This window comes from Mercurialis annua, linkage group LG6, assembly GCF_937616625.2.
Source record: "Mercurialis annua linkage group LG6, ddMerAnnu1.2, whole genome shotgun sequence".
NCBI classification, from domain to species: domain Eukaryota; kingdom Viridiplantae; phylum Streptophyta; class Magnoliopsida; order Malpighiales; family Euphorbiaceae; genus Mercurialis; species Mercurialis annua.
This window is the reverse complement of record NC_065575.1, coordinates 11929371-12054985: the sequence shown is the minus strand read 5'-3', so window position 1 is coordinate 12054985 and position 125615 is coordinate 11929371. Positions and strand designations below refer to the sequence as shown.

At 34.6% G+C, this 125615-nt stretch overlaps 14 protein-coding genes and 1 non-coding gene across 21 annotated transcripts in view; 12 read left to right on the top strand and 3 right to left on the bottom strand.

Annotated features, from left to right (window-relative positions):
- Window positions 1-9646: 9646 nt before the first annotated feature.
- Window positions 9647-9753, top strand: LOC126654202 (small nucleolar RNA R71). The gene has a single exon (XR_007632458.1). It is a non-coding gene; the product is annotated as a small nucleolar RNA R71 (small nucleolar RNA).
- An 8769-nt stretch (window positions 9754-18522) lies between these two features.
- LOC126688327 (uncharacterized) lies at window positions 18523-24238 on the top strand. The gene is made up of 9 exons (XM_050382985.2): window positions 18523-18816; window positions 21771-21894; window positions 21991-22058; window positions 22145-22204; window positions 22284-22442; window positions 22780-22926; window positions 23331-23545; window positions 23648-23756; window positions 23848-24238. The coding sequence occupies exons 1-9, from the start codon at window positions 18688-18690 to the stop codon at window positions 23917-23919; spliced, it is 1083 nt and encodes a 360-aa protein (XP_050238942.1). The 5' UTR covers window positions 18523-18687; the 3' UTR covers window positions 23920-24238.
- A 9154-nt stretch (window positions 24239-33392) lies between these two features.
- On the top strand, window positions 33393-35721 carry LOC126653799 (ureide permease 1-like). The gene is made up of 7 exons (XM_050347735.2): window positions 33393-33496; window positions 33591-33857; window positions 33999-34137; window positions 34231-34445; window positions 34656-34751; window positions 34935-35309; window positions 35427-35721. Exons 1-7 carry the CDS (start codon window positions 33419-33421, stop codon window positions 35613-35615), a joined length of 1359 nt encoding a protein of 452 aa, XP_050203692.1. The 5' UTR covers window positions 33393-33418; the 3' UTR covers window positions 35616-35721.
- Window positions 35722-38765: 3044 nt separating this feature from the next.
- On the top strand, window positions 38766-40392 carry LOC130014756 (uncharacterized). Its single transcript, XM_056106330.1, has 4 exons — window positions 38766-38945; window positions 39065-39221; window positions 39580-40262; window positions 40312-40392. Exons 2-4 carry the CDS (start codon window positions 39080-39082, stop codon window positions 40390-40392), a joined length of 906 nt encoding a protein of 301 aa, XP_055962305.1. The 5' UTR covers window positions 38766-38945; window positions 39065-39079.
- Window positions 40340-43277, top strand: LOC126687587 (uncharacterized). The gene is made up of 2 exons (XM_050382146.2): window positions 40340-41720; window positions 41908-43277. Exons 1-2 carry the CDS (start codon window positions 40398-40400, stop codon window positions 43201-43203), a joined length of 2619 nt encoding a protein of 872 aa, XP_050238103.2. The 5' UTR covers window positions 40340-40397; the 3' UTR covers window positions 43204-43277.
- A 425-nt stretch (window positions 43278-43702) lies between these two features.
- LOC126654068 (uncharacterized) lies at window positions 43703-44375 on the top strand. The gene is made up of 2 exons (XM_056106329.1): window positions 43703-43816; window positions 43921-44375. The coding sequence occupies exons 1-2, from the start codon at window positions 43703-43705 to the stop codon at window positions 44332-44334; spliced, it is 528 nt and encodes a 175-aa protein (XP_055962304.1). The 3' UTR covers window positions 44335-44375.
- Window positions 44376-44753: 378 nt separating this feature from the next.
- Window positions 44754-45595, top strand: LOC126687586 (E3 ubiquitin-protein ligase SINA-like 10). Its single transcript, XM_050382145.1, has 2 exons — window positions 44754-44840; window positions 44915-45595. Exons 1-2 carry the CDS (start codon window positions 44754-44756, stop codon window positions 45593-45595), a joined length of 768 nt encoding a protein of 255 aa, XP_050238102.1.
- Window positions 45596-46041: 446 nt separating this feature from the next.
- Window positions 46042-47294, bottom strand: LOC126688316 (uncharacterized). Its single transcript, XM_050382968.2, has 2 exons — window positions 46992-47294; window positions 46042-46812 (listed from the first exon to the last, which is right to left on the bottom strand). The coding sequence occupies exons 1-2, from the start codon at window positions 47050-47052 to the stop codon at window positions 46205-46207; spliced, it is 669 nt and encodes a 222-aa protein (XP_050238925.1). The 5' UTR covers window positions 47053-47294; the 3' UTR covers window positions 46042-46204.
- A 772-nt stretch (window positions 47295-48066) lies between these two features.
- LOC126653946 (transcription elongation factor SPT6 homolog) lies at window positions 48067-57838 on the bottom strand. The gene is made up of 17 exons (XM_050347951.2): window positions 57605-57838; window positions 57443-57520; window positions 57227-57341; window positions 57048-57123; window positions 56815-56965; window positions 56594-56729; window positions 56268-56514; window positions 55954-56154; window positions 55735-55860; window positions 55243-55629; window positions 55050-55157; window positions 54176-54955; window positions 53497-53638; window positions 52248-53419; window positions 50830-51039; window positions 50210-50705; window positions 48067-49094 (listed from the first exon to the last, which is right to left on the bottom strand). Exons 1-17 carry the CDS (start codon window positions 57636-57638, stop codon window positions 48679-48681), a joined length of 4875 nt encoding a protein of 1624 aa, XP_050203908.1. The 5' UTR covers window positions 57639-57838; the 3' UTR covers window positions 48067-48678.
- Window positions 57839-87887: 30049 nt separating this feature from the next.
- LOC126687195 (ureide permease 1-like) lies at window positions 87888-91452 on the top strand. 3 transcript variants are annotated; one of them, XM_050381635.2, is made up of 8 exons: window positions 87888-88076; window positions 88745-89032; window positions 89137-89281; window positions 89376-89523; window positions 89899-89942; window positions 90209-90309; window positions 90499-90873; window positions 91025-91452. In XM_050381635.2, exons 2-8 carry the CDS (start codon window positions 88796-88798, stop codon window positions 91175-91177), a joined length of 1203 nt encoding a protein of 400 aa, XP_050237592.1. In that variant the 5' UTR covers window positions 87888-88076; window positions 88745-88795; the 3' UTR covers window positions 91178-91452. The 3 variants fall into 3 exon arrangements, with proteins under 3 accessions (XP_050237592.1, XP_050237593.1, XP_050237595.1); XM_050381636.2 differs by lacking the exon at window positions 87888-88076 and adding an exon at window positions 88198-88344; XM_050381638.2 differs by lacking the exon at window positions 87888-88076 and having other exon boundaries at window positions 88494-89032.
- Window positions 91453-91723: 271 nt separating this feature from the next.
- On the bottom strand, window positions 91724-95187 carry LOC126687194 (protein root UVB sensitive 3). The gene is made up of 15 exons (XM_050381634.2): window positions 94867-95187; window positions 94732-94791; window positions 94606-94644; window positions 94464-94526; window positions 94324-94380; window positions 94170-94233; window positions 93885-93968; window positions 93587-93669; window positions 93377-93506; window positions 93084-93176; window positions 92852-92990; window positions 92666-92703; window positions 92392-92579; window positions 91962-92060; window positions 91724-91890 (listed from the first exon to the last, which is right to left on the bottom strand). Exons 1-14 carry the CDS (start codon window positions 95044-95046, stop codon window positions 91962-91964), a joined length of 1317 nt encoding a protein of 438 aa, XP_050237591.1. The 5' UTR covers window positions 95047-95187; the 3' UTR covers window positions 91724-91890.
- A 482-nt stretch (window positions 95188-95669) lies between these two features.
- Window positions 95670-103951, top strand: LOC126687073 (pentatricopeptide repeat-containing protein At1g69290). 3 transcript variants are annotated; one of them, XM_056106187.1, is made up of 4 exons: window positions 95670-98391; window positions 98495-98547; window positions 98646-98705; window positions 103925-103951. In XM_056106187.1, exon 1 carries the CDS (start codon window positions 95812-95814, stop codon window positions 97786-97788), a length of 1977 nt encoding a protein of 658 aa, XP_055962162.1. In that variant the 5' UTR covers window positions 95670-95811; the 3' UTR covers window positions 97789-98391; window positions 98495-98547; window positions 98646-98705; window positions 103925-103951. The 3 variants fall into 3 exon arrangements, with proteins under 3 accessions (XP_055962162.1, XP_050237393.1, XP_050237391.1); XM_050381436.2 differs by lacking the exons at window positions 98646-98705; window positions 103925-103951 and having other exon boundaries at window positions 95670-98228; window positions 98321-98391; XM_050381434.2 differs by lacking the exons at window positions 98646-98705; window positions 103925-103951 and having other exon boundaries at window positions 95670-98228; window positions 98304-98391.
- On the top strand, window positions 103736-105777 carry LOC126687075 (wall-associated receptor kinase-like 1). The gene is made up of 3 exons (XM_050381437.2): window positions 103736-104760; window positions 104857-104913; window positions 105530-105777. The coding sequence occupies exons 1-3, from the start codon at window positions 103947-103949 to the stop codon at window positions 105562-105564; spliced, it is 906 nt and encodes a 301-aa protein (XP_050237394.1). The 5' UTR covers window positions 103736-103946; the 3' UTR covers window positions 105565-105777.
- An 11323-nt stretch (window positions 105778-117100) lies between these two features.
- Window positions 117101-121864, top strand: LOC126653817 (probable inactive purple acid phosphatase 1). Its single transcript, XM_050347765.2, has 13 exons — window positions 117101-117310; window positions 117536-117727; window positions 117827-117918; window positions 118018-118090; window positions 118181-118303; window positions 118478-118570; window positions 118858-118987; window positions 119417-119498; window positions 119856-119988; window positions 120208-120413; window positions 120497-120622; window positions 120991-121300; window positions 121440-121864. Exons 2-13 carry the CDS (start codon window positions 117554-117556, stop codon window positions 121743-121745), a joined length of 1848 nt encoding a protein of 615 aa, XP_050203722.1. The 5' UTR covers window positions 117101-117310; window positions 117536-117553; the 3' UTR covers window positions 121746-121864.
- Window positions 121865-122723: 859 nt separating this feature from the next.
- Window positions 122724-125615, top strand: part of LOC126653816 (probable inactive purple acid phosphatase 1) — a 4579-nt gene continuing 1687 nt past the window's right edge. Inside the window, exons 1-10 of one of the 3 annotated variants that reach the window (XR_007632322.2) lie at window positions 122724-123207; window positions 123288-123379; window positions 123449-123515; window positions 123600-123722; window positions 123876-123968; window positions 124261-124390; window positions 124497-124578; window positions 124822-124954; window positions 125203-125408; window positions 125482-125607. Coding sequence is in view for 2 of the 3 variants with exons in the window: in XM_050347761.2 (XP_050203718.1) it covers window positions 122884-123207; window positions 123288-123379; window positions 123449-123515; window positions 123600-123722; window positions 123876-123968; window positions 124261-124390; window positions 124497-124578; window positions 124822-124954; window positions 125203-125408; window positions 125482-125607 (1376 nt within the window). In the remaining variant the exon portion in view is untranslated. The remainder of the gene's footprint in view (window positions 123208-123287; window positions 123380-123448; window positions 123516-123599; window positions 123723-123875; window positions 123969-124260; window positions 124391-124496; window positions 124579-124821; window positions 124955-125202; window positions 125409-125481; window positions 125608-125615) is intronic. The other 2 variants (XM_050347761.2, XM_050347759.2) reach the window with 2 other exon arrangements.

The following is a 125615-nucleotide window of genomic DNA, read 5'->3' as shown; positions in this document are numbered from 1 at the left end:
AACCCCCAAACATGGGGTTTAGCCAACCATGGCTAAAACAACAAACATCAAGCAAATAGAATAATAAATCATTGAGAGATAGATCTAGTTACCTTTGTAGAAACCCAAGCCAATAACATTCAAGAAGATAATACTTCAATAATAAAATGAGAATAAATCTTCAATAGAAAAAGCTTAAGTATTCAACAATGGAGGAAAATATGAAAATCTGGAAATTCTATTGAAGAAGGTAAGGACTACACTTGGGGATTTCTAAAATTAGGAGAAGATTCAAAAGTACAAAATAGAATAATGTCTAGCAAAATCTTCTATACCTAAAATAAAGATAAGGCCCCATATATATAGTACTTACAAAAGAAGGAAAAAGACAAACATTCAATTACACATGTGTTGGGCCCAAAAATAGCAAATTAATAAAGCCTTAATGCATCTTGAATTAAGATTTCCCCATTCCAGCAAGCCCAAGTTCGAATAGAGCTCCTTGGGCTAAATGAGAAGCCCGATTCGAGCTGCCATTTTCTGCTCCAAATCTCGATCTTCAAACCTTCGTAACTCGGTGTAGAAATGTCCGATTCAGTCGATTCTTGAACCGTTGGAAAGCTCAGGACGTCTACTTTAACTTTCATGAAGATCACGAGTTCATTTGAGGCTTCGAGCTAGTCCAAATTGGTCAATTAGTGCCCCGGGGTCAGCTTTTCAGATTTGCAAATGAGCTTCCGCATCGCTTTTGTCGTCTTTTCCAACTTTTGCACCAAAATGCTTCCGCAATGCTCCTAAGTACCTGAAATACTAAAACACGTAATAAGGCATACGAAATACCATAAAACCGTGATAAAACGTTAATAAAGCATGCGGAAACGACGCTAAAGATAGGAGTAAAAATACTCCTATCAAACCTCCTCACACTAAAGCTTTGCTTGTCCCCAAGCAAGAAATGAACTTAGGCAAATTAAACGGAAACTAACCATGGCGATCTTGAACAAGCATCAACAAATGAACTCCTATTCAACAATGGCTCAAATGATCTCGCCTAAAGTCAACAACCGCTAATGATGCACACAAAAGATGAATGCACTTTTAATGACAAAATGAGATGACAATTAGACTACACTTGCATTGGCTTAAGGTTTTTGTTGAACAATTCAAGTCATTAAGGTCATCTAAGGGACATGCATTACTTGGTCAAGTGATAAGAAGGCAATCAAGGCATAGCAAACATAGGCATCAATTTAAAAGCATATTAATTCTCACAAGATTCACTCTAACACACAAGTGTTTGGGGGTGCACACAATTAAGCTCAAGAAAAATGCTAATTCACCATAGGCTTGCTTTTAGTCCGATTCTCCCCTACTTAGTTCGGTAATCAATTGCTATCATATGGTCTTTTGAATGGGTTGTAACTTGGCTAGGGGTTAGGGGGTAGGTAAAGAAGGATAATTTTGGCTACAAAAAATTTGACTTGACAACTAGATATTTATTCACAATTACTTGTCTAACTTGGAATTTTCTTGCACATTTGAACTTCAATTTGATTTTCATGCCTTTTATTCAACTTTTCTTCTACTCTCTTTCTTTTTTTTTTTTTTTTTTTTATTATTTTTATATTTTTTTTTTTTGTTCTTTTTATTTTTTTCTTGATCTTTCTTTATTCTTTCTTTCTTTTGCTTTTCTTTCTTTTCTTTAGGCATATAATTACTTCTTTGCTCATGCCTTTCCTATTCGTCAAGTTAGAGAAACTTCTTAATAGTTAAAAGTCAATCAAGTCAATTTTTTTTGGGGTATTTTTAAAGGGTAATTTGTTGAAGGGATGGTGTGTTAACATGTGTTGCAATTTGAAAGAAATGGCTTAAGGCTCAAAGGGGTGACCTAGTGGTAAGGGTAGGCTTTTTAAGTGGTTTTAAACAAAATGGTGATCCTAATGCCATAATCATTTAGCAATTGACACTCAACTATATAGTCTTAAATGGACACTAAGCAAGTTCTAGGAATATAGCTACACAACACACAAGAATTATAATCAAGGCTCAACATTTTAGAAAAGAATGTGGTGTTATGCACTAATTTAATTCCTAAGTTCTCATGCCAATCATGCCCAATTTTATTCACAAATGACCCAAAATTTTCAAAAATTTGCACATCATGCATCCATATCCCAAAACAACTATCATGCTCACAATTGTTTTCACCAAAGAACATTTTCACCCAATTTCCATCAAAATTTTGTCACATAAAAGTATTTTCATCAATCAATCATCCTTGGAAGTTGCTCAAATTAGACAAAAATACATTCATGCCATTAAAGATCGGGAGATGTCATAAGTTGATAAATTTCCAAATTCCGCCACAATCACAACATACAAAGCATTCAAAATCATGCTTAGAGCAAAGATTTAGTGGAGGTGACTCAATAACTAGACTACTAACACAAACTAAAACAACAAAGTAAAATAAAACACAATAAAGCATAAAACAAGATAAATTTCAACTAACGACATACAATTGACTAACCCTCCTCACACTATTTCGAACTTAGTCCCTAAGTAAGAAATATAAAGCAAAATTGTATGAGTTGAGTTAGAGAAATGCAAATCTCGTTTTAGTCGAATTCCGGTGGTTCGGGCGATGGAGTTGGAGATGGATAGGCCGGCCCTCCTTGGGCATTGAAATAGTCACGTAATTTCTCTTCGTGACGCCTTTGTCGATCATGAAGCCTCTTTTGGCGATATTCCATACGTGCTCACATCTTGCGTTGATCCTCCATGAATCGGAGTTGGGCGGCTTCAAAGTCATTCCTTGTATCCACATTAGGAGCGGGAGGCTCCCATTGCACGCCCTCCGGTATTGCTCCTCCTTCGGCGCTTGTTCCGGCCGCATTTTTGTCTTTCCGTCTTACCGGCTCTACTTCTTGTCTTGGTGATGCGCGCAAACCACGCGGAATTGGCATGCCGGGATGTCCTTCCACCCAAGTATCGTGTAAGTATTTCCCCACTATTCTCTCTTTCCTCACATATCCTCCTATACCCAAATGATCCATATCAATCATTCGTGGTGATTGAATCCGATATTTGCTTTCATCAAAATCCGGGTCTTGTCTTGCCAAGAACAATACTAACCATCCGAATCCTAGCTTCTTTGGAACTTTTGGAATCTCCCGGAGCAATGCCATCAAACGATACCCCATACTTAATTGCAATTCTTTTTCCGTTGGATGGTCTAAAGCTCGCAAAAGGAACAAATCCGACTTTGATACTTTGTTATGCTCATGGCGACCATGGAAAGTGTGGCCATACCACTTAAGCAAGATTATGGTGACAAAATCCCGAACCTCTTTCAATTTGGCGATGTGTGAGTTGTAACTTGGCTTCCCCGATGCTTTATTCCATATCACATTTGCCTCCATATCGTCTAAACCCGGCAACTCTTTAAATCCGAACTCATTCAATTCAAGGCCTTGGATCAAACTTTCCATGGAGTATTCCCGCTCTTTGCCATCTAACCGAAATGTAATAGAAGTGTTGTCGGATGACGCAAGAGTGGTGAAGAATTCAAATGTGAGTTCCTCACATTGATCATGTGGTATCTTAGTTACTTTATCAAGGTAAAGGAAGTGAAGACGGTCTTCTATCGCGTCATCAATTCTCAACTTCTTCATAGTTTCCCAACAAATGGCATAAGCATCGGTGATACCCCATTTCTTAAGCTTCTCGTAGCGTTCACCCTCACTAGCCGAGCGGATTTCGAAGGGTGCCTTGTATTTCCGTGAAAGAGGCCCGAAATTGGTTGTCTTTCTTGAAGAACGGATAGGTTGTGGTGGTAGCTCCTCTTGAATTTCTTGCTCAATAGGAGGTATGGATTTTTTCTTGGAGGCTCGGCTTGCTCTTGTATTCCGAGACATTGTAGAGGAAGGAAAAGGGTGTTTGAAAGTGTATTTAGTTTTGAGTTTGGCTTAAAAAATGGTGGAGATAGAGCTTGGAGAATTTTTGTTAGAAGAAAGAGAATGGAGGTCTTGGCTATGGAGTTTGTGATAAATGGGGAAAAGAATTTGGAGAAGATGAAGTGTTGGAGTTCTTTTTGGGGTAAGATTTGAAAAATAGGAGAAGAGGGGTGGAGATCTTGCCATGTCATGAATCTTGGTGAAGTGTTTTTCTAATTTGAAGGCCAAGATTAAAACACCTCATTAATCCAACTCCCCTCAACACCAACCAATAGGAACATTCCAAAAATTCAACCAATAAGAGCAAGGAATAAAAAAAAAAAATCACTCCCCCCTTAATAAAGAAGGAGCTCGAATCGAGCTCCTCCTTGGAATGTGTAGCTCGATTCGAGCTACACAATTCTGGGGACAGAATTGTGTAGCTCGAATCGAGCTACACATTGGCAAAGTGTAGCTCGATTCGAGCTACACAATTCTGTTCCCAGAATTGTGTAGCTCGAATCGAGCTACTCATGTTGCCATGAGTAGCTCGATTCGAGCTAAGCAATTCTGGCAACAGAATTGCTTAGCTCGAATCGAGCTTGCCATTTTCCAATGGCAACTCGATTCGAGTTGCTATGAACCAAGGGAATTTTTTTTTTTTTTTTTTTTTTTTTTTTTTTTTTTTTTTTTTAAATTCTCGCTCTTCTTCGCCACACCTACGCACCAAAACCAAACACACCGGACGTTATCTTGAACAAAAAGACATAAAACTAACAAAAAAACAATATCTAAACAATCTAAAGAAGGTAAAACAACAACAAAAACATTAAATCGAACCTCTTGGGAATGCCTCCCAAGTGCGCTTGTTTAAAGTCGAAAGCTCGACCGTCTCATGGTGGACTCATGTAGGATTTGTGAAGGATATCTCATCCTCCACCCGATTCGTCAAGGGTCCAAGATATGGTTTGCACCGGTGGCCATTAACCTTGAAAGTTTCACCCTTGGAATTCTCCAATTCCACCGCACCATGATTCGCCACATTCCGGATTTTGAATGGGCCACTCCAACGAGATTTCAATTTTCCCGGAAACAACCGCAAGCGTGAATTGTAAAGAAGAACAAACGAACCAACCTCTAAGACCTTTGGGGAGATGTGAGCATCATGCCATTGCTTCGTTTTCTCTTTATAGAGCTTGGCATTCTCATATGCCATGAATCGGAATTCATCTAACTCATTCAATTGAAGCAATCTCTTTTCCCCCGCCTTCTTGAAGTCAAAGTTCAACTTCTTAATAGCCCAATACGCTCTATGCTCAAGCTCTAGAGGAAGATGACACGCCTTCCCATAAACAATACGGAATGGTGACATACCGAGTGGAGTTTTGTAGGCCGTCCTATACGCCCACAATGCATCATCCAATTTCAAAGACCAATCTTTCCGGGATCCATTCACCGTCTTCTCGAGAATTCTTTTCAATTCACGGTTCGAAACCTCAACTTGGCCACTCGTTTGGGGGTGATAAGGTGTGGCGACCCGGTGATGCACATTATACTTCCTCATAAGAGCTTGAAATTGCCGATTGCAAAAATGCGAACCACCATCACTAATAACCACTCTAGGAGTCCCAAACCGATTCACTAGCCGCTTAAGAAAACTCAACACCACTTTAGCATCATTAGTGGGCAAAGCCTCCGCTTCTACCCATTTCGAAACATAATCCACACATACCAAAATGTATTGGTTTTTGAATGAAACCGGGAAAGGCCCCATGAAATCTATACCCCATACATCAAATATTTCCACTTCTTGAACCGAAGTCAAAGGCATCTCATCTCTTTTCGAGATGTTGCCTACACGTTGGCACCGATCACAATGGCCAACAAACTCTTTGGCATCACGAAACAAAGTTGGCCAAAAGAACCCGCTCTCAAGCACTCTAGCGGCGGTTCTAGCCGAACCATAATGTCCGGTCTCATGACATGAACTCAAAATGGGCATCATTTCTCCCAAGGACACACATCGTCTCAACATTCCATCACCACATATTTTAAACAAGAAAGGTTCGTCCCACAAGTACCTTTTAACATCGGATAAGAACTTCTTCCTTTTGTGGGATGTCAAGTCCGGAGGCATGACTCCCGATGAGAGGTAATTTGCAAAATCGGCATACCATGGTGTCTCCACTTCCCGAATCATCATAAGCGTTTCGTCCGGAAACCGCTCATTAATCTCCTCACCAATAGGAATTGGTTCCGGATTCTCAAATCTCGAAAGGTGATCCGCCACCACATTCTCCGTACCCTTCTTATCTCGGATTTCTACATCGAACTCTTGCATGAGAAGAATCCACCGAATAAGCCTAGGCTTTGCATCTTGCTTAGTGAATAGATACCGTAAAGCGGCATGATCGGTGTATATGATGCATTTCGACCCAAGCAAGTATTGTCTAAACTTATCGAGAGCAAAGACAACCGCCAACATCTCCTTTTCGGTAGTGGTATAGTTGAGTTGTGCTCCCGCCATAGTTCTACTAGCGTAATAGATCACATGCACCCGCTTGTCCTTTCTTTGCCCCAACACGCAACCCAATGCTTGGTCACTAGCATCACACATTAGCTCAAAAGGCAAACTCCAATCCGGAGATGAAATAATGGGAGCGGTCACAAGTGCCGACTTTAGCTTCTCAAAAGCATCTTGACAATCCCTTGTGAAGTCAAACGACGCATCTTTTACTAGCAAACTTGTCAAAGGTCGAGCAATCGACGAAAAATCTTTAATGAAGCGCCGGTAAAAACCCGCGTGGCCCAAAAATGCCCGAACTCCTTTGACCGTAGTTGGAGCGACTAATTTTTCAATAACCGCCGTTTTTGCCCTATCCACTTCAATTCCCGCCTCCGATATCCTATGCCCGAGTACAATGCCTTCATCCACCATGAAGTGGCACTTTTCCCAATTTAGCACTAAATTTGTCTCCACACATCGTGCTAAAACCCGCCTTAGATTCGCTAAACAACCATCGAACGAATCGCCAAACACGGAGAAGTCATCCATGAACACCTCCATAATATCTTCAATCATATCGTTGAAGATTGAGGTCATACACCTTTGAAATGTGGCGGGTGCGTTGCATAGTCCGAAGGGCATTCGCCGGTATGCAAAGGTACCGTAGGGGCATGTGAAGGTCGTCTTCTCTTGATCTTCCGGGAGGATTAAGATTTGATTGTAACCCGAGTACCCATCAAGGAAACAATAAAACTTGTGTCCCGCTACCCTTTCTAACATTTGATCGATAAATGGTAGCGGAAAGTGATCTTTTCGGGTTACCTCATTGAGCTTCCGATAATCGATGCATACACGCCAACCGGTTACCGTCCTCGTGGAGATTTGCTCTCCTTTTTCACTCTCCACCATCGTCATACCGCCCTTTTTAGGAACACATTGAATGGGACTAACCCACTCACTATCCGAAATCGGGTAGATTATTCCGGCGTCGAGGAGCTTGACGATCTCTTTGTGCACTACCTCCTTCATATTCGGATTCAATCTTCGTTGCCTTTGAGCCGACTTCTTTGACTCGTCTTCGAGATTAATCTTATGCATCACAATTTGAGGACTTATTCCTCGAATGTCTGAGATTTGCCAACCCATTGCTAATATGTGCTCTTTCACCACTTGCACAACCTTCCTTTCTTGATCCTTAGAGAGCTTGTTCGAGATGATTATCGGCAAGGTTTCATTCTCCCCAACAAAAGTATACCGAAGGTGTGGCGGAAGCGGCTTCATTTCAACTTTCGGGGGCAACTCCGAAGATGGTGGAGTCACACCATTGCTCTTATCTAAACTTTCCGGCTTCGGTTCATCCTCTCTAGTATACTCATCATCCCCCGACTCGGAATGAAACGAAACTTGAGAGATTTGTTGAGGACAAATTTCTACCCTCTTTGCTTCATTCAACAATTGCACATTCTCCCGGAGTTGCTCTTCCACAATCTCATCAATCACATCAATTCTCATGCAATCCTCCTCCTCGATGGCATTCCGCATCACTCTCTTCATATCAAATTCCACACTTTCCTCATCAATTCTCAACGTGAGCTTGCCGGCATGAACATCAATGAGAGCACGCCCGGTGTTCATAAAAGGGCGACCAAGAATCATAGGACATTCTTTATCTACCGCATAGTCTAGGATCACAAAATCCACCGGAAAGATGAATTTATCCACTTTAACGAGCACGTCTTCTACTATCCCATACGGCTTTTTGAGAGAGTGATCGGCAAGTTGCAATACCATCGAGGTGCGCTTTACCGGTTGATCACCAAACAAAGACCTAAAAAGAAACAATGGCATCAAGTTAATACTTGCCCCAAGATCACACAAGCAATTTATAGCATTCATATTTCCTATAGTGCAAGGTATAGAAAAACTCCCTGGATCCTTAAGCTTTATTGGTAAGTTGCTTTGGATTATGGAACTACAATGCTCCGTGAGCGGTATTGTCCCATCTTGCTCCCAACTACGCTTGTTCATAATTATGTCTTTCAAGAACTTTGCATATTGGGGCATCTCCCGAAGTGCATCCGCCAAGCTTAGATTGATTTGCAATTTCTTGAAAATCTCAAGGAACTTGTGAAATTTTTCGTTCCCTTGAGCTTTCCTTAACCGGCTTGGGAATGGAACCGGTGGCACAAACGGTGGCGGCGGTGGTGGCCTCACATAGGGCTCTTCAACCTCGATAACCACTTCCTCACATTCCTTTGGTAGTTCTTGGCTTGAGCTTGCTACATCAACAACCACTTGAGGCTCATCCTCCTCAACAACATGCTTCTTCCCATTGGCTTTCTCAAGGTTTCTCCCGCTTCGGAGCTCTACCGCCTTAACTTGCTCTCTAGGGTTGTTTTCCGTAGTGGATGGCAACCCTCCTTGAGGTCTTCCTTGAAGCGAAATTGCCATTTGAGAAATTTGAGTTTCCAAATGATGGATAGTAGAAGCTTGATTCTTCTCCCTTTGCTCCATTTTTTCTAACTTCTCTAGCACTTTGGAAAGCACATTTCCCTCATCCGTATTCTTTTGTGGTTGGAATCCCGGAGGGTGTTGAGGTCTACCACCATAGTTGTTTCCTTGCCCTTGATGGTTATGATAAGGGCCTTGATAAGGACCTTGTTGTTGGGGCCTATTTCCTCCTTGGAAACTAGGACCCGCTTGTTGATTTGCTTGCACATTGCCTTGGCCCTCTTGATTCCTCCATCCGAAGTTAGGATGGTTTCTCCACCCCGGATTATAGGTATTCGAGTAAGGATCATTCCCTTGACGTTGACCTCCCACATAATTCACTTGTTCGTTCCAAGTTTGACCCATGGCATAGCACTCATTACTTCCATGATTGAAATCTCCGCAATGCTCACAACCTACTTGAACATATGCAACCGGAGCATTCCGTGGACCCACTTGTTTCTTCAAAGCATCAACTTGACTTTGTAAAGAGGCATTCATGGCTTTCATCGCTTCAAACTCCTTGGATTGGTCAAGTGTCATTAATGCCTTTTGAGCCGGTGGTCTTCTCCTTTCCGAGGACCAAGTGCTACTCACCATAGCCAATTTTTCAATCAACTCATTAGCCTCATCAAGCGTCTTTTGCATCAAAGAACCTCCCGCGGCCGAATCAATGGTAGATCTTGTGATCTCACCCAAACCATTATAGAATATTTGAAGCACATGTTCCCTTACAAGCCGATGATGAGGTACGTGCCTTTGGAGATCCTTGAACCTCTCCCAAGTTTCATAGAGAGATTCCCCCTCATATTGGTAATAATCAATGATGTCCTTTGTCAACTTCGCGGTTCTCCCCATCGGAAAGTACTTGTGAAGGAAAGCTTGAGCAAGATCCCGCCAATTGTGGATAGATGCATTAGGAAGTGATCGAAGCCACAAGCTAGCCTTGTCTCTTAGTGAGAACGGAAACATTCGAAGCTTGATTTGATCGGAGGTGACATTATGGAGCTTGAATGTGTCCAACACTCCCAAGAACTTGGCTATGTGTTCATTCGGATCCTCACTTGGTAACCCAAAGAATTGGCACCGATTCTCTAGGAGTTGAATCGTGCTAGGCTTGATCTCAAAAGTAGCCGCGGTGACCGGCCTTGCAAAACACCCATAGGTAGCATTATCCACATCCGGGAGGAAGAAATCCCCCAAAGTTTGTCTTTGTGCTTGATGGCCTTGAACTTGAGGGTGATTGTCCCCTTGTTGCTCTTCCTCATAGTTATCATCCCCACGTTCCATGATAACGGGTATACGATTTTCCCTTCTCACACTTCTTTCAAATCTCCCGAGGTTGTCTTGAAACGGTTCTAGTGGAAGATTGGCCCTTCGTGTATTGTGCATACACTATAGTTGATCTCCTACACAAACAACAACAAGCAAACCACGCGTAAATCCGGAAAGAAGCAAAAACAATAAAAGTGATAAAAAAAACAGAAAATAAAGCTAACTCGACCGAACCATAACTAATTTCAATCAATCAATAAACACTCGTCACTCCCCGGCAACGGCGCCAAAAACTTGTTGAGAAAAACCCAACTTGTAATAGAGTGGACCTAAGTCCGAGTTATCGATCCCACAAGGAGTGAATTCAAGAGTGATTATCGATGAGAATGAACTTAGTTGCGATTCAATTCGTTTAGCAAGAGAATAAGTGTTTTTGCTTAATAACTAATCAACCAACTACTAACAACTTACGCTAGTCTAGGAATTAACAATTTACTAATTTAAAGAAACGAATAAACACTATAATAATTAACGAAATTCAAGTGATAAAGAGGTTTGGGAGCTAATAATCCTCTTAGGTCATGCAATCAAGGGTATCGGGTTTAGGGTTCTAAACGAGGACCGAGTGTTCTAGACCGCAACTCCCGCTCTCTCGAGCCTCAAGGAGCTACAAAACCGCAACTAATCGAGCTTAACCTACTCTCGTAGCACCAAACGCAAATAGAGGCAATTAACAAATAAATCACAACTCATAGGCCACCTAATTACTAACCCACTCTCATGGTGTTACTAATTAAGTCTCTAATTAATCAAATCCAACTAATAAACCCTCTCTCAAGGTGAGAATTAATTTAAGAACAATACTTAGGTAGCTAATCTAAGCAAGCTTTAGGTTCCTTAATTAGAACAATCAACACAACCCCAAAACCCTAACCCAATCATACACAACTAAGATTCAAATTAACCCCCAAACATGGGGTTTAGCCAACCATGGCTAAAACAACAAACATCAAGCAAATAGAATAATAAATCATTGAGAGATAGATCTAGTTACCTTTGTAGAAACCCAAGCCAATAACATTCAAGAAGATAATACTTCAATAATAAAATGAGAATAAATCTTCAATAGAAAAAGCTTAAGTATTCAACAATGGAGGAAAATATGAAAATCTGGAAATTCTATTGAAGAAGGTAAGGACTACACTTGGGGATTTCTAAAATTAGGAGAAGATTCAAAAGTACAAAATAGAATAATGTCTAGCAAAATCTTCTATACCTAAAATAAAGATAAGGCCCCATATATATAGTACTTACAAAAGAAGGAAAAAGACAAACATTCAATTACACATGTGTTGGGCCCAAAAATAGCAAATTAATAAAGCCTTAATGCATCTTGAATTAAGATTTCCCCATTCCAGCAAGCCCAAGTTCGAATAGAGCTCCTTGGGCTAAATGAGAAGCCCGATTCGAGCTGCCATTTTCTGCTCCAAATCTCGATCTTCAAACCTTCGTAACTCGGTGTAGAAATGTCCGATTCAGTCGATTCTTGAACCGTTGGAAAGCTCAGGACGTCTACTTTAACTTTCATGAAGATCACGAGTTCATTTGAGGCTTCGAGCTAGTCCAAATTGGTCAATTAGTGCCCCGGGGTCAGCTTTTCAGATTTGCAAATGAGCTTCCGCATCGCTTTTGTCGTCTTTTCCAACTTTTGCACCAAAATGCTTCCGCAATGCTCCTAAGTACCTGAAATACTAAAACACGTAATAAGGCATACGAAATACCATAAAACCGTGATAAAACGTTAATAAAGCATGCGGAAACGACGCTAAAGATAGGAGTAAAAATACTCCTATCACTTATCGAACGGAGTATTTTGATACTCAAGTTCGATTGGAACCTTTGTATATATGAAGGACATATTTGAACTTTTTTATACATAAATGACAATATTTGAACGTTTTTATACATGAGAGGGCAATGCTTGAACGACGTGTCAAATATTGAAGGCATATTTAAACCACTTCAAGTTCAATAAACCACATCAAATTCCACCTAAATAAGAATTGACGGTTTTTAAAATGGTGTTACGAGGAATTTATTTGAGCTGTTTTCTAAACGTTATATGTTTTTTTAACACCTTTTCAAATATAGTGGCCAATCTGTTCCTCAGGCCAAATATGGAGAGTTCATTCGACCCTTCTAAGTGTGATGTATGACTTTCTAAAAGGAATGGAGAAAGTACAATTATTTTCACTTACACATTATTATTGAAATTATTTTAATAAAATACTCCCTCCTTCCTAAATTGATAAATACTATTTTAAGTTTTATTGTCCCAAATTATAGACGGTCATTTATTAGTTAAATGATCAAATGACATATGAACCATCATATAATAGGCAAAACTCATTCTGAAGTTCATGTACTATTACTTTTTATTTTAATTAATCTCTATCAAATTTTTTACATTTAAATAATCTCTGTACTACTAACTTTACATTTATGTGGTCCTTCCGTTAGAGCGTGTGCACAAACGCGTTTAACGACGTTAATTTTACGTCCGAAATTAATTCTTAAGTCTTTGTATTATCACTTTTTATTTTAGTTAGTCCTTATCAAATTTTTTACATTTAATTATTTTTATACCACTATTTAATTGCAAATAATTTTGTAAACAAAGACCTATAAATAATTTATAATAATTTTATAAACTCCTACTTTGAATTAAAATCCACATTGTAAATCACAAACTCTAACATCGATAGAAAACCCAAACAACGGTTTTAGAAACTCCTACTTCGATTAAAAACCCTACTTCGATTACATACCCCTACTTTAATTTATAAACCAATTTAATTACAAAATCTAGTTGTAATAATATAATTGCACGAATGTAATATGAAAATTAATAAGTGTGTCAAAATATTTAAATCATTTAATTGAGTCAATTATGGGTGTTACATATTTAAATTAATTGATCCATATTAACTTAATTATTTTAAATAAGACAAACATTATTCATACTAAAACGGTTCGTTTAATTTTTTATTTAAACAAATTAAATATGGAATATATCAACATATATATTTAAATATTGTTAATTTGAAGTAGAGGTTTACAAAATTATTTTATAGCATAGAAAATTATTTAAACTTATTTTTGTAAAATTAATCGCAATAGTGGTATAAGGAATAACTAAATGTAAAAAATTTGATAGGAATTAACTAAAATAAAAAATAATACTACAGGGACTTGATAATGAGTTTTGTATGTAAAATTAATGCCGTTAAACGCATTTCTACACACACTTTAATAGAAGGACCACGAAAATATAAAATTAATAGTATAAGAATTATTTAAATGTAAAAAATTTGATAAAAACTAACTAAAACAAAATAATAGAAATTTCAGAATGAATTTAGCTATTATAATAATATTATATTTAAAAGAGAGAAAAAAAATTTAAAATCAATACTTTCATTAAATAAGGGTTTAATTACAGAGTTATACTCTTTTTGGGCCTTAATTACATAGGTACTTTTTTTCTCCAAAATATTACATGTGTACCAAATAATGCTAAAATATTATACTCAATGCTAACTTTGCTGACGTCAGCGCGCATCACTGTGCGCTGGTATCAACGCGCGTCAATAGATATTGACAGGCTGTCTAATGCACCAGCACAACTGGTGCACTAGATAACACACTGACCCGCATGATGTGCGGGTCAGTTTTTTTGGTTTGTTCAAATTGAACAACTCAAAGGTCTGCTGCTTTGAATTGTTCAATTTGAACAATTCTAAAGTTTATTAAGTATATTATTTATTTTATTAAATATATTAAAAATATTATTTATATATTTCCTCTTAAATATAATTATTTATATATTTATTTATTTAAATTATTATTAAAAGTACTCTGCTTTAAAATTTTATTACTAATATATTTTTTTAAATTAAAAAGCATTATTTATATATTTCCTTACTTTTAATGTTTTTTTTAAATTCTATTACTAATATTTTTATACACGGAAACTTATCGAAAATAATTTGTTCTATATACATTTAAAAAATATTAATATTAATTTAATTTTATAAATGTAAATAATTAAATTAATTAAAATACTAATATTTTTTAAAAAAAAATCTTGGATCAAGAAATGAATTATATGTAGTAAATTGAAGTTTAATCAATTTGATACATACAAAAAACATTTAAAGTATTTCCAATACATATTTTATACATATTCGTTTTTCGAAATCTTTTTCTTATTTTTATGTCTTTTTAAGTTCTATTACTAATATTTTTATTCATATCAGCGGCTTGTCAAAAGTTTAATAGAATCGACCGATGCATATATGATACAGACAAATGGTATTTGAAAAACATATTTCATGAATATCCGATACATATTTGATACATCTCCAATAAATATCAAATACATATCTGATACATATTTGATACGTATTCGTTGTTTGAAACCTTTTTCTTACTTTTTATGTCTTTTTTTAAGTTCTACTATTAATATTTTTATACGTCTCAAAAACTTATCGAAATTTTTTATACATGCTTTAAATATATATTTACTATATATATTTTTTAAAATGTAGTGAATTGAAGTTTAATTAATTGAATTAATTAAATTTTTAGATTTTCATTTTTTTATTTTTATCAATTTAATTGATTCAAATGATGTATATTTGATACATACAAAAGGTATTTGAAAAATATATTTGATGCATGTCCGATACATATTTGATACATCTCTAATACATATACTGTACATAAGTGATACATCTCTAATACATATACAGTACATAACTGATACGTATTCGTTGTTCAAAACTTTTTCCTTACTTTTTATGTCTTTTTTTAAGTTTTATTATTAATATTTTTATACATCTCTAAAACTTATCAAAAAATTTATATTTAATTAACATTAAATATGACTTTTTTTAAAAAAATTATATGTTAAAAAAAGTTCTTACTTTTTCTATTTTTATGAGACGGAAAAAATATTTTTTATATTTTTAAAATTTAAATTTTTATATATTTTAAGATTAAAATTAAAATTAAAATTAATTAAATAAATAAATATTAGTATTTTAAAATCTATTAAAATATTAGTATTTTGAAATTTAAATATTAAATAAGAAAATAAATAAGTAAGATGAAAAAAATTACATAAACTATTTGTTTTAAAAGTGAGGTCAAATTTAAATATTAAATAAGTAATTAAGTAGAGAAAGAATTTGATTTAAAAACAAAGGTAGGTTAGTTGACCCGCGCGTCAGCTGGTGCACATGCTCATGCGTCAGCAGACCTGATGTCATAGTATGTATTAAATGTAATTTTTTGCTAAAAAGTGGTACCGGATGAAAAGTCAGGGTTTTTTTCGGACACTTATGTAACTAACCCTTAAATAAGGGAAATGTGGTATACTCATTTTACATAAAATTTACTGAATTTATAATAGGGAAAAAATGAAAATTACTTGATTCTAGGAAAATAATACCAAAAACACGCGTGTTCCTTATTTTTTTGGGTCAATACTTGATTTCATTACAAAACTTCTTTAGCACTTGATTAGTAATTATATTCTCACCCAACACTTATTCTTTATAAATACAAAATCACAAGCTACCAAATATTTTTAACAGATCCAAAATCACAAGCTATCAAATAAAAGGTAAGATAAACCATTCTTGTTCTTCTTCTATTCTTTAATTTATCAGATCTATAAATTGATGAAAACGAAGCTTAAATCAGATTTGAGATTTGCTGTAATCTAATTGATTTCAGCAAAGCTGAAATCAATTTGATCGTTCAGGCGGCAACGGCCCAGAAGAGTAGATCGGAGAAGATGGTTCAGGCGACAACGACTTGAAGGAGCAGATCGGAGAAGAAGGTTCAGGCGGCACCAACTCGGAGGAGCATAACAAAAGTACAAAAGTGTATTAGATCTAATTATTGTGATATTACTGTTGTTGTTGTATTTCACGCTGTTGTTGCTGCTGTTTTTTTATGTTGCTGTTGTTGCTGTTTTCTGTTTGTTCTTATTACTGCTGTTGTTTTATACAACTACTGTTGTTTTTTTAGTATACTTTCTGTATATTTGTTGTATACGTTTAGTATACCCCCATATAAGTTTAATATTTTTTTTTATATGTTAACACAATTTTAAAATTAAAATAGTAAAGTGTATCCAAATTAAATAATTTTAATATTATATTGATAATATTATTCGCTTGTTTCTTAGTTTGTTATATGTAATGATTATTTATTTTTAATGATTATAATGGTTTGGTATCTCTTTTCAATGTTTTATGCATACTGTACATTTGTTATATGTACTGATTCGTTATACGTACTGACTTTTTTTTAAATAATTATAATATTTATACACTAATCAAATTATATATAGTTTATGTACATTATACTGTCTTTTTTTAATACTTCAGAAATGCCAACACCTGTTATTATCAGTATTTGACATTATATACATTTTAAATTAATAAATACACGAAGAATACACAAGGTGTATATATTATTTAAAAATAAAAAAAAATATGTACAAAATATACATCAAGTATATATGAAGAATACACAAGGTGTATTTTATTATTTTAAAATAAAAAAAATACGTACAAAATATATAAGATATACACGAATAATACACAAGGTGTATTTATTATTTTAAAATTACAAAATATACACGATATTTAACATAATATATTTATTATTTTAAAATTAAAACATGTACACAAAATATACACGAAGAATACACAAAGTGTATTTACTATTTTAAAATAAAAAAGTGTGTACAAAATATATATAAAGTGTACACGAAGAATACACAAGGTGTATTTATTATTTTAAAATTAAAAAAAACATGTATAAAATATACATAAAATATACACGAATAGTACACAAGGTGTATTTATTATTTTAATATAAAAAAGAATGTACGAAATATATACAAATTATACTTATTTTTTTAAAATATACACAAATATAATTAGTATTTTAAAATATAAAAATATACACAAATATACACAAAATATATTTATTATTTTAAAATTAAAAAATATACACAAAATATTATTATTTATTTCCAACAAAATTCTTGAGTCATAGAATTCAACCATATTACTCTTATCTTCTCTTTCTAACTGCTCTCTCTACTGTAAATAAAAGAGAAACACAACAAACATATAATAAAAAATAGAGCATAAAAGAATCATTTTTTCTTCCATTTTTTTCTGCTTTTTTTTTGCTTTTTTTCTTTTCATCGGAATAACATCAGATCTTTGATTCTTGAACATCACTGCCACCATAAACATTATTTCTCAATTACCACCCCGTCCTCTTCTTTGGACTACCAATCATTATTATTTATATTTTAATATACAGTACTACAGTTCTAATATGATCGTGTACATACGTAGTATTAATATTTGTATACTTTTAGTATACTTTCGGTGTACTTTCGGTGTACTTTTGAAAACATGGTTTGTCCATTTCATAATTCACAATGGACATGAGACTAAACATATAGACATTTCAGGATTGATGACAGAAAACTTAAGTAACAGACCGGTTGAAGTAATTAGCAAAATGAGTAAGAACATAACGTTCGCCTTATCATTGTACCTCACTCAAGTGAATAAAATTTTATTGAGGAGTTTTAACAAACAGTTAATAAGCATAACTGAAAATCTTATGTCACAAATTGATAACTCTGTAATTTCTCAAAGAATCAAACAAAACACTCATATTAGCTAAAATAATTGGTAGAAGAAGAAATTATAGAAGTATGAAAATTTAATTAGATAAAATCTTGAATAAAGAAAACTAGAAAATTCAATAAGTAGTGAAGTGAGTTTGAAATTGAATCTGGAACTAAGATTTAAACAATATCAATAATTAAAAAACTAAAAATGAGAATTAAAATAATATTGAATTGCTGGTTTCTAGTAGTAATTTTCCCAAACTATTATAACTGTACTCATAGTTAATAGAAAAAAAACATGAATTACAAAAGAAATAAAAAATAATAGAAACCCATGATCATGATCTTTTTTTATATCCATTGGTTTGTGTAGTGGATTGATGAAAATGGTGAAATTGGGTGAAGCAATAGATTACATAAGAAAGAAATAGAGGAAAAAAGAAGAATACGTGTCCATTGCAATTACTTTTACTAATTAGGTGTTCAGCGCAACTAATTACGTGCTAAGGTTAATTTTTTCAAATTAAAAAGTGTTGGTCCCAATAAAAAGACTACCTAAGTGCTCAGTGTGAATATTTTCAATTTTTAAGTGTATTGTCTAATTTCCTCTTTATAATACTTGGATTGGAGCCAACAGGCTCCATTAGTCTTAGCCCAATCTAGCGGAAAAAACCGGCACTGTTGAGGACGACGACCCTGCAAACACGCAAAACGCTCTGCTGCTTCCAATTCACAAAACCACTGCTAAAACCTTCTTTTCTCCATCTTCCATGGATCAACAACAGCAGCAGCAGCAGCAACCACGACGGCGTTTACCAGAGGAACCACCGCCAGCAGCTAACGGCGATTTCTCTTCCATTCTCACTGTTTTCTTCGCCTTCATCGCTATCATTTCACTGGTACTATATTACTCTCTATTTATCTTTACTAGCACTATTACTACTGTTAATGCGATTGTATTATACTGTTCTAGAAATGCTTAATGATTTGTTGCTTCGTTGATTGTCTGCAGTAATCCTAACACTATTATTTTAGTTTTTCATTTTCATCCATTCAACTTCTTGATGTTTTTTTTTTCAGTGTCTTTCAAATGCCTTTTCGTTGTAAGGATTGATCTAAAATCGCTTCATATAAATCTACAGTAATGATAAATGACCGGTTTGTTAGTGTAGTTCGTTTAACCATTATTATTTAATAAAACTCCTAGACTAAGTATCTCCTAGATGATACTTATGGAAGGTTTCTTTGGCATGGTTTTAGATCCTTTGTAATGTTACTATGTTGTACACATGTTGATCTCAATATATATTTGGTTAATCTTGTTAATTTGTATTGAAACAGAATAATGATACACTGTCATTTGGTTGATCGTTGATCGGCTTTAGGTTGACCTAGAATTGATAAAAAAAAAGGACGATATTGTGAGTGCAAAAAACTAATGAGCGAAAAATAAAAAAATAACCAAAAATAAAAATAAAATGACAATTTGTACTATCTTTAAAGTCTTAGCACTATGACTAAAGCACTTGAAATGTTTAAGCTTAGTAGAAGTTGAATTTTAATTACTGTTTATTCTCTTATTCTGGTAAGCATTTTGGATAAAATGTGATCACTGTCGAAAGTGGAAGTAAAATCAATAATTTCAACTTTATGCTACTTTGAGTGAATACATGTTTGCTTGTTAATCTTGTGTTTTGCCTTTCCAGTAGTTTAGCAGTTATACAGGTAATATTACCGGAAATATCATTCTCTATCTTTGCTTCTTTATTGATGCATGAGAACTAGATTGCTAGATAATATTTTGAACCAGGTGGTTGAAAGCGATTTATGTTCTCTCAACGGGGAAACTCTTATACCTGTTTAATGCACGGTTTGGTATTTAGGAGATATATGCTTTAAGTTGTTTTTCCCTTGAAATTTATTATGCTTGAAAGAAATAAAAGTAACTCAATTGAACTACTATCTGGGATCCATAAAAGGGCTTTAACTGAATTTAAATATTGGGCGGGTTTCTTCTGTTGCTTCTTGATCTTTGGTGGTTAGTTCTTTTGTATAAGGTTTCTTTGCCAAGATTATTCAGTAGTCTAGTAAGCAAGGTGGTCTAGTTATGGTGGGTTAGGTGTTAGATCTAATATTTGGAACAAAGCAGCTATTACTAAACATATTTGGGATCTTGTGACTTATAAGCCTTCTACTTGGGCTATCTGGGTTTCTTCTAATAAGCTGAAAACGCTTAGTTTTTGGGGCATAACCAAACATTTTGATTCTTCTTGGAGCTGGAGACAACTTCTGAACATTAGGAATGATGTCAAAATATTCTTTGACTACAAATTGGGAGATGGTAATCTGTTTTCCTTTTGGTTTGATCCTTGGGCCAAAGGTCAATCACTATATGATAGATTCCCTCGTGTCCATATTTATAATTCTGGTTTTCCTAAGACTGTTGCGGTGAGAGATGTTTGGAAAGATGGGAATTGGAACTCTCCCGAGCCTTTGGATGATTATACTCTTAACGTATGGAGTTATGTTAGATTGAATTTTGAAGTAGTTGGTAATATTGTTGATAAAGTGTCTTGACAGCATTATAGAAGTGGTCAGTTCTCTGTTAATAGTGCTTGGAGAGCCCTTCTGCCTATTAAACAAAAAGTTAGTTGGTATCGTCTTGTGTGGTTTTCAAGGAATATTCCTAGATATTCATTTGTCACTTGGCCGGCCATGCTGAATAGACTTCATACAAAGGATAAGTTGTTTGCGTTGGAAAATAATTAACTCAGATCTTTGTCCTCTCTGTCAAAGAGATTCTGAATCTGTGGAGCACTTATTTTTTAATTGTGTTTTTTCAAATGATATTTGGAAAAAAGTGTTGGTTGCTTGTGGCATCGGAACTTTGGAAGGCCTGTCCTTAAGTGGAGAAGAGAGGTTAGTTTCTTTACAAGAGCTATTGGAAAATCTATCCTAAGTAGGGCTAGAAGGATTAGTTTATATGCATCTGTCTACTTCATTTGGCAAGCTATAAATAAAACTGTATTTAATCAAAAGTTGCTTTCTCCAGCTCAAGTGTTCTTATCTAGTAAAAGATGTTTGGTCTAATTGTAATTTTCCTGTACTAGATAGAACTATTACAGGTAGGTGGCATTAATTTCTTCTTTTTTTTCTTTATTGTTTTAGAGCTTAGTGCTGTAAGTTGTATAAAATCGGTTTTCTTGATATAAAAGATCTCTTTGGTCGATTGACCAAAAAAATAAAATTTCATGAATGTATTTGTATGTAGTAATTAATAATATTTGTCTCATTGCAAGATTGGCCTGGATTATTTCATCCAATATATTTTTATATTGATAATTGCAAAACATTACGAATACTAACTATATGTAACCTGATATATATATATATATATATATATATATATATATATATATATATATATATATATATATATATATGTATTGTATGAGGCAAAATTCCTGCGGCTGAGCATCATAAGCCGGAGACTAATACCGCGACATTAAAAAAATAAAATCTGTGCTTTTTGAATTATCCGACACTTCTTTCTTAAGTTAAATTATTGAAATAGTATGCTGAGTTATTATAAGACTTGTTTGGAATAAGATGAATTCTTGCAAAATCATGTTATTGGCAACTTCGTTGATTTCAAAATGCTTTCCCCCCCTTTTATCTCTAACTATGAAGAATTTAATTCTATAGCAACCATTAGTTCACCAAAAATGAGAAATATTTTAATGTTAGTTTGATTTGCAATTCTTGCTTTTTAGACTTTTCAAGCAAAGAAAAAATGCCATAATTGAATATTGATTGCCAAATTTTGTAACATTCTATGATAATTCATTTACAGATAGTGATCCCATCCTTAACTTCTGGCACTAAAAGTAGTTTTTCCATCGTGCACCAAGTTCCGGAAGGTCATGTTGGGGTGTATTGGAGAGGAGGTGCCCTCTTAAACACAATTACAAGTCCAGGTCTGGAAGCTTTACATTTTCTCTTTTCTTATAGTATTTTAGTAGTTGATAACTTGATATATTGTTGTGCTGGACTTATATGTATCTTATTACCAGGTTTTCATCTAAAACTACCTTTAATCACCCACTATGAGCCTGTTCAAGTGACACTTCAGACAGATCAAGTAAACTGTTTGAGTTAGCTTATGAAGATTAAAGACTCTGTAGTTACATTAATTATTGAATCATTCATCTGTCTTAATATATGCAGGTGAAAGACATTCCATGTGGTACCAAAGGGGGTGTCATGATTAACTTTGAGAAGATAGAGGTAAGACCATTACATGCTTCTCTCATTAGTGTTGTAAGAGTTTTAGAGCTCTATTTCACCGATTAAATTCATTATTCAGGTTGTTAATCGGTTGCGTAAGGACCATGTGTATGATACACTACTTAACTATGGAGTGGATTATGACAACACATGGATATATGACAAGATTCATCATGAAATCAATCAGTTCTGCAGCTCTCATAGTCTTCAACAAGTCTACATAGATGTGTTTGACCAGGTGAGAAGAATTACCTGTATTACTTTATTGCTTTGACTAGCATGCAGTTAATGCTGCTATTTCCATTTTCCATTGTTGGTTATTGCAAGTGTTTTTTCCAGAAGGGCTATCTGCCTAATAGATGAGATACAACATACAATCCTTTTGTTAAGTTATTCCCATTTAATATATACTCGGGATTTATTAGAGGGAGTGCTCGTATTCATGTTGACCTCAAACCATCATAACTTTTTGTGCTGCATTAGGTCAAAAGTTGTATAAAGCTTGTCTTCCTTATTTATATTCGTCCTCTTTTCCATTGACATTGCTCAAAACCATCAATTTCAACATTTTTCAGATTGATGAAAAGATGAAAGATGCACTTCAGGTTGATTGCACAAGATATGCTCCTGGAATTGAAATTATAAGTGTGCGTGTTACAAAGCCTAAGATTCCAGAGAGCATAAGAAGGAATTTTGAGCAAATGGAGGAAGAACGCACTAAGGTATGGCATTTTATTCTCTATTTCTGATCAAAGATTTTTATTCTTTTAGGCTTCCTCCATTGAATTTAATTTAAGAAAGAAAGGAGTGTCATGTTAGTGCTTGGAATGTTAAAAATCTCAATTAAGGTTATTGTGAAAATGAGGGGAGATTCTCTATCACAAACAGATCATATTTATATGCTTTATGTTGGATGGCTAAAGCTTTTTAGTTATATATTGTGGTTTTTGTGTAGAAATATTGCAAAACCAGTGACAACTTGGGTGCTATGACATTGTTCAGTTTTACGCTTCCAAGTTTCTCTTCTCTGAAAGACCAATACTTTATGTGCCTATGTGCTGGAGTTCCAATCACACTTGTAATACAAGGTAGTGTTTGATGCTGTTTACTGTGTGTTACTCTGCAGGTCTTGATTGCTATTGAGAGACAAAAAGTAGTTGAGAAAGAAGCAGAGACGACAAAGAAAATGGCCATCAGTGAAGCTGAGAAGAATGCTAATGTGAGCAAGATCCTCATGGAGCAAAAACTGATGGAAAAAGACAGTTCGAGGAGGCAGCAAGAAATCGAGAATCAAATGTATATGGCTCAAGAAAAGAGTTTGGCAGATGCCGCTTTTTACCGGTATGTCTGGCATCTCTTTTCTTTCAGAATATTTTTGTTTCTAGTAGAATATCTAAGTGATATCTGAAGGTATACATAAAGCTGATGTCTCTATTTTTTCAGTGTGTTGAAAGAAGCTGAAGCAAACAAGTTGAAGCTCACTTCCGAATTTCTTGAACTGAAATTTATTGAAGCTATTGCTAATAATACTAAAATTTTCTTTGGAGACAAGGTGGTGATCTCCGTTTCTCTTAAGTAGAAGTTCAAGGTCAAGATATATAATTGATTACTTGTTAAATTAACCGGGTGTCTTTCTTATGTAGATACCGAATATGATTTTCGACCAGAGGTTGCTTGGGAATATTCTGCAGAGGGCACCTGGGAATAGCGATTGAAAATGGAAGTCGGAAGAGCAAGCAAGGTTGAAATGGAATGGTTAGGTCAAGTGAATTGACTGTGTGCTGCTATCAATAGGGATTAGGAAAATAAATTGATGATTACACGTTTAAGTTCTTGTCCTTTCAGCTAGCTCTTTTGATTTTTGTTGGCAATCATTGATGATTGCTACCGTGCAATTGATATCCATGTATGAATATGATTATACTGTGGAGAAAAGCAAAGCAAATAGTGACTCTCAGACTAAACATTGTGAGAATTAATGGCTGTACAGAGATTTTATCAAGAGGGAATATTAACATGTTTAAATGTCCAAAATCTGTATCAGGATTTTTTATTTTATTGAGCTAGATTAAGTTCTTTCTATTTCGTGGTAGGTATTGTGTAAGCCGGTGCACAAGATGGAAGTGGCGAAATGACTGCATGAGCATTGAGGCAAGCCGGAACCAAAATTATCTAAAACTGACCTTTACACGTCAATGCGGCAATTTTTTGCAACTCATTCTTGTATTTATAAATGTATAGTTTCATCATGTAAAAGCGCAATTGCTTCTTTTAAAAAAAGGACTTAATCATTTTAAAGTATTTTATCTTTTTTACCTTTTCTGTTTATTTCTCAAATTTTTAAAAGAATTATTGTTATCATATATCACTACTTTTAGCGTTTTTCTCGATTTAAACACAATTTATGAAACGTCTCATCTCACGTTCCAATCTTTTCATCCTATAATCTGATTTGCGTTTCATGTTTTATTTTTTGTAGAAATGATGTCGTGTTTGGCCATGTGAATGACCAAAACAACGTTGTATAAGACGTTTAGACTATATATACCACATAATTAAAGGGTGGGATATATGGTGTCACGTTTTTAAAATTGTACTTAAATCGAAAAAAACGCGAAAAATGGTGGTATATGATACCAATAACTCTTTTTAAAATCGTCAATTTTATCTCATTTTTTAATTTTCAGTTTTAATTGTATCTTTATCTTTGAATTGGAGTTATTCCATTTAGAAAAAAGTTAAAATATTCTTCATCATATTTGACACATGATCTCATTTTTTAGTTCTTTTCAAAATATTAAAGGCTCGTTTAGACTATGTCTCAAATATGAAGAATATAGTTGAACGTTTTCTAGAGTAAAAAAACTTTAATTAAAAAGAACCCGAAAATTAAAAAAATGGGTGTAAAATTGAAGATTTTAAAAGTTTAAAATATAAAAAAAGTCAAAAAAGCCAAGTATATATGAATGATTAGGCGGCTAATAATCACCCATGGCCCCTCAACTTTAGGGGTACGGGCGCTAAACCCCCTGATTTTTGTGGCGGCGCTCACTAAACCCCCTAAGCCCCAAATATGACCAAAATACCCCTGGCGCCGATTTTCTGGTCAACTGACATTCTTAAAAAAAAATCTGACACTGTCACATCATCTGCAACGTCAGTAAAATACCTTAAAAATTTCAAACACCCAAAATACCACTAATTTAATTTAGAAAAAGACAAAAAAATAAAACAACCCAATCTAAATCAAAAGATTAACACAACACCCGAACGGACCACCCCCACCCGACAGGACCACACCCACCCGACCACCACCGGAAAATTTTCCGGTCATCTTCCGGATCTGTTCCTCAAGAACAGATCCGCCATGGCGGATCTGTTATTTTTTCGGTGACCGGAAAATTTTCCGGTCATCATTCACTCGGAGAAGATGACCGGAAAATTTTCCGGTGGTGGTCGGGTGGCGGCAGCGGTTAGATCAGTGGTGGTTTGGGTTTGAATGAGTGGTTGGATTTTGGGTTAGGTTTTTTCATTTTATCAGATATTATATTTAGCGGTGTTTTGGGTTTTTTTTTTGTCTTTTGATGACATGTCAACTAACACTTGGTGCTGTCAATTTCTTTTTCTGTTTTAGAAGACAACCGCCAAACAAACGACGGCGCTAGGGGTATTTTTGCCCAAAAGGGCTTTAGTGAGCGCTGCCACAAAAATCAGGAGGTTTAGCGCCTGTTTTTAAACATCAGAGGGTTTAGCGCCCGTACCCTTAAAATTGAGACCATGGGTGATTATTAGCCTGATTAGGCCTTAAGAAACAAATAAAACTGAAGTGCTCTATCTTTATTTTCTTTACAATTGGGATACAATATAGTATTTTTTTAGGATCCATTTGGTGTATTTTTTTAGAAATAAGTTAAAGGGTTAATTCCATATAAAATCACCACTTTTTTTTTCAAATCTAGCATCGATGAGTAAAAGCAGGTGTCTTTTTCCTCTCAAATAAATGTCTTAATCTGACTACTGCCCTATTAACACAAAAACTACATTTCACTTACTCTTTTCTTTTTGATTCCGATTGTCGAGTCAACAAAAATACACCGAATTTTCACATTCGTGATAGATTTGCAAAAAAAATAAAATGAAATGTGCTGATTTTATTTGACAGTTTTTAAAGGACACGATTAAAATGAAAAAACATGTAAAGGTAGTGATTTTATATAAAATTAACCCTAAGTTAAATAAGAAATTAAAATTTTTCCGAAGTTAAAACGAGTTCTTTACTTGTTACAAAAAATATTTCCTACTTTTCAGAAAGTTGATAGTTAATAAGGAAATCACTCTCTTAAAAATGTTTAGCTAAGGTTTACATTCCGTTGAATAGATGCAATAGACACTAAATATCTTTATATTTAGTTGTTTTAATTAATTAATGAAAATAATATCATTTTTTTGATAAAAAGTAATATACTTTTTAATATTCAGTGAATTAAAATAACATGTAACTTTTTTAGGAATATTTAGATAAACTAAACAAAGATATAAATTACTTTCTGTATATATTTTTCAAAAAGTATATTAACTTGAACCAAATAAGGTGTTAGAGTAGTGGTAATTTTCCAGAATACATGTTTCAACATCTTAATTACAACTTTACATTGCAAGTTTTGATTTTTCTTTTCTGATTTTTTTTAATTACGAAAAATATCCTTTTTTTAATTTCACAAATACCTTTTTCGGTTTCCAATTTCGATTTTTGGTTTTTTGATTCGGTCGACCGAACCGACCGAACCGACCGACAATTTTTTTATATAGTGTATATATTGTGTTAATTTTTATTTTTATAGATTTTTTCCTGGAATATTTTTTTATTTTTTATAGTGTAACAGTAGTGTATATATAGTGTTTTTACGGTGTTTATATAGTGTAAGATTAGTGAATATATAGTGTATAAATAGTGTATATATAGTGTATTTATGGTATTTGTAGTGTTTTTTGTGGTTTACACCATGAAACACTGCAAATACACCATAAACACTGCAAATACACCATAAACACTGTAAATGCACCATAAATATACTAAAAACGGCAGAAATACTGTAATACCCCAAAATATTTAAGTATGTAAATGGGACCACGTGTCTAGTGTTAAGTCGCCGGAGTGGCGATATCGGAAAGATTTCCGAGAAATTAAGATAAATGTTAAAATTTTAGCAGGACGGTTTTGAAAAGATTATCGCGGGAAATTTAATATCATATTCCAGTTCTAAAGTTGGAATTGGAATTAGAAAAGAAAAATGTTAAGAAAGTCGCAAAATAAAGTACAGGGACTAAAATGGTAATTTAACCATATAAAACCCGAAGGGATATTATTTCGCCAAGGTCCACGAAATGTTTTATAGTATATGTGATAAAAGTTTCGGGTCAATCGGAGACCTTTTAAAATTTGGACGCGGATGCGTTTTGGGCTAAATTGCAATTTTTGAAAAGTTCAAGGACCAAATTGTAAGTTAGCAAATTAAATATCGAGAATAGTAATTAGAAGATTATTGACGGAAAATAATAATTTTGGGATAGTATTATTTATTTAAATATAAATAATACCTAAGTAATTGAGCTAAAAGAATAATTTAACCGTTTGGTTAAATTAGAAAGTTTAAAAGAGAAATGGTTTAAGTTAAAGAAATGAAGGATCAAAATGGACAGTTAGCCAAATATATTTAAGATCTTGAAGAAGCTAGAATGATCAAGAGAAGAAGAAAGAGGTCAGGAGCAGAAAAGAAAAAAAAATGACGATCGTTACGATCCGTCGCCGCTTCGCCGTTTCTCGTCCGTTTCCGACGTTCCATAGCTCGAATTGATCGTATTTCAATGGCGAATCATGGTAAGTTTGACGTTTCGCCTTTTTAATGGATGAATTGGATTATATATCGAGTTAAAGTTTTATGCCATAAAACGATTATATAAATTTATTGATTTTTGGATTCGATTATAGCGTTTTGAGTTTAGAATTGGTGTTTTTGGCACGTTTACGCGTTGTTTGAAAGTCGGAATACGGAAAATACTAAGGAAGCATGTCGGAATGTATTGAAAACGATTATAAGAACGTTACGCGGGCGCGTAACCAAGTTACGCGGGCGCGTAACATAGTTACGCGGGCGCGTAAGTATGTTACGCGGGCGCGTAAGTATGTTGCGCGGGCGCGTAACTGTCTTGCGCGGGCGTGTAACTGTCTTGCGCGGACGCGTAAGAATGTTACGCGGGCGCGTAATTATCTTACGCGGGCGCATATGTATCTTGTGCGTGCGCGCATTAAGGTTATGCGGGTGCATAACTTATTTGAAGCATCTATAAGGTATTTTTACCTTTCTATGACCCCGTTTTCCGACTTTAAGAGTGTCGGACATTAAAAGTGAATCACGAACCCCGAAAATAAGAAATTTGGATATCGAACATAACGAGTTCGAATAGGGTTTTGGGATATAAGGAACCCGAGTTTAAGAATCGATGAATAAGAGATATATCGAATATCTTGATTAGGTATTAAAGTACGATTAAAGTTAAGAATCGTATTTGAAATACGATTATATTAACCTAAGTTTATAACTTAGGGTTTTGAGATTAAGTCTACGTTTATGAATTAAACGTACATATGATTTGAATAGGAACTGACGTATCGACGAGCTACCATGCCGATGAGCTGGAATAGCTGTGTGATCAAACGACGCATGAAGTTCATGGGATCTTTATATTATTATTATTCGGAAAGCGGTCACTGTGAGTGGCAATTTACTTTTGCGTATTATTATAAAAGTTATTTTCTTATATCGTGAATATTATTATTAAATACCTTGCACCTATATGATTTGCTCGTATAAGATGTTTTGTTTGATAGATTTGACTATATAAATTCTGTTGTATTCGTTGATTTGAAGATGAATGTCTAACGTGCGGTCCAAAGAGACCAACTACCTATTGGGTGTCAATAGGCTCTGTGATCATTATGAGTCAGTCTAGAGTGTCTGACTTTGCGATTAAAAAGTAAGATGATATAATTATGCATGATGTATTACGAATTCGATACGAGAGTGAACTCGGCTACGGTATAGTCTGGAAGTCCCCGTATCTAGTGGGCTGGGCCCACCAGTGGGTTGGACCCACCAGTGAGTTGGACTCACACTTTATGATTTCGATACGAGTGAGCACTCGGCTACGGTGTAGTCTGGAAGTCCCCGTATCTATTGAGTTGGACTCACACTTTTGAAATTAATAATGTTTGCTTATATTATAAATTTATACATATATTAAGCGTGTGACGCTGTATTTTGATAATACTATAAGTAACTTGCAAACTCACTCAGTATTTTCCCAAATACTGACCCCTCACTCTGATGTTTGCAGGTAGACGGAGTCGGATCAGACAAACCATCTCCATTGTGCCAGAAGTCATTGGACTTGCACAAGTATGAGTTCCTAGAGCTGCAGTAGTCAGTAGGTGTCGGTCTAAGATTGGTAAATTGATTTCAAATAAATGTTTTTGAATGTAAACTCTAATATAATATTTCAATATCTATAAGTATATTATTTAAAAGAGTTTTTCCGAAAATGTTTTATATACACTATTATACTTTTAAATGCGAAAAATTATTAGTGGTTTTAGGCTTGCTACGGGTTTCAGAGCTACCACTCCCATTCTCTAGCGCCGGTCTCGGCTCAATAATTTGGGTCGTGACAAATACACTATAAATACACCAAATATACACTAAAACGTAAATATATTATAAAATTATTACAAATGTACCATAAATCAATTTGTTCTTTACAAAATCAGTAGCAATAAATAAATCTATAAATAAGAGAAAGATAAAATAAATAATTATATGAATAATAGAACAATTTTATTAATCGTTATAAGAAAATAAAATGATGAAATTAAATCATTAACCATAAGTTTTATACACAATTGTATAAGCAGTAGGTTTTGTCCATAACTTTATAATATAACTGAAATATTTTAATAGCACTAGTCTTGTGCCCGCTCCATTACGCGGAATTAGGTTAATATTAATTTTTAAATTTTCCATTATAGAAGTATGTTACATTTATTTTATCTTATAATAAAAATACTATATTAGACATGATTTTTATTGATTCTGATTTAAATTAATTGTAATAATTAATTGATCTATTAATACGGTTTTATTTTTGTCATTCGTACATGCATTAATTTATAGTAATTTGTATTTTTAGATAAACTAGTTTCGCATTACGTGCTATGCACGTGTCTCGTAACGTAACTCGTCAATGAACATATTAGTAAATTTATTATAATTATATCAATTTTTTTATTTATAATTAATATTAAATTAGTTCAGAATTTTAATAAAAGTAAATATAATATATTTGGTTATTAAATTTTTTTCATTGTAATAATTAATTGATCTATTAATACGGTTTTATTTTTGTCATTCGTACATGCATTAATTTATAGTAATTTGTATTTTTAGATAAACTAGTTTCGCATTACGTGCTATGCACGTGTCTCGTAACGTAACTCGTCAATGAACATATTAGTAAATTTATTATAATTATATCAATTTTTTTATTTATAATTAATATTAAATTAGTTCAGAATTTTAATAAAAGTAAATATAATATATTTGGTTATTAAATTTTTTTCCATACTGAATTTATTCTTCTTTTGGTTTTATAATAACCATAATTAAATAGTTAACTTAATTTTATTAATAATATCTTTAAAAATTATAAGATAAAAATTTAAATAATAATATATTGACCAAATTCAGTATTTTAATTTTGTAGTTCAGTCAAACTAAAAGATAGGTATTCCTACTAATTTGGAGATAATTTAGTTATTTTGTACATACTAAAAATTAAATTGGAGATAATTTAGCTACCTATTCTAATTAGGACTTTAATTACAATAGTGATTAATTAAATAACTAATTAGTTAATGACTATACAACTTTTATTTAGTAGTGAACTGAAAAGGATTATTCAGTAAATTTGCCTCCCCCCCCCAAAAAAAAAATCCGTGCTTTTATATAGAGTATAAATTAGCTTATAAACATTGGATAATTCAATTTGGCAGTCATAAAAATGCTCTTTTAGTATAAGTATTTTATTCAAATTAGAATATTAATAAGACTTACCTATTAAAAATAACTTTAAAAAATAAATAAATATTTTATCTAAATTGAAAACTCGTGAGAATACTCTTTTAGTCCTTTCAATTATATAAATATATAGATATAGATCAGAAGTAGATTAATTTAATTTATAAGTATTTAATAGACAATTAATTAGAATATTAGTTTATTTTAACTATGTTATATATAGTTCAGTTTAATTAGAATTCTAAAATAATTAGTTTAATATATATTTTTTAGTTAGAGATTATAACATTAATTAGATTTATTATAATTATATGATCGTGTTTTATTTAATCATTATTAAATTAGTTAGAGTTTTTATATTCTTTAAGGTTACAAAATAATTTTAATATTTAGTAATTCAAATGTAATATGAATGTAATAATTAAATTAAAAATAAAATCGTATATATATATATATATATATATATATATATATATATATATATGTATGTATATATATATATATATATATATATATATATGTATGTATATATATATATATATATATGTATATATATATATATATATATATGTATATATATATATATATATATATATATTAAATTTCGGTTCTTCGGTTATAAGTTTGGTTCTTCGGTTCGTTACGGTTCGGTCCGGTTCTCGGTACGGTTATTTACCTAAAGTCCATAACCGTACCAATACAATTTTTGGTTCGGTTCGGTTCGGAGAAAGTCAATGGTCAACGGATATTTTTCGGTCTTGGATATTTTCAGTTCGTTTTTCGGTTCGGTTTTGGAGATATCCAGGATCCGTACTCACCCCTAAAAAAATAGATAAATTGATACTTTTAAAAATTATAATTATTCTAGATATGATAATATTTATTTTTCGAAAATAAAAATAAAAATAATATTTTTCTTTATAGAACACAAAACATAAATATCATTTTTACAAATTTTTTTTTTTTAAACTTTATTTCAAAATATTCGTTAATAAATTAGAATTAAATTAAACACTACCTTACTGTCACTGATATATTCTCTCACGGGTTTTTGACAAAAATGTTTCCCCCTTATAGGGAAAATTCCTTTATTGTGCCCCAGAGCACAAAATTTCTCAATTTGTGCCTGGGGCCCACGCTGCCCGCAATGGCTCTTTACGGGCAGAAATCTGACCCGCAAAGAGCCATTGCGGGCCAGTTAATCCAGCTGATTAACTGCTGGATTAATTCTTAAGCAGCCCGCAATGGCTCTTTGCGGGCTGCTTAAGAAGCCAATGATTGGGGAGATTCTCTCCCCCAATCATTGGCAGCAGATATTATAATAATTATTTAAAAAAATATATATAAATTATTTTGTTATTAATTTTTTAAAAAAACTTAACAAATAAAAATAAAAATATTATAAATAAAAATTATCTACAAAATAATAATAATAAAATTTTTAAGCTCCAAAATAATCCGATTAAGCTCCAATATAATCCGGTTAAGCTCAAAAAATAATCCGCCAAATTACTCCAAATCCGCCGAAACTAATCTAAAACAATATTTTTTACTTGTAGTGTAAGTGTGGTGAAACAATTCACCACACACCCCCTTTATATAGGGGATGTCGCCCGCAAACAGCCATTGTGGGCGACATTAAATTCCCTGCCATGTGGCAGGGAATTTAATTACTGGCCCGCAATGAGCCTTTGCGGGCCAGTTAATCACCCTGAATCAGGGTGATTAACTGGCCCGCAAAGGCTCATTGCGGGCCAGTTTGCTGCCCGCAATGGCTCTTTACGGGCAGCGTGGGCCCCAACAAAAATGTAATTTTTGTGTTCTGGGGCACAAAATCCGAATTAGCCTTTGTAGAGGGGAACTTTTTTATCAAAAACCCTTCTCTCACTTTATTTCCGTCAACTTCCTTGCCAGCAGAGCTAAACATGGGGACAAATAAATAACATGATGTTGACTAACCAATGAAAAGGCCATTCATTGTTCTTGTTATGGACAGCTTGTTCATTGATGAGGTAATTATTTAACTGATGATCTTCTTGTTTGCATTTCTAGTTCCAGTTATCATTTTGTTATCCTAATTTGAATGTTCAATAATGGTAATTTTCTTTTTTTATTGGATGTTATTGGCCAAGTGATTGAGAAGTTTAAGAATTTGATCTCAGTAAGCTCTTCAATATAATTCAAGAATTTGCTTAATTTAGCTTCACAGAGGCATCATGATGTATGAGTGACTGAATTGCAACTTGGTTTTGCAGGATTACCTAGGCAGCAGGCTGCAAATGTATTTGGTGGAAAGTAAAGCAGGAGCCATAGCATGTATGCTGCTTTCTTTGTTTTGCTTAGGTACATGGCCTGCTATTTTCGCTTTCCTAGAAAGACGAGGCCGTCTTCCCCAGCACACTTACCTCGATTATTCAGTCACAAATCTCCTCGCTGCTTCCTTTTTCGCGTTAACATTCGGCCAAATAGGCAACAGCACACCGGATACCCCGAATTTTCTCAATCAACTTTTTCAGCTCAGTGTAAGTTAATCCAATGTTTTTGGTGGCCTTTTAGTTTCCGCGTTGTTTGTTAATACTATGTCGTTGCTTTTTCGCCTCTTTTGTGAGATGCGTAACGCCACTTACCTGCAGTATGTGAATATCCTAGGATGATTGGTGCAGGATAACTGGCCTTCAGTCATGTTTGCAATGGCTGGTGGTCTGATGCTTAGCCTTGGAAATCTATGCACACAGTACGCTTTGGCATTTGTTGGTTTATCGGTGACGGAAGTGATTACTGGTAGCACGACTGTTGTAATAGGTTTGTCATGACGAAAAGAGGTTTGATTTGCAGTTTGCTGCATATCACTAGACTGGTCGTTATGTTTTCTGAACTTCGATTTGGTTGTAACAGGAACAACCTTGAATTACTTCTTAGATGACAAAATTAACAAGGCCGAGATCCTATTTTCCGGTGTGTGTTGCTTCTTGATTGCAGTCTGCCTTGCTTCGGCTGTTCACTCATCCAATGCAGCTGATAACAGGGAAAAGCTTAACAGTTTGTGCGGCGATTACAAGCTTGTAGTAGAGTATGCCCTTTGTGTCTCCTCCTCAATTAGTATCATACATGTCACAGTTTTTTCTATTTAACACTCTGCCATAAGTTAACCTACTTTGCTAATTCTTCCTTATCGGATTATCTGCTGCCACCAAGACTAACCTTTTACCAGGCCTGCAGGTACTACTCCATCATTTTAAACTTCACATTTCTAGATTCTTTTGCCTCACTTTGTAGGTAAATTTTGTCCCTTTTGTTCCTTTTTTGATTTATCTACAGAGATGCAGGATTTGGAGAACGAAAAAGGTTCCTCGGAGAAGGCGAATTTTGGAACAGCAGACTTCCTTTTAAAGCTCGAGAATAAAAGAGCTATTAAGGTCGGTAGTTCCATCATTTTTTGCACTATTAACTTGAGAAGTATTGTTGTTGCCCTTCATTTCCTTAATGCTTTTCTAATTAATTTGGTGCAAAACTATATGATCTCATAGGCTATAGTATAGAAATCACTCATGCAACTACATATTGATGTCTGCTTTATAAAGATCATTACAACGCGACAGGTATTTGGAAAGAGCACTTTAATCGGACTCGTCATAGCACTCTTTGCTGGTATATGTTTTTCTATGTTCTCACCAGCTTTCAACTTGGCAACAAACGATCAATGGCACACCTTAAAGATTGGAGCAGCTAAATTGGTTGTCTATACTACATTTTTCTGGTTCTCAGTTTCTTGTTTTGTTCTTGCCATCATACTCAACGTTGCCTTCCTTTATAATCCCGTGCTGAGCTTACCAAAATCGTCACTAAGGACTTATATAAAAGACCACAATGGCAGAGGCTGGGCCTTATTGGCTGGTCTCTTATGTGGGATTGGAAACGGTCTTCAGTTTATGGGTGGCGAAGCTGCAGGATATGCAGCTGCAGATGCTGTTCAGGTTAGTTCTGCAACTTAATATTAGTACATTTCAGCTTGAGCTAATAAACTCGGAAAGTGGCTAATGAATGAACCTTTTTCCAATTATTGATTATTTGATTTGAGTTGACGAGTTCAGGCGATGCCACTCGTTTCGACGTTTTGGGGGATACTTTTATTCGGAGAGTTCAGGAGGTCTTCACGGCAGACATACGTATATCTCGTGAGCATGCTGTTGATGTTTATGGTAGCTGTGGCATTTCTCATGGCATCAGCAGGCCATCGAGATGAGCACACAGCATTAAAATTCTTGTTTGATAACATATAGAATACGGATTATCCAGTCTTCTAAAAACATGTAATTGCATAGTGTGGAGGGTATTCACTTTTAATTATAAAAAATATGGTAAAGTTTTATAAAGCTTATTTCTGAATGGATGTAGTTGTATTTAGTTTATCTAGGCATTCATTAGTAATTCAATTTTTTGAATATATATATATATGTATAATTTGACTTATATGTAGATGAAATGATTGCTATATTAAAATTGAACCAAATTGGGAGTAACGGGATAATCAACAAGTGTCATTTAACTTCTTGATACGCTTGCTCAAATATAATCCCTGCATCCCGTGAAAAAAGGATTGCTTGCAGAAATTTATTTTGATCATTGGTTAGTAAAACTAATAGCTAAAATGGTATAAGCGTAAGCAGTATTCTTCTAGGTTGTGGATTTAATTTCTCCCGCAAGCACTCCTCTCCTCAAATTATCAAAAAGAAAAAAGAACTATTTATGTTCATAAACCACTTGGTCCTTCCAAATAGGGGTATAACCGAATCGAGTCGAGTCCACACACTGCCAAGTTCGAGCTCGACTCGACTCTAAAATCTGAAGATCGCAATTCGACTCGAACTCGATCAAGTTTTATTTTAGGAGTTTGAGCTCAAACTCGTTAGCATAATAGAGACTCGAGCTCGATTATCTATATAAAAATTTAAAAATTAAATTTTAGCATACAAATAAAGGTATTATTCTAAATACATATAAATAAAGATTAAAAAAATAAATTAATTAAAACTCGATTAGGCCCGCGAGGTCATCGAGTCAAGAATTTTGGAGTTCAAGCTCGACTCGATATGAGTCGAATCGATTTCGAGTATATTTCGAGCCAATCCCAAGTAGCTCGCAAGTTAGCTCTACTAGATTACACCCCTACTTTCAAACACGCGCACCTTTGGCTGGATTTGGAAAAATTTTTTCAATTGCAAACATAACATGAACTCATGATAGTGTAAATTTTTATGAGCGGACTTAAACTTCTTAAATTTTCCATGTAAAGCCCGGCTCCCCAAAAAAATAATGGACCGACCCGAAACTTCTAAGGAGTAACAGGAGAAGCTGCAGCTTTACTAAATATAAGATTTTTTATAAGATTTACTATTTTTTTGAGAACCTTTTTTTTTCTACTACCCTTCAAAAATCTTTACATTTTATACTACAAAATATAATGAACCGTCGAATTTAAGTACTAAATATAAGACTTTTTATTAGATTTACTATTTTTTTGACAACCTTTTCTTTTCTACTACCCTTCAAAAATATTTATATTTTATACTCCATTTTTTCCCTTTATAGCTTATTGTTTTAAAAAAAAAATTACTTTCTATACAAAATTTTGTTTTTCAATTTTTTTTAATTTTTTCAATTTTTTTATGTTATATTATTGCATTTATTATTTACCATATATTTAAACTTTTTTATTTTTTGTTTATGTGTTTTACTTTGACTATTTTTTTTTCATGTAAAGTATTGTATCTCATTAGTTTTAAAAATTAATTAAAGATCACTCAAATATCAATCAAAACTGTAACAAACTGAATAATTTGAATTTTCAAATATTTTTTCTTTCTTTTTTCTTCATATAAAAAAGGACAGTTTACACTGACTCACTTTTTCAACTTTTTTTTATTATCTTCTACTAATAATTTTTAGGCTTAAATGCACAAAAAATCACCAACTTTCTCGTGTTTTTGGTATTTAACACGAACTTATAATTTTGGTGTAAAAATACATGAACTATCAATTTTTTGCATATAAGACCAAGTTTGCATTTTTTTTCAAAAAACGATGTCGTTTTAAGGCAAAAATGGTGCCGTTTTAGGAGAAAAACGGTGTCGTTTTATGCCTAAAATTATGTTTGTGTTATTATTGCAAAAATCAGATAGTTCGTGTATTTTTATGCCAAAATTAAAAGTTCATGTTAAATACCAAAAACACGCGAAAGTTGGTGATTTTTTATGCATTTAAGCCTAATTTTTATGCACTTATTTGTTTACAAGATATTTAATTTCAATTCTTTTTCATGTACATTGTAGTTTTCTTCGTCAATATAAGAACAAGTAATATCACCCAACAATTAATGTACCAATATTCCGTCTCAATTTAATTTATTTTACATAACACTGCCGTTTTCTTCACTAATTCTAAAATCAACCAGAAACCACCTCAATTATATTAGCAAGATCAACTAAATGTCAATCGAAGATCAACATTATAATATTATAATAATTCAGCAATCAACCATCATAAACAAATCGTGCGATATAATTTAAAAAAATGCAAAAATTCAACCATTTATAGTAAAAATATAGATATAAATCACAAAATTATTTATATCTCTAAAGATGATTTTTATACACATTAATGGTGAAAATTTGTTGTTAAGTAAAAATAAAAAATAAAAAACACTATAGATATGAAAAGAAAAAGAGAGAAAGTTGCATGTTTATACCTCGATTATCAATGTTATTAATTAAAACCTGCAATCGTTTTGCAAACACATAACATGAAATGTGAAATAGTTGTGTAAAAAATCCTAAATATTATTTTTCTGGAACTAAGAAAAACTAAATATAAAACCTGAACGGAGCTCATGGTCGAGCCAGTCTTAGACTTGCATTAAAAATAGTGAAAGCCTAGTTTATGAACAAGTGTAGTGATTAGTAGATAAAAAAAAAGCTCAGTGATCTTGGAGAAAATGGATGCCGCAATTGCAAATTTGCAACAATTCAATCTTGAGAGAGCCCTCTTTAAAGAGTGTATAAGCTGAAAAAACAAAAAACAAACACTTGATTTTGGCTAATAATCACCCACGGACCTTGACTTTAGGGGTACCTTACGATAAACTCCCTGATAAAAAAAAAACGATTAGTAAACCCCCTATTCTTTGTGACGGCTGCACGTAAACCCCCTGAGCCCATTTCTCGCCGATATTTTGGCAAAATGATGACGTGGCACGATATATTCACTGACGGCTCTGCAAGTCACTCTGCATGCATGTCAGACATGTGTAAGAATGTGTAAGGCTGTGTAAGGTTGTGTCGGTTGACTTTTTTCAAAAAAAAAAAAAAAATAATCATTTTTACCGCTCGGTTAAAAATCACTTTCTCTCTCTAACATTTTTAACTTTTCCCTCTTCTTCTCCCTTAGTTTATTTGATTTTATTTCTGTCCCAAAAAAACGTCCTTTCTGTTCTTTTCGTGTACCTACTTCGTTTCTTCTTCGCCTTGATCGTTTCTTCGTCGCCTTCTTAGTTTCCTGTTAGGGTTTGGTTTCTTGATCGTCTTCTTGGGTTTTCTTCGTTTCTTAGCAACTGGGTATGTAACATTTTATAATTTCTTGAAAATGGAAATTTTTTTGAATTTTTGAAAATGGGTTTGTGTTTATGTTATTTGGTTCGTGTAATGTATAACTTTAACAGGCTTGTGGTTGGCAGGTGTAAAGGGAAAAAATGGGGAAAAGAAAACGAGAGCGAAGGGAGCGGGAAAGGCAAAGTGAAAGAGACAAGAGATGGGAAAAAGGGTCAAATAGTCGAGATAACCCTTTACAACTCCATGATACTGATAGTGAAAGCAGTCAAGAAGTAGTCGAAGGTACGAAACTTTTGTAAATGTTGACCTCATAACCTCTAGGACCACTTATGTTGAACTGGTGTGCTGAAAATGAAGTATGATTTTTGTGGGTCCATTTGTGATAATATTTCTTTATATGCTTGCTTTTGGTGAAAATTTGGATTTTGTGTTGGCTTTGTGAATACTTTATTGTGGTGTGTTGGCTTTATGAATAGTTTATTGTTGGTCTGTTCCTGTTTAAAATTAAATATTGTTGCTGTGTTGGTTGTTTAGGATATAGAGAATTTATTGTCGTTGTTATGTTGGTGAGTGTATCCAATTGTGCGGTTTGTTGGTTTGCTTTAGAAATGAATGCATTGGTTATTTTCTCTTTTTGCAGTTTCACCAGGAGGGGGCAAATTATTCCAGATTAATTTACATCACCATGGGGATCTTGGTGACTTGGCCTATTATGGTGGGGAAGTTCAAAGTAGGATATACCATATTGGTGAGATTGAAATGTCCGACCTTGACAAATGGTGTAGGAGGCTATACGGCGGAAAAGCCATTGTTGATTACCATTGGTGTCCGAAGGGAATCGAATACCGGGATGGGATAAAGGCGATAAACCATGAACAAGATTTCAGGGAAATGGCTGTGACAGGATTGAAGGCAGGGTCTGTTGAGGTATACGTAAGGGAGTATTCTGTCAAGGACATTAAAGAGTTACATGAAAAGATTAAGCTTGACTTGGAGCCTCCTCCTCTTCCCCCTAGTACTGTTGTTATCGAGGAGCTTGTGGACCCGGAGGCTGGGCCAGGGGAAGAGGTGAATATACCAGTTCAAGTTCAGGGGCCACCTGTGATTTTACCAGAAATTGAGGGGGTTTTGTTGATCGAGTGGCACGGCAACAATGTGCAGGCACCAGTTATAGATGCATTGGAGCCGGAGGATGCAGTAGCGGGGCTGGAAGAGGGTGTGCAGGCTGCAGTTGTAGATGCTTGGGAGCCTGACCCGTTTGTTGATGTGGTGCAGGAGGGGCTGGATGAGGTTCAGGAGGGGCTGGATGAGGCGCAGGAGGGGGTGGCAGAGGGTTTAAATTTAAATGAACATGAAGAAGTGGTTGGGACAGAGAAGGAGTCTGAGGGGGCAGAGGTTACTGAAGAGGGGGAGGTGCCAGAAGGGGGGCCAGATTGTCCCCCTTCAACTCTAGAGAGGATGGCACAGGGTCTATTTGATCATATGGCTGAGGAGCTAGAGGGCATGGAGGGGCTGTTTGATGACGATGACCAAAATGAGGTTCAAGCAGAGGAACAATCCGGTCAAAGGGGGAAGAATGAGGGTGAGAAGCCAACTCTTGACGACGTCGAGCTAAATGTCGATGATTACATCGTCGACCCAGACTACGACATATGGGACGACGATGACGATTTGATAACGGAGCTTAGATCGACGGGCCAATATTTTGAAGAGGGACCAGATGCCCAACATGAGGATGATGTAGATGTTGGATCTTCACAGAGATCTGGTGGGAGACCAAGGGGAGAGAGTCAGGCAGAATTTCGCCCGGGGGGCGTTGATAGAACTATACATCCAGAAGCTGACGAGCAGGAGGAGGAGGTAGACTCGGACTACATTGCTTCAGATGATAACAACACGGCTTCCGAGTCTGACGGTGACGGTCGGGTGAAGTTCAGGATGTTCAACGAGGAGAAAGAGATGGAAAATCCAACCTTCAAGAATGGATTGCAATTTGTGAACAGAGAGCAATTCAAGAAAGCATGTAGGCAGTGGGGCATCAAACACAGGTATCAACTGCATTTTCCTGTCAACGAGAAGACCCGTGTTAGGGCTAAGTGCTTTGACAAGAGTGACAATGTACCTAAGTGTCGGTTTGAAATATTTGCATCCAAGCAAAACATGTCAGATCCGGATGATGAAACATTCCTAGTGAAGACCCTGAACTTGGTACACACTTGCCCGAAGAGAAGATCGAATTTCCACATGACCAGTGCCTATCTGGCTGAGAGTTTCTTGGAGGAGTTTAGGGCCAATCCAGATTACAACCCTGAGCAGTTTGTTGCTAAGATTGCACGGGAGCTGAAGCAGAAGATCAGTGTGCAGACGGCACGAAGAGCACGACTCAGGGCTGTAAGAAAATTGGAGGGGGATGAGGATGGGCAGTATGCTAAGTTGTATGACTACCGAAGGGAGGTCCTTCGAACCAATCCGGGGAGCACAGTGGATTTTAAAGAACCTCGAGGAAAGTTTGCGGGTATGTACATGTGCTTGGCTGGAATGAAGAATGCCTTCCGGAATGGGCTGAGGCAGATCGTTTGTCTGGACGGTTGCTGGTTGAAGGGGAAGTATGGGGGTCAGTTGCTATCTGCAACTGGGATTGACCCCAATGATTGCATGTATCCTCTGGCTATGGCATGGGTGAAGGTTGAGAATACTGAAAACTGGACGTGGTTTTTGGAGCTATTGAAGGCTGATTTGCATCTGGGCAACAGGACAACCTTCATGTCAGACAAACAGAAGGTAATTGCTTTCCATAACAGAACATTGATTATATAAGCTGGTAATTGCTTTCCATAGTTGTGCATTTTTATCAGTAAGGTCCATAGTTGATCATTTAGTAAACGTTAGGGTCCACAGTTGATCATCTGTTAAACGTTAGGGTCCACAGTTGATCATTTGTTAATGTCTTTAACTTGTGCTTCTACAGGGCCTCATACATGCACTGGACGCGCTTTTTCCACATTCAGAGCACAGGTATTGCTGGAGGCATCTGTGGGCAAATTTCAGAACCACCTTCCACTTGCAACATTTAAAGCCGCTTATATGGAACATTGGGATTGCAACCTACACATCCAAATTGAATGCTGCCATGAAAGTTTTGGAGAATACTCATACGGCGGGCTACAACTGGATTGAGGAGAGATCTAGGGAGCATTGGTCCAGGGCACATTTCAGGCCGCAAGTCAAGTGTGACATATTGCTGAACAATTTAGCGGAGGCCTTCAATAAATATGTACTGACTTCGAGGACGAGACCTATCTTGACGATGTTTGAAATGATTAGGACTCAGCTGATGAAGCGGATCCATGACAAACAGATTTTTGGGAGCAAGATTAATTCGCGGTTGTGCCCTAAAATTAGGAAAAAACTGGACAAGATAATTGAAGAGGGTTGGAATTACACCGCACACCCTGCCGGCAGTCCTCAAGTGCAAGTTATAGGTCCTGGAGGTCAGTTCGTGGTAAATTTGGATGAAAGGACTTGCACATGTAGGCGTTGGGACCTCACTGGGATTCCATGCGTTCACGCATGCCCCTGTATTTATGAGAACAATGAGGTCCCAGAGAACTATGTGGACGACTGCTACACAAAAGCCACCTACCAAAAAGTGTACAGCTATGTTATCAACCCTTTGAATGGGGCTGATATGTGGGAAACCGATCCAAATCCATTCCATATCATAGTTCCTCCCTCGCCTGTGCAAACAAAGAAGCGGGGTAGAAAATCGACGGTAAGACGAAAGGAAGCGGAAGAGCTAGAGCAGCAACATGAACAGACTGTACAGGAGGCCCATGCAAAGAGGGCAAAGTTAGGACGTAAGGGGCTTCAGAAGGTTAAATGCAGTGAATGTAACCGATTTGGCCACAACAAACGGACGTGCAAAAAGGACAATGACCAAGCTGCATGTGGGGGTGACACTCAGCCAGAAGCAAGAGCTGCAGGGGATGAAACAGGGGGAGAAGCACCAGATGCAGGGGAGGTTCCAGGTGGGGAGTTTGGAACTGGAGAGCAGGCCCCAACAGGAGAGTCTGGCGTACACCTAAGTGGAGCCTATTCTGCAACAGAACAAGCCTCGGTTGAACAGCAAGGTGCAGGGGAACCCAGTCATGACACTTCTACACAAGCTGCTCGAGCTGCTAAGAGAAAAGGAAAGAGGCCTGCTGGTCGAGAAGTCCCTTCGCGATACAGGGACTGTTTGAGGAAACGAACAACGAACAAGTAGTGCAACAAAACAGATGGATGTATATTTTGTACCATGTGCTTTTTGTTAAGGAACGTTTTTTATTTTGGGCAACACATGGATATATTTTACTAGATGCCCCAACTTTGTTGTGTTTAGAAGCGTACGGTGGTGTATGTGCAAATGTAAATGGTTGGAAATGTTATTCTGAATGGTTTTTATTTGTAAATGAAGTTGGTTTATGATTGTCTTTAATTGTGCCAGATTATGGTTGTCTTTTATTGTCATACGCTTGAGTGAAAGTATAATATCCTACGGCCCTCCATGTATTAGCAATAATCAATCATGGACCCTTTTGTTTTCTTATATGATCAAGCATGGACCCTAATATTTCATTATTTTAACAGACCTAGCCCCTATGAAAAACAACCCAATCATCCTTGGCCCACAGTGTGGCCCATAAATATCCGCCTACAACTCATCCAGCCCCACTCATCCAGTGTTTAACGCTTACAACTCAACTCAAAAATTACAACCAAAAATGGAAGGAGTAGCTGCACAAGTGGTTTGCGATTGCGGAATCCCATGTCGCCTACAGATTTCTTCAACGGATAGGAACCCCACTCGAAGATTTTACGCTTGTTCAAAGCGAACTGTAAGTAATTCATGTGCTTTACAAAAAAATTCAAACTGTAAGTAATTTACATTAATTTTTTGACCTTACTTCGCCTTTTATTTTTTCGAACTAAATTTGTCCAGAATCAGTGTAATTTTTTTGCCTGGCTAGAGAATGACATGCCTTACCAAATGTCGGTGGTCCGAAACTTGAAACTTGACCTCCATGTCATGACTGTTGAACTGGAGGAGGCCAAAAGTTTGCTTGCTGCTAAAAAGGACGAGTTCCAGGGATTGAAGGAGTCCCATGAAATGTACATAGACGAAAATCAGGGATTGAAGGAGTCCATTGAGATGTATCGCGATGAAAATGGAATCTTGTTTGAGGAAAGCGGTCTACTTTTTATGGAGATAGACATACTGAAGGGCCAGATCAAGGACATGGAGGTCAAGTGTGCAGACTTGGAGAGGTCAACCAGGAACATGAAGTTTGGTTTTTGTGCTGCTTGTGCAGTTGCAGGATGCAGTGTAGGCTTGCATTGCATGAGGAAAAATTGAATAATTATTAAATGATGTTGCTTCATTATTATTATGGGTTGTAATGCTACATATATTAATTAAATAATTTTTAATTCCAGACAGTGTTTTTTTAATTATGATAGAGCAATTAATTAAATATGCTAGAGTAATTATTAATGATGTTTTACAGCCCAATATCGCTAATTATACATACTGACTTGTCTTATCAGCATTAATGTTGTTTAAGAAACCAATATACCCTTTCATTAACCAAAATCGTCATTAATGACATCCACTCACTTGGGAAACAACACACCGCTTAAGTGAAGAATATGAAAAGACATCTATCCAACTTCTTTAAATATGTAATCATGCTTACTTACTAACACACACAAAGACACTTATCATTCATACTTAAAGTGATCCACTTTCGCCTTCATCTTCAAAACAACGCAGCAATGCCTGATAATACAGTCCGTTCGTTTGATCTTGAACTCATGGACTGTGCCGTATGCTGTGAACCTCTACGCCCTCCCATTATTCAGGTTTGACCCCACATCATTTATATATTTATTCACTTTAGGTTATTCTTAATTTTCTAACTTTTCCTTTTCTTCAGTGTCAGAATGGACATGCAACATGCAACTCCTGCTCTGTAAAGATGGGTAAATGTCATGCTTGCACTTTGCCAATCGGACCGATGCGCTGTCAGATAATGGAAGCAGTCGTGGAGTCTTTAACGGTTTACTGCCAGAACAGAGTATATGGTTGCCAAGAAAGCTTCAATTACGACGAGAAGACAGATCACGAGAAATACTGCTCTTTTATAGAGTGTTCATGCCCGATTCCAGAGTGCAATGTGAAGGGCTCGTCCGAAACCATTTATGCTCACTGCAAAGAGTTGCATAAAGATATTCTCACACTATTTACCTTTGGACGTAAATTTGCAGTTTCTGTGGACATGCATGATAGGGGTTTGCTTCTCCAAGAACAACAATCAGACGTTGTGTTTGTTCTGAACAACACGAAGTGCTCTTATGGGAATATTATAACAGTGTTTTGTCTCGGGCCATTGTCAAACGGAAGCTGCCCTTATGACATCGAAGTGAAGTTTGATGAATCGTCAGTGCACAGGTTTCATTCTTCTACCAAGAATTTTCAAGACACCAACAAGTATTACCGTTCATTGACAGGATTCCTTCTTGATAGTAGCGACCAAGAGTTTTTTGCTGACGGGTTGATCAAGATGGAAATTTCGGTATATCGATCGTTGGAGCTTGGTTCTGCAGATGATGTTTAACGCTGCCCTTAGTCAACATGTTTTCTGGTTTTCTGTTGTAATTTGGAATATTCTAGTATAGGTTTTATTTTTTTGCTTGATGAATATTGTAGTATCGTTGATGAATATTATAGTTGTAATTCGTAGTTGTTTTATTTTGGAAATTTTTTTATATAATGGTTGATTGATATATGTTGTATCTTTATGGTTGACTAATTTTCATTATTGATAGGGGTTAATGTTGTTTTAATAAATTTCAAAAGTGCGTATTTATTGAAGGGTCCAAAGATGATCAGTAAGAATACATGAGGGTCCATGGCGGATTATAAAATAAAAGTATAGGGTCCATATGTAATTATCAGTTTCAAGGAACATGTAGGTCGTTTCAAACGAACCGAACGACGATAACTACAAACTTTACTCAATTTCAATAACAATAACAACCAATATTAAAAACAAAACAGCAATAACATAAGCAAACAATACATTCCAAGTTTGTAATCAACATTCATTTTGATCTAAAATCCAAATTGTCACTAATAATATAAAATGCAACATACATATTAACCTAAAAGGTTACAAATGTTGTTTCATATGGCCCAAAAATAGGTCAATCTAGTGTCTCGGCCTTCAGTCTGACCCACCAATCTGCTGCTGCTCCTCCGAGGGTTCTTCAACTGCTTCAATTTGCAGCAAATCCAGTGGTTCACCTTCTTCTTGACCTTCAATATGCAGGACCTCCACTGGTTCACCGGGACCTTCAATCTGCAGCACCTCCACTGCTTCCACAGGACCTTCAATCTGCAGCACCCCCACCGGTTCAGCCTCACCAACACCTTGTTGCTCCAATGCATCATCCCCATCTTCAAGTTCTTTCAACTCAAATAATGTGTGTCCAAATACAGGCCTTAGGTTGCACACGTCAACACAGCTTAACTTCCTAACATACACATCAACACTACCATCTTGTGTCCCAGCCAGTGCCATGTCCATGACATGGTCATCATTTTCCATGGGAATTAATTCTTCAGTATACATGCCAGCCCGCCTCCAATAATACATTAACAATCCCTCAACCTTCAATTCAAGTAACCACTTATCTAGACTATTTAATCCTATATCCTCAATATGAAATTTTCTAACAGCCAAATCCTCATTAAAATAACCAAAGTCTTCAAACTGTCCATTGTAGTTCAGAATAATTTCAAAGACCTCAAAAAGACAATCTTCAGTAGAAGCTGCTCAAACCAACAAATAAACAAAGACCAATTTTTAATTAATGAACCAGTGAAAACCAAACCAAAACAACAGGCAATGACGAACAAGAAATAAAATACCAATAAAATTCAAAAACAATCACCAACGAACCAAACACAACTCAAAAAAAAATTCTTCCGGCGAAAAAAAACACACATACCTTTTCGTTTCTTCCCTTTTCTGTCTTCTTTTCCCATTTTTTTCATTTCTGTGGATCCCATTTTCTGTTAAAGAACAGAGACCTCGAAAAATATTTAGACAAGAAAGGGCCACAAGCAAACGAAGAAAAACGAAGAACTGAATAGGGGCGAAATAACACACAAGATGGAAGAGAAGAAGATGAAGACGATGGACGGCGATAAGAGTGCAGGAGTAGTAGATCTAGGGTAAGGAACGAAAAAAAAAGGAACAAGACGAAGACAGGATGAAATATTTGAAAATATGACAATTAAAGAGAATGAGGGGGAACAGAGGGAGAGAAAGTGATTTTTAACCGAGCGGCAAAAATGATTTTTTTTTTTTTTTTTTTTGAAAAAAGTCAACCGACACAACCTTACACAGCCTTACACATTCTTACACATGTCTGACATGCATGCAGAGTGACTTGCAGAGCCGTCAGTGAATATATCGTGCCACGTCATCATTTTGCCAAAATATCGGCGAGAAATGGGCTCAGGGGGTTTACGTGCAGCCGTCACAAAGAATAGGGGATTTACTGATCGTTTTTTTTTATCAGGGGGTTTGTCAGGGTCCGTGGGTGATTATTAGCCCTTGATTTTGGACAAAACGGTGAAGTTTTTTTCTGCGATTCCTATTTATTTTATCTCTCTGTAACACTATTAAAGCTTCTTGCTGGTAAGAGATCACCGGAAAATAGTAAATGGGGAAAAAATGGAAATTAGTAACTCGATACAAACCGAAACCAGTTTAGAATTTAACCCTTTATTTGGTTCAATTTTAGTATAGGATTCATTTGATTCACAATATCTAGGTAATTATCAATTCTACAAAATTAAAAAATAGAGTTTATAAATGAATTTCTAAGTAAAACCAGACACAATTATATTCATTTATAAAAAAAATAACAAAATTTAATAAAATTCATTCGAAACAAACATGCACTAAAAACTTTACAAAGACAACAATAGCCAAAAGAGAACTACATCCAAAAAGATTCCAATAGACTAAGAAATATACTAATAGATATGATGAAAACAGATTGTTGCACAACAATGTAATTCTAAATTTTTAACATTGATATATGATTTCATGTCCTATTTAAAAATGAAACTCAAATCACAAAATTTAATGCAGCCTTTATCCACATTACTATTTTACATGCTATGTTTCCCTAAAAAATTAACCGAGCCTTATGCTTGTAAGCCTCGATTCCAACATTACAAGGTTAGATCATAAATATGTCAATTCAACCGACAGAAATCATTAAAAGTTCAAACTGAAGAATTGCATCTACATATCAGATTTCCATCCCTTTTTCAGTAACATTCTCTCACCGGAGGGTAATAAATAACAGACATCCCTACTTCAAATATTCCATGCGTTTATACTTCTTAAAACTCTCCAATCATCAGTCGTAACTTGCCTCGAGAAGACTTTATATATTCAAATCAGTCAGGGAAGAGTTGTCTCATTTGCAGCACCAACATAAAGACTAAAGATGCACCATCGATTTAATAGCACGACATTTACATAGGGCACAAAATTAACAGGGTCGAGATAACGAACCTTGTTTTCAGCTTTTACCATATCCCTACGCTAATCCATATTTAGCCACAAACAATCTCCCAATAAGCGCCAGGAAAGAAAAATCAGTGAGATCTGTGACTTCACCAACCACCACCACCACTGCCGCCGCCGCCACTATTAGCTCGTGACTCGGAGGAAGCTTTCTTAAAATTACTACCCCATCCAGAATTTACATTGTCAGAGCCACCGCCAGTCCAATTCCCACCACCCCCACTGACACTGCCACTGCCATTGCCACTTCCACCAGTTCCCCATCCACCAGGAAAAGCTTCCCTGCCAGGAGAGTTCTGGACCTTGGCACCAGGGAAACTCCCCCAGCCAGAATCACCATCTTTGGCTACTGAATCCCATTTGGAATTGCCATCTTGCCTCTCACTGCCAGTGCTATTTCCTTTGCTATTATAAGAGCCACGACCCTGTCCTCTACCGCCATAAGGCCTTGGCAATCCACTTTGGTGGCCTTCTCGACTGTTGCCACTTCTATAATCGTTTCGACCTGTCAAAACAGAATATTGATTAAATTAAGAAATGGATTTACAATTCGCTATTAACTAATTCATAAGCTACATGACCTATTGAATATTTGTATAACAAACAAAAAGAAAAGATACACTTTATGAACCAAAATCCAAATAAGCAGCAGCTACATATTCTCAACTTCTCCTAACTTGGAAGCCGAATGGAATATTGCAGCAGAGTATGAATATATGACTTTAACCATAGGATGACCCATGCTGAATTTGAAAAATGCAGGGACTTATAAGCAATTACTCGTCATCTAATCTCATATAAGTAGGTAGAAACCATATCAATGAAAATAAAAAGAACTCGAGCAAGCACCACCAATCAGAATAGTTGCAGTTATTCACGAAAAGTTGAAGACTACACAAGATATCTGCGATACAAACAGATAATCAGATTTCATTCAAATCAATTAAGTTCTCATTTACATCCATAATTAATGTTTCCATTTTTTTGCTTATAAGGGCAGTCTAGTAATATAAAAGGAGACTCCAACCTGGAGGCCTCTCTGATATTGGAACCAACCGGTTGGTGGTAAAGATTTAAATAGCACCTCCAATCAAAACAATGGATGGAAGGAAGAGAATAAAACAATTGTTAATTGGTGTAAAAATATGCCTGTAAGGAACTGAATATGGATTTAAATCACAGTCATGGTCTAAATCATGGCCGCGGCCGTATGTAATGGAAACACATCAGTAACATGTTACTAACAGTCAACCGAGGCACAAATTTTTCAGGAGTCATAAAAAAGTTATAATATATATACTTAATTTATTATTTTATAGTGAAATAAAATACTGTGTTATCATATTCACAATATAATTAAATAAGCTCATAATAGAGATACATGACAATAAAATTTAAATAAAATATTAGAATATAATATGTTCATGGTACAAAATATGTGAATTAACTATCAGTTGTAGATTGTTTTTTTCCTACACTGTCATCTAAAGACAACGGCTTCAATAACCGCTATTACCTATAGATAATGGTTGATACCAACGCAAAATAAAATAACAGCTACATAACGGATGAAACGGCAACGGCAAATTCAAATCCTATAAAAAAACAATACGCACTTACCTGTCTTGGAACCATGAATAGAGGAGCGATCTCTGTCAAAAGATTGACCTCTCCAACCACCTTCATTTGTGGAACCACCCCAGCCACCACCCATAGTTGCCCCTGAAGAGCCCCCAGTTGTTGGGCTTCGCATTGGTACCATGGCAGCAACTGATCTAATTGATGGTCCTGATTCATGTACAGGATCATCAATGTGCCTCTGAAAATATGATACCAGGCGATTGATGTCTACAAACATCCTTTTCCGAAACTTGAATCCCTTGGGGTACAGACCAACATACTCATGATGCGGATTTGTGCTTCTAATATAAGTCAGAATAAATGTGCCAGGGTGCTCATGTGCAATGCCAAAAGAATAAACTATTCTTGTTGGGTAGTCCAACTTCTCAACCTTGAGTTGTTCGTCAACTTCTGCTTTGGTTCCCCTTCTAAACTTCCGATAACTTAGCATCGACTTAAGATGAGCCACCAAGGGGTCAACATAGCGGTCCATTAGCTGCATTTAGAAGGCAATACACATAAATTATACTTTTTACAACTATTTAAAATAAACTAAAACAATAAGCCAATTAAGCCAGTGCCTCAGGACTGGGATACACATAATCATATTAGAGACTTACCTCGTCCAAATCCTCAAAAGTGTCCTCCCCAATTTTCAGGGTCTTCCCAATACGCAGTAAACTGGTTATATCTTTGAGTTCCTTTCCTCCTTCAACAATATCCTTGTGAGCATAAACTCCATCATAAATTTTTAGAGTTAAAGTTAAATACGATGGCCCTCGAGAACTAGGACGAACTATACTTTCCCCAGGATCCTTGTCAGATAAGAACTGTGGAAGGCAATAGCAAAATAAGTGTTTAGACTAAACATCAATTTGTTTAGAAAAGCAAGACATGTTCTATATAAATAACAATGAACAAAGGGTCAACGCGCCCACTAAACTTGTTTCACGGGGTCATCTAACCCAATTTATACTTTTTTGAGCAACTAACCCAAAAACTCTTCATTTTTGGGTCAAGTAACCCCATAATTGTATTTTCAAAACGCGTAAAATACAAATCGGAGGTGAGGGATGCAAAAAAGTAATTAGATACGTCCCTAATTGTTGCGATATAATTATCCTAAATCTGTTTTTTAAAATAAAAATATAAATTATGGGGTTATTTGACCCAAAAATGAAGAGTTTTGGGGTTAGTTGCTCCAAAAAGTATAAATTGGGCTAGATGACCCCGTATCACAAGTTTAGGGGGCGTGTTGACCCTTTGTTCAAATAACAATCATTAAAAAGAACAAGGAAAGTAATAAAGATAAGTCATCAAAAATCATCGATACGAACAATCATTAATAGCATGCCAACCCTTCAAGACCATGATATTAATAATCATAAAGAGAACAAATTTATATTAAATGTATATATGAAGCATCTAATTCTATACAAGGGTTATTTTAAATTTATTGTTGCTACTGAGAACAATACCAGCCTGGATATGTCAGCAACCATTATCTAACTGATTACACATAATATGGTTAAATCTTCAAAGGAACTAAAAAGCAAATGTCCAATAGCTTGGTTGCAACACCCAAAGGTTTAACTGGAAATGCAAAAATTATTTTAGGTAACCAAATGGCCTCGGCCCATGTGAAACTAGAAGCCTCATGCACTAAGGATGCACTCCAAAGGTATACAGTCTCTGGCAAGTATTCAACACTTGTCATTTATTATAGAAGCTTACCAAGAAACCATTTCGTTTGTTCAGCAAGAAAAAGATTACACAAGATGCAACAACATTACCCGTCCAAGGAAGGTAGTGAAGATTAAGTTGATACCGACAAGACAGAAAAAAAACACAATATTGCTGCCTAGGGGTCATGAACGACATTGTTAGCATTATTTATTCCTAGGAGATGAAGTCTACATACATTAGCACCAAGGGGCTTAACCATACACAGGCAAATAACCCATACGACTACAGGTGATTTGAAGTTAATTTGATTTATCAGATAAAAGTATATAATCCCGAGGTATCAAGAAAGTACCTCCATTGCTTCATCAGCTGTTATATTCTGAAAGCGAGGATGAACAATCATCCTAGGCTTAAAGTGTTTCTTTGCTAACTCCTTTTCTTTGCGAGCTTTTTCTTGCGCACTCTGCAGGCTGCTTCGATCTTCATGGTAATAAGGATCTAAAATGCGGACTTGCTGATGTCGGTTATTTCTCATTTCACCCTCCTTGCATACCAAGAATACCTGATACCTATTTTTTTGAATTGATTTGATCTTGCAGGTTAGCATATCACCTTCATGCAGCCTCTCAGCCAGCTCAGGTATATCCCGCCAATCATCTGCATAGTCTTCCTTCGTGAGTATTCCAGTTAATCCTGATTCCAGCGCACATATTGCCTTTCCACCTTGCAATCTGCGAACAGTGACCTCTATTATTCTCCCTTCAGCAAGGGTTTCATCAGTTTCACCTGAAATCATGTAGAACTCCTCATCCTGGGTAGGTTCTTTATACTGTTTGCGCCAATCCTGAAAACCCTGTATCAGTTCCCCTTTTATATCCTTCAAAGTCTCCTTCTTATTTTCACGCTTCTTATCAACGACATAAACATCAATTTTAAGAGATTTTAATAAATTAGGCCTGTCTCTAACATGTTCTATTGCCATCTCGAGTGCTTCATCATCGTCATTTGCATCACCGTTGTCAATCTCATAAACATCTTTCGCCATCTCCTGCGCTAAAACATAAGATTCTGGATGTATCCTAGTATCATCCAACAAATCAATAAATTGGCTGCTGCTAGCTGCCAGCCCACTACGCCGGACACGCAAAAAACCAACTGCATTTACAAAAACTTTTTTACCAAGTCCATGGACTGTCACAAAGTCTTTCCGAGTGAAAATTGCTCCAGCCCTTACCAAAGACCTCTGCAAGGATGCTGCCTTTCTGGGACCAAGTCCAGAAATGAACTGCAATGGGGCAAACAACCATTCATGGCTAGTAGCCATGTTAACATCAAGGCCCACCTTGTTAGTGACATCTACCATAACCTGTTCCACCATTGCATATTTCTCATCAGAATTAAGAAAATTCTCCAAAGGGCTGAGTTTCCAAGACAAAATCTCTCTAGACGGTCCACAAAGTGTTGCAACCATTGCCAATGGATTTTGCAGATAACGACCAAGAGCAACAGCTCGCCTAACAATGCCTGAAGAAACAAGCCAAGTTATAATAGTTTTCACTAACAGAAAATTTGAAAAAAAAAATAGCAATGTAGCATGGTACCTGGCTGACCAGCTAGTTGGTCAGACGAAATTCGAGAATTCTCATAAAGGCGAGGCAAAGCTTCATCGCCATAAACAATGCTCAACTCATCCATCTCGTGTCCAACATCTCGAGGGTTTTCCTCCACCATCTTAAAAATGATCTGATAAAGGTTGGAGGAAAGAAAAATGCACCAGAAAAGATATGCTTCATTAGAACCACCTTATAAGACTGAGTCAAGCAAACTCAGTAAAAGAAGAACACATTTAAGCAGCTAAATGCTAAGAAATTCCTTAAAAAGGGCCAAAAGATCTAGTTGATAATGAAAGTGTGATAGCTACAGCTTATTCAAGCTATAGGATTATAGCTGCTGATGTTTAAAAACTCAGAATGCTGAACATTAGCTCTAAATCAAGTAGGGAACCATCAAGAATCACACATCAATGCCAAGAAAAATACAAGCTCTGGAAGCCTAGTTTCACAAACATTCTAGTAAATTCAAGAAATGTTCTCACTCAAATTCAAGTAATAGCAACAAGATGTTGCATCACTAACTATTGTTTTCCACTATGAAAAGGACAGGCATGATTAAAGAAGCTAAAACCAGTTCAGATTTGATTTAATCAAGAAGGGATGGCACTCAAGGAGCGATTTTTCTGTATAAATTCAAAGAATTGAGATAGCGTCAACTAAAAATTACCTCGTAAATGTCATCCTTAAGCCTTGTACAAGACAAATTCACAGCTCCTAGGACAACCACATGTGGCTGGTGATCAGTCATGAACTTCAGAACAAGCTGCTGGTCACGTTTCTTTTGTTGTTGGTCATTGACGTTTTGAGATCGCAATGTAAGGGAGCCAGCATAAAGTACATCTAGCACCTCGCCAGATGAATCTAACATCACAAAAGTGGTGGCTGGCTTTCCAGGGCCCCAACAGCAGGCCATGACCCTTGGAGCAGCTTCATCATCTGAAGAAATATCATTGTCTTTCCGTTGATATGGACCTACAGAAACTTTATTCCACAAAACCTTCCCATACTCCCACAACAACAAATTTTTAGCTCTACTCGTCAACAAGGATCTTGCTTCTTTCTCCATCGAAGGCAACAGAAAATTATGTAATGCATCCTTCAGTATCAGACTCCTTTGCTCATTCCATAGTTGAGCAGATTTACTAACACCATCACTAAGATAATGTTCTTCGCAGTCGTGAATCAACTGATTCATTATTTTCTCTGGAAGCTTAAATGTAACTTGAAGAAGCTTCTCCTCTTCGGCCTTTTGGATAAGCAACCATTGAGCATCCTCAAACATGTTCACTGGCTTTTCCCTGAGCCACTTCACGTTTGCAAATTGATGAAAATTATCGATTGCAGAATTTCCATCTGGTGTTGGACTTGTTGATACAACAGCATTATCCACATACATTGCACGTACATGTTTCCTGATACTTGGCTCACAACTTATCTCAACTGCAGCCTGAAAGAATCCAATACATACCAGATAAAAAGAAGTGCTCATATTTGGATCTAATGGGCATTTATTTGTAGCAAATATGGGTAACAAAAAGTACCATGTGTCTGGCTCCTTTAAGAACAGCTTGTGGATTTTCAAACATCACACATGTAAAATTTGAAGCCATCTCCTCTGGTGTTTCTTTTGCATTCTCCACGAAGCTCCCCTACAATTAAACGCAACAAGAGAATAAGATAAATGCAAAAAAAATTAATCTCTATAAGCCCGCAACGACAACAATATGAACTCACCATCTTTGTTAAGGACAAGGCCATTCCAAGTTGCTCAGCACTGAACCCAAACTTGTTTGCTACTTCCCATAGTCCAGCCTTACTGCAGACACTATATTGGGATTTCCTTTTGGGCCTCTTATACTGACCTTCATCCACACCCGCCTCACCTGGAGGGAAATGTAAATTAAACTTAGCATCAACATCTTCAACTTCTCTTTCTGATTCTGCAGCCTTGAGTGACGTAAGAATAGAATCAAACAGCTGCTGATTTAGATCAAGTCTTGTTTCATCATATATCCGCCTAGATTCTTCCTCAAATCTTTTATTATAGTACGACTTTAAAGCAGTCTTTCGCTTTTGAAGAAGTAACCACTTCCGATCCAAGTCATGAATTGCCCAAAGCACCTAGAAAGTAAGGACAAAAGCATTAGATTTTGAAATCTTGATCCTTATCATAATTATGTTCATTAAAGCATGATAAAGGCAGCAGGTCCAACGACGAGCTATTACCTTATGCCACTTGAGCATAGGTGGTCTGTCAGACTTATCATAACTATCATCATCAGCTTCATGTTGTTCTGGATCTTTCAGCAAGCTTAAACATTCCTCCTTTCGATACATAGCAATGAATGGGACCTAGAACAGAATATAATAGAAAATGATAACAGACAAGCATAGAATATTTAGACGAATAAGAAAAAGTTCCAATGTAAATCGATAAATACTTACATCTAACTTATGAAAATGGCGAAATTCCAAAAACCGGCAGATGTCATCCCTATCTAAAGGCACATGCTTTCCTTCATTACTGGATCCCCTTTCTTGAAACAATGGCACTACACCACTCGCAAGTTGATTAAGTATCCAGTTGCACTCATTTGATAAACTGATAGTATCAGTTGGAGGGGAACCAGTGCTTTCTTCAGATATCTGAATAAAATTTAAAATGTAAAAAAAAAAAACAGATGGTGATTCCTTCAAATGATGCAATCCGAAACAAAGTACCAAAAGGAAAAATAAATACAAAATATAGATGTATTAACCTGCATTCTTTCTGGAATATCAATCACCCGGATTTGCTCATCTTTCTCAGTCATGTATTTCTCAGAAAGTATAGTCGGTTCAAATTCCTTATCCAATCTTGTTTCCTTCCACTCACTAGATTCTAACTCCTGTTTCCGGCGAAGCAGCAAGTCATCAACATCCCCAAATAATTCATGAGCTTCCTGCAAAGAAGATGAGGCAATTCCAAATGCTTGCCGAGATTTCTTTTTCTTCAACTTCTTGCGTCTACATAATAAGCACATCGATTAAAGACATTTCCATGCAGCAGGACCAAGCATACAACACAAGCCATGTAAAATCATACCTAATCGGAGCTCCATTCTCATCAACTTCTTCTTCATCCACAATAAAATCCGCCATCTCGTCCTCATCACCAATGTCCTCATCCTCGTCCTCTTCTACCCGCTCGTCCTCTTCAGCGATATCCTCAAGATGTGCGCCTACGATATCACAGTACATGATTATGCTGTGAAATAAAAAAATATAAGATTACTATATAAAGGAACAGGATATCTATATACACACCTTCGTCATGGCCAAATAATTCATGCTTAACCCTCTCCTCAGCAGTTCTCCCGCCCTTACCACTTCCATCAAACTCCTCATCAGAAAGCCCAAAGTGCTCGTCATCAGTATCCCTCTGCGCTTTCTTCAGCCGCTTAAATTTTTTGCTATCCTGATCAAACATAAGGTAGAAAACTCGTAAATAACAGAATAAGCATTCAAGGCAGAGATAGCATAAAAGAACAAGCAGCAACCTTTGGACGGTGATGAAAGGCATTGTTGTCCCGAAGAAGCTCGTAATCTTCATCATCAAGGACATCCTCAGCTTCCCTATTAGAGTTGAAAGAGCAGCTTTAGACAGAAAAAACACCATAGTGTAATGACATGTATCAAACTAAATAAAATTAAATACTCCCTCAATCATGCACACAACCTTTTCTTCTTTTTCTTCTTCTTCCTGTGTCTTTCTTCATCGCTGTCAGCCCCGTCTTCTTCTTCAACATCATCCACAATAAAATCATCCTTCTCATACTCATCTTGCCCTTCCTCTGCAACAAAACCACAACTATAATACTACATACAGACTAAAAAAAGTTGAACAATCAAACTCTAACAGCAAGAACTAAAATACTATCAAATTATCGCATACCGTCTTCTTCATCCTCGTCATCATCGGCGGGCCCAGCTTCCACAGCTTCCCTCTCATCATCTTCGTATTCAATCTCATCTGCAGAAATTAAGAAGAAGAAAAAAAAAAGCTAAATAGAAGTCGACAATAAAAAAGATGGACAAATTCTAGGGTTTTGTGTACCTTCATCATCAGAAACGACGTTATTTTTTCCCATTCTGCGGAATCAAAATTAGAATTTGTGGTGTTACTGTCGAATGATGAACTTACGCAGATTTGGGGAAAATTAAACTCTTAAAAATTTAAACTGTCGAATAATGAAATTAAACTTTTAAAATTTTTAATTGAATGCTAAATCTTCTAAATGAGGCTCACTCTCCGTGTCTAGGTCCTCCAACCTTTGATGTTTCTGGTTCGACCCGACCTATTTGTTTAGCATTAAGATTAAAAAAAAAATTAGTAATTTCTGTTTACTCTTTTTATTCTTATATTTTTTGTTAGTTTAATCTTTTACCCCCGCTTTATATTTTTAAATTATGAGAAAAATATTGTCAATTTTTTTGTCAAAGACTAGTCTTCATTATATCAATATGATCTAGGGGTGTTAATATGGGTCATGACACGATAACACAATTCGCCTGACCCGTAAGTTTGGCGAATCTGGGTTGAGACTTAGCGGGTTCGTGTCGAAAACGTGTCAACCCGTTTATGACACGAAATAAATGGGTCGTGTCACGGGTTGGCTCGCGAACCCGTCTAACTCATCTAACCCGTTTACAAATTATATTATTTATAACAATATAAAAAAATAGTTATAGATATAAAAAATAAAAATAAAATTATTAAATTAATTAATTAATATATAAATAAATTTAATTATATTAAAATCTTATAATTTGAATATTAATTGATAAATTTGAGGTAAAAAAATATATTTATATGATTTAAAACATTCTTAAATGTTAAGTGGGTCGTGTTAGTCGTGTCATGTTAGCCGTGTAATTGTTAATCGTGTTATCCGTTTATCTTAATGTGTTAATTGTGTCGTGTCGTGTCACTCGTTTACAATCTGTGTTGTGTTAGGGTTGGAAATTTTGACACGATTAGTTAAATGGGCCGTGTTCGTGTTGATTCTAATCGTGTCGACAGAGTGGGTCGACACGACACGAACACGACCTGCCAACCCATTTTGACACCCCTAATATGATCAATATAATGGTGCATATGTAGAGAAAAGTTTTAGGCAGACTTAGTCCATCACGTTATTTGTGGACTAAACCTATCACATTAGGACATGTCATTAAAATGATTACAAGTGAGCCATTCCAAAACTAAATGATGAGATTTGCAAAAGCAGTCATAGACAAAAAAAAATTAATTACCAATAGACCACCCAAATAATAACAATGTATTAAGAGAAATAATCATTGAAATAATTTTATCATCCTTAAAAGAAGAATTTTCGATATCATGAAGATAGTCTGTGAATAACAGCTCCTCTATCACGTCTGAAATCTCAATGCATCGTCTACAATTAAAAAACGTCCAACTCCTGCCAAGATAAAATTATTCTGCCAACTAGTATATACATCTTCTGTAGTTACTTTATTAATTTTAATAAATTAAAAGTTATTTTATCCATTTTCCACCGTTAGATGAAATTAATCTAATGGTAAAATAAATAAAATAAATAAAAATAAAGTAATTCATCAAAAAAGTAACTATAAAAAACCATCATATATATTTGTAATACCCCGTAAGTTTAAATTAATTAATTGGACCACGTGTCCAGCTTTGAGTCGCCGGAGTGGCGATAACAGAAAGATTTCCGAGAAATAGAGGTAAATAAAATTCAGGTAGGTCGGTTTCGGGAAAGTAATTATGAGAAATTTGATATTATATTTTAGTTTAAAAGTTGGAATTGAGACTAAAAGGAAAAATGGCAAGAAAGGTCACCAAATAAAGTTAAGGTACTAAAGTGGTAATTTGACCAATTAAGTCTCAAGAATCGAAATTTATGAACATGTGACGGGAAAATATAAATTCTTAGATAGTATTATTTATTGGATATAAAGAATACGTATACAAGTTGATTTAAGTGTTAATTAATTAAGTGATGGACTAAATTGAACAAAAAAAAAGTTTAAAGGTTAATTGGTAGCAAATAAAGAAAACAAGAACCTAAGTGGAACTTTGGCCAAACTATATAAGAATTGGAATATGAAAGAAAGGAATCAAAAGGTAGAAGAAGGATCAAGAGGCTTCACAATTCGGCGATCAACTTCGTCGCTTCGCCGTTTCGTCGTTTGGAGTCCGTTTTGAACGATTTTTGCGTCAATCCCTTCGGAATTGAAAGCTCTACCGATCCCAAGCTTCGTTTTAAGGTAAAACTTCGGGATTTGATATTGAAATTGGAAAAAGGAGGGCTGTTTTAGGTTGTTAAGTTACGGTTTTATCGAATTAATTACAAGTAGGTCGCTTTTAGCGTCTTTGGAGAACTAAGGCACGGGTTTTGTGCGAAATGATGTCTTTAGTAGGTCGGGATAGTCGGAGGGGTGCGGAACGGACCGGAGAAAGGTCTCTGGAGCTGTGCGCACGCACAGTACCTCCCGTGCGCCCGCACGGCCGATTTGAGGCACCAATTTAGTACTTTTGCCCTATTTCGACCTAGACTTCCGATTTTATGAATATTAGACCTTAAAGATGAATTAAGGACCCCGATAATTGTAAGTTTCGAGATAAGCTCGACGTTTTCGATAGTTAATGATAACGAAAAGCGTTAAGCTTGATATATATTCTTTGAATACGAGAAGCGATATTTAATATGTCGTGAATACGAAAGGAATATCGAGTTCACAAATAACGTTAAAAGTAAAACTAAAACCTAAGATTTAAAGTTATTACATATATAAGCATGAAAATCACGTCTAATTATAAAACGTTAATTAATATGTATCAGACGTGTCAGCGAGCGGTGAGGTCAGCAGACGTGGGATAGTGCGAGCATATTATCACATCGACCACGTTATAGATTGGATAGTTGTCACTGTGAGTTGCACTTTACTTTCATGTATTATATATAAAAGTTATTTGATGTTATATCTTATATATTATTTATTTAAACGCATCGCATTGTATATGATTTGCCGATATGTTATATGTTTTTATTGAATTTCAAGTATATTAATCTAGTATGAGATTCGAAGAAACTAGCTACCTATTGGGTGTCAATAGGCCGTGTGATCACTAGTAACCGAGTGGGTCTAGTATAGTTAGACTAGTAACGATGATTTGATAACTGTGTACGAATATGAATATGGAAGTTGGATATATGAATAGTAGATATGAGGTTGAACTATCTCGAGACCCGTATCTAGTGGGTTGAACTCGGTTGAATTATCTCGGGACCCACAACTTGGGATTAAGCTGTGGCATGAGTTGGCCAACTGAATTTTTGGGGACTATGCCATGTGGTCGCGGTTGAACTCGGTGAAACTATTCCGGGACCGGGCCAAAGGTTGAATCTTGATATATGTGATATGTGACAAGTAGGTCGTGTTAAGTTTCAGACTTTTAGTTTCGAATGGATCAAATACTTGATTATATGTATTTTCACATTATTGTGTTATTTGAAATGCGATGTTATTTTATAATATCGTTAGTAAATTGCAAACTCACTCAGCATAGTCTGACCCTGTTGTTGTTTAAACATTTTCAAGTGCTTAGTGTCTGGACCTAGCTAGAGGTCGGTGTTGGGATCCGGAAGTCAGCAGTACATGTATAGTTCTTAACTTCCGTAGAGCTGCAGTAGTGGTCCTGTGTCGACAGAGTCGTGGCCTTGACAGCAGTGTATTTTGGTTTTATGTTTTACTTGTTATCTATGTTTATATATATATATATTGATTTATCGTTATTTTAGTTCTAAATATTGAGATAGTATAATTTTAAACAGATGCATTCCATTGTGATTGTAGAAACAAATATCGTTGTTGTCAATGTTTCAAAAAAATATATATAATTGTTAAAAATGGTAACTTCATCGTGAAAAAGAATAGTGTCAAAATAGTGATATAAAATCACGCCAAAATAGCCAAAATAGTGATATAAAATCATGCCAAAACTAGGTAGTACAGATATTTAAAAGACATAAAAAATGGTATATGGTCAAATGACATTTAAAAAACAAAAGTAAACAAAATACACGAAATATGAAAAAAGTGTGTTAATAATAAAAATATAAGGAATATTTATAAATATTTAAAGTTACAAATTTTATATATACTAGATTTAATTTATATATTTACGACAATTACTGAAATATATTATTAAAATTGTAATACCCCAAAAGATTAAATTATATATTTGGGCCACGTGTCCAGTTTTGAGTCGCTGGTGTGGCAATATCGGAAAATTTTCTGAGAAATTGAGGTAAATAAATCTTAGTAGGTAGGTTTCGGAAAAGATTGTCGTGAGGGATTTAATATCATATTTCAGTTCTAAAGTTGGAATTGGAATTAAAAAGGAAAAAATGGCAAGAAAAATCGAGAAATAAAGTTTAGGTACTAAAATAGTAATTTAGCCAATTAAGTTTTAAGAATCGAGATTATGAACATATGACGGGAAAATATAAATTTTTGAACTGTATTATTTATTGGATATAAATAATACGTACATAATCGAGTTAAAGTGAATAAGTAATCGTTTAGTTAAAAGTATAAGTTTAAACGAGAATTGGTTTAAGATTAAAAAGTGAGGGATCAAAAGAATCTTTTAACCAACATATATATATATATATATATATAAGAAAATGATATGAATCATAAGATCAGAGAAGAGAAAAAGCTTCAGGAGAAGGGTTTCGACGATTATCTTGCGATCAACACGGTTTCGCCGTTTCTTGTCGGAATCACGCGTTTTTGGTGCCGGTCTCTTTGGAATTCAACCCTCTACCTTCCCCGAGCTTCAAAACAAGGTAAGTCGAATGTTTTATCACGAAAAATGGATGGATAAAGGCTGTTTTGAGTTGTGACGCTACGGATTTACCGAAAGTGATAAAATCATGTTGTTTTTGGATGTTTTGGTTAGCTTTGAGTTGGGTTTTATTAAGCTAGCATGTCGGAGTGGTTTTGCAGAGGTTGCAGAGTCGGGAAAGTGGCCTTGCGCTGCTGGAATCGCGCCCAGCAGGGGGCGCGACGCGCTGGCAGCCAGCGCGACGGGCCAGAAATGGCCCTGGCGCGACACGCCTCTCCCTTTTCAGGGGAGGCGCTGGCAGCCAGTGCGACACGAGGAAGAGGGGCACGATGTGCCCCTCCCTAAAAACACTCGGCACGACGTGTCGAGGCCCGGCACGCGTGCCCTATCTCGACATTGACTTCCAGGTTTTTTAAATACGCAAATGAACATTATTATGATAAGTGAATCGGTATAAGCATATCGATTAAATAAAGATTCAATTAAGAAGTTATCAGAATTGAGAATCGAATATGAAGTAAAATAATAATAACCTAAATTTATAACATAGGGTTTTAGATTTATAAGATTCACGTTTATGTACTAGACGTGTATTTGACTTATATATATATCAGACGTGTCAACAAACGATGAGGTCATCAGACGTGGGTTAGTACGAGCTTACTATCATATTGACTTCATCATAGATTGGATAGCGGTCACTGTGAGTTGCACTTTACTTTCGTGTATTATTTATTTATGTAATTTGATATTAAATCTTGTATTATTATTTAAACGCATCGCATTACGTATAGTTTTCTAGATTATTATATATGTTTCTATGAAGTTTTATATACGAGAAATTAGTATGAGATCCGAAGAAACTAGCTACCTATTTGGTGTCAATAGGCTGTGTGATCACCAGTATTGAGTCATTATGAGAAATGATTTAATATACATGTATGACTTGATTATGAATACGAATTTCAAAGTTGGTTATATGAATGCGATACGAGCGAGAACTCGGTTAAAGTAACATGAGCCCCGTATCTAGTGGGTTGGACCCACACTTTGGGGATTAAGAAATTGGTCGCGACTGACGTGGTTGAGCCATAATAGTTTCCGGGTCGGACCATTCGGATCATTTTGATTTGAATATTAGTAAGTTAGATTAAGTTTCAGGATTTTAGTTTCGAACGGATTAAATAATTGTTTATATATATTTTTATATTAATGCTTATTTGAAATGCGATGTTATGTTTTTATAATAATACCGTTAGTAAAATGCAAGCTCACTCAGTATTTTCTCAAATACTGACCCCTCACTTTTGATGTCTTTAAGGTGCTTAGTGTCTGGACCTAGCTAGAGGTCGTTTTGGGATCCAGAAGTCAGTCATACATGTATAGCTTCTTGACTTCCGTAGCGCTGCAGTAGTGGCCCTGTGTCGACAGAGTCGTATCCTTGACAGCAATACATTTTGAGTTTTATATTTTACTTGCTGTCTATGTTTATATCTTTTTATAGGCTACATATGATGTGTTTTGTTCACGGCACCAGATGCCGGTGATATGTTTATAATATACTAGTACGTATATACTCCCGTGAGGCCAGTTTGTACAAGGTACAGTAACTAGAGCCCACGTGGATGTCAGAAAATTTAGTGTGAATACTTGTATATATGTGTTTGCTTCCGTTGGTGATGTCATTAGTTGTTTAATTATATGAGAACAAGTTTTTAATAAATTTAGCCTTGCTACGGGTTTTGGAGGTAACACTCCCATTCCCTAGCGCCGGTCTCGGCTCAATAATTTGGGTCGTGACAAAAATAGATTCAAATTTTAAGTTTATAACAAATAAAAATCTTCAAATTTTATGAAAATTTTTAAGTTTTTAAGTATTTTGTAAATATTATGAAAATATTATGTAATTCTACAAATATTTAAATATGAAATATCTTGTAGTAATTTGAATAATAAACTTTATGGATAATTGATTAGATCTCGAATGAGTTTTCGGTTTCTAAACTGAAAGCACAACTATATTGAAGTATTTGTGCTTCCTTAGCCAAAATAATGATGTAAAATCACGCCAAATAACAAACAGTTTTATTGATTCACAATTTTAAATATTAATAGATTATCTCAAAGAAATATTAAAACTCTTAATAACGAAATCAAATGTCACACAAAGATGAGAAAAACATTTGTCTGACTTTAAAATAGAAGTTTTAGCAATAATAATGATTTTTGAGAAGTTAAAACAAGCAAACCAACAACAAAAATATCGAACAATGGCATGCAACCAACTATTGATGAGAAAATATTCAAAAAAAAAAAGATTAAAACTAAGCTCTAATAAGGAAATAAAATTTGAAATAAGAGTTAAACTTTTAAATTTTAAATATTAATTTCGATCCATTTGATAGGTGAAAAAATAATAGGACATGATGTTGTGATTTTGATTTCTTTTTTTTTTCGCATTTTATTTTAATTTGTTTAAACTATTTAGATATATTCAAACAGTTTAATTACATAATTATCAAGTTAATTATTATTATTATTATTATTATTTTGATATTTTTATAAAGTAACAATTTTATAGTGTGTTTTTGACTGTATATTAGTTTCTGATCTCGTTTTTGTACCATTTTTTTATTTTGCACACATTCGATGAAATGCTTCAACATGTTGTTGTACACTTTTATAAGGTTTCAGGCTATTTCATAATTACTAAATGTGTAACTAAACTTTGTATTTGTTATTAATTCTTCATATGATTTCTTAATTTTCTATAACGTTTTATAATTAGTGAGTGTGTATATTAAATTTTATGTATGCATCGAAGCTACACAACACTTGTAAAGAGCTTGGAAATCTTCAGAAAAAATATAAAGAAAAATGATAGAAATATCGACTATTTTATTTATATATGCACAATTTAGTTATATACGAGTTCAAATGGTTTCAAAAAAAGTATATAGTGTCAAATTAGTTTTCAATGGTTTCATATAGTTTTAAAAGGTTCTATAGTTCCGCTTGGTTTGAAAAGATTTCAAAATCTGTAAAAATTAATTCAAATTAGTTTCATAAGGTTTCTTACAATTTTAATTCATTTCAAAATGTTTTATATAGGTTAATAAAAGTTAATTTCAATTAGTTTCATATATTGCACAAGTATATGCCTTTATTTATTTTTAAGGGTTTTATATAGACCCATATAAATTAATTTTAATTAATTTCATAAGATTTTACACAATATCATACAGTTTAACATGCTTGCATACAAAATAACTCTATATTGGTATTAGTGACTATAAAAAGACTTCTGCATAGTTAATCATATGGTAAAATTACAAAAAAGACCTAATGTGGCTTTGAGTACGAAAATAAAAGAGCAAAACTGGCCTCCGCATATATCATAATTTGCACTTCCATCACTTGTTTAAAATCAAAAGCTATGAACCCTTATTTTTGTTTCCATTAATATTTTAGTCTCTATTTATTTTTTATGTTAGTCAACTAAGTCAAAGGACTTAACTAAAAAATTAAATTTCAGCTTAATCCTTAAATATATTTTTGACATAAATATTAAATAAAAATTTATTTTTTATGAGATTCAATAGATATTAAAATAAGCCATATGGGGGACTTGTGATAATAACCTAAATGGAACAGCTGCAATAAGCCACGAGTTGAGCCCATTGAAGCATAAGTATATAAAACCAGACAAATCATTACTGAGTAGACACACCTAACCGAGACTAATGTATATCGATTACAGTCATAACCGGGGTCACCATCACATCCAAAGCATGCCCTTCCTGGAGAATACAACCAACAGTTGTAAGTCACATCACCGAGGATACTACTTCATCGGACCATGCCTCCTTTATGAATGTGGCTCCAACCGACTTTGAAGTTAGACCGAGTATACCTCTTTGACTGAGATTACTAACACCGACTAAAGATAAGAAACATTTCATGACAATCCGTACTTCTGAGTCTAGGCATTTTCAGGAAAAGATCTTTAATATTTTTTGTAGGTATAATTTTCCTTCAACATATGGGGTTAGGCAACCCGATTACCGAATGTGAGCCTTTGGGTATTCTGGTTCACCTTGGGAGGCGGGTATTACAATTATTTTATTTCTTTTTTCGTTTTTCAAGTTTTATTTTGTGCGATCTTGTGGAACTTTTATACATTTAAAGAAGTTTTGAGCTAATTAGAGCATCTCCAATACAATGCTAAAATGGAATGCTAATGCTATAATTTAGCATTAAGTCTTAAAATGCAACTCCAATGCAGTGCTATAGTTTGTGGTAAATTTAGCATATGCTATATCACGTGCTAAATTTAGCAGACTATAGCATATGCTAAACTACAACAACCAATAACATTTCTTTATTAATTACAATTTTACCACGGTTTTTTTTTTGCATTTATTATTTAACATTTTTTTACCTTTTTACTTTCTTCATTTTAAATTTTGTGCTTCAATTTAATTTTCCGGCCTCGATTTGATTTTTTAATGGTAAACCATATATCAATATAATAAAAAAATTATATAATTTATTTTTATAGAGTTCATCGATTCTCTTAATTATTTCTTAAAAAGCTCATTATTATATCAAAAAAATTACATTTATTTTTATTTAAAAAATTATCAAATAATTAGAAATTAATAAAATATTAAAAATTAATAAAATTTAGAGATAATTATCATAATAAATAATTATAGCACTTATTTTCAATTTTGTGCATTGGAGAAAAAATTAGAATGCTATGCTATTTATAACATTTTACCACTTTTTCATGCTAAATTTAGCATAAAAAATAGCACTCCATTGGAGATGCTATTAAGTAACCAAATTTGCAATCTTCTGGTTCAATATTCACTTACATGAGATTTTCTTGAAGTTTTCTACATTTTTGTTGTTTTTAAAGTTAAATTTTGCCAAGCTATATTTTGTTTAAAGACATTAAAGAGGAAAAGATATCCTAATATTTAAATCTCAAACCAAGATTAATTTATACCAAAACAAAAATGATTTCTCTATTTTACTAAGTTCTTCTATTAATGTAAGTACATATGTAATTCTGAGAAAACTATTACAGAGTAATTAATTAATAAAAACAAACAAGAGAACGTACCACATTGTATCATATAATAGTTTTTTGTTCCTAACATTACAAAACCAATTTCAAACTAACATAACATCAAAAAAAACTAACATAATGCAACTTCATGCTGATAGCTTCACAGTGGCACTATAAAAGTATGAATTTGATTCATTAGTTCTTGACTAATATGATAGTTGTTTCAACGATTTTATTATAACATCCGAAATATATAAATAAATAGAGAGAGAGAATAACAGTAAAAAGGAAAATAAAACAAAAATAAATAATAAAAGGATAAAAGTAGAATTGTACGTATATCCTTTAGAATAAAAATCCTGATGTGCTATTTAAAGGAAGCACATCCTCTATTTTGAAAGAAAAATAAAATATAATCAGTTGTCACCTTTGTGCACTATTTTTTGAGTTTTACAATTTGCTCAAAGAAAAGGAAAATGTACTATTTTTAATTTATTCAATTTATTGGTATAACATCTTATATCATTTCTAACCATGAGCTTGTTCGTTTTGAACTCCACCCACGTAATATCTCTTATTCTTCTTTTTTAACTTTATGACATGTCACAAAACTTTCACTCCACTTTAAGGTCATATCATATGTATGATTTTCAATTTGGTTTTCTATTGTCTCAGCTCTTCTTGTCTTTATTTTAGGTTGTAGAGATTTTTCTATCACGTTTTACAAAACTGTAACTTTTTGTTTATTTGTTAGTTTAGACTTCCAGGTAATCACTTTCAATTCTTAAATTTTTTACATGAACAAGCTTTAATTATTAAAGTTTCAAATCTGACGATTCAGTCCAAAAAAATTTAGTTATAATAATTTCATATATTTGATTGAAAATTTTAAATAAAGTAAATTACATTTATAAATGCTTTTATAAGATACTAATAATAATTATTATATTATTATAATTAACAAATATGTTATTATAAATAATTATAGGAATCGCGGATTAAGTAGATAGCCAAGTAGCATCCTCCGGTAGTTAGATTATTACGCGATCGAGGTAAGTATAGTTAATTATATTTATGTATATATGTTTGATTCGTAAATGTGGCTTATTGTGTGGTTGACATTGATATAATGGTGTTTTGATATATGATAAATTATATGTTAAGTGGTGCATTAATTATATTTTTGCCGTATTTGTTTTGAGTGTAATATAATTGGATTATGTGATGGAAAAATTTATTGAGTGTAATATAATTGGATTATGTAATGGAAAAATTTATGGATAAAAGCATGTTGGGTATATGATTAATTGTATTTAATTATATGTGACGAGTATAGTTTGAGAATATAGGCTGATGTTAAATAATAATAAGGAAGTTGACAGTTTTATTACCTAGGACTGGTTATATCCAATGAGTGAGGAATGTGAAGAGGTAGTTATGATTTCTGAAATAAATAATGTAATAAAAGTTTTGCAAGGCACTACAGTGCCCAGATATTTTAAGGAGTAAATAATATCATATGCATTTTACTAGACACTGGAGTAGTGTCGGGATACTAATGTGTTTGATATCTTGTACGATGTATATTATTAATATGATTATGATGGACGGCAAACCATTGGATATGATTTAATTAGGTTAAGCAGAGTCCTAATTAAATAAATATAATGAATTACGATTTAATTGGTCTTATTATATATGTGGGTTGTATATAAAAGTTAATGGATTCATGATTTAATTAAATGATATTATGTTTTTTTATTTTTTTGTTGTTGTCTTATATATATATATATATATATATATATATATATAAAAAAATAAAATTAGTTATATTCAGTGGCGGAACCAGAAATTCTTTCCAGCCCGGGCTAAATGTCCTCTTTTATATCTACAAAATTAAACTCGACACTCAAATTATGATTTTTTTATCACAAAATTAAAAAATTATTGATGTTCTAATAATAAATTTATACATAATTTAAATTGATTTAGTTTGATTAGATTTCATCAAGTTATTATTTTAAATATTCACAAAATATTCAATAACAAAATCCATAAACTATCCATAAAATATAATTGAAATCTAAAATAAAAATAAATATAGTCTTTACACAATAATATAAATATATAAACTACATTATTTTGTAAACAAATGTTTTTTAAAATATTCACTCGAAATTGGAGGCGGATTGGTTTTTAAGGACTAATGATTAAAAAATTAGGTTAGTAATTTTTAATTGAAAGAATTAAAAATATTTAGATTTAATTTTGTTTAAATTGATTTAGAAAATTTAGAAATTAGATTAGAAACTTTGATTAAAAATTAAAAAAAAATAAAAAAAATTGGTCAAAAATTAATAAAAAAACTTATTGGAAAATTAACAATTACATTTGATAATTTTTGGTTGAATATTCAGCTAAGGGTTGGGTATTTGGATAAGGGGCTGTTTGCAGCAGTTTTGTACAACATCAATCCCGTATAACTGGACTTTTAAGTAAAGAAAGGACCAAAACTTTGGCCTTCAAAATTTAAAAAGAAGGGACCAAACGACGTCGTTAGGTCCCTTAAAAATAAAAGAAAAAAGTGTATTCTTCTTTTTTGTTTCTTCGTCTTCCTCATACAAAGGACACAACAGTTTTGTCCGGCAGCCATGGCTGAAACCCAAAAGCTTCACGCAGTCATCATCGCTCAGATCTCAAACCTTTAGCTTTCTCAGGTCAGCCCGGGCTCTAGCCTACCCGAGCCTGAACGTAGTTCCGCCCCTGGTTATATTCTATTGAGTTGGAAGATAACCTTTTGTCACCTATTTTTAAGGAGATAGACCGCACACTCATTTATTTAACTTTGTGCAGTCAGCTGATTTAGTTTGGTTAGGTGGGTCAACGATGTCATCCAAGTTGGATTTCCTTTTTCTTACAAACAGTTATTTGGGGAGTGTTTAAAACAATTATTTATTATTTAATTTTCGTGTCTTGTGTTTTGAGTCTATATTTCTATTTATGAATTTAATGAGATATTATTATTTTGAGAAGGTTAATAAACATTTGAACAAGAAATTTTATGATATTAAATTTAAATTATATTTTCGAGTTAATTTTAATATATTTTCAAAGAAGGGGTTCCATTTATGGTTTAGAATTCGAGGTATACCATATAGACTTACTTCAATTCAACAAATTTATTGAATCTTTGCTTTAATTTGTAGTTTGATTCTTTTTATTTTTATGATGACTGATATTCCCTCCATTGTAATTTATAAAAAATATTCTTTTAATGCTTCATTTGTCATATAGTTTAATTTTAATAATATTTTAAATCAAATTTATTATTTTTTCAAACAAATTAGTACTATTTTAAATGCAATACACAAAATAGTTCAATTATCTTTTTTAAATTAAGATAAAAGAAGTAATATTAATAGATAATACCTCATCCTCATTTTCAGTAGCTAACCACTGAATGCTCCACTGCAGTAAAATAAAACCCCTAGTTTAAAATGTAGGACTATTCGCCGCCCCAATTTACTACGCACTGCCCCTAAAAATAATCATTTTACCCTTTAATTAAAAAAATAAAATTCTTCTCTCAACATTAATCGAAAACATCAATTAAAATGATGCATAACTATTACGAGTCGTCGGGAAACGAAAATCGACAATCCAAAACGAGCGTACCCGAATTTTTCGATATAATTTTTTTATTTTTCGGATTTTTTTAAATTTATTTTTTAAGGGCCGGCGTCTTGGGCTGGCGCCAACCCAGAAGACGGTCGTTCCCTCTGAGACGACCGTCTTCTGGGCCGGCCAGCCCAGGACGCTGGCCCGGATAGTTTAAAAAAAATCGAAAAAATAAAAACACAAAACTGATCACTTACCGGAGGTTCCCGTCCTCTATCTCCGCTTGATTTCAGCATTTTTATTACAAATCGTTATATTCGTTCGTCAGGTTTTAAATGAGTTGACTGAATTTGCTTTTTTGTGTTTAAATTTGAAATATGATTAAGGGTTTTTAGGTAATAATAGGGGTGGTGGCTAATAATTTAGGGGTGGTATTTAGTAGTCCGCAAAATGTATTATATTGCCTCGATTAGAGACATTTTTTCAGTTATTTAATAAATTGATAACTTATAAAATGATATTTAATAATTAATTGAATAAATCACAAATATGAATATAATAATTTTGATAAAATTATGTAAATATTTTATACAAAAATTTAATTATTTAAAATATAAATTAATTTATTATAAAAACATTTTTTATGATTTTATACTATGTTTTTTTATCAATTACAATACTCTTATTAATAGATTTTCATCAGCCCGGCCCTAGGGTCCCATATTTTTTTTATAATATTCGACATGATTTGTATAAATATTGAATCAAAATGACAAAGGTTTCAATATAAAATATACTACTATATAGCAAACAATTAACATACAAATAATCCAATCCATTTAGTATTTATTCTAACACAATATGTAAAATATATTTAAAAATGTTAACCTACTATAAATGCATGTTTTGCATGTCATCAAGTTGCCCTAAAATTTCACGAATTAAGATGTTAAGCGCTCTTACAAACACAACTTATGAGTTTCCAATTTTATTTACAGAGCCACTGAGTTGCATGGTCAACATATACCGAGCAATTTTTTAGTTACTATTACAATTTTGATCTGAGACAGAAGAGGAAGAGGACATGAGTCCGTCTTTATTTTCACAAAGGACAAGAACCTCAACGTGATATCATTGAAATAGAAGAAATTCAAGTATATATCTACTATTTATAATTTGTGAATTAAATATATATTTTTGGAAATGAGATTTAAATGTCTTTATTATCTTATATTGGCAAATTAATTATTGTTTTTATTATGTTCGTGTGTCGGAAGTAGATGCAACTTTCCGATGAATTTGCATGTCATTGCTATACTCAGAGGACTCCTCATAAGTTATTCGCTAGCAGTTGCAGGTAATTATTTTTAGTTTTGTGTAATTTATTGAAAATTTTATTAGAATGGAATTAGTGTTTGATTTCCAGTTTACTTGAATTTCACAACTGTAGTTCATTTTGTGTTCAACTAAAAGCTTCAACTTCTTATTAAAGAGAAATTAAAATTGGGAAAAGGTGCATATATGACCCTAACTATTGGGCTAATTTGCCCCTTGATATTTTTTGAAGTGTAAATATATAACCCCATTAATGTTTATATTTTTATAATTTTAATGCCCGACTTAACAAGTATTTAAAAACCCTTTAGTTTTGCTAACATGTAACTGAAAAAGTGACGCATATATGACCCTAATGTTTTATGAAGAGTCTACTTAAATCCTTAATGTTTTAGAGGCGCAAATATGACCCCGACGTTTTTTATAATTTAACACACGACTTAACGCATGTTCAAACAGCTCTTATTATTTCTTCAACTTCCTACTAAATAGAAATTAAATTTTTTTTCAACTAACTTGCCTTAACCATATTTTCTAATATAAGTATTAATTTACGTGCGACTATTAATGTAACACATTTTAAATAGACAAATTTTTAATTTATAAATAAATTTAAAATAATAATATCTTATTTATATAATAATTATTTTTATAAATTACTTTTTTGATAAATGATATTTGTAGTAGCTCAATCACAAATTGTGAATGACAAAGAAACTAGACCTGTTCTTGGGCTTGGATACCCGATCCGCCCGTCTAGGCCCGTTCTCTTAGGGTCGGGCTTGGATAATTATTAGTCACAAGCCCGGCTCGAGCCCGAACCCGAAAAAGCCCGATCTTTTATGGGAGGGCTCAAACTTTTAATATTATAAAAAACAACATAAACCCACCCAAACCCGGCCTGAGACCGTAAAAATAATGCATTAGGGTCAGATTTGGGTAGGATATTTAAATCCCGAACCAGGCTTGGGCTTACTTTTAAAAAAGTCAAACCCGCTTAAGCCCAACCCAAGCCCTGCCCATGAACACTCTACAACTAGAGCTGGATACAAAAGAAATCAAATAAACTTCTAAAAACATCCATACTAGAAAAGGGGAAGTTAGGATGATAGGATTTGTAAAATAAAACCGCCATGCTAATGCGATCAAAAATAAGTTTATCACTCTTAGTTGTCCAGAACTTGAAGACCCGTTTATCCCTTACTTTCCATAAGGACCAATTGATGAAGAACCAAATCATATTCCATAGAGTCCTGTATTTTTTCTTGCAGAGACTAGACCATTGCCTCAAAAAATCTTCAGTAGAAAACAACAAGACACATATACCTGGAATGGGATATTGAATGGAAAGAATGAAAGCGACATACTAGATTGACAAGGGTGTTGAAAATACAAGTTTATGAGAGTTGGGGCGCGTAGAAAAATAGATTTGATGAGCCTCTGAATCAAAAGGCAACGAATAGGTCGTTTGAAGGCCGTTAAATGATCGATACGATGTTTAGGGCACCTGGATCTTCTTTCTTCTCCTGCGGAGCCCTAAAACATTTCACCAGCGGCATGTTAGTGCAGTTCTCCTGCTGTTGATTTGGCCCTGCGCTGATTCAAGAGCTTTTTACTCCAGCCATAAACATGCATCTAAGTACTCCAAGCAAAGTGACAATGAAGAAAGATGTGAGTCGATGTCTCCACCTTCATACATAATAAACAACCATTGTTTTCTTGCAAGATGATACTACCAAAGTATTATTAAAAGAAATTCCATCCTTTGCTAAAAGCCAATGGAAAAATTGAATCTGAGTTAGTAGTTTAGTTGCCCAAATGATACAAATAAAAGCATTCCCTCCACCCGAACACACTGAGCTAACCATATTATCTCTTATCAATCGCAAAATGGATATATAAGAGTATACCCTGTTACCCAACCATGTTGTGCAGTCGCACATATCAACAGTAAGCTGAACTGCTGAAAGGAGTTGTTGGAGATGCATAAAAATCTGCAGCTTCATCCATGCCTGATCTGTGATCCCACGAGATGTTACTGAATGATAATTGCTGTAAGTCGAAGGAATCCAATACAAACATATTCCGGTTGCTGCAAAGTCTAAAAAGGGAACTGAATTGACTGTCAATGAAGTAAGAACCCAACCTTTTATCCAACCAAAATCTTGTTCTTGAACCATTCCCCAATTTAAAAGAAATATTAGACTCGAAAACAGCCACAATGCTGAATTATCTATACACTCTCATACAATACTTCTCCAAATATGAGAAATACGGAGACAATTTCCTATAAAAGATCGAACCAAATGAAATTCCCAAGTTATTTGAAATCACCGAAAACAAAAGATAGCTAGAATCCACATTTAAGAGCTTCCACAACCATTTATAAAGCAAACAAGAATTTTTCAATCTAAATGGAGTAATATTCAAACCACCATTAGAAAAGGGCAAGCAAACCACTAGCCATGAAATCTTGTTAAAATAATTCTCATCCATAGTACCTCCCCATAAAAAGCGACGCATAATCCTTTCTAAATTCTAAACAACGGACTGGGGCATCTTAAGCAAAAACATGAAATAAATAGGCAAGCTGTTGAGGACCGGCTTGATTAAAACAAGCTTGCGAGCAGGAGAAAGAAGATTAACTCGCCAAGTTGAAAATTGAGAAGAAAAATTATGAACAACCGGATCTGTCATGACCCAAAATTGAGGGCCGAGACCAGCGCTAGGGAATGAGAGTGCTAGCTCCGAAAACCGTACCAAGCCTAAAAATGAGTAGAATTTTTTCGCTAATCAAACATAAAACGTTTTTAGAAAACTTCTTTAAACGATACGATTATAGTTTTCAAATATCAAAATCACTTTCTGAAAACCGATGCAAAACGATCTTTAGAAACTAGGGTCTCACAAAGCGATATCTCATACCCATCAATGCCTTGTTTCAGCTCATACAAAAACATAGTCATAACCAATTCCATTCATAGGTTATTGGTAAGAAAATCAAACGGGTAAAACATAATTTTATAAACTATTAATATACATATATCGTATCAGAGTTAACGATCAAAATACCATTTGATATCAAAAACAATATTCATACACCAACATCTACTGACAACTACTGCAACGATACGAAGTACAACATACTTCTATACATACTTTAAACCATCGTAGACTTCCAGAACAAGAATGAAAGTCCAACACTTCAAATACTTTCACCTGAAACACATTGTTGGGGGGTCAGACAACGCTGAGTGAGTTCATATTATACTGAAGAAAATTAACAAAAACAAAACATCTTTGTACACATCCAAATACTGAACCGAATGAACCCCTATATTCATTATGTTTCTTGTACATTATGTTTCTCGATCACATTTGTATATCTTACTTATTCGATCAAAGCTTATTTATTAGGACCAACTCACGGGATAGTTCAACCAAGTTAACTGAAGAGATATAGGTCCTGAGATAATTTCACCGGGTTAACCTCGTATCTCGATTGATGCAGTCCCGAGATAGTTCCACCGAGTTCAACTCGTATCAATCATTTCCTGATGTAGTCTTGAGATAGTTCCACCGAGTTAAACTTGGATCATTCGATTAAGGAGATTCTTTATGGCTTCATATCTTATTCAATATTGGTTATACATTATGTATGGTTAATGTATTATCGTTTGTATCTTACGTTTATTGAGTTTATTATGACTGGTGTACACACAGTTCTATTGTTGCCCAATAGATAGCTTGTTCCATCGAATCTATATTAGGTTTCAAAACATTTAAAATGCAATTATGCAATTTAAATAAAGCTTTCGATAAAATAATGCAAGTATTAATAATCGACAGTGTAAATATAAACTCATGACTTGCTACTACAAACACTTCAAATAAGCATAATGATATCTTGATCCGTATATTCCGTGTCCCATCGATAGTCGCTTCATCGAGTCTACGTAAATTCGATAACACGACGAATTAATAAAATTTCTATGTACGATTAACTTGTCAAAATGCTATTTTTCTAACCTACTTTTGCTATTAAACGCGCTGATCTAAAATAGTCCGACCCCTAAACAGTTGGCATTCTTAAAGTTCGGAATGTCTTCTACAATTTTATTTTAGGTCTCAGACTGAGATTAGCACCCAAAGGTGTCGGAAATTAGCCCAGAAGTTATTTCCTTGGGCTGACTTAAAACTGCAGGGCAGTTTGCACAACGAAATGTTCTGCTCCAAATGAAAATTTTAGGGACCGAATCAGGAAAAACTTAAACTTAGACAATTGTAGAGAACATCTTCAAGATTTTGTACTAACAAACAGAGCTCAATTTGGAGTGACACAACTCAAGATATATCTCTCGCACTATGAATATTTTGCACAACAACTTCTTGTAAAACGTCAAACTATCATTTACAAATTTGGATTGAAACTATTACGCGTTGGAACTAAAACCTATCGATATCATGTTTTTGTATCAACACAATCCAGCCACAACATTCAATTATAATCACTTATAATTTATGCATTAGATACGATCAAAATCATTTAGGCATGAATTACACTCTATGCCGAACCTATCATTTCATTTTCATTCAACTTTTATCAATCATGTACAACTACAATTCAGCCCCACTTACTCTTGATCAAATATTATAACTATCATTAGAACTTCACATTATCTACCTACCTCCATGGACGAATATCTTATCAAAGTTCTATTTCAAAATTTCATCCATAATTCATCATTAATCAAAACAATTCTATAATCCTAATTCATCAATCATCAAACATCATGAACTTCAATCAATTGCCGAACCCTAAGCCAATTCCTCATACGATAAACATACACATAATCACAACTCTTATTCCTCACAAACCAACCATCATCTCAACCAATTTCAAAAATTTATGCCATTAAACATCATTTTCACCTTTTATAACATCATTTTCATCATTAACTCTCAAAACCGAAATTAAACTCAGAAACCCTAAAAAAATACTGAGATATTTACCTTGATTTTTTGGAATAGATAATTAGCTTTCGTTCCTCTCTTTCCGTTGCCGCGAGAATCGCTCCGATCGGTCGGGAAACAAAGAAGATATGAACCTTGGAAGATTTTTTCCATGTTAGGTTCAATGGAGAAGATGAGCAATGAATTTTGGTAGCTGAGAATAAGTGATTTGCTGATGTTAAAATGAAATTCTTTAGCTATTTATATTTATGGTAAAAAGCCTCCTTTGGTCCTTAAAGAGATTGGCTCTAACCGCTTCAATTTCTAACTTATATTATATCCAATTTCGTCGATTGATTATTCGATTTCTTGACTTTAATAAATTCTATATTATTTATTATCTAAATAAATAATACTACCTCGATATCTCATTATTTTATTTCCAATAATTTATTTTAGCAACTCTCGGCTAAGATTTGAGCTACAACGCTTATTTTTTCTACTTTTTCCATTCATATTTTGCTTTAACAAATATCGATATTCAATTAATCGATATTATACTCTTAAATGCTAATACCCGTCAATAATTTATTTAAATCATATTTTTTGGGAATTAAAATATTATTTTCCAATTTAGGGGCCTAAATGTACTTTAACTCAACTTCTTGATTTTCCGTCGTGCTTAATTTTCAAACACCCTCAAAAATCCCTTTTCGATTAATTCTTAATAATATTTCACGGATGTTGGCGTGAAAATTATTAGTTCGGGACTTATATCTTATTTTATATTAATTTTTTTCGTTTTCTCTTAGTCCCGCTAATAATCGCTTCTACGAATAATAATTTTCATTTCAAATTATTACTTCGTGATCCAATTAATTCTCTTATTCCAATTATATTTCTTAAGTCGGTTTCCATTTCCGACCTACTTGGCCTAAATTCCATAATTTAAGACAAGTGGCACGATCCAATTATCATAATATTTTTAGGGTTATTACAGGATCCCATGCTTTGCCTGCACTTTTTTCAGAGACAAAGGAAAATCCAAATAAGTAATAGGGAGAGAATTAATTTTACAGTTTAGAATTGCTACAGCCGAATGCTGAGGGAGTGTCCACATTAATACCAATTAAAGATGACTTTAGGAAGTTAATTTGGAGACCCGAGACCTACGCAAAACAACGAAGAATTCACAAAAGATTTATGATCTGCTCTAAGTCATTGGGAACGAAGATAAGAATATCATCTGCAAATTGCAGTAAAGAAACCGAAGTGCATATTCATCCACTGAAATGCCATCAATCATACTTTTAGAAATAGCACTCGAAAAAATAGTTCGCAACCTTTCGACCGCCATAGCAAATAGTATAGGAGAAAGAGGATCTTCTTGTCTAACCCCCTTGCCCATGTAAACATTTTCAGAAGGACACCCATTAACAAGAATATAAAGCTGAGATGAATTAAACACAGAGGAAATCCAAGTCCACCAAGAGTTATTAAAATTCATCTAAGCAAGCATCTTAAGAATAAACTCCTAAGAAATCGAATCAAAAGCTGTTTTAAAGTCAAGCTTGATCATAAAGGCGTGATCTCTACATCTATGTACGTAAAAGGTGAATTAGCTCTGAAGCAATCATATGGCAGTCATGAATATTTCTACCTCAGACGAACACAAATTGATTATCTAAAATGATGGAAGGAAGAATAAGAGCAAGTCTTATTGCCAAGACCTTATAGGAAAATTTTAGAATATCATCAATCAAACTAATAGGACAGAAATCCAAAACATTCGAGGCACCTTTGATTTTTGGCAATAAACCCAAAAAAGTCGTATTTTAGTTAGGGAGAAAATCTCCATTCGGATGAAAATTATGAAAAATGTTCATGATGTCCACCTTTAATATATTCCAAGATTTCTTGTAAAATAAAAAATTAAAATCATCCAGACCTAGAGCCTTGTTGCTGTCGTAGATAGAAAGAACAGAAAAGACCTTTTCCTTTGTAAAAGCAACCGTCAAAGAAGATGAATCAGAGCAAGAGAGCTTCTTAATTGGCATGCAACCAAGAGAGTATGGAGGACATGTCACGACCCAAAATCTCGAGTCGAGACCAGCGCTAGGGGATCAGAATGGTAGTTCCGAAACCTGTAGCAAGCCTGAAAATACATAATCTTTTTTTGCTTTTCAAAACAAACTTTTATTCATAAAAGAATTTCATAATACAAATGATTCCATTTACAAAAGCATTAGAGTTAAAACACTTAACGTTAATATATGGTTAATGGAACTCTAGTCTACTACGGACATCTAGAATAAAAAGGTCTTATTTTAGTTCTTGTATAAAATGACTCCCGGGGAATAAAACTTCGAAAGTTTGCTTCTTCAAATGATTACTTATGATACCTAGATAGTTTGGAAAAAACAACGGGGTCAGTATAAAATTGAGTGAGTTCATAGTATTATCATAAGTATTAAGTTATTAAAATTTTACTTGGATATGTTAAACATATACTTTTACCAGTTATAAGACTGGATAAATTCCTAATCCTCAAATCATACTCATTCTCGTCTTACCTCACATACACACCAAATCAAAAGTTCTAGCAGCCACATGACTTTCAACAATCACTTATAAGCGATTTAAAATTGTAATCAAAAGAATAAAAGAAGGCATATTCAATATTCTCAACATTTATAAATTCATAATAACATAAACATTATATCAAGAAATCGTGATATCCATCTCTGTAATAATTCACCAAACCCTAGGTCTGTAACCAGGAACAGAACACTGGCATACATCCTAGCCAAACTCTTTCTAGGCCACCTAATGGCTAACCCTTCTACTTCATTAGCAGGCTCGGCCTTTCTCCCTTCACCGACCATCGTTCAGGACTTAGCCCGGTGTCATGGGTATTGACACCTAACAAAATATTCTCCCATGTGCATATCTCTATCTCAACACATAATCACAAGTGCATATCGCAACTCAGCACCTCTCACATACATCATTACAGCGTGGCATATCACCAACATAAATCTCAAACCATTTAAGCACAACTAAATAACCATTTGGCCACAAAACGAAATCTCAAAACAATTTCAACAACACACACTTTGATGTATCATTTACCAAATCAAATGAATATCCAATATGCATATCATTTACCAAATCGATTGAGCCCTAGTGCAAAAATAGAGACTTTTCATGCTTCAAACACAAGAGACAAGATTTGGGACCACTTCCACTTTTAGCTAGACACACCCATGTACTAGTTGTTTTATTTCCTTATTTGTAAGCCTTATATAAGGAATCTTATCTCTATTTTTAGGGCAAGCAACATTCATTATCATTATTCCTTTTGTGTTGCCTCCTAGAATAGCTTAGAAACCTTTTAGAATTGTATGCTCCATCTTTTCCACCATTGTTGGTGAATTTGAAGTTTTTAAGTTTGATTGAACAAGATCTCTTTATTATTAATACAAGTTTATTTAGTGTTGAATCTTCATTATCTTGTATGATTTATAGTTATCCATCTCTAATTAAGGTAGCTGCTCTAATTTCCATTATGCTTATTAACCTTTGCTTAATTGTTATTGTTTCCTTAGCTATGGGTGGCTAAATCCCCTTATTTCGGGGTTGATATGAAGCTTATGAATGCATGATTTGGGTTAGGGTTTGGGCTTGTTGTTTTTGTTCTAATTGATGTTCCTAATGTTTGTTTTAAATTAGCTACCTAAAGCATGATCCTAGGTTGGTTAACACTTTGAGAAAAGGTTAATTAATTGGATAGATTGATTAGGATTCTAATTGATGACACCATGAGAGTGGATTAGAGATTATGAAACCTTAGAGTGGATTGTTAATCACTAATTGGATTATTGATCATGTTTAGTGCCACGAGAGTGGGTTAGGCTTGGTTGGTTGGCTTGTTTGTGGTTTTGTAGCTCTTTGAGGCTCGAGAGAGCGGGAGTTATGCTTTAAAAACGCTCGGTTCACGTGTTGTAGCCCTAGACCCGAATCCATTGATTGCATGACCTAAGTGTAGTATCGACCTCAGAATCCCTTTATCATTTTATCTTTAATTGTTGAATTGCTTCAGTCTTTTATAATTGTTAATTAGTTGTTAATTGCAAGTTTAGTGTTAGTTGAATTGTTAGTGTTAAATTGTTACTTAAAACCAATCTGTATTTGATTTGCTAAACGAATTGAATAGTAACTAAAGTTCATTCTCGTCAATCACTCTAGAGCTTCGATACCAAAGATCGACCTATTCTAAATTCTTATACGTTTGCGCTATTATTTTAGCTTAAACACCAAGTTGTTTTGCGGGTTAACAAAGAGATCACACCAAGAATACTCAATAAAAGAATAGAAATCCGGATTCTCCCACCAAGCATTGATAAATTTAAAAGGCATTAGACCCCAATCCATAGCAACCCCTTAATTGAAGAGAAGCGGGACATGACCTGAGAAAGTTATCGGAATAGCTTTCAGAAAAGGTTTAGGCCAAGAAATCAAAGTATTTGCAAAAAAAAAACACCTACTAATTTTTGATCTCGAAATATTGTTATTCCAAGTAAAAAAATGAACATGAAGAGCAGTCTCAATAAGGTTCGAACCAGAAAAAAAATCAGACTACTCTCGCATAGAATTAGAGAATCCCATTCAATTGACCCTTTTAGAGGGATCCAAAATCTTGTTAAAATCGCTTGCCATAATGCATAATTTATCCGTTTCCATATAAGGAAGAATCTCGTTCCAAAAAAAAGTTTTTGCCTAGGACAATTTCTAGCATAAATAAGAAAAACCCTGATATCAAGAGATAACCCAACGGAATCCAAATACAACCAACTATCCAAAATAAAGATGTCTTAAGGAGTAATCATATTTTTATTCCAAATGTAAAGTAAACCACCCAAAATTCCATTAGAATGAGAATAGCAAAAATTAAAGTCCATGCTAGGCCATAATCGCCTAATGCTAAAATCACCAAAGAAATCCTTTTTGGTTTCGAATAATCCCATGATCGACAGATTAGTTTTAGAATCCAAAGCACGAATTAATCTATGCTTCCAATAATAAGAGAGCCCACCTCAAAAATTCTAAGAAATGAAGTTAAAAATGCTAGACATAGTAAAATTATAACCTGAGATTGAAGAATACTCCTAAGAGATATTCTTGATGCCTTGAGATAATAGAGAAATAATTTGCTCCCCGTTCTCTATTTAAACAATCCCAACACCAAACTCACTGCCCATGTTTTCTTAGCCTCTAAAAATAATCTACCGACAATTTAGGTGCATGAATTAAATGATTATAATCAGTGGTTTAAAAACAAGACCGGTTGAACCGTGAACCGGTTGGTGGTCCGGTCTGAAAAGGTAAAAAACCAGATCTTTTAGTTGGACCGAATTTGACCGGGTTGAACCGGATTGGACCGGATTGAACTGGTAAAAACCGGGTGTTGAACCGGATTGGACCGGTAAACCATATTTTTTTTCATTTTTTAAAATTTATTAAACCGGTTGAACCGATCATTGAAGCGGTTAAACCGGTGACCTGTTCGGCCACCGGTTTGGTTTTTAAAACACTGATTACAATCTCTAATAACTCCATCCGAGATAGTATTTGTTGTCATAGAATCCGATTCAGTGGATATGAGGCTACCCAAACTTGGATAGTCAAAACGTAATTAGCCGTGAATAATAGCCTATAAATATCCAAAGAGATTACAGTTTAATTTTAGAATTGGACTAATTGCAATATTTTAAAAGTTTATGGGCCAATTTGCAAGTTTTACAGACTAAAATTGACCATACCCAAACCCATAGGGTCTTAGTAGCACTTTTTAACACTTTCGGACACCAAAATAAGCTTTTAGCCCTGTTTTTCTTAGCCATCAAGATAGATACGAATATAAATAAAAATATAGAGTTTTTAGCTAATCCTAATACCTAAAGGCTTATCACTTTACACACTTTCAACCCTAGACGACTCTAGTAAACCCTAGGTCACACCTTCCCCTATATATACAACCTTAACTCTTAAGTCAGTCTAACTAGAGGTTGAACCGAAGATAGAAAATCAAACCCTAGAATTCGACCCCCTACAAAAATCATACCTGGCCAAATATTTCAAACACACACACACACACACACACACACACACACACACACATAAACATTGTTCAATCCCAGTCTTAAAACACTAATTATGTGTTAATTCTTTAAGAATGCAAGCCTGCAGAGACTCGAAGCTGGATTCTGCATCCACGGAGCGGTAATTATGAGGACCCTCTATATTCTCTATGTCATTTTTTATGTATTGTTGTTCATATTTGCTGAATATTTATGAACTAGGATGCATGATTAGATGTTTTGTCATAAAAGTGGCACAATTTCCAAATTATGTACTTTTATCAAATTGCCATGAAAATCGATGAAAACGCGTGTCAATAGCTAGATTAATGTATTTTAAATGCTTAATTTCAGAAATCCAGACAATTAAATCACTTAGGATGTATGTTTAGGTGATTTTTAGCTTATTTGCCAAAGTTTGCTTAACCTATAATATGCTGTAATTTGCTGATTTTGATGTTGTAAATCACCTTCGGATACTCATTAATTGTCATATTTGCATTCCCTGTTTCATTTTATGCGTTTTTGCACGAAAAACAGACTTAAAACGAGTTGAAACGAGCTGAAAACGCTAAAAAGCGACTACTGTAAACTGCTGTTGCTGCCCAAAGAGCTTCCGCCGCTGTCAGAACAAAATGGCGGCGCCGCTACCCCACACTGGTGGCGCCGTGTTCGTCGTTCCCTTCTTCCCATAATTTCTTCGCTGATTTTCCAAACACCGATCCAAACTTCTAGACGCGTTTCCGGGCTCGTTTGGACTCGGAATCAGGCATGGTTTGAACCCATGCATAGATAGATCAATATTCTTTAATTTTATGCACTGTAATAGGTCAGACACACTGTAAATTGGGCCTATGAGCACAGATATGTAACATAAAGTATAAAATGGGCCCACGAGTCTAATGCCCGCAAACCCAACAATTTTCGTAGCAGATTCTGGGTTCACCAGAACTCGAAATCGCGATTCAAACAAATAGAATCGTATCGATGATACGGACAATTTCCGTGTTCTGACCGAGAGCCGATTCTAACCACACCGATGGTCAAACCCATGAGAGTGCAAGGCACTCAAAAGTCAACAAGGTTTAAAAGTATTCTTAACCTTGTATGCATATCAACTGAACATGGGCTAGTTTGCAATGATGACAGCTTTCTAAAAGTATGGCAGGCTAAAGAACTAACCACGTTAAATTAGCAAATCAAATCAATTCCAACGAGTCACTTAAACATATTAGGACTACCACGAAAAAGTAGTAAACGGTTGTATAGTGCATTCAAGATGACTTAGTAAAATCAATCAAACTTAGACATCCGGTTTTTCGGCTTCGTGCATGTAATTAATTCAGACCATCCAGACTTATGTTATTTGCTAGAAACCGCCAGGTTTATATGTATACTTAGGAGTACTTGCTACTTGCTTTGTATGTCTAGTCCAGATCGAGTCATATGCGCGTCAAACGTGTTTACTGCTTTCAAACTTTTTTATTTCCAGCAATATATCATATGGACTGCTATCGAATGTTGAGATGAGAATAAAACGAATATGTCCGGTAAATAAAGCCAATTCTGATAAGACAAACACACGAGTCTCGGGGAGGTTCACAAACCCGGTCTTTTGGTCTGATGCACGATAATCTTACCCATAAGCGAGTAAGGTTATCTAGTCGGTACAAAAGGTTTTTTTCTAGTTGAACTAGGTGGCGACTATATTTTTCAAACCATTTCCAAATCAAGAAGTCAGCCATAAGCCTAGGCGAGCGACCCAAAACCCGCTCCACTCACAATAGTGTTAAAATCTAATTATAAATTCTCTAACTTTTACGATGACTTGAAGCAAAATCATAAATTTAAAGTTAAAAAAGACAGAAGAAGACAAATGAAGTTAATAAGTATTGTACTAAGATTAAAAAAAATTGAAAAAATTAAATTGAATGAGAAAAATGGCTAAAATTACAACGAAAAGTTGAAATTAAACTATTATTATAAATAATAGGGCTAATGTCAAAAACAATTACGAACTTTACATGTTTTTTCATTTTAATCACGCAGTTTAAATTTTGTCATTTTCATGCATGAACTACCACTTTTTTCCAAATTCATACACGGGGTTGAGATGGCACTCATTCATTGGTGTAAAATGACCTCTACCTCAGCGAATTACACCAATAGAGTCGTGACACCTAAACACCGTGTATGATTTTGGGAAAAAATATGAAAATGACAAAATTTAAAGTGTGTGATTACAATGAAAAAACATATAAAGTTCGTGATTTGTTTTGACATTATCTCTAAAATATAAGGATATTGAAAAACAAAATCCCAATGTTTTTTATTTATAGCGATTTAACCTTAATGTTCAAAACGTTATAAAACAAAACCCAACCTTTTCTGGTTTTGCATTTTGTAGCCAATTTTAATTTTCGTAAAGAATTTCAGGCCAAAATCGAAAAAAGACACATTTAAAGAAGAAGAACATATTTGATATGTTTTATATTAGGTGTTTAAGTTAGAAGAAGAAAAACAATATTGTTTTGTTCAAAAACTATCTTTTATTTTTATAAAAAACGAAATTGTTTCTATAAATAAAAATCCGAAAAAAAACGGTGTTCATAAGTCTTATCACGCTTTCTATGGCCTAGCAATTCAGCATTTCACATACGCAAAAAATAGTAAGAAATTGGTGCTAAAAAATGTAAAAACGAACTATAAATGATATTTGTCCCGTAGCGTTCTAAATATTGAGATTAAGTTGCTACTAACATGAAACGTTAGGATTTATTTTGTTAATACCCCTAAAAATTAAAAGTTCTAGATAAAATTAAAACAACCCGCAAAGGTTTGGTATCATTAAAATGGCTTAAAATTATTCACCATCCCTGACATTAAGGCCTCCGATCACGAAAGTCCCTAATTTCAACTTTTGATCACAAAATCTCCTGAACGTTTATTTCAAAATCACGAATGTCCCTTTGTCTAAAAAATGACTAAAATGCCCCTAAACACATATAAAAAAAATTAATTCGGTCCAACCCAACAAAACCAAACTTGAAACCACTTATAATCAAATCTAAAATTATCTAACCAAACTCGCCGCCACACGCCCGCCGGAAACCACCTCCAATATCCGCCACCACCCACCCACCCACCGTCCAATTTTTTTCCGACCGTCCAAGGAGCAGATCTGCTCCTCAGAATCTGCTCCTCATGCGAGGAGATACTCGTCTTCTCAGATGCCTTGAGAAGACGCTGGTCGTCTTCATACATGTTCTTAGAAGACGAGCAGCTCCTCAAGTGAGGAGCAGTGCTCCTCGGACCGCCAATTTTTTTTTTAAGTGGTGGGGGAGTGGTGGCAGATACCCGAGGTAGTTTTTGGCGAGTGTGTGTTGGTGGGTGGATAAGTATTGATTTTAGGTTTGGTTGGATGATTGTAGGTTTAGTTAGATAGTTTTAGATTTAATTTGTTGGGTTGGACCGAATTAGATTTTTTTTAATCACACATGTTTAGGGGTATTTTAGTCAATTTTAGGCAAAAGGACATTCGTGAATCATGATTTTGAAATCGAAGTTTAAAAGGTTTTGTGATCGAAAATGAAACTTAAGGACTTTCATGATCGGAGGCCTTAAAGTCAGGGACGGTAGACGATTTTAGGCCAAATAAAATAAATTTAAATGAGAATACAAGTAAAAATAAAAAAGAAAATTCAAATTCAAATGTTAAATATATTTCACAAATAAAATTAAAAGGAGATAACAAATTTTAGTAACTTTCAGTTACTTATAAGATTTTACCAAAAAAGTTATTTTCATTTTAACTCAAAGGAATCAGAACCAGGGGGCAATCAGTTACTGTCCAAATCGGTCCGACTGATTAAACCGGTTGACGTGATCAACTAATTCATAAAATTTTGTTAATTGTCAAGAGATAATTATTTTAAATCCCCTGAAATTTGACGTGTTACACTAGTTGGACGCTCGTATTTAAAATTTATACTAAACACTCTTCAAATTTAAAATATTATACTAAAAAACCTTTTAAAAGTTATACTAAAACACCCTTTAAAAATACGAAAACTGATTTATAAATCAGATAAAAACGGGTCAGGTTTTTATTAGAGCAACGGTCAGATTCTCTCTTTCATCCAGACCGAACCAATCATGGGCTGGTTGGGTCCGATTAAGTAGAATATTTTTTGGTTACTTCAACGATTGTGAATCATTAGAGAATCATTGCATATGATATCACGGTTATAGATTCCTACTATATCACAACCATTGTTGAGTTTGGGAAATTAGACAATGAGTGATAGAAACGTAGCAAAATAAAACAATGCCGACCAATAATATTAACGGATGTTGACTAAAACGTAACAGACGAGCCAATAATACACCCATATGGTCCACAACATCACATAACGTCAAAGATTCAACCGTTTACTTTTAGATCCCATCTTATCAAATTTTAAATGATATGAATACCAGATTGCCTTTTTGCTTCTGTTTCTGATTCTGATTCACTAAAATCTGGTACACAGTTTTTTTCCTTCTCCATTGGTACACATTGGTATGATTCTCTTAAACTGAAATGCAATAATGTTACATCTAAATTTTGATTCTTTTTAAGCACTTTTTATGTAAATTTAACATCTTTTAATAGTTTTTATAGTGTGGGCCAAATGGGTCCTTTCAAATATAGAGATGGTGTTAGAGTTTTCTTGGTTCTTAGTGCAGTTTTTCTTTTGATTGTCTCATCATTATTTGATCATATCCTTTCACATTCATATGCATAATATATTGCAGTATTCAGTGGCGTAGTTAGAAAATAATATCAGGTAGGGCAAACTATAATTTTCTTCATACCAATTAGGACGGAACTCGGAAATCAAATACTTTTTCTAAAATAACTGTGTTTCGGATTAGTTTCGACCGAGCAGACGCAAGGACGCTATATAAAAATAAAGTTTTGGAGTTTTAGAATATTTCAAAAAGTAAAAACAAAGCACTGAAAGGTAGACTAGATAAATTTTGATGGAGGTTAATTATATGATATATCCTCACATGTTTGTGTGGACTTGATGAATGTGGGGTTGATAGATTTCCAATTCTAGACTTTCGCTTTCGGTCATCTCTTAAACAATCTCATATCACAATTTTGTTAATTTTGCTGGCAACAAAAATCCCCATTTGAAATCAGGATCTATAAATTTACTATACTGTGTTTTTATTCTGCAGAAATTGTTCAGGTCAGGTGGTACTACTAGTACTTAGGGTGAGAATTTGAAAATGTATCTGGTAGAAAGCAAAGGTGGAGCCATACTATGCATGCTAATCTCTCTAGTTTTCTTGGGGACATGGCCTGCTGTAATCACTCTGCTAGAACGACGAGGCCGTCTTCCTCAGCATACATATCTTGATTACTCTATCACCAATCTCTTGGCTGCTGTAATTATAGCCTTAACTTTCGGCGAGATTGGTAAGGACACGCCTCAATCGCCGAATTTTCTATCCCAATTATCTTCGGTAAGCATTCTGTTTTTAAAAGAATATGTTGCACCGCAACAGAAACACTGAAATGTAGAACTCGACAAGTTTTGAATGACTAAAGTGGTATTTGAATGATATAGATACATGAGAATTGGCCTTCGATTCTGTTCGCAATGGCGGGCGGAATAGTCCTCAGCATCGGAAATCTGTCGACGCAGTATGCTTTTGCTTTTGTGGGGTTGTCTGTGGTGGAAGTCATTACTTCCAGCTTAATTGTTGTTATAGGTCTGTGTCTTGGATTGCAAGACTTGTTGTTCTTAGCTTTTTCATAAGTATTTTTGAGGGTTTTTTCTAATTTTTTAATGATTTGATGGAACAGGAACAAGTTTGAATTACTTCTTGGATGACAAAATAAATAGGGCTGAGATTCTTTTTCCTGGAGTTGCTTGCTTCTTGATAGCTGTTTGTCTTGGTTCAGCTGTTCATTCATCTAATGCAGCTGATAATAAAGCTAAGCTTCTCAATTTGTATGTATGCATCTTTTCCCCTCATTTTATATTATACAGAGCAAGTTGTATCACGAAAACGAAAAACGTCCAAATAGAAAATACCGAAATGAAAAACGGTGAACGATATTTTTATAAGATTAGGGTGTGGATATAATAGTTCAAAGTTTGATATATTTGATTGTTAAATTGAACTTTATAAATAACTTGAAATAAAACAACATTTTAGGTTTCATAAACCCATAAAAGTCCAACTATATTAATTACTTGGCAATTATTAATTTCTTAATTCTTATTCTGCATTATTCTGCCTTTGAGATTGAAGTGCCTAAAAGGCAAAAACATGAATGCTTTAATTGATTATATGAAACTGATTCACCATTGAATCTTGTACAGGGACACAGGTGTTTCCAAAACCAATGAAGAATTTCCAAGCAATGGTACTACCTTCTACTTATGCTGTTACGTTTGCTTCATAGAATAGGTACGGAATAGAATAGCTATTCCGTATAAAAATGATTATTCTTTTCGTTGGTTCATGACATAATAATTTCATAATTTTGTGAAAAAAAATATTCCTCTCAAAAAGTAAAGAATAACTATTCTATTATTCCATATCTATATCATTTCATAATCAAAACTACTCGATCTTTAAGAAATAACAACTCCTTTTCTCTTCTCTGTTAATTTTTCTTATTATTGACAGAATCAGACGTCGATCCCGAGAATAGAAATGCTCTTACAGATAACCCAAAACCTGGAACTGCAGCTTTTCTCATACAACTTGAGAACAAAAGAGCCATCAAGGTCTGTGTCCAACTTTGTATTTGCTCATGGTTAAAATATATGATACATTACAATTTAACTCGGATTGATTAAACCAACAATCGAACTCCTTTAACGCGGTTTGATATTTTTTCCTTCAAGTATTTTAACTATCAAACTTAAATAGCAATCAACGCTCATAATAACCATAATGTGCATTATTGTATGTAGGTGTTTGGGAAGAGCACTCTGATTGGACTGGGTATAACATTCTTTGCTGGTTTAAGTTTCTCATTCTTCTCACCAGCTATCAACTTAGCAACAAATGATCAGTGGCACACATTAGAGAGAGGGGTTCCTAAATTGGTTGTCTACACTGCATTTTTCTGGTTCTCAGTCTCCTGTTTCGTGCTTGCCGTCATTTTAAATATCATTTTCCTTTACCGGCCGCTGCTGAACCTACCTAGATCGTCATTGAGGGCTTATGTTAATGACTGGAATGGCAGAGGCTGGGCGTTCTTGGCTGGATTCTTATGTGGCTTTGGTAACGGTCTGCAATTTATGGGTGGTCAAGCTGCAGGTTATGCAGCAGCCGACGCTGTTCAGGTATCGAGTTTTCATTTTCTATTTCAAGAACGCTTATGAAATTTAAAATTTCTAATATATTCTTTAAAAAGTATCCTTTATCCATTTTTCGTTTCAGCATTTCAATATTTCAGTACTTCATAACTCATTTTGACAAACGTATCAATTTCAGGCACTCCCACTAGTGAGCACATTCTGGGGAATAGTAATCTTTAAAGAATTCAGGAAATCATCAAGAAAAACATATGTTTTGCTGATAAGTATGTTGTTGATGTTTGTCATTGCTGTCGGGGTGCTTATGGCATCTTCTGGACACCGGAAATGAGTATCGTACTGCACTAAAGGTTGACGAGGAAGAAGCGCAGTATTCGAATGAGCAAGAAAATGCTTTAATCACAGTAAATTTTCAGAGAAGTTCATTTCCAATGTGTCCAACAATCATAGATAGAGTAGTTTTAGTTATTTTAGTTAGTTTGTAAGTAATGATAAGAAAGCTAATTGGTTTTATTCTTGTTTCCAATTGTTTCCTATGTTGGACGGAAACTTCTTAGGTTCTTTGTTTTGGCGTTTTCATTTCCGTGATACATGCCTTTTGCCTCATGTTTTGTTCCTTCAGTTCTGATTCACCTACTTCAGTCAGTCACAGAACTAAAAGAAAAGAACATATATCACTGTCAGTCAAGGTTGAGAACTCTATTACGATATCACCATTTTGTCGGATCCTATTTTGTAGGTGAACGTAATAACAAAAGAATCAACTGATTAATAATTTTGTATCTTAGATACCTTAACTTCTAATTTATTTTCTGCTTTCTCTAGTACATCTTGTGCAACTATTTAAGTCTTTTTTCCCCTATCTTAGGCTGGGATATATGACAAAAGTTATTCATAAAAAATGATAAATTTAAAATCTGGGAGCTTACAAATCATTCCATATCAACAAAAATAAACAATAATCAAATAATAATCTATAATCCAAGTACCTTAGAATTTAGATTACCTAGTCCCCAAGAATAAGTGATAAATGTGCTGCAAATCCTAATAATCAACAAGAATATATGATGATCAAGTAAAAATCTATAATCCAAGTAACCTAGAATTTAGATTACCTAGTCGATCTTATCATCTGAAGGTTCAAATATCCAGTTTGCCCTCCAAATGATTGACTGGGAAAGCAGGCGTTCTGTTTTCCAACCAGATGAGTTTAACTGCCAAATTGTGAAAAGATAAAATGAGCAAAAACAAAGTGCACACCAGTCATACCTAAATTCTGTTTAATGTTCCCAACTCTTGCTTATGTAAAGAGAATATCAACTACTAGTAACTAAAAAGAAAAGGTGGCGTTTGAAGTTTGTAGATATCTGTCTTACTTGAAGTTTGTAGAAAACAATAGATGGAAAAAAATGAGAAGTGAAGGAAGGCCTTCTTAATAAACTAACTGAAATTTTTTGTCTCAAAAAATAATTTCATGAGTGTCTCTTCCAGAATAGGGCCCTTTTTCAATATAAATATTGCTGATGAAAAACTTTAAAGAGATACCTTTTGAAGAAAAACTCCGTAATGTTTATCCATCCATGATTGGCTCTCCAGATACACCGGACCATTTTCTTCCATAAGATTTGCTATAGCCAGAGCATGAAAAAATGATTGCAGGACGTCAGACGATGTAGAATTTGTGTGCATCAAAATGCTAACAATTCCCTTCCTCTCCACTAGCAGATACTTTGCTGAACAAACAGAAACTACAGTGAGCTATAGCTTTCTCCTTGAAAATTCATTTCTTAAATGGCAAGCGAAGTGGGTAGAACTCAACCTTTCCTGTGAGATCGGGCTGAATGCAATAGCTCCATCCTGTTTAAGAATATTCTCAAATTGTTGGCTTCATAGAAAAGAATGAAGTTGAATAATATATGTACAGTTTCTGTTTCTAAAAGAAAAATTCATTCCAGAAAAGGGAACAAAGAAGAAAAAGGGCCTTTGCAATAGATTTGAAACTCACATTTCCTGGTCATCAAGTGAAGAAACTCTCACACCTAAGTGTATCCGTGTATGCAGCAACTTAAAGTTCGTTGATCTCCAAAAAGTGGTCCATCTGGGTAAAATATGTTCCATCCCAGAGACCTGTTCAGGGGAAAGAACTGGCAACAAATTCAGATGTTGGCATCAGATTCAAGCGAAATCAACAAACCAAGATAAAGTGTTAAAATTGAAGTACTACTCATAAAAATCACCTTGGCCTGTCTTCATGAAATGCTGCAAAAGCATTGAGCTCCTTTGCATATTTAAAGATGTAAGCACAAGGCACCGAACAGCCCTATAGTTTGCTGCAAATAACAAAACACCACGCCAGTATGCAGAATCAGATGCTAATTTAGTACCAAATTACTGTAACTAAGCAAAAAAACAAAGTGTTTATAGGAGTTATTAACATTTGTTTTTCTAATGACACGTGAAGGAAGGTGGATGCCAAGCTTATTTGGCAACAATACTTTTCTATATCAACAATTACAGCAGCAGAAATTACCATACATATGGAAGATAGTGAGAGAGAGGAACGAAAACCAGATAGCCAAAGAATGTCCAATAGTTACACGAGCAAGAAGCATTCCAAGTGCCATGCCAGTCATTGTTGCCACTGTTTCTTGACTTCCTTCCTACTAATGCACTGAAACAAGTTAACAATCATAGAAGCAAAACCAAAGAAAATCTCTTAAATTTTTTTATATACCGGTACCTTTGCAGATATATCTGCTGCATTACTCTGGAGGGCAAAATGCTGCGTTAACGCAGCTCTAGTTGCACCACTGGCAACACCAGCTGTTTACAGTAACAGCAGCGGCAGAATTTAGTTAAACAATGATGGTCAAAGAGACACTCTTCTCGTATTATTAACATTTCATTTCTCTTTACATACTTCTATTGTTGCATTCAAGTATGCATATAAAAGATCAACAAACTATCTATTGGCAGCTAGCTTTCAGTAGATTTGCATAAGTCCTTGTGGAAAAGTTTATGATGAATGTGGAACTTACTAAATGATCTTGATAAGCTTCCTAAGCAAACTACAAAGATAAATGCTGAGGGAAACAAAGGAGACACGAGATCCATCAACATTCCTGCAGCCAATATAGCAGCAGTATTATCATTTCAAAATAAACAAACCAAATTAGGAATAATTACCCAAAACCAGGTACATTAATACTTTTCTACAAAAGTTTGCCAGATGCCAATTTGGTATCCACATGTGTGTGTAGCTATCAAAGCTCATGCTTCCAAAGAAAAAGAAATAAATAAGAAAGACACATAAGAGCATTTACCGAGATCATTCGTAAGATCCGCAACCAAACGCCACATTTTGGCATTGCTATCGAGATTTGAGCCCTGAGAAGTAATAAATATAATTACCCCATTGAATAATAATATGTAACGCGTGTTTAGCATGAAAAATTTATAAAAAGAAGAAAAAGAAACCTGGTAAAAGGTGAATAAAATGCCTCCAAGCATTCCAGTTAAGTCCCTCAAAAACCACTGTAAATGTTTCAGATGTAATCAATAAACAAACAAAACATAGTTCATAAGAAGCTGCATTTCACCTACTTCAGTTTGAATACCTGAAATGTGGCACCAATTACAGTTGCTGATTTCTCCCCGACCCCAATTGCACTCAAGAGAGCCTGAAAAACAAATTGAAAAACATAAAAATAGAATATCAAAAAATAAGAAAAAATTGAAATTTGGAAGTAAGTGACTGACTTGGGTAGAAAGCATGGTCCTGATGTAAGTAGAAAGCCCCTAACACACAAATCAAATCAAATCAATAAATACAGTTTTTGCAAGAGATTAAAAAAAAGATGAGTAATTATGAAATTATAATTTTACCTGCAAAGAATCCCATACTTGAAAAGGATAATAATCAGGAGTCACACTGCTTGGAAATCCCTGTCATAATTAGTCAACCCATTAGTTCATCTAATTGAATGAAGAATCTAAATTCAAAATAAGGAGTTGACTTGCCTCAGGTACAAAAGCTTGAAGAATGCGACTCCAAACATGATCAAAACGGTTGCCGGATCTTTTAACGGAGACGGAATGAGAATGGGAAGAAGTAATAGTGGCGGTTTTCGTTGACGATGACCCGTTCCATTCTTCTATAATTACCATTTTCTCCTTATCCTTTTCACCTTCTTTTTCCATTATAACACTCTGCACTTCACCTTCCTGATTGCTGCTCTCTCCTTCCTCTGTTTCCGATTAGTACTATTTCCCGTGACATGATGAAAACGACATCGTTTTGCAGGGAATAAAAAGCCATTTCTATTTGGAAAAAGGTACAAAAATAACCCTGATGATTTTTTAAGAGCAGCAAAATGATCCTAGCGTTGCCACTGGTGCACAAAAATACCCTAATATTATGAAAATTAAAATTGAAACCCCTCTGTTAGACAGAGTTATATTTTAGTTAAATTCTTTGCCCTTCAAAAATCATTAGTCATTTTTATCCATCGATTGCAACATTTGAACCATTTATTACTTTTTCTATTGATGTGTATCGAAATTTTATTTTTTTAAGTATATACCGTAAATTTATCATTTAGATTAGTTTTCAATCAAATAACTTTCACATTTATTGTTTTTACTCAAACTAGTATCCATGTTAACTCTACAGTAATATAATTTACAATATAACTCTACAAAAAGTTCAAAAAATACTTTTTCAACATATCAATAGAAAGACTCAAAATCAAACTTTGCCCATAAGGCGCAAAATCAACTCTAATGAATTTCGAGAAGCAAATATGAACCTCAAAAGGATCATTTTTGCATTTCGATAGCAATAAAAGGATCATTTATGTATTTCGGTAGCAATATAAGGATCATTTTTACTTCTCGAGCTTCAGTGGCAACGTTAAGGTAATATTGGTAGAACCTCTAACCAAAAACTGCAGAACCGATCAAAGAATGTGGAGAAGAAAAGCTATAACCTTTCTTCCAAAGACGCCAACTTTCTCCTCATCATCCTCTCCTTCACAGCCCTCTGCTCTATACTCCTTCCTCGAACCCACCATTTTCGCCCTCAAAAAACAAACCCCAACCACTTTCTCAGCACCAAAGCCAACTCCACCCACCTTAACCCTACACCACATCACCACTCTAGAGTCCAACATCCATAATTCCATCCTCACCAATGACACAGACCAAGCCTGGAAGTCTTTCAAGTCCCTCACTTCCAACCCATCTTCTTATTTCCCTTCCAAGTCCCTCACTAACTCGGTCATCACCCATCTCTGCTCTTGTCAGGATACACACAATCTCAAGAGAGCTTTTGCTTCTGTTGTGTTTTTGATAGAGAAAAACCCACAAGTTTTGGAGTTTGAAACTGTGAGGATACTGTTTGAAGCAATGAAATCTGGTAATGTTTCTGCTCCTGCTTTTGCTTTGGTTAAGTGTATGTTCAAGAACAGGTTTTTTATGCCTTTTGATATGTGGGGTGGTTTGGTTGGTGATATTTGTAGAATGAATGGAAAGTTTGTTGCTTTTTTGAATGTTTTTGAGGAAAGTTATAGGATTTCTGTTGATGAGAAGTTGGGGTTTATGAAACCTGATTTGGGTGCTTGTAATTTGGCTTTGGAGTCTTGTTGTAAGGAGATTGAGTCTGTTAGTGACGCTGATCGTGTTCTTGAGATTATGTCTGTTTTGGGTGTCAAGCCTGATGAATTGAGTTTCGGGTTTCTTGCTTATTTGTATGCATTGAAAGGGCTTCGAGAGAAGATAATTGAGTTGAAGGATTTGATGAATGGATTCGGGGTTTCGAATAAAATATTGTTTTTTAATAGTTTGGTTAGTGGTTATGTGAAGGCAGGGAATTTGGAGTCTGTTTTAGAAGCTACTTTATGTTCTTTGAGGGAAGAAAATGGGAGGAATTGTGATTTTGATGAAGGAACTTATTGTGAAGTGGTTAAAGGATTTCTCAAAGATGGAAATCTCAAGGGCTTAGCAAATTTTATTGTTGAAGCTCAAAAGGTTGAGGCAGAATCTGTTGAAATTGATAAATCAATTGGCTTTGGTGTGATTAATGCCTGTGTTAAGCTTGGTTTTTCTGATAAGGCGCACAGCATTGTTGATGAAATGGATGCTAAAGGTGGTTCTGTTGGGCTTGGTGTTTATGTGCCAATTTTGAAGGCGTATTGCAAGGAGAGTAGAACAGCTGAAGCTACGCAACTGGTCATGGATATTAGCAACTCAGGGCTTCAGCTAGATGCGGGAAGCTATGATGCTCTAATAGACGCGTCCATGACTAGCCAGGATTTTCAGTCGGCTTTTACTTTGTTTAGGGAAATGAGGGAGTCGAGAACTCCTGACTTGAAGGGGAGCTATTTAACAATAATGACAGGTTTGATGGAGAATCATCGACCTGAGTTAATGGCTGCATTTTTAGATGAAGTTGTTGAGGATCCTCGAATTGAAGTAAAAACTCATGACTGGAACTCAATTATTCATGCATTTTGTAAAGCGGGGAGGATGGAAGATGCGAAGAGGACTTTTAGAAGAATGTTTTTCCTGAAATTTGAACCAAATGATCAAACCTATTTGTCCTTAATTAATGGTTATGTCACTGCTGAGAAGTACTTTAGTGTTTTAATGCTCTGGAATGAGGTTAAGCGAAAGGTTTCTAATGATAAAGAGAAAGGACTTAAATTTGATCAAAATATAGTTGATGCTTTCTTGTATGCTTTGGTTAAAGGGGGTTTCTTTGATGCTGTGATGCAAGTTGTTGAGAAATCCCAAGAGATGAAGATTTTTGTGGATAAATGGAGGTACAAACAAGCATTCATGGAGACCCATAAGAAACTCAAAGTGACAAAGTTGAGAAAGAGGAGCTTCAGGAAAATGGAATCACTCATCGCTTTTAAGAATTGGGCTGGTCTAAATGCATGAACTTCAATAGTGCCTAGCAGCTGCCTTAGCTGTTTGTTTTAGCCTTTCTCGATGTTATGCTATGCAACTTAGAATCATGGCGAAAGTGTCTGCTTTCTGTCGTTAAGCTTGTTTAAATGCTTGACTATTATTAGCCGTTTTGCCACTCTGTTTAGTCAGCTTGTGATACTTGGCTGAGAACCATAACTAGTATGGATTTTGCTTAAAAATTCTTTAAACAAAGCAGTGTACATAATGATCAATATCAAAATGAAGTAGTGAATGGGAGTTGGAGCATTTCTTTAATTGAGCTGTTTGAGTGATGAAATGAAGTGCAGATGTGGTTTCTTCTGGGGACTGATGATTCTTCTAAAGCAATTCTGGTTGTTTACTCGTACGAGGTTATTCGCATTTTCAAAGTTGGTTTTTGCTAACCTTCATGGCTTCATCAAATGGAAGTGGTACGTACAGTGCTCTCAGCTATGTTTGTCAGCTATTATTTATTGGGATAGTGAATGATAATTTGTATGGTGCAGCAATGGCTTCCCGATAGGTGGACTAGAACACCTTCTTTGTTAACTGAAGTGAAACGTAAGTTCCAGCAAATTCAAGAGGCATATTCAGGTAAAAATTCATAATGGCTGTGACTTAATGTTGATTTGGGGTTTTTGATATAACAATTGAGTGTGCTAATTCTTATTTCTTTTGGATGTTCTATTTGGTACAGTTTGAAAAGAGGAATATTTATGATATTGGCATGTATCTCAAGATGAAGAAGAGGTAAGAAATTTTCTTTTTCTCTCTTTTTTTTTATATATTAAGGCGATTCTTTTTAAATTCTCTGTTTTTTTGGGTCATTAATGTGGTGATTTTTTCAGAGATTTTCTAATTTTGCTCAAGAAATGCTACTCTCTCTGATGGCACAGGAGAAGAGAAAAGTAAGTTCTGATCATTTTTTTAATTAATCTGCATTATTAGCCACATCCATCTTTTATGTTTGATTCTCTGTTATATTATATAAGGGAAACTCACCCTACATAAGTGATGGTTCCGGTGATGCTGGATCCGGTCTTGATGTGGCCGGTATGAGTTTTATCTTCAATCTACACAGAAAAGATAGGTTAGAAGGATTCGAGCCGGTGTTGGCTCGAACACCCTCCGATGCCTAAGTTAGATAGACTAAATTCATAAGAGTTTTGAGTGAATATAAGTAATTAAGGTGTCTTTTACCTGACCTAGATCCATTAATATATAATAGATAGTCATTATGTTGTAGTATGAGTCTTGTTACTGATTTGAGTTCATCTTCTTGTTGAGATTAGGTAAAATCCATCCTTATCCCTGATTTCATGGGATAAGGGCGTTATCTGGTCTTCTGGTAACATTGCGTACTGAGTCAGTGACTTCGGACATGTGTCTCTGAGTCAGTGACTTCAGACATGTCTCTGAGTCAATGACCAACGCCACTTGTGTGGGTCTTGTGTACTATTCTGGTGGTGTATCCAACAGGTATGATTGTTCTTCTAGCTGTCTCTCTGATTTCATGGGATCACGGCGCTCTATTGACTTGTCTGGAGTCAATTCGGTTTTAGCTGTGTACTGGGTCAGGGACTTACTGAGGCTGGTCTTTGGGACTGAGCCTAACGTCTTTATCAAGTTTCTTGTGTGTTGTTCTGGTTCCATATCCATCATTAGTCCCTCCCGAGAAACATGTCTTCAAGTATTTATGCTTGTTTGTTTAGCTTCCAATTGGGCTTGGTTCTCGACCCACCTGCTTCTAAGAAGCTCTTTCTTGGGCCGAACTGTGATACTAATCTGCTCTGTTAGGCTTTAATTGCTTCTTTAGTTTTTGAATTTTCAAAATTTCGATTTTTGAAATTCCTTATACCTCTGCCAGGTCGCCACGTTTTGCGTAGGTAACCGCTTAACGGTTTTCTAGGTGCTTCCTCTTAAATGCTTTTTTTCTACTTTTTCCTCATTCAATTATTTCATCTTTGTTTCCTCTGATTTCATGATCTCGACTCATCTTGCTTCTTTCATTGCTTTAGGTGTTTTCTTTTATATTTGTGAGTCTGGTTTCTTGGATTTTAACTTCGTTGGGTCAGCGCGTTGCGGCCAAGGTTGCTGCGAATAAAGCGTGGTTGCCTTCTTCACCTCTGAGTCGTTGACTGTACTTGAGACAATCCTTCCTTTTACTGGTGTTACTTATGGGACTGGGTCCAGTGTGTTAGACAAGGAGCTGGGTGACGTGGACCCAGTTGAAGATTCACTTCCTGAAGGAGATGCTATTGGTCCAAAGAAGGGAGCAAACCTTCTAGAGGAAAAGGTGTAGGCCGTATGTAGGACATGTTGCTAGCTTTCTTTTACTTTGTTTTGGTGCTACCTTGTGAGGTAGTACTTCTTTTTTTGTACTTTTCTTTAGGGGGGTCTTTGTGGTAGACTCTCCCTTTTCGGAGAACAATTACGTGCTTTTTATGAATGCGTCTTGCTTTTTCTTTATTTGTAAAGAATCAAACTGTTGACTATGTCATGCGTCTGTGTCATAAGGCTGCGACTAGCTTTTTTTTGGAGGCATCGAAAAGTGATAAAGTTTGAAGATTCTCCTGATGAAGAGAAAATCAATGCATTTGGTGTTGTTAGTCCAAAGGAGGGAGCGACCCTGCCAGAGGAGAACTTCGTCTAGGCCCGTAGCCTTTTTACTTCGTGATTGTGTAGAGGATTCTCCGAGAGAGGAGTAATCATTTGTCCCCGACACTGTTAGTCCAAAGGTGGGAGCGACCCTTCCAGAGGATAGTGTGGTTAGACCGTGTGTTTCGTCTTTCATTTTTAGCTAGCTTTTGAATATTCTTCATGCTGCCTCGTGGGACAACACTTCTCTTGTTCTTTCATTTTGGGGCTCTTACGTTAATTAGAACCGGCCCCTTTATTTCATAACAATTTTCATGTTTCACGGATCCGTTAGTCTACATCCTTCCTCTGATTTTGTTGGCGATGCCATGGAGTCTTCTTGTGGAGATGGCGCAGAGAAGAGTCGCAGTCCTCCCGCCGAAGTCTTTTGAGATAGAATACACTACCCAAAGTAACAAGGTACTTTTACATTCTTTGGGACTATTGACTGCGTCCGCCGTACTTCGAGTAAAATGGTTCTTCTAGTGGTGCTGCCATTCTAGTAGAATAGTCCTTCATGTGGGATGGTTCTTTCAACGAGGTGATCCTTCAAGTGGAAATGTTCTTCTAGTAATATAGTGCTTCGAGTAGGACGATTCTTTCGATGGAGCAATCCTTCGGGTGGATGGTCTTTCTGGTGGAGTTGTCCTTCTATAAATTGTCCTTCAAGTGGGACGGTTCTTTCGATGGAGAAATCCTTCAATGAATCGGGTATTGTGGTACTTTAGTCGTCTGCCTTCGATGTGCTTTGGTTTCGATCTTTGTATGGTGCCTTTAATGGTCCTGCTTGGTTATCTGCCTCCTGTACACTTTGACTCTGAGGAAAGTCTTTTGCTTGAAACTGTCCCAAAACTTGGTTGGGCGAGTTGTGAATTTTTGATTTCTACTTCTTCAACGTCTTTTACAACAATGATGTTGTTCTTTCTTTTGCGAGTGGAGATGAAGCCTTTTCTTCGTGTTCAGGGACTTTGTCAAACTACATCTGTGCCTGGGATTACTCGTCTGTTGGTTCTTTTCATAACATCTCTGCGCCTGGGATCTGCGTCTATGCCTAAGATCTGGAAATATGCTTGGGACTTTGTCAATCTACATCTGTGCCTGGGATTACTCTCCCGTTGGTTCTTTTCATAACATCTCTGCGTCTGGGATCTGCGTCTACGCCTAAGATTTGGATATATGCTTGGGACTTTGTCAATCTATATTTGTGCCTGGGAGTAATCGTATGTCGGTTCTTTTTGTGTCTGAGCCTGGGATCTGCGTCTGCGCCTAGGATCTACGTCTATGCCTAGGACTTTGTCAATATACATATGTGCCTGGGATTAATCGTCTATCGGTTCTTTTCGTAACATCTTTGTGTCTGAGCCTGGGATCTACGTCTGCGCCTAGGATCTGCGTCTACTCTTGGGACTTCGTCAATCTACATATGTGTCTGGGATTAATTGTATGTCGGTTCTTTTTGTGTCTGAGCCTGGGATCTGCGTCTGCGTCTAGGATCTACGTTTATGCCTGGGACTTTGTCAATATACATATGTGCCTGGGATTAATCGTCTGTTGGTTCTTTTCGTTGGTGCCCTTCTCTTTTTTTCTCACTAGTATAGTGGTTTTTCTACTGACTGGTACATTTGTTTCTTTTCCGAGTGTCACAATAGTTTCTCTTATGACTGTCACAGTGGTTTCTCTTCCGGCTGTCACAGTAGTTTGTCTTTCACAGTGGTTTTTCTTCTGAAATTCCATTAAGCAGCATTTAAATCATTGCAAACTTCAGTAAAAATGATTCAACAAGTAAATTTTAACTCCAATACAATAAAGTAATGTTTTTTCTTTGATCCCGCTACATTCATTTTTATAATTTACTAGACCTATAATATCGATACGATTAAACATTATCTTACAAGCATCATAAGATAGCCACTTTGAATACTAGTGATATAAAAGGAAAAACTTATCTGTTCGTTTTTGTATGTTGCACTGGTGTCTGCGTCTGGTACACGGTAACTATTCCTTCTACGACACAGAGAGATGAAGATGTTCGGATCAAATAAACTTCCTTGATTTGGCAGCTTCATATATTACTTTTGATAGCCACTTATGCTCTAATTTGTTTATTTTCACTCGTCACTTCCAATCTTTTTTTATGGTTGTCCATCACCGAGAACCAAAATTAAATTTATTCAAGAACGAATTATCGTTCCCACAGACGGCGCCAAATGATGGTTCCGGTGATGCTGGATCCGGTCTTGATGTGGCCGGTATGAGTTTTATCTTCAATCTACACAGAAAAGATAGGTTAGAAGGATTCGAGCCGGTGTTGGCTCGAACACCCTCCGATGCCTAAGTTAGATAGACTAAATTCATAAGAGTTTTGAGTGAATATAAGTAATTAAGGTGTCTTTTACCTGACCTAGATCCATTAATATATAATAGATAGTCATTATGTTGTAGTATGAGTCTTGTTACTGATTTGAGTTCATCTTCTTGTTGAGATTAGGTAAAATCCATCCTTATCCCTGATTTCATGGGATAAGGGCGTTATCTGGTCTTCTGGTAACATTGCGTACTGAGTCAGTGACTTCGGACATGTGTCTCTGAGTCAGTGACTTCAGACATGTCTCTGAGTCAATGACCAACGCCACTTGTGTGGGTCTTGTGTACTATTCTGGTGGTGTATCCAACAGGTATGATTGTTCTTCTAGCTGTCTCTCTGATTTCATGGGATCACGGCGCTCTATTGACTTGTCTGGAGTCAATTCGGTTTTAGCTGTGTACTGGGTCAGGGACTTACTGAGGCTGGTCTTTGGGACTGAGCCTAACGTCTTTATCAAGTTTCTTGTGTGTTGTTCTGGTTCCATATCCATCAATAAGGTTTCTGTGCATCCATGGTCTCCTTGCAAGAAACCTGCAATTTAAGTTCTGGGATCATTAGAATTGTTGATTATATACCCAAAATGTACAGGAATGGAAAAATAATGAAGCAGCAGAAGCAGGTAGACGATGCTTCTGATTAACAAGCTCTGGTTTATGTTAGGATAATTTTGCACATAAATTTGGAAATGCGAGTCTAAAAGGTGTAAAATGAAATAAGCAGTAGCTATATGTATAAGCTGAAGCAGGCCTTTGAATTAGATATATTATACATGTTAATTTTCTTGTGTTAATGTTTAGTACTACTTGACAGGATACACTTTGGACTATACGCAGGGTTTTCTTTGTTTTTGAACTATGGAATGATTATTTGGGGGTAGCATTAAGGTATAAGAGTTTGTTTACTTTTGCTCACTGTTTCCTGGATCCGCTAGTGTAAATGCATATTGCTTTTTAGCAAGAAACCACTTAAAAAACAGGCTCTTCTTTTTAGGAAGGAAAAAAGGAGCACATCTCTTATCATGTTACTTTTCTTGAAAATAGCTGTTTGTATTCTCATTAAATATCAACTGCTCAAACAATGTTTCTAACTTAATTTGCTCTGCATCTGAAGTTCAATATTCTGTAGGTTCTTCCAAAGACTCTCACCAATGTTATCTCCTTCAACTGCATGGATCTTCTTCTACATTCCACTCATCCTCTCCTTCCTATTCTCTGGTTCTATTGCTGTCCATCCTATCTCACTCAGTGGAACCTGCCATGACACTTGTGGCACAATCCCTGTGAAGTTCCCTTTCGGTACTGGCTTCGGATGTGGTCACCCTGAGTTTGCTAGATATGTTAGATGTAATTCCGGCACACTAGAATTCTCAACTGCCACTGGCTTATACGATATCTCCTCCATTGATTATCCAAGCAATACGCTAACTGTAGAGGATCCTCTCATGTCAACTTGCAGTTCAATGCAGAACTCGGGAAGCTTTAGCTTGGATCGAGCTAGTCCTTTCACTTTAACAAGAGACAATATCTTTGTTCTGCTGGGATGCTCTACCACATCTCCTGTATTTGATCCAAAAGAAGATCTATGTAGTACTGGGTCAGTTACTCGTGTTTGTCGAGGATTGTATTCGTGCAAGGGAGTCTCGGGCATTGGGTTACCGCAGAATGCACCAGATTCTAGTTGCTGCGTTTACGAATCACCTATTCAACTTGCAGGCTACACACTGGATCTTCCCAAGCTACAATGCTCTTCATATACGTCAATATACAGTTTTGGGGGCAGTCAAGGAGATCCGATGAAATGGAAATTTGGGATATCTCTGCAGTATAATGGCTCATATTACAGTAACATCTGCAAAGATTGCGAAACGAGTGGGGGGTTGTGCGGCTTTGCAGGTTTAGATCAGTCGTTTGCTTGCATATGCAGAAATGGGAAGAATACCTCCACCAGCTGCTTTGCACAGGGTTAGTTCACTGTTCACACAATTTCTTAGTTCTAAGTTCTAACAGCAAAGTTGTTGATTTTCTTTCTTGTTTCGAAATTGGTGTTTGATTGAGTAGGGTATGCATGGAGCGGGACATGGGGGTCAAAAATTCAAACCAAGTTCAGTTTTGCAGGTGCATTTCTCTAACTTTTTGCTCCAAAAGTCTTGTTATGCTCCACTTTTTTTCCCCACACCTTTCTTTGGTCTTCCCTTAATTATGCCAACTTGCCAAGTAGGGTATGCACAGTTTGTTTTGGTTTTAAATTCAGTAAAAAATTTTACCAAACCATTCGATAAGGGAGAATGAAAATGAAATCATGCTAAATATCTATATAAATGATCGGTTCAGTTAACTCAAAATTGTAAAAAAAAAAGAAAACAATTTGGTTTGGTTCATATAAAGTTGTGCCATCATCAGAGGTTTGGGGTTCGATCCCACCTCTGGCAGCAGTGGCTGTATTTAAAAAATGAATTTCTAATCTAGTACTAACACTTTAATTAACTCCCGCTAACCCCCGCTAACCATATCTCGGATAAAAATAAATAAATTACATGCAGTAATTAAATTAATACAATTAATAAAACTATACTAATTAAAATGATGTCGTTTTGAATTTTTGTTACCGAAAATAAAACTTCATATTCATTCATCTTTGAATCAATCTGTTTTAACTATTATAATCAAATGATTTGATTGATGCATCCAGTTTGATAGTGTTGTAATGTTCCTATTTTTTTAACAATTGCAGGGATTTTCCTTGTATGGGTGGTTCTTTCTATTTGAAGCAGTCTTAGAAGATTTTGCATGCACAAGAATTAGAAATGGAGGTGGAATTAATGGCTGTGTGAACTAGCTAGCAATAACATTTGGAATATTTAATTAAAAATCCGGAGTGGACTATGTATTAAATCTAAGTCTTGTACTCAATGCAGAATATTGTGTTTAATTGTAATGTATAAAATCGGCAAATAATCAAATCTCAGTTAGATTTATGAATTCACAAAGATATCAAAATTCAAAAGCTGATTTGAACTTTACTAAAATTATATTTAAAATCTCAAATTTTCAACTATAATATTTGGATGATTATAAACTATACATTTTAATTTTAAATGAGAGTCTAATTTTATTCAAGACATTACCAAATTACAAAATAACAATACCCCGTTAATAGTTTGTTATTTAAAGAAATATTATAAGTATATATATTTTTAGAATATGGTTTGAGAAGAGTTTAAAGAAATAAAAAGTCTGATACAACGTAAATTATGTTAGATATCACACAAATTGCTCCTTTATGAAATTCGGGTTAGATGTATCACACAACTTGTATGATACTTTTTAAGTATAATTTTATTTCTGCATAAAACTTCTTTATCTATATAAACTCTGTATTAGCATTCAAATTACTATGTTGTTTTCTCTTCCTTTACAAGATCACTTCATTTTTAAATTAAATTGCTCTCACTCGATCCTCTTTCAGTCTTAACACCCTGTCTTTTTTTTCTATTCTTATTATATATTGAAAATGCGAAGATGAAAGTTCAATTTATTACCAATGAATCGTGGGTTCAATTGCTTTCACAAGCGATGTTGTCAGCGAATGCGCGTACCAATCTCAAGATGTGCAAGATGGCGATAAAACTACTGCTCTAAACTATAAACTGATAGTTATGGCTACAATTTAAGCGCGGGTGCATTGGGTGTTATTCTTCCAATCATCTGTAAAATCATTTCAGCTTTACAACCAGACATAAATAGTACTATTTTTTATAATTAAATTTTTAGCCGTTGGTGTAAATTTGGCGACCGGTTTGTACACATGTTGCCTGATGCATTTGACAGCTTATTATCCGCTTGTCTATATGACGAAAATCCCTGGAAAAAGGTTCTTGTTTTCAGGGTTAATAGCACCGGTGTCCTCCATTGGAACTTTGATGGCGGATTCATGGGCTACCTCATATTTTAGCAAATATAGGCTAAAATATTTACTGGATGAGTAGGATTAATTCAAAAAAGAGTTTAAAAAATTAAATAAAAAGTCTACATAATGAAAATTATGTGAGATATCACACATATTGCGTCCTTATGAAATTCCTACTAGATGTACCACACTATTTGTATGATACTTTTTAAGTATAATAATAATTATTTTATTTCTACATAAATTTTCTTTAGTGTATATTTATGTTTATTCAAATTATTATATTGATTCTCTTCTTCTTCAAGATTACTTCATCTTTAAATTTAAATTACTCACACCCGATCCCCTTTCAGTCTAACACCCTATTTTTTATTCTTATTATTTCTAGAACGCAATGATGAAAGTTCAATGCTTTCGAAACCGAATGAAATTACCAGAAACCTGTTTGAAACTGCTAAAAAAATATATTTTCTAGGAAAATTTATGGTCAAAATTGTCCAAAAAAAAAATCAAAATTTACAGATTTATAACTTGCTCAGAACTAGTCATAATTTGCCCAGGTTTCAAACAACCCAAAAAACATATTTTTAAAATTGTATCGAAATGATTTTGAATCTACACTGAAACTGCGTTTAAACCTATCCAAAATAGACTAAAAAGTTACTGTCAAAAAACTGGGCATAAATTAAAAAAATTTAAGTCCTTTAAATTGTTTAGAACATTATAATTCTGTCCAAAATTTTGTCGTAAAACACTGAAAACTTAATTTGAGCAATGGTAAAATGTGATCCTGCAAAACAATCCAAAAATCGGTCCAACAAATTATGAATATTACATTACATTTTGTTCCAAACCAATTTTGTCAAAAGTTTTGTATCCGCGTAAGAATATGCGCACGAACCTTAAAACGAGTACACTTTTAAAGCAAAGGGCGCACGCCTACGGTAACGATGTACGCATACTGAAACGCCGGAACAGTATAATAATTTATTTTTTTAAGATTATTAGGCAAAATATACAAAATATATATATATAAATGAGCAAGATTAATAATCATTAATCAACAATAAAATTGAAATAAAAATACAAAAATACAAAAAATTGATTCATGTTACTTGTATCATATGCTTTTCCAAAAATGTATTTGTCTCGCTGGTATATGAAGTACAACTTATCGTAAAGATAAAACGAATCGCAACAATATCAAAGTATTGCACTCAATTTATCAGAATTAGTGTTCGAACTCGATCATAAAATTGGGTAAAAACCAACACAATAAAGAATAGGGTAATTTACACAAATCCCCTAAAAGTGGTGCTATCTAATATTTTTACCTCAACTTTTCAATTTTAGCAGTAATCTCTCAAAAATACAAAAAAGTTTTTATAAATCCCCCATAACCCAAAAGTAGCTGAATTAATTATAAAATAAGACATCTTTAACCTTCACCTGTTGTCCTTCATTTTATTTACAACTGAGACAAGTTTACGCAAATCTTCACCGGAATACATGAAAACTTTAAGGCTAAGGATTAGGAGTGGTTTGTTGGTGGTTGAATCTTCAATAGTCGGTCAGTAATCGGACTGCCGTCATCAGTGGTCAGATCAACGGCGCAATAGAGATGGTCGGATCAACGGTGGTGGTAGGATCAACGGCGCAATAGAGATTGTCGGGTCAACGGCGGTGGCCGATACGGCTCTGAGCTTCTGGATCGCTACATAATTTTCCCTCGCTCCACCTCACATAGCCTCCACCAACATCTCACCTCCATCTAGTAGCGCCTCGCCGGAGAAGAGAACCACGATTTCGGACTGTTCATTTTGGACAAACCCAGCTGGGTTCGTCTTCAGCTTGGTTCGTCTGCAGATGAACAAACATCTATTCGTATAGACGAATCCAGCTGGCGATCCCAGCTCCGACGAGAGTTGAAGATTCTTTGTTCTCCGTTATTACCCTCAGGTTGAAGATTTTTTGTTTGTGTGCATAGAGGTGGGTCAGTCTGTGGTCATTAATGACCCAAATGGCAATTTTACAGTTACTGTTTTTGATGCAAATCACTGCCCTGTAATTCATTTTTTAATCTTTTTGTGGGCTGTTCAGTTTCAAATTTGTATCATTCTCTTTAGTTTTGTTATGAAAATTATTTATCATATAAAATCAGATTGTTTGGCCAACCATGATGTTAATTGTACATACAGATTTCAGTTATGCGATGTTGCTATTTGTGGGTGTTTCAAATGAACAACCCATATATGTCTTACATCTGTAAAATCTGTAAAATATTATCATGAAAACTTGTCCACTATATATATATATTCAGTCAATTTAGCCAAATAACTATTCCCTCCGTGAGCCGTTATGGTGTTTTCACACCGGCAAACAGCTTCCTTTATATTGATATTCAAAAGCTTATTTAACTTCTTAGTGTTTGCTTTATCCTGTACATTTAGAGTTATGTTTTTGTTCATGTTCATGGCAATCAATATATAAATTATTGTATCTATATCTTCATTATCAGATGAATGCACTTATAAACAATAAGTTACCATATGAGCAAAGATATAATTGAGTTATTATGATAATGTTGCATAATAAAGAAAATAGTTTCGAAAGTTAATATTAAATTTAATTTAAATTTGAATTAATATTAAGTTTACACCGACTACTGTGAAAAACTTAGATAGTAAGTTGATGTTAAATTGACGTTAAATTTATATTAAATTGACATTAAGTTTATATTAAGTTGACATTAGGTTCATATTAAGTTCATATTAAGTTTATATTAGTTTATTTTAAATTTATATCGAGTTGACATTAAGTTCATATTAAGTTCATATTAAGTTCATATTAAGTTTATATTAAGTTCATATTAGTTTATTTTAAATTTACATCGAGTTGACATTAAGTTCATATTAAATTCATATTAAGTTTATATTAAGTTCATATTAGTTTATTTTAAATTTATATCGAGTTGACATTAAGTTCATATTAAGTTTATATTAAGTTCATATTAAGTTCATATTAAATTGACATTAAATTTATTTTAAATTTAGATTAATTCTATATAAAGTTTACACCGACTATCGTGGAAAACTTAGATAGTTTACATTCAATTTATTTGTCACTTTAGAACATTATTTTTGAATTATTAGTAAGTTAATTTAATTAGACAAAGTTAATTTTAAATTGATAATCAGTTTACAAAAAATTTACTTTAAATAGTTTATTTTAAATTTAAATCGAGTTCATATTAAGTTCATATTAAGTTTAAATTAAGTTCATATTAAGTTCATATTAATTTACTTATATTAAAAAATTAAAATTATCAAGAATGACTTTAAAGATTCTATATAACACTAATAACAAAGTTGTATTCAATCTAATTGAATTATATGAACTGCAAATCAAGCATGAACATGAATTAAATAGAAATAAACCGGTACATATCTTACAATATATCTCTATCATTACAACAATCATAACAAAATGCTTATTGCATCAAATGACATTTGGACTAATTGGTCGAATCACAATATAAGGAGATTTCACTAGTTTCATGTAATTTCAACATCACAAATTCAAAATTCCAAACCTCAACTGGATAAGAAAAAAAAGCAACAGCAAATGATATGGACATATCAAGTAAAAGGACTAGCTTATGTCTTAATAAGCAAACCGCTACACATAACAACGGAAAATAAGAACAAATTCAAAAGATAAATCACAATCCACCATACTTTTCACTAAATCATCTATTTCATTGCTTTATTTATTTAACGGTGAAGAAACCATGTAATTTAGCTCTGCTTTCTCCTTCTTCTGCTTCTTTGTAACTCTTTCATCTGCATATCCACTGCTTTTTATCGGCACCGGTGAATTTGCAGATGATTATTTGAATTGCTAATATATCATATGATCGGTGAAATTATTGTTTGATTCAGCTTTAGAGCTTGATGGGATTGAAACTATCAACGGTAGAAATTTAAGCGTCGATGGATTAACAGATTTTGGCTAAAATAGCAGCTGAGATCTCGACGGAAAAAGAAGAACATCACCTGAACAAACATTAATTGAGAAATCATCAGTGGTAATGGTGCCTATTGAGCAGTGGAGAAAGATTGGTGAGAGATGAGACTGTTGCGCGTTGGTCCGAGCACCGCCGTCTTCCGTCCGACCACTGCCATTGCCTTTCTGACCACCAAACCAGCTACTCTTAATTTTTGCCTTTAAAGCCTAACCTTTAAATGAGGTGAGGGTTAGAAAAGGAATAAAATAAAATGAGGTATCCGGTGTTAATGGATTTTAAAAATTGAGAGATTTTTGCTAAAAAAATTTTCTTGAGTCATAAACATAAACAATTGGATTTTTGGGGAATTTCATGTAATTTTCTCTAAAGAATAAGATATAATAACTTGGGTATGTGTAAAAAGCATTTTTGGAGTGTAGAACAAAGTATTGCTCTTAGCTAATCAGAATTACTATTCGAATTTTATCATATAATTTGGTAAGAACCAACACAATAAAAATTAAACATTATTCTCTCCGGTCTATAATATTTGTCGTATTTAAAAAAAATTTGGTCCATAATATTTATCACTTTAGAGTATGAAAAGTGCATTAATTGTTATTCTTCCATATGTATCCCCCATAAATTTATTGAAAGAATATAATAAATAAATAAAAATAGTAGTAATAAATATAAACAATTCTCAATGTAGGGTTAATCTAGTAAAATGTTTACGAATTAAGACATATTAATTATTTTTAGTTTTTGTGACAAAGTCAAATACGACAAATATTATGGACCGGAGAAAATATTTATTTATATATAAGGAAGTTTGTGCGTGTATAGAGGGTTGGGCACACGTCCATTATCGGAAAAATTATTGCACCCGATCGTTGCACCATGTCATTTGTGAACAAATCAATGGTGCATTAGACTTATGGAAAATTAAATAATAATTAAAAGATTTTCTATCGCAAATGCTCGTGGCTTGTTATAAATATGACATGACACAACCAATGCATGAGATAAACACTCCTATTATCGTTGATTTGCACCATTTGGTACGGTTGTTTACAACTAAATAAAGATGCAAACAATTATAAACACATTGAAGGTTGATACTTGATGGATTAGGGCATCTCGACAGAGTTTAACCTGCAAAATAGTATAAATGGCTAATCGGACGGATGTCCGATTAGTTCTCACATATTTAAGTGATCCGTCTGATTAGCTCTCAGATATTTAAGTCAGTATTAAGTTTGAGGGAGTATAATTATATTTTATTGTATTGTCTGTTTTAGACATATTTCAAACTCCTTATATAGTATTAGTAGTGAGAAAATACCTTTTAGATTCTGAATAGAAAAATGATATTTCAGTTTCCATCAGTGTTGAACCAATGTGAAAAATTGACATTATTTTTCAAATATTTTCAAATGGTAATAAATGATTTTTTTGGACATTAATTTCCATGCACTCATTAACTATTTTGAGCATATAAATATACAGATTTTATCTACTCACAGTATAGAATACGAAACCACCAAAATCCGACACTTTCAGATACTGGATTTCATTCAAAATTAAAACTTCAAAATAACAAATAATTATGTCATTTTATACCTTTATTCAACATTTTTCATAATTGAAATAAAGTTTAGAATAGAAAAAAAACTCTTCACTTCTCTCTTTAATTTTTTTTTCTCTTCCTTCTTGTCACGACCCAAATTATTGAGCCGAGACCGGCGTTAGAAAATGCGAGTGGTACCTCCAAAACCCGTAGCAAGCCTGAATATACCAAAAAAATTTCTCGTATAATATATATATATATATATATATATATATATATATATATATATATATATATATATATATACAAGTATTCACATTACACATTCTGATATCCACGTGGGCTCTAGTTACTGTACCTCGTACAAACTGGCCTCACGGGAGTATATACATACTAGTATATCAAACCTATCACCGACATCTGGTGCTGTGAACAAAACATATTGCATGTAGCGTATCAAAAATATATAAACAAGACAGCAAGTAAAACACATAACCAAAATGTACTGCTGTCAGGCCACGACGCTGTCGACACAGTACTACTACTGCAACACTACGGAAGTCGAGGAACTATACATACACAGCTGACTTCCGGGTCTCAAAACTTTGACCTCTAGCTAGGTCCAGACACTAAGCACCTATGAGACAACAAATGTGAGGGGTCAGTATTTGGGAAAATACTGACTGAACTTGCATTTTACTAACAGTATTATTATAAAACATAGCATCGCATTTCAAATCAATATAATACAAAAATACATATGAACAAGTAATTGATCCGTTCGAAACTAAAATCCTGAAACATAACACAATTTACTAATATTCAAATCATACTGATCCAAATGGTCCGACCCGGGAGTGTTCACACTCAACTACGTCAGTCGCGACATATCTCTTAATTCCAAAGTGGTGGGTCCAACCCACTAGATACAGGGCTCAGATTACTTTAACCGAGTTCTCGCTCGTATCATATTCATATCTCAGCTTTCATAATCATATCATGCATGAATATCAAATCATGTCTCATAGTCAGACACACTAGACTGACTCAATTACTGGTGATCACACAGCCTATTGACACCCAATAAGTAGCTAGTTTCGTTGGATCGCATACTAGGTTCTTATGCACAAAGTTCAATCGAAACATATAACATATCAGCAATTCATACATAATGTGATGCGTATAAACAGTATATATATAATATTATATCAAAATAATTTTAAACAATAATACACGAAAGTAAAGTGCAACTCACAATGACCGCTATCCACTCAATGACGTGGTCGATATGATAATATGCTCTCGCTAGCCCACGTCTACTGACCTCACTACTTGCTGACACGTGTGACGAAATGTTTGATAGTTAGACGTGAATCTCGTATTTTGCATGTATAATACTTTTAAGTTCTAGGGTTTAGTTCATTCTTATTATTATTTACGTACTTGATAACCCTTAGTCGTATATACGACTTAGCGAATACCGCTTCTCATACTCGAGAATCGTATAACGTTCTTAACGTTTTCCGTTATCGTTGACTATCGAAAACGTCGAGCTAATCTCTAAACTTATGATTCTCGGGGCCCAAAAATTGTCTTTTAGCGTCAAACATTTGAAACATAAAATATCTAGGTCAAATACGTTTCATATACACGTGGATGCGAGTCGGGGTGCACGGGCGTGCATTTCGATGGGTGCACGATCGTGCAACCCAGGTGCACGTTCGTGCACTTCACTTGGTGCACGTTCGTGCACCTTGGAGGGTGCACGGTCGTGCACCACGTGCACAGCCCCAGAAATCTGATTTTCCGGGGTTCCGCGACCATTCCAACGTGCTACACACATTCACACACAATACTCATCTCTCCGTTCTCATCAAAACGACAAAATAACTTCAAAAACGTCAAATATAACCTTAATACACTAATCCCTTTAAAACAGCCCACCAATTCATCATTTCCATGCCAAAAACCAATCTCTTACCTTGATTTGATGCCCGAAGATGATAGATCTTTCAATTTCGAAGAGATCGCCGCGAAAATCGCTCGAATCGGACGTCGAACGGAAAAACGGCAGCGAAATTTAATCGATCGATGTTTTTATCTCACTCTTCTGGATGCTTCTACCTCTTCCTCTGATTCATATTTCATTCCTTATATGATTTGGCAAAAGTTTTACTTTGATCCTTCCTTTATTTTTTTATTACAACTTATTTTTTAAACTTTTCTTTTGAACGATTTAGTCCATAACTAAATCAATTAATTCTTTTATTATGACTTATACGTATTATTTATATCCAATAAATAATACAATTTCCGATATTTATATTTTTCCGTCAAAATTTAAAATTTTCATCCTTAAGGCGTAATTGGCTAAATTGCCACTTTAGTCCCTGAACTTTATTTTGGGACTTTTCTTAACATTTTTCCTTTTAATTCCAATTCTAACTTTAGAACTGAAACATATTATTAGATTTCTCGCATATAATCTTTTCCGAAACTGACCTACTAAAACTTATTTATTTTAAAATTCTTGGAAAACTTTCCGATATCGCCACTCCGGCGTCTCAAATCTGGACACGTGGCCCAATTAGGTAATGAAATATCTCTAGAAAAACTTTCATCTTCTTCACTCCTTTGAGGGTGGGAGAAGATGATATTTCCGGCTAGCCGGAAAATCATCTTCTCTCCACCCATAATACTTATTATTTATTCTACTATTTCTTTCAATTAATCCTTGTTAAAATTTTAGTTTTGGTTTGGGTCTTTATTTTGTTCATCTTTGAAGAAATAATAAGGTCTTTTATATCCTCATTTCTTTATATTTTTTAGATCCTCAAGAATATTTAGTGTTTGTTTGAATTTTAGATTCAAATTCTTGTAGATCTAAAAAATGGTGAGTTTGTGAATCTATCTTTTTAGGATCTAAATGAAGATGGAGATCGGAAATAGTAGGTTTCAACGGATCAAGCGAATCGACGGGCAAATCGGTAAAAGGAATCATCTAATACCCGCTCAACGAAATCGTTGTGTTTAAGTTCCGAGACTCAAGTTTAGATTTTTCTCTATTTTTTCGATTTTTATAGCTTGTATTTGAATTGTTGCTTATTATTTACTATCTCAAAATTAGAAAGATCATATATATAACTTTTGTTATATGACTTTCACTTGTTGTAATTTAATCTTCATCAATGATTCTAACTTTGGAAAAAAAACATTTTACATCAATTAGTAAGGTATTTTTCGATTTATATATAAAATCTTAAGTTTTAAAATTCTATACTTTGCGGTTTTTGAGATCATTTGGTGGTATTTCGTTTTGAATTCGACTTGTTCGGCTAGTTTTGATGCAAAATTATAATGTAAGTTCAACCTATCTCATATTTTAACTTTTCTTCTTCATTTTAACGATAACTTCACTTCAACAATACTGCTTTTAACAAAAACAGAATTATAAGATCTGGAGTTTCTGATATATCATCTTAGATAAAATCAATGACGACGAGAGAGATGCAAGGCAAAGATTAAAGTTTCCATCTTCGTCATTTCTAGCCTCCTTCGTGCCGCTGCCGTCGTCGCGTCACCATGGAATGGTCAAATAGTATTGCATCAACATGAAATGGTCAAACAGTAAATTTTGGATTAAATGGGCACCGTATGGGTATTTATCAATTTTTCTCAATTTTCTATTTATGATGAATAAAGTAAGCAAATAATCAAATCTCAATTAGATTTATAAATTCACAAAGATATTAAAATTCAACTTGAAATCTGATCCGAACTTTAATAAATTATTTTCATATCAATCATAGACTTGGCAGGATTAACAAATATACATATTATCGAATTCTGAAACGCAAAATGAAGCGCTCTTCTAACTTAAGTGAGCTTGCATATTAAACTGTATTTATAATTACCGCAAGAGACCTACCTGTACGATTAGGGGTGTCAAAATGGGTTAGCGGGTCGTATTTGTGTCGTGTCGACCCACTCTGTTGACACGATTAGGGTCAACACGAACACGACCTATTTAACTAATCGTGTCAAAATTCTAAACCCTAACACGACACGAATTTTAAACGATTGACACGACACGACACGATTAACACGTTAAGATAAATGGGTAACACGATTAACACAATTACGCGGCTAACACGACACGACTAATACGACTTGCTTAGCATTTAATTTTTTTTTTTTCAATCATATAAATATAACTTTAACCTCAAATTTATCAATTAATTTTCAAATTGTAAAATTTTAATATAATTAATTTATTTTTATATTAATATAATTAATTTAGTAGTTTTATTATATATTTTTTATAATTATAATTATTTTATTTTTATATTATTATAAATAATAAAATTTATAAACAGGTTAGGTGGATTAGATGGGTTCGCGAGTCAACCCGTGACACGATCCATTTATTTCGTGTTATAAACGGGTTGACACGTTTTCGACACGAACCCGCTAAGTCTTAACCTAAATTCGCCAAACTTACGGGTTAGACGAATCGTGTTATCGTGTCATGACCTCTTTTGACTTCCCTATGTACGATTGTAAATTAATCTAAATATAGAAATTCTAAAAGCGCCTTTAAATCGTCTAGGACGCCTCGCCCAACGTATCCTGCATTAAAAACAAATATATACATCATCATCATCATCATCACTACATAATAATCCAAAGGTATGTGCATCATGATCGTTGTACTACTTTTTCCTTTTAAGTTTTAACATTCCATGCCTTTAAAGTCCCCCAACCTCAAACAAATAATTGTCTATAAAATCTCCTCTATAGAGCTCACCTCAGTCGATAAAATCTCCTCTGGCCAGTAAGCTCTATGCAGTTGACTCTCTCCTCGCCATTTTCGGACAATGGTTAGCATCTTCACAGGAAGATTCTTATATTGGTTAAATTATTCGTTGACCAAAATGTGCTTATTTATTCACTCCCTTCCCTAATCCCCATAAATAAATATCATCCATCTTCTGCTTACTGTAAGCATCTCATCACACTAATCACAGTGGTCAGTTCCTGCTTAATCTTTGAGCTTTTCTTCTCTTAAAACTGTATTATTCTAATAAATGGCAATACCCTTTTCTTGGTTATTGTGTTTATTATCTTAAATTCGGGTCATTTTGACTTGTAATTTGTAAAAGGATTGATCTTTCTTTTGTCATACTTTTTGCTTTATTAAGGGTGTTTGTTTATAGATTGGCTAATTTAAGGGTGTTTTTTTTTGTGATTTCAGTTTGAGCAATTTGGTGGGATGATAGGATTCAGATTGATGTTATGTGCAATTGTGGTAATTCTTGGTGTTATTATTCAAGAAGCAAATTCACATGGAGTTCAACCCCTTTCAAGAATTGCTATTCATAAGACACAATTTTCTCTTAATAGCAAGGCTTATATTAAAGCCTCTCATTCAGTTCTTGGACTAGCAGTATGTGTATTTTAGATTGAATTGAAATAATGATCATCACTTGATGGTGTTTTTGAGTTATTAATTCATTTTGTAATTTGTGTTTGTTTTTTCAATTAGGGAGAAAATTCAGAGTGGATTAAATTGGAGTATGCTTCTCCAAATCCATCTAGTGCTGATTGGATTGGAGTATTTTCTCCTGCCAATTTCAGGTTTATATAAATTCTTTTGCATTTTTTAATCATATTTTGCAGTTTGGCTGCAGTCTTATATTAGAAATGGTTGCTTGATATACTAATTTCATTTTTCAGTGCTTCCACTTGCACCCCAGAAAGCTCAAGTACAAGAGCTGCACCTCCGTTTTTATGTTCGGCGCCTATCAAGGTTCGTGTGCATTGCTTTTTGTTATTTATTTTCTCCTTGATTGATTTGAAGGGGAGTGAAAGGTACAAATGAATTCTATAAATCTTGCAGTTTCAGTATGCAAACTACAGTAGCAAAGGGTACCGATACACGGGAAAAGGGTCGCTAAGGCTTCAGTTAATTAATCAGAGATCTGACTTCTCTTTCGCTTTGTTTTCTGGAGATTTTGCAAATGTATGTTCATTCTCTTTTTTTCATCTCAATATTTATATTTTAATAACTAGATAGCAGCCGCTTGATCACGTTTTCAGATTTACATTGAAAGTAATCTATGAACGGTTACTTCTTGCTTCTGTTCTTTGTTTTCTGTATAGCTCTTTGATCAGTTCATTTATTCTTGTATAACAGCCAAAGGTAGTGGCTCTGTCAGATAGAATTACTTTTGCAGATCCCAATGCACCTGTTTACCCTCGATTAGCACAAGGAAAGACATGGAATGAAGTAAGGACAAATTTTTCTTATTGTTATTTGAAGCTGGCATGTGATGTTTTAAAAGAAAATGAGGAATTCTTTTGCTGCATTATCAAAATTCTGAAACATTTAAATTTATTGTTATTTTCTTATAATTGACCTATGGCTCCGGCTGATGAATTCTTCATTCCAAGTTTTCTTTGGAAGCTAAAACTTCCTTTTTTTTAATTATTTTACCCATTTGTGGACTTACCCTTATATTTTGGACCTAACTTCATCTCTCAAGGAGATAATATGTTTTCAATCTTTATACTCAGATGACTGTAACATGGACAAGTGGCTATGATATCAATGTAGCAGAACCTTTTGTTGAATGGGGTCCAAAAGGAGGCAATCGTGTGCGTTCGCCAGCGGGAACGCTGACATTTACCCGTAACAGCATGTGCGGTAGGTATCTGATTTACCTTAAGTTAAGTTGATCAATTATGGCTAGTAAATCTAGGACTTGGCTAATAATTGGTCGATCTTAAAATGTAAATTTACTATTTTGGTTATGAATCTCCACATGGTTGAGAGAAAAGTACATCAACTGGAACCTTTATCACTTTGAAATGTTACTATTCCTTTTATCATTAAAAGAACAATAAGAGAAAAGAAAAGAAAAACTCAAACAGTCTAAATTTCATCAGATTGGATTGGCTAGTACCTTAATTCTAATGATAATATGATTAATGAATTATATTATTTGTATCATAATTTGTTCTTCTATAAACTTGTTAAAATTTGATTTCCCATATTATTTGCACACCCCAAAGTAGTTTTTTTATTTCTTTCATCATATGTCGCTTACTGATCTTACCAGATGCATGTGTGTAGGTGCACCAGCAAGGACAGTGGGGTGGCGTGATCCTGGATTTATACACACTAGCTTTTTAAAGGAGTTATGGCCCAATGTTCGGTAAGTTATCCTTCATCTAAGTCTATTATCAGTGTTGATATCTTTGGGCAGTAGAGAGAGATGGAGAGAGACTTGTAATATTCATTTTTGGGATGATCAATTGCGGCATAGGTAGTAGTACTGGGTATGGGAAAGTGCACGAGGACACAAAGTTGAATTTCTCATACATTTGTATGAAATTATGAAAACTAGCTTTAAACTATTACCCCTGAAGGGGATATCCATTGGCGTCTTGTTAAAGATGTGGTTCTTCTTTCAAAGATTGAGATTCAAGTGCAACATCTTGGTTTACTTGGATTATTGAACTGCATATTAGATTAGCCCCACACTGAAGACTCATTAACTCCATTTTTGCAGGTATACATACAAGCTTGGACATAAGTTGCTCAATGGTACATATATCTGGAGTCAAGAGTACCAGTTTAGAGCATCTCCATATCCTGGTCAAAATTCTCTGCAACGTGTAGTCATTTTTGGCGACATGGGAAAGGTTTGAACAACATTTGAATACCGATGCTAGAGTTAAAATTGGAAGCATTGATCTTTTCTATATAAATAGACATAACTTAATGGTCTTTATTCAAAGAGTTTCTATTCTATGTCAGTGTCACTGTACAAATGAGAGCATGTTTCTTCTCTTAGTTTCAGATTGTCAAGCTTTGCCAAATGTAGATGCAATTCTTGAAGTGCTTTAATATTTGCATTGCAGGACGAAGTTGATGGGTCCAACGTATATAACAATTTTCAGCATGGTGCCCTTAACACTACCAATCAACTTATTCAAGACTTGAAAGACATCGATATAGTCTTCCACATTGGAGACATATGCTATGCAACTGGATACATTTCACAGTGGGACCAATTTACTGCACAGGTTGAGCCTATAGCATCAACTGTTCCTTACATGATTGCAAGGTTTGTCATAACTTAGCATTGTTTGAGCATAATTTAATCATGTACTCCATCTCAATAGGACATCTGATTCTATGACATTTCAGTGGTAACCATGAGCGCGATTGGCCCGGATCGGGATCCTTCTATGGTGGCTCGGATTCTGGAGGTGAATGTGGTGTTGTGGCTCAGACAATGTACTATGTCCCTGCTGAGAACAGGGAAAAATTCTGGTATGGAAATTTTACCAGAAATTAGCTGATAATAATCTCTTATATATAATCAAATCTCCCAAAAATGATGTGATTTATTAATGCTGATAATGATTAGTGATTACTTTGTTCAGACCTCTGAATTTTCCTAGTGTCTTACTATTTTCTGTTTCCAAAATCTATTACTGTATTTTATGTTTTGGTTTGCAGTTCATTCACTCCACATTCATTGCTTGTGTATATTCAGCTTTAGTCATTGAAATAATGAAATGCAATTTGATAGTAACTGGTGTTCTTCATATAGTGCTAATCCAAGATTTACTTAGTATGTAACTTGTTCAATTTAGTTCTTGAAGTCTGAATTTGTTATCATGATTCTCTTACATCAGGTACTCTACTGATTATGGAATGTTCCGATTCTGCATAGCCGACACAGAACACGATTGGAGGGAAGGAACAGAACAATATAAGTTTATTGAGAATTGCTTTGCTACTGTAGATAGACAAAAGCAGCCGTGGTTGATATTCCTCGCTCATCGGGTACTAGGTTATTCCTCTGCCACCTTTTACGCAGATGAAGGGTCATTTGAGGAACCGATGGGAAGGGAGAGCCTTCAAAAACTGTGGCAGAAATATAAAGTTGATATAGCCATATATGGCCATGTTCATAATTATGAGAGAACGTGCCCCATTTACCAGGTTCGCGCTCAAAACCTCTTCAAGCATTCGACCATTTTCCATTGTTAACCTTGTAAACTAAACCTTTGATATCAAACTACATTCTGACACTTTTGTAGCTAGTTGATTGATATTCTTGTTTCTGCTTTTATTACTACAGAATGTTTGCACCAATAAAGAGAAACACAACTACAAGGGCCCTTTGAACGGAACAATACACGTAGTAGCAGGTGGCGGAGGGGCAAGCCTTGCAGACTTTACCCCTATTAATACCACATGGAGTTACTACAAAGACCATGACTATGGATTCGTAAAACTAACAGCCTTTGACCATTCGAATCTGCTGTTCGAGTACAAGAAGAGCAGCGATGGAAAGGTTTACGATTCGTTCAATATATCTCGGGATTATAGAGACATCTTGGCATGCACGGTTGATAGTTGTCCAAGTACAACAATGGCTTCTTGACCTGCAATTTGTTGCTGATGGAGAGAAAAGTATTTTCTTCTTGAGGGGCTTCTAATGAATTAGAAGTTGCATTGTCATGTACTGATCAGTTAATTGTGAATAAATAATTTATTTTCTCAGATTTTTACTTTTATTTTGTTTTGGCGTAGTTTTCTTAATTTAACTATTTTAAACCAATACACAAGTGAAAAAATATATCAATAACTCTTTTGTTTCAAAGGTTTTATTTAGATACGAAAACGCAAGTTTTGGGTCTGTCAAAAGCGGTGAGAATGACTCATTTGATATTTCGTGTCAAGTTGAGGGGGTGATTTGATCCTTTGTTCATATATAAACACTATTTGATTTTCATATGCAATGCAATAAACGACCATCTATAAGTTTAAATAAATTCTACAAAAAATGTGAAATTCATTTATAAATAAATAAATTCGTGTTTGATTTATTAATAAATTTTTAATAATTTAATTTCATAATTTATTTAGTAATTTTATTTTTAAAATTTATATAACTGATAATATTTATATCAAATAAATTACTAAATTAATTAATTACTATATGTCATCGGCCCTCGGAATAATTTTGAACAGTAGTTTCGTTGTATATTTTTTTTGATGCAATTTTTTTTTGTATATTAATTATTGATTACATAAACATTCGAACAAAGAATCAACGCGACTTTTAAATTTGTGTCTCAGATCAAATAAATACATTTTAACTTTTTTGGGTCAATTAAACTTAAAATTTGTATTTTCGGGGTCAAATAAATCATTTTCAATTTTATCAGTCAATCTGGTTCCCAAACTCTCTTAATTTAGGCCCAAATAACCCCGAAATCATACATGTCAAAGTGGTCTTAGATTCCAAAATGCAAATTTGAGAGCCTAACTAAATTGACTCAAGTGGTCTATTTAATTTTGAAAATACAAGTTTTAGATCTAATTGATTCAAAAAATTAAAATATACTTATTTGATCCCGAGACATAAATTTGAGATCCGCATTGACCCTTTATTCATAAACATTTCATGAGCGATTCCGAGAGTATTGATTTTATTCAATTTAAAATTGGCTTCAGCTGCAATGATTGTATTGTATTTGTTGCAGCAAAAATGACCGAGACTTAAAATTCGAAATGGAATGTTCGTTGAGGAGATTCCTAGTTCCTACAACCTCCAAAAAGATTGGAACACCTGTTCATTTTACACAGTTCAATCAACAGTTTTTCAAACTCACTCTAAGTTATCAAACACATGGTTTAGTTTGATTACTGTGTTGTTGGGCACAATACTAAGTATTAGAATGTCTGAATTAAGGTTCCAATTCTTGTCTATAATTATTCTACTTCTAGTTCTTCAAGAAACAGCTTCACATCCTTTTTCAAAAATTTCTATTCATAACACAACTTTTGCTCTTACCAATCTTGCTTACATTAATGCCTCTCCTTCACTCCTTGGCCTCAAGGTAGTTCAACTCTCACACTACTTTAATAAACATGCAATTATCAAGAATTTGGATAGCATTACAAATATTTTGTGTTTCAGAAACAAAATCAAGAGTGGGTTACAGTGGAATTTAGCAATCCAATTCCCTCAGTTGATGATTGGGTTGGTGTGTTTTCTCCTGCTAATTTCAGGTACTATGTTGCTACCCTTATCTAAATTATTTATTTTTCTGTTACATTACTCTACTGTTGTGTGTTCAGCTCTGATGCTTGCCCATCAGAAAATCCAAGAGTTTTCCCTCCTCTATTGTGTTCTGCACCTATTAAGGTTTGATAATTACGCGGCCTTTTCTCTGTGATTTCCTGTTCAATGGTTGTTGTATGATCAGACTGTGGTCTTGCTTGTATGCAGTTTCAGTATGCAAATTACTCTACCCCTAATTACAAAGATACTGGAGAAGGGTCATTGAAGCTCCAGCTAATCAACCAGAGATCTGATTTCTCCTTTGCTCTATTTACTGGTGGCTTTTTCAATGTATATATACTCCTTTATAGTATGCTTTGCCCTTGATTCCAATAATTATGTGAAAACCATTGCCTTTATCTTATTCTTTGTTTGTGGATAGCAACTTCAGTTGATCTCTTCTGCATTCTGATCATTAACTCACTCATTTTCTTGGAATTATAGCCAAAGCTGGTGGCAGTGTCCAACACAGTAGCTTTCTCGAATCCGAATGCACCAGTTTATCCACGCTTAGCGCACGGGAAAAAATGGGATGAAGTAAATCCAATATCTCCTTTATTTTGCTTTATATATCTAATTGGTGTTCTGTATTGAGAATAGTAGTACCCTTTTTATTTCTCTTGCATTAAATATGAACACGGTTGCTGCTTAGTCTTCCCGTCGTACTGTTGCAGTTAACATAAGCCTGTTTCCACACTAAATTTCCTTATCTTGGTTTTCTTTTTGTTTTTCTCGTTCATATCTTAACATTGATGCTATTTTGGCCATTTTGTTTGAGAAGTTATGGTTTCTCGTAGCAGTAACAATATAAATGCCATCTTATTGTCAGATGACTGTAACTTGGACAAGTGGATATGGGATCAATGAAGCAGAGCCATTTGTTGAATGGGGTCCTAAAGGAGGTGATCCTATCCGTTCCCCGGCTGGAACACTCACATTTGATCGTCATAGCATGTGTGGTGAGTAAATTGAACTTTTTGCCTTCGGATGCATTTGATATCTAGACAATGTTTATATATAGAGCTTACTGCTATTACATGCAAAATGAGCTCTGCCTATGCACAGGTGCGCCAGCAAGGACTGTAGGATGGCGTGATCCTGGATATATACACACTAGCTATTTGAAGGACTTGTGGCCCAACAAAGTGTAAGTTATGTATATTATTCTAGATATGATTGCATATTTTTGTGAATGATTTCTATATTTTTCTGCATTTTGAGGGATTTATTTATCATGCTTATAACATGTCTAAAGGCATTAGATTAGCACCATGAATTTGCCATTAGTGCAATCGTAATGCATTAGACTAGAACCATGCTAAAAGATATCAGGGTTTCATTGCTACAGTGACTGAGCATATAATAAATAAGCTTCTTGCTGATTGTTTAGGTATATGTACAAGCTGGGACATAGATTGTTCAACGGTTCCTATATTTGGAGTTCAAAGTACCAGTTTAGAGCTTCTCCTTATCCTGGACAAAATTCTCTGCAGCGTGTAGTCATTTTTGGTGACATGGGAAAGGTTTCAACTTCTTGAACATTTCGTTTTCGTTTACTGTCCTGATTAAAAAGTCATGAATGTGCATGTCAAGTTTAATAGCTGAATTTCTGGTAGTTTGCACCCTCGCTCTATTGATTTTTATGTTGTCATATGTCACTAATTCAAATTAAGCTTTTACAAAATTTCTCCCCGTATGGTATCAAGACTTAGAGCTGCAGTCCGTTTCTATGTTTGTTGCAGCTTCTGAAGCATTTCATCTCATCTTGCAGGGTGAAGTTGATGGTTCTAGTGAATATAATGATTTTCAGCCTGGCTCTCTAAACACAACTAAGCAGCTCATTGAAGACTTGAACAACATTGATATCGTTTTCCACATCGGAGATATATGCTATGCAAACGGATACTTATCACAGTGGGACCAATTTACTGCACAAGTTGATCCCATTGCATCAACCATCCCTTATATGATTGCAAGGTTTGTTTTTAAGTCCCTCCGCATGTATCTTATTATGAATTTATTTAGTGATGATTAGTTTTCTTCCTTGTAGTGGCAACCATGAGCGTGACTGGCCAGGGACAGGATCCTTTTATGGGAACTTGGATTCTGGAGGAGAATGTGGTGTTTTGGCTGAGACTATGTTCTATGTCCCTACTGAGAACAGGGCAAAGTTCTGGTAAAATA

Coding starts and splice junctions, on each gene's coding strand:
- LOC126688327 (XM_050382985.2), top strand. CDS start 18,688: ATGGATCAACAACAGCAGCAGCAGCAGCAACCACGACGGCGTTTACCA. Junction 22,443..22,779: donor ACATAGATGTGTTTGACCAG/GTGAGAAGAATT, acceptor AACATTTTTCAG/ATTGATGAAAAGATGAAAGA. Junction 23,546..23,647: donor GCAGATGCCGCTTTTTACCG/GTATGTCTGGCA, acceptor CTATTTTTTCAG/TGTGTTGAAAGAAGCTGAAG.
- LOC126653799 (XM_050347735.2), top strand. CDS start 33,419: ATGTTCAATAATGGTAATTTTCTTTTTTTATTGGATGTTATTGGCCAA. Junction 33,497..33,590: donor AGTTTAAGAATTTGATCTCA/GTAAGCTCTTCA, acceptor TTGGTTTTGCAG/GATTACCTAGGCAGCAGGCT. Junction 34,752..34,934: donor AGAATAAAAGAGCTATTAAG/GTCGGTAGTTCC, acceptor ACAACGCGACAG/GTATTTGGAAAGAGCACTTT.
- LOC130014756 (XM_056106330.1), top strand. CDS start 39,080: ATGGGGAAAAGAAAACGAGAGCGAAGGGAGCGGGAAAGGCAAAGTGAA. Junction 39,222..39,579: donor CAGTCAAGAAGTAGTCGAAG/GTACGAAACTTT, acceptor CTCTTTTTGCAG/TTTCACCAGGAGGGGGCAAA. Junction 40,263..40,311: donor TGGATGAGGCGCAGGAGGGG/GTGGCAGAGGGT, acceptor TGGTTGGGACAG/AGAAGGAGTCTGAGGGGGCA.
- LOC126687587 (XM_050382146.2), top strand. CDS start 40,398: ATGGCACAGGGTCTATTTGATCATATGGCTGAGGAGCTAGAGGGCATG. Junction 41,721..41,907: donor TCATGTCAGACAAACAGAAG/GTAATTGCTTTC, acceptor GTGCTTCTACAG/GGCCTCATACATGCACTGGA.
- LOC126654068 (XM_056106329.1), top strand. CDS start 43,703: ATGGAAGGAGTAGCTGCACAAGTGGTTTGCGATTGCGGAATCCCATGT. Junction 43,817..43,920: donor ACGCTTGTTCAAAGCGAACT/GTAAGTAATTCA, acceptor AAATTTGTCCAG/AATCAGTGTAATTTTTTTGC.
- LOC126687586 (XM_050382145.1), top strand. CDS start 44,754: ATGCCTGATAATACAGTCCGTTCGTTTGATCTTGAACTCATGGACTGT. Junction 44,841..44,914: donor TACGCCCTCCCATTATTCAG/GTTTGACCCCAC, acceptor CCTTTTCTTCAG/TGTCAGAATGGACATGCAAC.
- LOC126688316 (XM_050382968.2), bottom strand. CDS start 47,052: ATGGGATCCACAGAAATGAAAAAAATGGGAAAAGAAGACAGAAAAGGG. Junction 46,813..46,991: donor AAAAGGGAAGAAACGAAAAG/GTATGTGTGTTT, acceptor TGGTTTGAGCAG/CTTCTACTGAAGATTGTCTT.
- LOC126653946 (XM_050347951.2), bottom strand. CDS start 57,638: ATGGGAAAAAATAACGTCGTTTCTGATGATGAAG. Junction 56,515..56,593: donor GAGAATGGAGCTCCGATTAG/GTATGATTTTAC, acceptor CTTATTATGTAG/ACGCAAGAAGTTGAAGAAAA. Junction 55,861..55,953: donor GCCATTTTCATAAGTTAGAT/GTAAGTATTTAT, acceptor ATTCTGTTCTAG/GTCCCATTCATTGCTATGTA.
- LOC126687195 (XM_050381635.2), top strand. CDS start 88,796: ATGTATCTGGTAGAAAGCAAAGGTGGAGCCATACTATGCATGCTAATC. Junction 89,282..89,375: donor CAGCTTAATTGTTGTTATAG/GTCTGTGTCTTG, acceptor TTGATGGAACAG/GAACAAGTTTGAATTACTTC. Junction 89,524..89,898: donor AAAGCTAAGCTTCTCAATTT/GTATGTATGCAT, acceptor AATCTTGTACAG/GGACACAGGTGTTTCCAAAA.
- LOC126687194 (XM_050381634.2), bottom strand. CDS start 95,046: ATGGAAAAAGAAGGTGAAAAGGATAAGGAGAAAATGGTAATTATAGAA. Junction 94,792..94,866: donor TTCAAGCTTTTGTACCTGAG/GCAAGTCAACTC, acceptor TAATTATGACAG/GGATTTCCAAGCAGTGTGAC. Junction 92,991..93,083: donor TTTCATGAAGACAGGCCAAG/GTGATTTTTATG, acceptor ATTTGTTGCCAG/TTCTTTCCCCTGAACAGGTC.
- LOC126687073 (XM_056106187.1), top strand. CDS start 95,812: ATGTGGAGAAGAAAAGCTATAACCTTTCTTCCAAAGACGCCAACTTTC.
- LOC126687075 (XM_050381437.2), top strand. CDS start 103,947: ATGTTATCTCCTTCAACTGCATGGATCTTCTTCTACATTCCACTCATC. Junction 104,761..104,856: donor CACCAGCTGCTTTGCACAGG/GTTAGTTCACTG, acceptor TTGATTGAGTAG/GGTATGCATGGAGCGGGACA. Junction 104,914..105,529: donor AACCAAGTTCAGTTTTGCAG/GTGCATTTCTCT, acceptor TAACAATTGCAG/GGATTTTCCTTGTATGGGTG.
- LOC126653817 (XM_050347765.2), top strand. CDS start 117,554: ATGATAGGATTCAGATTGATGTTATGTGCAATTGTGGTAATTCTTGGT. Junction 117,919..118,017: donor TTTTCTCCTGCCAATTTCAG/GTTTATATAAAT, acceptor TTCATTTTTCAG/TGCTTCCACTTGCACCCCAG. Junction 118,304..118,477: donor TTTCTGGAGATTTTGCAAAT/GTATGTTCATTC, acceptor CTTGTATAACAG/CCAAAGGTAGTGGCTCTGTC.